At 38.3% G+C, this 144,179-nt stretch overlaps 1 protein-coding gene and 1 long non-coding RNA gene across 4 annotated transcripts; both read right to left on the minus strand.

The window, feature by feature from the left end:
* Positions 1 to 45,860: 45,860 nt before the first annotated feature.
* On the minus strand, positions 45,861 to 98,298 carry LOC131277169 (uncharacterized). 3 transcript variants are annotated; one of them, XR_009184333.2, is made up of 5 exons: positions 97,992 to 98,298; positions 80,979 to 81,174; positions 48,771 to 48,889; positions 46,905 to 47,018; positions 45,861 to 45,954 (listed from the first exon to the last, which is right to left on the minus strand). It is a non-coding gene; the product is annotated as an uncharacterized lncRNA (long non-coding RNA). The 3 variants fall into 3 exon arrangements; XR_011647885.1 differs by lacking the exon at positions 45,861 to 45,954 and having other exon boundaries at positions 46,750 to 47,018; positions 80,979 to 81,184; positions 97,992 to 98,292; XR_009184332.2 differs by lacking the exon at positions 45,861 to 45,954 and having other exon boundaries at positions 46,751 to 47,018; positions 97,992 to 98,289.
* LOC131277168 (lysine-rich coiled-coil protein 1-like) lies at positions 84,363 to 86,142 on the minus strand. Its single transcript, XM_058291191.2, has one exon. The coding sequence runs from the start codon at positions 85,727 to 85,729 to the stop codon at positions 84,959 to 84,961; it is 771 nt and encodes a 256-aa protein (XP_058147174.1). The 5' UTR covers positions 85,730 to 86,142; the 3' UTR covers positions 84,363 to 84,958.
* Positions 98,299 to 144,179: the final 45,881 nt, after the last annotated feature.

Here is a 144,179-nt window from a genome sequence, read left to right on the forward strand (position 1 = left end):
TTATGTGGTATATTACATTGATTGACTTTCTTATGTTGAAATATCCTTGGGGAAGTGGACATGACTCAACTAATAGAGCATCCATCTACCATACGGAAGGCCCAGGATTCAATTCCCAGGGCCTCCTGACCTGAGTGTTAAGCAGGCCCACACACAGTGCTGCAGCATGCATGGAATGCCATGAACTGCAGGGGTGTCCCTGTGTAGGTGAGCCCCATGCACAAGAAGTGCACCCCGCATGGAAAGCCACCCTGTGTGAAAAAATTGCAGCCCACCCAGGAGTGGTACCACACACATGGAGCACTGAAACAACAAAAGAGGTGCAGTTTTCCAGTGCTGCTGGATAATGCAAGTGGATGCAGAAGAACACACAGTTAATGTACATAGATAGCAGATGATGGGGGGGGGAGAGGAAAGAAATAAAAAATAAATAAAAAAAAAAAGAAAAAATCATCCTTGCTTACCAGGGATGTAACCTACTTGGTGATGGTGTATAATTCCTTTGATGTGTTGTTGATTATTAGTAAGTATTCTGTTGAGGATTTTAACATCTAGGTTCATTAGAGTTATTGGTATGTAATTTACCTTTCTTGTGGTGTCTTTGTTTGGTTTTGGTATTAGGGTAATGTTGGTATCATAGAATGAGTTAGGCAATGTTCCTTCTATTTCAACTTTTTGGAAGAGTTAAAGCAAGATTGGTGTTTTTCTGTAATGTTTGGTACAATTCAACTGTGAAGTCGTCAGACCCAGGGCTTTTCTTAGTTGAGAGGTTTTTAGTGATTGATTCCATCTATTTACTTATGATTGGTTTGTTGAGATTACCAATTTCTTCTTTCATCAATGTAGGCTGCTTATGTATTTCTAGGAATTTTTCAACTTCCTCTAAATTGTCCTTCTTGTTAGCATATAGTTTTTCAAAGTATTCTCTTATGATAGTCTTTATTTCTGTGGGGTCAGTGGTGATATCTCATTTCTCATTGCTTATATTGTGTATTTGCATCTTCTCAGTTTTTTTCTTTGTTAGTGTGTTAGTTAACCAAAGAGGTACTGATGCAAAATACTAGAAATTGGTTGGTTTTTATAAAGGGTCTTTATTTGGGGTAGGAGCTTACAGTTACCAGGACATAAGTGTAAGTTACTTCCCTCACCAAGCCTATTTTTTCATGTTGGAGCAAGATGGCTGCTTATGTCTTTGAGGATTCAGGCTTCCTGGGTTCCTCTCTTCCAGGGTCTTGCTTCTCTCTGGGTTCAGGGTTTCTCTTTTCCCAGGTCTTGCTTTCTCCTGGGCTCAGATTTTCTCTCTTCCTGGGGCTTGCTTCTATTTCCTCTGTGAGCTTAATTCCCAGGGCTCCAGGTTAAGGCATCAACATTAAAACTCCAACATCAAAAAACTCTCGGCTCTGTCTTTTGCCATGTCTTTTATCTGTGAGTCCCCACCCATTGGAGGCTTCCTTAATGATGTGCCTCAATCAAAGCCTTAAACATAACTTAATCACACCCAGGTACAGACTAGATTACAAACATAATCCAGTATCTATTTTTGGAATTCAAAAGCATATCAAACTGCTACACTCTACCATCTGAATTCCAAAAAAATTACAATGTTTGAAAAAACCTTAAATCAGTAACAATGCAAGTACTACATCATATCATAATCAATTTTAATAAATACAGTTTGCCTTGAGGAAAAGTCCTGTCTGCTATAGGCCTATGAAACCTACAAAACAATTTATCTGTTTCCAGTACGCAAATGGACAGGAAAAGGATAAACATTTTCATTTACAATAAGGAGAAATTGGGAGGGAAGCATGACTCATGGGTTCAATACAGTTCAGTAAACCTACAGGGCATCCTCCATTCGATTTCAGTATGATAGTCATTCTAAAGATGATTGTTTCTTCTCCTTGTGGCCATATGGGGACATACCATTTCCACCAGCTTGCCCAATGGCCATTGTTTTAGTTCCACCCTCCTCAAGCATCTGGGTATCTAACAAGCTCCAGATCTTTCCCTCAAGGAGTGTTGGGGTGATTGTCCCACCTTACTCAAACTTTGGGTTAGAGTCTTAACCCACTAGTAGAGTGATGTGAAGACAACATTCCCCCTAATCTTTGACATATAGGCTCAAACCTCTCAGAGTAATGAATAGACCACCTGGCATTCCCTAACCTTTGGGGGACAGGTCCAACCCTCTCAGACCTCTGGGATGGTGACCTTAACCAACATTATCCTTGGGGAATGTGTTCCACCCTGACTGTACCATGGGGAAGCAAAATTCTCCCAGAACACCAGACAGGAACATTTACCCTCTTCAACTGCTGGGGCAAACTCACCCTCTCTGTACACATGGATAGTGTAGCAGTTTGATTTAATTGATGAATTCCAAAAAGAAATTATGCTTGTAATCTGATCTGTACATTGGCATGACTGAGTTATGATTAGGGCTTTGCTTCCGACCCCTTGGTGAGTGGGGACTCACACATAAAAGGCATGGTGAAGAACAGATGTTAGAGTTTGATCCTAAAGACCAAGGAAGACAGCACACAGAGGAAAGAGAAGACAGCCCCAGGAAGGAAGGAACCTTAAAGCCAGAGTAAAGAAAGCCCCAGGAATGTAGGAACCCAGGAAGCTTGAACCCTTGCAGATGTTGGCAGCCATCTTGCTCCAAATAGACTTTGGTGAGGGAAGTAAATTATGCTTTATGGCCTGGTACCTGTAACCTCCTACCCCAAATAAATACCCTTTATGAAAGCCAACCAATTTCTGGTATTTTGCATCAGCACCCCTTTGGCTGATTAATATAGGTGGGGTTTTTCTCTTGGCCCAAGGTGATGCCCTAATTCAAGACCTCAGCTTTCATCCCTTTCTTCTTAAATCTGTTTTGCCTTCCTTCTCTCCTCTCTGTGTCCTTTTTTATTCCAGGCGGACAGTGGTTTTGTTCACACAGCTCTCTCAAAAACCTTTTTGGTTTAGCATGCAGGAATTTGGGTTCCAAGCCATCAGACACTAAGACTTTCCACAAGACTTCCTTAGATAACTGCATCATAAATCTTGATTCACCAGTTCCAAGTCTAGTTAAGACCTCCAATGGGGCACTTTCATCTGGGAACTTGATTTCCACAGTTTCTGTTTTCTTTGTGCCCAACAGTTCAGTCCTCAGCAATATCTCTCTTGTCTAGCATTTTGCAATAAGCTTCAAGTAGAAACCAAGCTGCATTCTCCAGGTTTACTTTAGAAATTTCTTCAGCTAAATGTCAGGTCTTGCTGTTTTCAAATTCTGCCACCCATAAAACACCAGAAGTTAATCTTGCTAAGTACTCTGTATGTATAAAACATGGATAACCTTTCCTCCAGTTTCCAATAATAGTTTCATCATTTAATTCTAAGTCAACATAAAAAGTCTCTTTAGCATCCATATTGCTATCAATAGTCTCTTCAAAGTGATGTGGGACTCCTCATCAAGCATTTCACAATTTCTCCAAATAATTCCTTTTACCCATTTATAAAACCATTCCAGCATTTCAGTAATTATGAAAGCATTTCTCCACTCATTGGTAGCAAATTCTGTATTAGTTAGCCAAAAGGTTGCTGATGCAAAATACCAGAAATTGGTTGGTTTATATAAAAGGTATTTATTTGGGGTAGGAGCTTATAGATACCAGGCCATAAGCATGTTACTTCACTCAACAAAACCTATTTTCACATGTTGGATCAAGATGGCTGCTGATAATCTGTGAGGGTTCAGGCTTCCAGGGTTCCTCTCTTCAAGGGTCTTACTTCTCTCTGGGTTCAGGGTTCTTCTCTTCCCAGGACTTGTTTCATCCTGGGCTCAGGTTTCCTATCATCCTGAGGCTTGCTTCTATTTCCTCTGTGAGCTTATTTCCTGGGGCTCCAGCTTAAGGCTTCAATATCAAACTCCAACATCAAAATTCCAATATCAAAAAAAAACAAAACGACTCTGTCCTTTTCCATGCCTTTTGTCTGTGATGCCAAACTTACCAAGAGGTGGGAGCAATGCCTTAATCCTGAAGTGCAATCATTGTCCTAATCATAACAACTTAATCATGCTCAGGTGCAGATCAGGTTAAAAATATACTCCACTATCTATTTTTTGAATTCATAACCAGATCAAACTGCTGCAGTTAGTCTACCAAATGGTTTGTCAATTTTATTCATATTCCCAAAGAACCAGCTCTTTGTTTTATTTTTTCTGGTGCCTTCTTCTTTTCTATTTCATTTAGTACTGCTCTAATCTTTGTTCTTTATTTATTTTTCCTGTGGGTTTCGTTTGTTGTTGTTTTGTTTTGTTTTACTAATTCCTCCAAATGTGCAGTTAGGTCTTCAATTTTAGCTCTTCTTTCTTTTTTCATGTAGGAATTGATGGCTATGAATTTCCCTCTCAGTACAGTTTTGCTGCACCCCATAAGTTTTGATAAGTTGTGTTGTCATTTTCATTAGTTTCTAGGTAGTTACTGGTTTCTTTTGAGAATTCCTCTTAACACACTGTTTGTCTAAGAGTGAGTTGATTAACTTCCATATCTTGATGCCTAATCTGGGTCTCCAGCCCCTACAGATTTCCAGCTTTGTTCCACTGTCATCAGAGAAAATATTTTGTATGATTTCAATCATTCTTAATTCATTGGGACTTTCTCTGTGGCCTAATATGTGGTCTATCTAGGAGAATGGTTCAAGTGTCCTTGAGAAAAATATATAGCCTGAAGTATTTGGGTGTAATGTTCTGTATATGCCTATTAGGTCCAGCTCCTCTAATACATTGTTCAAAGTCTTTGTTACTTTACTGTTTCTCTGTTGAGAATTTCTGTCCAATGGTGATAATGGTGTATTAAAGTTCCCCACTGGATACTCATAGTTGGGAGGTCAATGGAGGGGTCATGCTTATGCATGCCTCAGCAGGGTCACAGAAACAGCCAAATTAGATAAAACCCCAGGTACTGGTTCTCCGCAGGGCTACAGAGATCCACAGTTTCTATGGTCTTGGCAGATGGCTCTGGATTTCAGTGCCATGTCAGTTGGCCCTATTTTGGAGTTTTTGTTCCTGAGTGTGACGGAGTTGGACTCAGATGTGATCTATATACGCATGCTTCTTCTGCTACTTTTACTGGACCTGTGGCTGGCACTGGGGCTGGTGTATACTCAGGAGACCTGAATCTCTGGACTGACCATGTGGCAGCCAGGCCCAGTGCCTTAGCAAACTTTAAACTCCTACCCTTTGGTTTATTAGATTTACTGCAGCCAGGTAATAGGGAAGTGAAGAAAGTCAACCACCACACCAGGGATACAAGAGTGCCTACAACTGCAAGCAGGAGAATTGCATCTATCATCCATATGGAATCTAAGTTCCCTTTGGATATAGAGGTGGAGTGGACACAACCATCCCAAGAGCCACAGGTTGGAGGAATAGAGTATAGATTTTAGAGGACTTACTTATATACTACTATGGAATTACTGTGATTAGTAAGGTAAGAAATTGTCACATTGATGTGGAGAAATTGGCCATGGTAGCTGCTCAGGGTAGGAGAGGGAAGAACAGATATGATGTGGGTATATTTTCAGTACTTGGTGTTGTCCTGGGTGGTGCTGCATTGTATGTCCTGTCATGGCACACCGGGGGCACTGGGGGAGAGTGTAAACTACAATGTAAACCATTATCCATGTGCAGCAGTGCTCCAAAATTTATTCACCAAATGAAATGAAGGTGTCATGATGATGAAAGAAGATGTTGATGTGGAAGGAGTGGGGTGAAGGGGGTGGGTGTTATAGGGGTAACTCATATTTTTAAATTTAACATGAAAAAAATAGTAAAGAGAGAGAAAAAAAGTTCCCCACTCTAACTGTAGAAACATCTATTCCTTCCCTTAATTTTTCCAGTGTTTTCCTCATGTATTTGGAAGTGCCCTGGTTAGGAGCATAAATGTTTATGATTGTTCTTTCTTCTTGAAAGATTACCCATTTTACTAACATGTATTGCCCATCTTTTTCTCTCACAATAGTTTTGCATTACAGTATACTATGTCTGATATTAATATAGCTATCCCTGCCCTCTTTTTTGGTTATTGTTTGCTTGTAACATTGTTTTCCAGCCATTCACTTTCAACCACCTTGAATCCCTGGGTCTAAGATGAGTTTCTTGTAGGACAACATATTTATAGGTCATATTTTCTTATCCATTCTTCCAAAGCGTGTCTCTTGGCAGGTGAGTTTAATCTATTGTCCTTCAGTGTTATTCCTCTCATGTAATGACTTACGTTAGCCATATATTCTTTGGATTTGTGTATGTCATGTTGTTCTTTATTCCCCTTTTTGTCTTTTTAGTTGTTCTTACACTCTCCTCCAACTCTGTCCTCCTGTTCTTTTTTTCTTTAATCCTCCAGAACTCCCTTTAATATTTCTTAAAGTTTAGGTTTCTTGTTGGCATACTCTTAGTTTCTGTTTACCTGTGACTATTTTGAACTCTCTGTCATGTTTTACTGCCAGCTTTACTGGAAGAATATTCCTGGCCAGAAGTTTTGTTGTTGTTGTTGTTGTTTAGTATCTAGACTATGTAATACCACTGCCTTCTTGCCTCCATGGTTTCAGATGAGATATCAGCCCTTAATCATATTGAGCATCCCTTGTATGTGATCAATCTGTTTTCTCTTACTGCCTTTGGTATTTTCTCTTTGCCTTGAGTATTGGATAATTTGACAATTATATGTCTTGGGGTAGGCTGTTGGGGATTATTCTGTTTGGGGAGCATTGTGATTCCTGGACATGTACATCCATCTGCCTCAATAGGTTTAGGAAGTTTCCAGCCATTATATCCTCCAACACCCCTTCTGTCCCTTTCCCATCTCTTCTCCTTCTGGGTTGCTTATAATGAATATATTTGTGTATTTTGTGTTTTCATTCAGGTTCCTGAGTCCCCACTGGTTTTTTTCTATCTTTTTATCCATCAATTCTGTTTGATTTCAAATGTACTGTCTTCCACATCACTAATCATTTCCTCTGCCTCTTCAAATTTGCTGTTTTTTGCTAAGAGTGCAGTTTTGATTTCTTGGATTGTGCCATTCATCAGCATCATATCCATTATCTTTTTTGTATGTTTACAATTTCTTCTGTATTCTCTCCAAGTGTTTTATTAATATCATTAATCTCTTCCTTCACTTTATTAAATTATTCCATGATATTTGTTTGGAGAGCATTGATTAGTTCTTCAATGTTCTGTTCCTCTTCCTGTTTTTAGTTTTTTCATTGGGTTAAGCCATGTATTCCTGATTACTGGTATGGCTTGTAATTTTTTGTTACTGTCTGGTCATCATTTTATATTTATGGGTTTGTTTATTTGATTAGCTTCTCCAACTAACCTAGGAATTTATTTAGGTGCTGTTTGTGTGTGTGTGTTAAGTCTTCTATTTGACACTTTGTTCTTATTCTATTTCCTTGTTGTTTTCTAAGTTTCTTTGAAGGAAAATATTACAGACAGGGAAAGGAAAAGAGGTAAGAAAAGAAAAAGTACAATAGTGGTATTGATAGTAAGTGTTAGCAGAAGAACCTTACGATGTCTAGGAAAATGAATGTTAAAGTAATGTAAGGTGTGTTGAGTTATAACAATAAAAAAGTGGAGTACCTACCATGAGATGTGAAACTGAATATAGAGAAGAATACAGTATGAATTAAAAGGCCCTTGTGATCAGGAAAGAGGGAAAGAGAAAAGAAAGGACAATAATATAAAGAGTGAATAAGAGATAGAAAACAGAATAGAGGTGTTAGAAATAAAAAGTCAGAAAAATTGTGTCTAAACAAAGAGAGGTGGAATGTAAAAGCAATAACAGAAGATGGAAGATAGAAATATCTAAAGGAAAATGAATAACTTTGGTAAGGAAAATAAGTACACACAGAAAAAAGGAAATTGAGGATAAGGAATCACAGCAAACAAGAAACACTGACTGCAGTCCCTAATAGAAAGAAACAAAAAGGAAAAAGAAAAAAATACATAGTGGTGGGGGGATAAAGAGATAGGAAAGACAAGAAAACAAACAAAAAGACCAGACAAGGCCTCAAGCAATAGTCCTCTTTGCAATTGAATAAACTGCTTAGGTGTCTATCCTTCCAACCCTTTATCCCTTCCTCACTTCCCTCTCTCCCAGGGCAGCAGGAAGACTGTGTGAAAGCTCACCTCTGAGATTCAAATGGCACCCTGGTTAACCAACTCACCTCAGAAAATAATGACTCCTAGTCTCTTTGAGAACTAGCACCCACGCATTGCTGGGAACCCTAAATATACTCTTGATAGCTTACCAAGCAAGTCCTACAGTCTTCTTCCCTTAGGTGTGTTGCACAGGACTAGTTAATTTGCCTGACTCCACCTTCTCCCAGACCAATCTTCCCTATCCCTGAGTGTTTGGGTAAATTGGTCCCTCTCAGCAGATTCACCTCTCCTCTCTTCCTAACCTCTCCCAAAGCCAGCTGGCATGCTCCTCTAATCTTAAAAAAAGGGGTACCAGACATTTGAATCTGTATTCCTCAGGCCCATCTGCATCCCTCACCAGAAATGTCCCACTCCTGGAGTTTGTCTGAGACTGGCAGCAAGGGGAATCCCAGGTTTTGGGGAGCACCAAGTTCAGGGAATGCAGGCTTGGGGAATGTGGGTTCAGGGAACATGGGTTACAGGGAATCCAAGGTGGGGGTCACTGGGTTTAGGGAACGCAGTTTCAGGGATCCTGGGTTTGGGGAACAAGGGGCTCTGGAACATTGCTGTATGGCCTATGGTGTTCAGGGAATGCTGTAGGTAGCAGCCCTAGGGGAAGGGTTTAGCCTTACCACAGCTTCCAATGCAAGTGCCAGAAACCCGAGGTTTTACCTTGAGCAAGTAGTCCTTTTGGTGCACTCTCTCCAGACCAATGTCCAGAAACCTCCTCTTTAGTGAGTTCCCAAAATAGCTCACTCTGACAGGATTCTGCCCCACTCACCTAGTTTTTTGCAGGAGACATGATGAGGATGCACTCACTCAGACACCATCTTGCACCACCTCCTCTTTAATCTTAACTCTCCTTATGAGGTCAGCATTATCCTAATGCTAAAGGCTGACAAATATATAATAGGAAAATAAAATTATAGACTAATTTTCCTTATAAATATAGATGCAAAAGTCTTTAACAAATTACCAGCAAAGAGAATCCAATAGCATATTAAAAATATTTTACACCATGACCTTTGGGATTTATCATAGAAATGCAAGGATAGTTCAACATATGAAAATCAATGAATGTAACATACCACATACATAGAAGGAAAAAAATCACAGTATTATCTCAATAGATGCAGGAAAGGCATTTGACAAAGTCTAGCAACTTTTCTGATAAAAAAAAACTCAGAAAACTGGGAATAGAAAGCAACTTTATCAAAATGATAAGGACCATTTTTGAAAAATACACACCTAACATATTTTTATTTATTAATTTTAATTGTACTTTTTGAAGATACATGGATCAAAAAGTGTTACATTAAAATTATAACAGATTCCTATATACTCCACACCCACACACCCACTTTACCCCACTCATCCCACATTAACAACCTCTTTCATCACTGTGGCACATTCATTGCATTTGGTGAATACATTTTGGAACACTGCTGCACCACATGGATAATAGTTTACATTGTAGTTTACACTGTCCCTCACTCCATTCAGTGGGTTATGGCAGGATATATAATGTTCTGCATCTGTCACTGCAGTATCATTTAGGACAACTCCAAGTTCCAAATATGCCCTCACATCACATCTCTTCTTCCCTCTTCCTGCCCTCATCAACTACAATGGCCACTTTCTCCACATCAATGCTAAAATTTCTTCCATTACTAATCAAAATAGTTCCATAGTAGAATATTAGTAAGTCCACTCTAATCCATATTTTATTCCTTCATCCTGTGGACCCTGGAATGGAAGCATGCATTCCACCTCTGTACCAAGAGGAGGCTTAGATTCCACATGGATGATGGATGCAGTTCTCCTGCTTGCAGCTGTAGGCTCTCTCAGTTCCCTGGTGTCGTGGTTGACCGTCTTCACCTCCCTATTAGCTGGCCTGGGTAAGTCCAATAAAGCAGATGATAGGAGTTGTAAATCTGCTGAGGCCCGGGGCTCAGCTGGCACATGGAAAGGCCAGAGATTCAAGTCTCTTGAGTATACACGAACCCTAGCACCAACCACAGGTTCAATAAAAGTGACAGAAGAGGCATGTGTAGAAATATCACATCTGAGTCCAACTCCATCACACTCAGGACACAAATTCCAAATTAGGGCCAACTGACATGGTACTTAATTCCAGAGCCATGTGCCATGACCGTAGACCTGTGGGTCTCCATAGCCCTCAAGAGAACCAGTACCTGGGGTTGTATCTACTTTGGCTGTCTCGGGGTCCTGCTGAGGTGTGCATAAGCATGGCCTCTCTGATGACTTCCTGACTCTATTTTGAAGACTTGTCACCATAGAAACTTATTTGTCTTTGCCATTTCCACCTTTTATTCAAGGTCAAAAAGCAGTTTTTAACTCACGAGTCTGCATGTAGGCTGAGATATTCTGCTGGTCTGATTTGGTCCTTTTATTTAAGGTCTTATATTTTTAATGTAACATTTTATGTAATCTGTGTATCTTTTTTAAAAAAGACCATAAAAATGCAGAGATAAGAAAGGGATTGCCAAATAGAATAATGTGCATGTGCTTTAAGGAAGGAGCATGACAAAACCACTGAGGGGCTTGGGGATTTTCTTTGCCCAGAGACAGAAAATAAGATACAAAGTAATTGATCATATGCCATTTGGAAAGAATGATGTGAATTTCATTTTGGTGAGGAAGTGCAATCAGTGGAAGAAGTAAGAAGACCCAGCCGTTGCCAAGAGAAGGATGAGTGTCAGTTACTAAATAACTGAGTTAGGATTTATTTATTTTTTTAATATTTAAAGATACATAGATCATACCAAATGTTACCTTAAAAATATGAGCACCCCATATACCCACACTCCTCTCATATCACCAAGTTCTTTCATCAGTGTGGTACATTCATTGCATTTGATGAGTACATGTTGCAGCACTGGTACACACCATGGGTTATAGTTTACATTTTAGTTTACGTGCTTTCCCAGGCCAAACAATGGGTAATGGCAGATATATGATGTCTTGCTACTGTCCCTATTATATCACTCAGGACAGTTCCCAATCCTGAACATCCTCCCATATCACACCTCTTCTTCTCTCACGAATAAAATATGGATTAGAGTGGACTTACTAGCATTCTACTATAGAATTATCATGGCTCTATCAATGGAAGGGACTGTATTATCGATGTGGAAACAGTGGCCATGGTAGTTGCTGAGTTAGGAATGGATCTAAGTGTTTAGATTCCAGAATGCATGCCCTTTATTCTATTTAATCTTAGCATGGATGAGAATCAGTAATTTGAAGTGGTTTTCAGAAATGTTACCCCATCCCCAGATTCTGATTCAGTGGGTATCTCCTTGGCATTCCAAAATTCACTCATGCCCATGATAGTTTCCTAATAAGTGGGAAAAAACACTATAGAGTTTCATGAATTTCATTTGCTGTCATGACAGTCTCTTCAATTTCTTTTACTATATCAAGACGTATAACACATCTTCAGATACTTTATCAGCAGGTCTTCTTCATTTCTGGTGTGATTACATCTCCAATCTTTAAATTCATGCTAGATGACATTAATTTTGGATGAATTTATTTAGTTTTTTCGGTTTTGGTTTTGGGGTTTTCACAATATCCTGCTTCTTTGCTATGACAATTTGTTCATTTTATTTAGTGGGCAGATCAGGCTAGTTGATGATATTGTCTAATTGGGTGTTTTCATAACAGCAAAGTATTAAATTTGTTTTCACTTCAACTTACCCACATAAACGTTTCCTGGACAATTCATTCCAGCTGTTCTTTGACTTGAATCTGCCCCATGTATCTGAGCTGTTGCATCAGAACTGCTTTTGCTATTCCTCAAACCACTTGAATTTGTCCTGTATAGCAGGTTATATTACAGAGGAGATATCATTACCATAAGCAATGTATGAAAAATCTTAATTAAATTTTATTCAATGCCACCCACTCTACACTATATTTGATAATAAATTCTGTGACTTTAAAATAATTTAGAAACTTTCCTAATAGGCTTTAACCCATAGCAGTAATCTGTTTTTCTGGCATATTAAAAAATTTCTAAATCTAAGAAATAATAAATTTCACATATTGAATGAACTATATTTCATTAAATTCTTTTATTCCTTTTATATTACCCTGGTAGGTTGAGTATCCAATAAAGATAAGCCTAGGTCCATAGTCAAATAATATGCTACAAATCAAAAACTATTTATTAAAGAGTAGTACAAAGAAGGTCTCATCTTACACACAGAGTTCAAGCAATGAAAAAAATAGATAAATGCGACCTCCTCAAAATTAAACACTTTTGTACTTCAAAGGACTTTGTTAAAAGGGTGAAAAGGAAGCTGCCTCAATGGAAGAAAATGTTTGGAAAACAGATATCTGATAAGTGTTTCATATCCATGGTATATAAAGAAATTCTACAACTCAAGAATAGGAAGTCAAATGACCAAATTTAAAAATGGGCAAAAGAGACACCCCCAGGGTGGGTTTTAATTCTCTTACTGGAATCCTTTATAAATGTAATGAATATGGAAAGAGCCACAGGGACACAGGAGCTCAGAGAGAAACCCACAGAAGCTGAGAGAGAAGGCCACAGATGGAGCAACCAGAAGCTGAAAGCATTAGTGCATAGAGGAGAAGTCAGAGTCTGGCAGACACCACCATGAATCTTCCCAGGAATACTGGCAGCCAGTTTTGGGGAAAGAGCATTGCCTGATGATGCCTTGATTTGACCACTTTTCTCAGCCTCAGAACAGATTCATCTTGAAAAGGTGGATTTCTTCATGAAGTTCCAAGTATGAGAATACTTTCTTTACTTTGCAACTTATATTAAGAATTTTCATTCATAATCTGTGACCTTCAAATAGTCTGTGTTAATTTGAGACTGTATATACCCCAGAAAGTAATATTCGTAAAGCTGGTCCATGCTAATGAGTGTGAACCTATTGTGGGTGGGATCTTCTGATCAGGCTCCTTCAGTTAATGGCCTTTTGATTATGCTATATCAATTAAGGTGTGGCCTGGGGTGGGTCTTAATCCTCTTCCTGGACTCCTTTGTAAATGGGATGAATATGAAGCAACACAGGGAGAGAGCCAGGAAAGCAGGAAGCTGAAGGCAAGGAAGCCCAGAGGGGAATGGAGAGCCCAGCAGATGCCACCATGTGCCTTGCCATGTGACAGAGGAGTCCAGGATCACCTGATCTTTGGGGAGAAAGCATTACCTAATGATGCCTTGATTTGGACATTTTTACTGCTTCAGAACTGTAAGCTTGTAAGCTAATAAATCCCCAATGTAAAAACCAACCCATTTCTGGTATATTGTATGGCAGCCTAGCTGACCAAAACATGCTCCTTCTCTTACATTGTTAATTAGACTTTCTAACTATAGTATTTACTGAAGTAGGAGAATATTTCACCTTTTTGGTAAATTAGTCCCTAGGTAAGAAATGTAAGAAACTGTTTTGGAAATAAATTTATGTCTTCTAATTTTTTAGAATATTGAGTGGAGTAGATAATATTTTTGTGTGTGAATGTGATGGGTAAATAATGCATATAGCCTAGCCCTTCTGAAGAGACTTTACAGTTATATCATATTGTGGGAAAAAAACAAAGGATTTAGGCTTCAGGGCTAGAAGAAAAAAGGATGAACCTTTTGAGTTATAGAAGAACAGGGTTTAGAAAGTCATTGAAACATATTTGACTTCTTCCGAAGAAAATATCTCTTCTTGTTTCTTTAAAATAAGAAGGTATTGTTATTCTGAAGAAAACTGGCTTGGTGGTGTACAATTCTCAGCACAACTTGGTAGAATCTCTGTATCATCCTTAGGGTCTAGGCATACACATTTTCTCATTAGACATTTTGGAAGCATTTCATTGTAATCATTTATAGTGGAAATCTGGAGCCAGACTATTTATTTTAATTCCTGGCTCTGACACCGGCTGGTTAATTTGGACAGATTATTTAACGTGTGTATGTTTCTTTTCCTAATCAGCAAAATGCAAATAATCATACTCTTAGGTTTGTTTATTGTATATAAGGTGCTTACAATAGTATATCATAATAAATGTGCAATAAATGTTAAGTTAGAGGAACAGAAAAAAAAATGGGCAAAAGACTTGAATAGAGTATTGTTCAAAGAAGAAATACAAATGACAAAAAGAAACATGAAAAAATTATTCAAAATCACCAGTGATTATGGAAATGGAAACCAAAGCTACAGTGAGATACCATTTCACACCTATTAGAATGGCCATTATTAAAAAGACAGAAAACTACAAGTATTGGTGAGATGTGGAGGGATAGGAACACTTATTCACTTTTGGTGGGGATGTAAAATTGTACAGCACTGTAGAGGACTGTTGGGCAGTTCCTAAGGAAGTTGAATATAGACTTGCCGTAAGACATTGCAAAACCATTACTAGGGATACACCCAGAGGAACTGAGGTCAGTGATTGGAACAGACATCTGCAAATTGATTTTCATAGAAGTATTATTCTCAATAATTGGCAAAAGATGGAAAAAAACAGGTGTCTGTCAACTGATGAATGGATAAACAAGTTGTCATGTATACAGATGATGGAATATTATTCGGCTGCTAAAAGAAATGAAGTTATGAAGCATATGACAACATGGATGAACCTGGAGGACTTTATGTTGAGTGAAACAAACCAGACAAAAAAGACAAATACTGCATGACTATGTTATTATGACCTAAAGAATTGGTAAAAAATTGTTTGTACACCTTTGGAAGTGCATGGAAATGCACATCATAGTATTTGTAACCAGCAGTGCTAATATATGCATACTATAGTGATTGAAAGGGAAAGCCTAATGTCATATATATTACTAGAAGGAAAGCTAAAAATGTAACATGGGTTTGTATAACATAGTGAATCCTCATGTGAAATATGAGTATGGATAATATTGAATATTTAAGGTTTTTTTTAGAAAGAGAGAAAATGTACAGTAATGATACAAGATAGTAATATCAGGCAAAAAATACAATCAAAGCAAACTATAAACATCAGAGTATAGTAATACATTAACAGTCTTCTATTAAGGGTTAAAAAAAGGAGATATACTACGTGAAAGAAACTAGATAAAAGATGCTACTACATATGTTTTGACTTCATTTATACAGAATGTAAATGCAAATCAATTAGTGATGGAAACAGAAGAGCAGCTATGTACATTAAGGGAAACATAGACATTGAGAGGTGATTATAAAGGGACAGAATTTTTTGTTTCTCTGTTTTTGGTTTATTATTATTAGAGCAATGAGAATGCTCTAATACTGATTAAAGTGATGAATGCACAATGATGTGATTGTAACAAATACCACTGATTGTACAATTTGGATGGAGTGTATGCTTTGTGAATGTGCATAAATAAAATTGATTTTTAAAAAAGAGTAGTATAAAAATAAATTGCTTTCTTAATATGATAGTAGATATACCATGAGAAAACCAACAAATATACTTAGTGAACAGCTATTATATACAAATCACAATAAACAGCTATGGCATATAGTGAGAAAAAAAAAACATGAATTTTAACTTAGAACTCACCTGGATTCAATGCCAAGCCTGGCCTTAGACAAATTATCCAACATCTTGAGACTTACTTGCTTCATCAGGTCATGGACAGGAACCTAGATGCTAGAGCCTGCCTATTTGGGTTTGAATCTCAGTTCTGACACTTGCTAGTTATATGACCCAGAAAGAGTCTCTTAACTTCTCCTTATCAATAAATGGGGTAATTAAGGTGTCAGCTTCATAATAGTACAGCAGAGATTAAATGAGATACTCTGTATAAATTGCTTAGATCATTCTCTAGCACTGTTTTCAGCCATTATACTTCGTAAAATGATATAATAAGGAACATCACCAGAGTTCTATAAGAAATAGAATAACTTACATGATAGCACTAGATCTTTTAGTTTGTTTTAAGCACTGATGAGGCTAAGCATAGTAATGAATTACTATCATCTGGGAGTTTACAGCTAATTCTGACCCTTATTTGCATGGTGACATGAGATCCCAACATTGCCCCCTGCTCACTACACTACACACAGGCACTATATCTTGAATTTGTTTGAAATTAGAAAGGCATATGGACTACACAAAGGAGTGATCTCACTATAGATAAAGGGAGGAAATGAAGCAGAATTGCACTCTTCTTATGATCTGATATGCTGATTGAAACTGAACCATACATGTTTGGGGAGAGAAAAAAGGAAAGAAACAAAATGAATTAAAACTGGATTTTAAACATCTTTCCACTCAAGGCCCATTACCTGAATAACAAGGAAGAAAGGAAGGAAGGGAGGCAGGAAACAGTAGACTTGAGTCTTATTTAGGTGGGATCACAAGTTAACTCAATGTATTTTTCTTTTTATTCCAGTATTTTTAAAGGGCATGGGAGAAAGAAGTCTTTGTGGGAAGAGTGATCAGATGTTCTCTATAACCATGAAATATTTGGATAAGGCTTTGGAAGGAGAATATTTAAAAGTAACTCAAAATTAGCCAATTCTTATGGTCCCATGGCCTATAAACACAAAATTTAATCATCAGCATGTAACATTTTCCCTTCTCTGTCAGTTTTCTAAAATCCAGAAAATGTGTCACCCTTATATGAAAACTAAGATGAAAATTGAAAAGCAAGTAGGAGCAAGAAAATATGAATACAATAGCATATAGACAAGCATTATCAAGTGTTGCAAGGCAGACTGTTTCTGCACCCCATATATTTCCAGTTTAAATCAAGAAGACGGGCTACATTTGTGTTTTTGTTTTTGTTTTTACATTCCATCCCTATTTTCAGAGAATTAGCCAAATTCCTTTTTCAATGTCTTAACTCAAAAATCTAGCCTGGAGAAAGAGATGGAATTTTGTCACACATGTTAAGAAATCAACAGGGTTTTCCTTTTGGAGTAATAAAAATATTCTAAAATTGAGATGATGATAGCACAACTCTGTGATGAAAATGAGAGCCACTGAGTGTACAATTCAAATGGGCTGTACAATGCATGGGACTGCATAACACAGGGAATACAGTGGTGGATGATAGATGGTGCTTAACAGGACAAATATAAGAATGTTCTCTCATGAACAATAATAAATAGAGAATAGTAATACAGGGTATAATTGGTGGGTTGGGGAAATTCCACCAACTGTAAGATATGGGCTATAGATAGTAGTAATATTTTGATGAAGATTTTTATCATAGTTTGTAACAAATGTTTCAGAACAATGCAACTTGTTGGTGTTGGGAGATGTATGGGAGCCTTGTATGATAATATGCACATTCGTTTTATAAGTTCACAAATTGTACTATACATTTATTGTTTATGTACATTCATGTATGAAATATATACTTCAATCAAATTTTAATATAAAGATGAATTCATTCAATTTTACTAAATTTTAAAAAAAGAAAAAAATGGAAAGAAGTCAACAGGGATTTGCTCTATTCTGTTTCAGCTTGAGCATGTCCAGCAATTAAGTAATTAAACAGCAATGTGAGGGAGATTTTTTAAATAATAAAGATAGAGAAGATTATAGTTCCCCAAGTTTTTCTTCATTGGTGTGTGCTCATCAAAAGTAATTTAATAAAATTCATTTACATGAATTTGGATTTCAGCACTGAAACTGGCTATCATAGCACTTATGACAACATTTGACAAATCTAAGGTAAACTTTTGTTAAAAAGTCTTGGTCTTTTACTTTTACACCCCAGAGACCATTAATGTTTTTGGACTAACTTAAAAAGATGATGGTAAAGAATGTCATGGAAAAGAATTTAGACAAGTCTTGTGCAATACATCATCATCATCATCATCATCATCATCATCATCATCTCTTGCCAAGACTACACCAGTGGACTACTAAATAAGCCATTTGCCTGTTTCTATTGTGTTCTCCTTTAGTCTGTTCTCAACACAACTGTCGGAGTCTAATACTTTAAAAGACATTAATTTTATTATGTAATTGTCCTGCCCAAAATTGTCCAATGATTTCCCATCAAATTTAGAATAATATCAAATATTCTTTACCATGGTCTATGAAGTTCAAGGTCAACTGAGCCCTACCTATCTTTCCAAAATCAACTCTGTTCATTCTACCCCTTGTTCACTGTAAACTGGCTACATTGGCCTTGGATAGATCAAGCTCCAGCTGAACTTTTTGCTGCCTGAATGAATGTCTCACTGATTTTGTATGCCTTGATCTTTGACATAAACCCTATCTTGAGTACTGCACTAACCTTTTGCAATATCCACTTAATCTGCTTTATTCTTCCTCACAGTACTAGTTTTACTTATCATATATATTTATTTATTACCTATCAATTCAAATAAAATGTAAACTCCCTAAGGCACTAGATATTGTCTTTTCTTCATTGTGTCTCAAATATCTGGTAAAGTGTTTAATGCATTAAAAGTTATTAATTGAGGGGAAGATGGATTTTAGAGAAGCATAGGAATCACTTCTTTTCCAGAAAAAAAAGCAAAAGGTAAAAGGACAGGTGGAGACTATCTGGAGGGCTGTTCTTGGGATAAGGACACCAAGGGAAGGCTAGATACCATCAAGAAGAGAGGGGAAAAGGAAAGGAGTTTTGACTGGCTAGAAAAAATTCTTGAGTAAAGCAACTGCAGGACTGCTCATTCCCCCACTCTCATAGAAAAGAGCAGGGGTCCACCAGCCCCTGACAGATAGTTGCAAACTGAGGGTGTTGCAGGGACACTTTAGGCAAGAAAAGGGAAAAGGAGGGACACAGGCTATGGAAAATTTATTTTGACAAGTGTCTGCTGCATTGGAGGGATTGTATACTTCCAGGCTGGGTGGAGCCTCCACATTGTCCTGGGAGCAAGGAGGGAACTAAATATAATTTGCCTTCTCAAACACCCTTCCTACTTGCCCTGGGTTGCTTGTTGAGGACAAAGAGGGAGGAGAGTAAGGCCAGCTAAGGAAGGAGAACAGCATCTGAGAAAGTTTGTTTGTGGAGCTTGGCCAGCCCTGTGGACTTTGCTGCTGTACCACCCACCTGCAGAGTTACAATTAATGCATTCATTCTGAGTTGAGAGTGCTGCCAATGAGTGTGATCTGATGGCAAATGATAAAAGTGCATGAAAAGGATAAAATACTAAAAATAAATAAATTAATAAGGCAAACAGGTGCCTTTACTGCCCTCCTCTCCAAGGCCCTTGAACACTGGCCTGTGTCCTACTACTGGGTCCTTAGTCCAATAAACAGAACAAGTTGAACCAAGAATCAAAGAACAATGGCAGCACAAAGCTACTTAACAGCAAATGATTAGGCCAGAGAAAGTGAACATCAGAGCAAACTCAGCATAATACTCAGATGCCTAGTCTTCAGCCAAAAATTATAAGCCATGCTAAAAAACAGGAATATATGACTGATGGAAAGGAACAAACCAGACCTCCAGATGAAATACAGGATTTGAAACAACTAATCAACAGGTTCATACAATTCTTCTAAATCAATCAAGGAGGTGAAGGATAACATGGCTAGAGAAATAAAAAGACATTAAGAATATATTGGGGGACTGTTACTGCTCCATTTGGGAGTGTTACAGAGTTCCTGGGAATGGGAACTCAGCACTTTCTCAGCTGTCATGTGAAACACTACCCAATATATGAAAACCCAGCAAATATCTGAATGTATCTATATACTTTATAAGCATTCCCTGGAGAATGCCCTCCCACCCATGCATCCCCCATCAATGATAACCCACATCAGTGTTCCTTCCCTGCCAGAGTTGAACCCCTCTCTGATCCAAAACTTCTTCAAAATGAAGTGTAATATATTACCAAATTCAATTAATATGGAAATGAAATAGCAAAGATAGGCTTAAAGATTAGAAATTGAATATATAATAATTTAGAAAAACTACAATACAATAAAAAATAAACTGGGGATTTAAAAAAATGAATAATGTCTACTCAACTTCTCTATAGATAGGGGCTTAGGTCTCACATGGTTGATGGATGTGATTCTCGTGCTTGGACTTGTAGACACTCTCAATTCCTAGGTGTGTTGGTTGACCATCTTCACCTCCCTGTTAGACGATCTGTGCAAAACCAACAAACCGGAGAGTAGGAGCTGCAACTCTTCTGAGGCTCAGAGCCCAAGAGGCACATAGTCAGTACAGAAATTCAAGTCTTCTGGGTATACACCAACTGCAGCACCAGCCACAGGTTTAGTAAAAGTGACAGAAGAGGTATGTGTAGAAAGTTAACATCTGAGTCTACCTCCATCACACTCAAGAAAACAAACTTCAAATTAGGGCCCACTGACAAGGCACTGATCTCCAAAGCCAACTCCAACCCAGGGTAGATAGGATGGAGGAATAAAATATGGATTAGAGTGCACTTACTGGTATTTTACTACAGAATTATTGTGAGTAGTAATGGAAGAAACTATCATTGATATGGAGAAAGTGGCCACGGTATTTGCTGAGGGAAAGGAGAGGGAAGAAGAAATGAAATGTGGGGGAATTTTGGAGATTTGGAATTGTCCTAAATGATATTGCAGAGACAAATACTGGACATTATATATCCTACCATAACCCACTGAACATACTGTGGGAGAGTGTAAATTACAATGTGAGCTATAATCCATGGGGTACAGAAGTGCTCAAAGATGTATTCACCAAATGAAATGAATGTGCCACAATGATGAAAGAGGTTGTTGATTTGGGAAGAGTGAGGGGGTAGGGGGTGGGGTATGTGGGAACCTCACATATTGTTTAATGTAACATTTTTTGTGATCTATGTATCTTTTTTAAAAAGAAAATTTAATAAACACTTGAATAATATAAAAAATTTTATACTAGCTGTCCTTAATTTCATTTTTTTTTGTTTCTGTTTTTGTTTATTTATTCTTCTTTGTTTTTTTATTCTTTATTTTCTTTTAAATGTTACATAAAACAATACAAGGTCCCCCACCACACTCAATCCCACTTCTTCCACATCAACAACCTCTTCCATTATCGTGGCACATTCACTGTACCTGGTCAATGTACTCTGGTGCACTGCTGCACAACATGGACAGTGGCTTATATTTTGGAGCACTGCTGCACAACATGGACAGTGGTTTACATTGTAGTCTGCAATCTCCCCCATTCCACTCAGTGGGCAATGGCAGGACACACAATGTCCAGCGTCTGTCCCTGCAACACCACACAGAACAACTGCAAGTCCTGAAAATGCCCCCACATCATATCTCTTCACTCTCCCTACCATCAGCAGCTACCATGGCCAATTTTCCAACATCAGTGCTACAATTTCTTCCATTACTAATCACAATAGTTTCACAACAGAACACCAGTAAGTCCACTGAATCAATACTCTATTCCTCCATCCTGTGGACCTTGTGATGGTTATGTCCATTCTTCCACTCATTCATCAACAGGAGCTTAGATTTCACATGGATGATGAATGCAATTCTCCTGCATGCAGTTGAACACACTCTTAGCTCCCTGGTGTGACCTTTTTCACCTCATTGTTAGCTGGCCAGGGTAAGTCCAATAAACCAGAGGGTAGGAGCTGCAAGTCTGCTGAGGCTCAGGGCCTGGCTATCACATGAACAGTGCAGAGAGTCAGGTCTCCTGAGTATACACAAACCCCAATGTTAATCACAGGTCTGGTAACAGCAACAGAAGAGGCATGTGTAGAAAGGTCATATATGAGTCCAACTCCATCACACTCAGGAACACAAACTCCAAAGTAGGGCCAAATAACATGGCACTGAACTCCAGCATCATCTGCCATGACCATAGAACTCGTAGGCCTCTGAAGCCCTCAAGAGAACCAGTTCCTGGGTTTCTATCTACTTTGGCTGTCTCTGGTACCCTGCTGAGGTGTTCATAAATGCTACCCCTCTAATGACTGCCTGACTCTTTTTTGGAGACTCATAGCCATATAAACTCATTTGTCCTTTCCATTTTATTCAAAGTTAAAAAGCAGTTTTTAACACCTGCTATTACCTGGAGGCTGAGATATTCTCCTGGTCTGAGGTGATGTTTTATTCAAGTTCTTTTTCTAGTTATATCATCAGTTGGTGTTTGGTAATAATCCCTTGGTACCAGGGAGGCTTATCCCCAGGAATTATATCCTATACTGGGGGGAAAGTAATGCATTTACATGCTGAGTTTAGCTTAGAGAGAAGCCATATTTGAGCAATATGGAGACTCTCAGGATGTAACTCTTAGACACCCTGCAGCTCTAGGCCTAGTTCATATTTCAGGCACACAGGCTCACAATCAGAGCCATCGGTATCAAGGGCTCATTGTTGGACCATCCATCTTTATTGGTCTTTGCCATTCCACTTTGGGGATTGTTGCTCTTCCATTGGGGAATGTGATAGAACTACCCTGGCTAGGAACTCAGCACTCTCTCAGTTGTCATTTTTAACTGAAACCACTATGAAAATATCCAAACATTTTCAGGTACACTGTATACATGTCCTGGAGAACTCCCTCCCAACCATGTGCCCCTTATGAATAACATCCCTCACCAGTGTTCCTCCGTTGCCATAGTTGAACCTCTCTGTAGTCCAAAACTTCTTTAGAAATGAAGCCTAATATATTGCCAGGTTCCATTAATAGTAAAATGAAATATAGTGATGGGTTTAAAGATTAGATATAGGATACATACTAATTTAGAAAATTTAAATAAAGGAAAAATAAATTGAGGTATCAAAAAATGAAAAAATGAAAAAGTGGAAAAGCTTTGCTTTTGATGTTTTGCCTTTCATTACTGCTATAGTTGTTCCCTGTTTATACAGTGGCAAGGTAAATTCCACCATTTCTTCCTCAGTGTCTACATCCTTTCTTTTTTTTCCTAATTATTGAGTTTGTCTTCACATAAGTTTTAGATCACATTAATTCACATATACAATATGCAGTACTCCCACATATCCAACATCAAACCCTTTGTCCCTTCCCAAACAATGATACTTTTACATGTTCATATTATATTAGCTATAGCTGATGTACAGATATTAAAACAATAGCTTTCAAACATGGTTATATTTGGGTTTACTTTATGGTTTATACTTTAGACTATAGAATTTTCTAAATTTTTAGTTATATTATGTTTTACATTATGGTTTACATTTTAACCTATAGACTTTTTATTTTTTTTAATTAAGGTTAATATACCACAAGGAATGTTACATTAAAAAACATAAAAAACAAAAAATATAAGAGGTTCCCATAAAACCCATACCCCACCTGCCACCACATCATTTTTGTAAATTGTATTTTTTTGAAGATACATACATCACAAAAATGTGTTCTCAGGGTCAGATGCTGGACTTTACATACCCTATAGACTTTTATAATTTTTTGTGTGTAATTTTTCATATCCTATATCCATCATTGTATGATCTTGTGGAACACTTTCATTGCCCCCCTGTTAAACTGATTCCAAGTATTCAACACCTCTTTCTCCCTCCCCTCTGGGCCCACCGTGACAATCAATGTTCATTACTTGAAGGACCATATTCAGAGATACTTGCAACAATATTGAGGGCTTAACATACTCGACTGCCCTAAAACCATTTGGAGCCACCAATTCTCTTGAGAGACACAAATCCCTCTGTTTGAGAACATCAGTCCTTCCCAAGATGTCGGTATGCCTTCACTCTCATTGTATGAGTCTCCACCCAATGATATAATCCACTATGACAAAATACTCACTCTCACACACCCAAGAAGTTTGCCCTGTGTCAGATGCCCCCTTTTAAGCATCTTAAATAGGTAAGCATCCTTATATTTTCTAAAGAGTTTTCTCTACATTATAATTTCAACCACATACCTGACATTCTCCTTTGTTCAAATATTCCCCCCACACTTCCCCAAATTTCTTGGGCCATCTGATCCATCCTGCCATCATTAGCCCCCTTCAAACACACAAAACCCCACCCAAAGTTATCCCTATTCCCCTATTTTATCCCTTCCCTATACAAATACTTACCTCTATCTTATCATAGATTTTACCCATGTAGGTGTCAGCTTATAACCTTCCTTTACCCCTCAACTTCTTTAAGCCTATCATCCAATCTCTAGCTCTCTGAGACACCTTGGTTTACTTATTTCTTATCAGAGAGGTCATGTAGTATTTGTCATTCAATGACTGGGTTGCTTCACTTAACATAAGGTTCTCAAGATTCATCCATGTTATCACATTTGTTTGTAGTGTATTTATTCTTATAGCTGAGTAGTATTCCACTGTATATATATACCACATTTTATTTATCCATTCATCTATTGATGGACATTTGGGTTGATTCAAATTTGGCAATAGTGAATTGTCCTGCTATGAACATTGGTGTGCATATATTGGTTTGTATCTTTGTTTTCAGTTCTCCTTGGTATATAACCAGCATTGGAATGGCTGGGTCATGTTGCAAATCTATAGCTAGTTCTTTGAGAAACTACCAAACTGTCCTCCAGAATTGCTGAATCCTTCTGCATTCCCACTAGTAGTGGATGAGTGTTTCCATTCCTTCATATCCTCTCCAGCACTTGTAGTCTTCTGATTTTTTGATAGCTGCCAGTTTTATTGGAGTAGGATGGTATTTCATTGTTGCTTTGATTTGCATTTCCCTAATAGCTAGTAATTTTGAGCATTTTTTGTGTTTTTTAGCCATTTGTATATCTTCTTTGAAGAAATATCTGTTCAAATCTTTTCCCTTTGTTTAAATGGGCTGTTTGTGTTTTGAATTTCGAGATATAGAATTTTTTATATTTGCAAGATATGTCTCCTGTCAGAGATATGGTTACCAAATATTTTCTCCCATTGTGTAGGCTCTCTTTTCACTTTCTTGACAAACTCCTTTGAGTTGCAGAAGGCTTTAATTTTGAGGAAGTCCCATTTATCTATTAGTTCTTTTGCGGCTCGTGATTTCTGTGTAAAGTCCATGAAGTCATTTCCTATTACAAGGTCATGCAGATGCTTGCCTATATTGCTTTCCAAGGTCTTTATGGTCTTGGCTCTTAAATTTAGGCCTTTGATCCATCTTGAGTTGATTTTTGTATAAGGTTTGAGCTGCTAATCCTATTTCATGGTTTTACATATGGTTATATAGTTCTCCAGGCACATTTGTTGATGAGGCCTTTCTCTCCCAGTTGAGAGGGTTTGGTGGCCTTATTGAATACCATATGGCTGTATATATGAGGATCTCTATCAGAACTCTCAATTCAGATCCATTGGTCAGTGTGACTATCTGTGTGCCAATACCATGCCATTTTCACTATTGTAGTTTTGAAGTATGTTTTGAAGTCAGGTAGTGTGATTCCTCCGATTTCATTTTTCTTTTTCAATATGTCTTTGGCTATTCAGGGACTTTTTCCTTTCCAAATAAATGTCATAGTTATTTTCTATAGTTCAGTAAAGAATGCTGTGTGATTTTTATTGGGATTGCATTGAATCTGTAGATCAGTTTTGGTAAGATATACATCTTAATAATATTTATTCTTCCTATTCATGAACAGGGAATATTCTTCCATTTATTTAGGTCTTATTTGATTTCCTTGAACAGGTTTATGTTGTTTTCTGTGTATAAATCTTTTACATCTTTAGTTAAATTTATTCCTAGGTATTTTATTTTTTTAATTTACTACTGTAAATGATATTTGTTTCTTGAATTCCTCCTCAGATTGCTCATTATTGGTGTACAGAAATGCTATTGATTTTTGCGCATTGATCTTTTAACCTGCGACTTTTCTGAACTCATTTATAAATTCTAGAAGTTTTGTTTGGTTTTGGTACTAGAATAATTTTGGCATCATAGAACTAGTTATGCAATGTTCTGTCTCTTTCAATTTTTTGGAATAGTTTAAGCAAGACTAGTGTTAGTTCTTTCTAGAATATTTGGTAGAATTCACCTGTGAAGCTGTCTGCCTCAGACTTCTTCTTAGTCAGGAAGTTGTAATGACTGAATCTGTTTACTTGTGATTGGCTTCTTGAAATTGTCAATTTCTTCTTTCATCAATGTAGGCTGCTTATGTGCTTCTAGGAATTGGTCCACTTCCTCTAAATTGTTCTTCTTGTTGGAATATAGTTTTTCAAAATATCCTCTTATGATAGTCTTTATTTCTGTAGGGTCAGTGGTGATATATCCTTCCTCATTTTACATTTTGTGTATTTGCATCTTTTTTCTTTTTTTCTTTATTAGTCTAGTTAAGGGTTTGTCAATTTCATTGATCATTTCAGAGAACCAACTCTTGGTTTTGTTTATTTTTTCAAGTGTTTTCTTATTTTCTATTTCATTTAGTTCTGCTCTGATCTTTGTTATTTCTTTCTTTCTTCTTCCTTTGGGGTTACTTTGGGTTTTTTTTTCTGTTTTATTGTTTTGTTTATACTAATTCCACCAAGTGTGCAGTTACTTCTATTTTAGCTCTTTCTTCTATTTTGATGTATGAATTTATAGCTATAAATTTCCCTCTCAGTACTGTTTTGCTGCATCTCATGAGTTTGGATATGTTGTGTTATCATTTTCATTAGTTTCAAGGTAGTTATTTATTTCTTTTGAGATTTCCTCCTGAACCCACCATTTTTCTAAGTTTGTGTTGTTTAACTTCCAAATCTTGGTGCCAAATCTGGGTCTCTGTCCCTTGCAGATATCCAGCTTCATACCACTGTTGTCAGAGAAATTAATTGTATGGTTTCAGTCTTTCTGAATTGATTGAGAATTTCTCAGAATTAATTCTGAGAATTTTTCTGTAGCCTAGAATGTGGTCTATCTTGGAGAATGATCCATGAGCACCTGAGAAGAATTTTTATCCTGCTGTATTTCTCTGTAATGTTCTGCATATGTCTATTAAGTCCAGCTCTTCTAATACATTGTTCACAATCTTTGTTTCTTTATTGATTCTCTTTTGAGATGTTCTGTCCAAAGTAGATAGTGGTGTATTAAATTCACCCACTATAATTGTAGAGGCATATATTCCTTCACTTAGTTTTTCCAGTGTTTGCCTCACGTAATTGGAGGAACCCTTGTTAGGAGCATAAATGTTTATGATTGTTCTTTCTTCTTGAAAGATTATCCCTTTTATTAATATGTAGTGTCCATATTTGTCTCTCACAATTGTTTTGCATTTAAAGTCTATTTTGTCTGATATTAATGTAGCTAGTGCTGCCTTTCTTTTTTTTTTGGTTATTGGTTGCTTGTAAGATTATTTTCCAGCCATTCACTTTCAATCTCCTTGAATCCTGGGGTCTAAGATGTGTTTTTTGTAGACAGCAAATAAATGGGTCATAGTTCTTTATTCAATCTTCCAGTTTGAGTCTCTTGAGAAGGGAGATTAATCCCCTGACATTCAGTGTTATTAATTTCAAGGAATGACTTATATTAGCCATACTTTCTTTGGATTTGTGTTTGTCATATTTTGTTTGATTTTCTTTTTCTGTTTTTTTTTTCATTAAGTTGCTCTTGCACTCTCCTCCAACTCTGTCTGTTTTTTTCTTTCTTCCTGAAGAACTCCCTTTAGTATTTCTTGAAGGACAGGATTCTTCTTGGCATTCTCACTTAGTTTCTGTTTATCTGTGAATATTTTGAACTCTCCATCATTTCTGGATGTTAACTTTGCTGGATAAAGTATTCTTCATTGGACAATTTTTTCTTTTACTATCTTGACTATGTCATACCACTGCCTTCTTTCTTCCATGGTTTCAGATGAGATATAAGCACCTAATATTTAGGAGCCTCCTTTGTATGTGATCTTTCTCTTTTCCTTTGCTGCTTTTAGTATTTTCTTTAGTATATGTTTTGGGATAGACTTGTTGAGATTTATGTTGTTTGGGGTGGGTTGTGCTTCCTGGACATGTACATCCATCTCCCTCAATAGGTTTGGGAAGTTTTCAGCCATTATTTCCTCCAATACCCCTTCTGTTCCTTTTCCCTTCTCTTCTCCTTCTGAGATGCCTATAATGCATATGTTTGTGCATTTTGCATTCAGGTCCCTAAGTCCCAGCTGGATTTTTTTTACCATTTTATTGATCAGTTCTACTATCTGTTTGATTTCAGAAGTGCTATCTTCCACATCACTAATTCTTTCCTCTGCTGTTATTTGAGTCTGCTGTTATTTGCTGAGAGTGTATTTCTGATTTCTTTAATTGTGCTGTTCATCACCATCATATCTGTTATCTTTTTGCATATGATAGCAATTTCTTCCATATTCTCTCCAAGTATTTTCTTCATATTCTTAATCCCTTCCTTTACTTCATCAAATTGGTCCCAAATATATGTTTTGAGAGCTTTACTTATTTGTTCAATGTTCTGCTCCTCTTCCTGGTTTTTAGTTTGTTCATTGCATTGGGGCATGTTTTCCTGATTGTTGATTTGGTTTGTAGATTTTGTTGCTGTCTGGCCATCATTTTATCTTGATGAGTATAGTCAGTTGCTTAGATTCTTTGACTAGTTGGGGTTTAATTAGTTGTAGTTTGTGTGTGTGTGTTGAGTTTTCTCTTTGTCACTTTGTTCTTCTTATTCTATTTCCTTGTTGTTGGCCAAGTGCACTTGAAGGAAAATATTAGGGCCAGAGAAAGCAAAAGGAATAAGAAAAGAAAATGAATAATAGTAGTATTGATAGTAAATATTGATAGAGGAGCCATGTGAGATCTAGGAGAATGGATATTAGACTCATATAAGCTATGTAGAGTTGTAACAGTAAGAAAAGTAGAGTACATATAATGAGACTGTGTACTGAATATGGGGAGGAATATAGTGTGAATTAAAAGGTGAGTGTGTTCAGGAAAGAGGGAAAGAGAAAAGAAAGGACAATAATATAAAATGTGAATATAAGAAAGAAAATAGAATAAACGTATTTGAAATAAAAGCCAGAAAAATTGTGGGGCAAGCAAAGAGAGGTGTAATATAAGAGAAACAAAAAATGATGGAGGATGGAAAGATGTAGAGGAAAGGGCATAGTACTGGTGGCCAAAATCAATACACACAGATAATAGGAAATACAGCAAATGTGAAGCATTCCCTGCAGCACCGAGTATTAAAAAATAAAAAAAAGAGAAAGAAAGAAAAGAAAAAAGGGACAAAACAGAAGGGGGAATCAAGCAAGAAAAATAGAAAAAAATGAAAAAAGAAAGAAAAAAGAACCTTGTGGGTATAAAGGGGAAGGGAAAACAAGAAGACAAACCAACAAAATACCAGACAAAGTTTTAAGCAAGGTATCTTTTTTGCAGTTAAATAAAACTATTAGGGATCTGACATTCCCCCTTTATCTCTTCCTCACCTCCCTTTCTCCCAGGGCAGCAGGAAAGCTGCCTAAGATGTCTGGTAGGAGATTCAAGTGGGTTCTTGTTGAACCAGCTCTGCACAGAAAACAGTGACTCTTAATTTCCAGAGCGAAAGCACCCACACCTCACCAGGAACCCCAAGTATGCTATTGGAAGCTTGCAAAACACCTCCAATATTCCCTCTCATTTAGGTGTGCTACTGAAGGGATAATTGATTTTCTGACTCCACCTTCTCCCAGACCAAGTCTCCTATCCCAGGGAATTTAGGTAAATTGTGCTTTCTCAGCAGATTCACCACTCCTTTATTCCCAGGCTCTCCCCAAGCCAGCTGGTATGTGACTCCAAGTGCAAAAAAAAAGGGGGTGGGGAGACCAGCAAATTGAACCTGCACTTGCCCAGCCCCTCTGCTTCACCTCCCACCAAATCCTTCCCACTCACAGAGTCAGTCCAAAACCAGAGGGCTTAGGGCAATCCCTGACCTCCAGGAGCATTGGACTTAGGAAAAGGAAGGCTGGGCACTGCAGACTCAGTGTATGTATGTCTGTGGAATGAGGGCTACAGGGGCTTAGGGCACACAGACCTGGGGACCACACATCTGGGGATCATGGGGCCCAGGAATGCCATCACATATCTGACAGTTCTCAGGGAACACTGTGGCTGCCAGACCTAGGGGGAAGGGTCCTGCCTCTCCAGAGCTTCTGACAGCTGTTCTTGTAGCATGCAATTCTAACTTTAGCAAGCACTACTGTCTCAGTCTTTCCAAATCAGTGTCCATACACCTGCCTTGCAAGCCCCCGAAACAGCCCGCTCCAGCAAGACTCCAACCACACTCAGCCGCTTCTTTGCAGGAAAGACTGTGAGGTGCCATCTTGTCACACTGCCATAAAATTTTTTTTTGACAATTTGTCTTTCATCACTCTAAAAGATGTTGCCATGTATGTCCAGTGGCAAAGCAATCTTTTCCATTTTTTCCGCAGTGGCTACATCCTTTTTTTAACTATGTATTCAAAAAGTTTAAGGTCGCATTAAAGTTGCCTATAGAATTAGGGGACTCCCATATACTCAAAATAAAACCTTTTTCTCACTTCCTTAGCAATGATCTTTTAAGATGTGGCAGTTACATTTGCTGCAACTGCTGTACAGATATTGAAAAATAGCTACTAACCATCGTCCCATTATGGTTTACATTTTAGGCTACACACTTATATAAATTTTTGGTGAAATTTAACATGACCTATATCCATTATTGCATGTTTCTGATGAACACATTCATTGTCCCCCAGTTACCCTCTCATCCATCTATTCTACTCCTCTCTACCCCTCACTTTGGGTCGCACAGTAACAACCAAGCTTCACTGCTTGAATGACAAGATTCATAGATACTTGCAATTATGCTGAGGGATTGACAAACTAGTCAGTCCTCCCTCATTGGGAGCCACCCATGCTCTCAAGAGACACACTTACCTCTGTTTGAAAATATCAGACCTCCCTGGGATGGGAGTAAAACACCTTCCTGCTCATTGTAGGGGTCTCCACCCACCGATATAACATACTATGGCAAGATGAGCACTCACATACTCCCCAGAAGCCTATCCCAGGTGAAACCTGTGTCAAAAGCCCCTGATCAAACACCTTATACCAGTAATCCTTCCTTATATATTCTGAAGAGTTTTCTCAACATTATAGTTTTAACCACATATACCGAAAATCTTCCATATTCACCAGCTCCCACCAAGCCCTCCACCCAATACCTTGAACCATCTGACCCATCTTCCCAAGGTTAGCTCCCCTCTATCCGGCAAAGCCTAAACCAATATTATCCCTATGCACCCATCTTATCATTTCACTGCATGACTATTTATGTCAACTTTATTATAGGCTTTGCCCATTTGGGCATTTCAAGAGCAAAGACCAGTGAAGAATGATGGTGCAATGATGGACCCTTGATACTGATGACTATGCTTGTGAACTTGAGTGTTTGAAATTTCAACTAGGTCTACAGCTGCATGGTGCCTAAGAGTTACCTCCTGAGGGTTTCCATGTTGTGCAAATGTGGCCACTCTCTAAGAAAAACTCAGCAGATCAATGCATTACCTTCCCCTCAGCAGACAACATGACTCCTGTGAATGAGCCACCTTGGCACCGAAGGATTATTACCAAGCACCAGGTGGCAATGCAACTAGAAAAACCCTTGAATAAAAGGGGGAAATGGTGAAGACAAATAGGTTTATAGGGCTAAGAGACTTCAAAATGAGTCATGAGGTCATTAGAGGGATCACATTTATGCATATCCTAGGAGGATCTCAGAGACAACCAAATTAGATACATTCCTAGGTAGTGGAGATCCTGAGGGCTTCAGAGACACCCAGGTCCTATGGCCATGACAGATGGCTCAAAAGTTCAGTGCCTTGCCTTTGGTCCCTACTTTGCAAATTGTGCCCCTGAGTGTGATGGAAGTGTATTCACATTGGTCCTCTCTACATATGCCTCTTTTGTCACTTTAAATGAACCTGTAGTTTTCACTGTTGTTGGTGTATGCTCAGGAGACTTGAATCTCTGGACTATGTGCCAGCTGGACCCTGAGCCTCAGCAGAGTTAAAACACCTACTCTCCAGTTCATTGGACTTATGAAGGTTGCTAATAGGGAGGTGAGGATGATCAACCACCACACCAGGGAACTGAGAGCATCTACAACTGCAGTCAGAAAACCTTCTATCAGCCATGTGGGATCTAAGCCTTCTCTCAATTTAGAGATGGAGTTGACATTGCCATCCCTGAGTCCTCAGGATGGAGTAATAAAATATGGATTACAGTTGACTTACTTGTATTCTACTATAGAATTATTGTGACTTTAGGAATGGAAGAAACTGTATCATTGACGTAAGGACAGTGGTCATGGGAGTTACTGAGGGCAGGGAGAGGGATGAAGTGGTGTGATATGGGTGCATTTTTGGACTTGGTGTTGTCCTGAATGATATTGCAGAGACAGATGCAAGACATTATATATCATGCCATTACCCACTGAATGGACTGGAAGGGAGTGTCCACTATAATATGAACTATAATCCATGTTCTGTAACAGTGTTCTATAATGTATTCATCAAATGCAATGAATGTGCTGCACTGATGAAAGAAGTTGTTGATGTGGGAGGAGTGAAGGAGTGGGGACTGATGGTATATAGGAAACTTTGATGTATATATTATATACATATTTAGAGATTTTTGTATTTTTTGTCTTTATTTATTTATTTATTTTAATGTTACATTAAAAAATATGAGGTACCCAAATACACCCCACCCCCCTCACCCCATTCCTCCCATAACAACAACCTCCTCCATCATCACGGGACATTCATTGCACTTGGTGAATAAATCTCTGAGCACTGCTGCACTACATGATCAATGGTCCACATTAGAGTTGACACTCTCCCCCAGTCCAACCAGTGAGCCATGGGAGGACATAAAATGTCCAGTAACTGTACCTGTAGTATCACCCAAGACAACTCCAAGTCCTGAAAATGCCTTCACATCACATCTATTCTTCCCACTCCTTACCCTCAGTAGCTACCACGGCCACTTTTAATGTAACATTTTGTGTGAATCTCTGTATGTTCTTAAAAAGATAATAAAAAAGAATACATTGGGAAGTTCCAGGAAAGTGGTGTCAATATAGGTAGGCACTGCTCAGCTCTCTCAAAGAATGGTAGAGAAACAAAAAAAAAGCCTGCCTGAGTCAGCTGTTTTGGGAGTCCACAGAGCTGGAGGCTGTGAAATATCATCCAGGAGGGAGCAGGACAAAGAAATAAAGAAGCCAAGGAAAAACCATGAGCTGTACATCTCTGCGGCTGGAAATGGCAATCTTCAAATCCTTCAAAGCCAATATCCTTCATTGAACCCTGGGTTCTCACCTGCCAGTTGAGTGGGAGTGAGCTTACCCTGGAAGGAAGAGGGGTCTGGCAGAGGTCAGAGAGTGGTTTCCTTTTGGTCCTTTACCCACCTAAGTCTCCTTTGAATCTTACGGAGGATACCAGGTAGCAATAAGGTGGCCCCAGGAAGAGGGAAGGAGAAATCTGCTCAGAGAGACTGTTCCACCCAGCAGGTCTGGAGAGAGAAACTTGGTCAAGGAGGGGGAATAGATGGGGCATAAACAGGCACCTAACAAGCCCCACCCCTGAAAAAGGGAAATGGGGACCCGAAGACACAGATAAGATTTCAGAAGCCTATTTAGCCTATGGATCTGCTGTAGCACAATGTGGAAATTATTACCTTGCTTGTAGAATGTTCTTGGTTTGAGTCCTGGTACCTCCTAAGAGAAAGGATCCAGGAAGAGATGAGGCACAAAGTCAGCACCTTGTAAAAGGGTACTTATAAACTGAATTTCTGTTGTTTTGTTTCATATTTAAAAAAAATTTTTACTTTACTTTGTTCTCTAAAACTGGATATATCATCTGTGGAGTGCCGCCTGTAAGGTAATTAATTGATGAGCACCATCAGCCTGAGAAAGTCACTGGGAGCCTGAAAGCAAAGGCTGCTTTCCTGTATTGTTTCTTGGTTGCTGATTTATTTCTGGTTTGTTCTTTTCCTTTCCTTTGTTTCCATTTTTTTCTTTTACTTATTTTTTCAACCTACTTTATTGAGCTTCTTTCCTTCATTTTTCTATCTTCTTATTTCTGTTGCTTTTCTTTCATTCCACCACTTGTTGTTTGGTCTTCTTTTTTTCTTATTCTCTTTCTCTACCTTTTTTTTTCCCTTCTATTCTCTTCTCATCTATCTGGTATTTTAAATCATTGTATGTACTTTGTCTCTGTATTCTGTTTCTTTTTAATTTTATCTACTCATATGTCCATTCTTTTAATTCATTCTATTTTTCTCTCTATTTTTTGCTTGTTTTATTTTTTTCCTATTCTGTCTCTTTATTCTTATTCTTTTGCATTTTTAAAATTATTTTTCTTGTATTACTTAGCATCCTAGCTCTTGTATGGCTCCTCTTCTACCTTTTTTGTATTGTTATTATATTATTCTTTTTCTCTTATCTCTTTATCTTTTCTCTGGTCCAAATTTTTTTCAAGGAAATACAGACTCTAAAAGGATAGAGAATAAGAGGAACCAAGTATTATAAAATAACCTTACTACACCTAAAGAAACAACAAAATAATATTCTAGAGTAGAAAGAGAAGCTAACCAACCTAATAAGGCCATCAATATACAAAGAGGTCTAGACAACAACCAAAAAATTTCTAGCCATACCAATGAAGAGGAAGATAAGTCTTAGTCTAATGAACAAACTAACAATAGGAGGAGACACAGAATTTGGACAACTAATTAAGGATGGCCAAAAAAAATAGCATGAATCAACTTAAAGAACTGAAGGAAGAGATAAAGGATATTAAGAAGAAACTGGGAGGTTGGGGAAGCAGATGTGGCTCAAGCATTTGAGCTCCCACCTACCACATGGGAGGTCCCAGGTACAGTTCCTGGTGCCTCCTGGAGAAGACAAGTATGACCAATTGGCTTGATGAGCTGGTATGGCAAGCTGACACAACAAGATGAAGCAACAAGGAGACACAAAGAGAAAACAAAATGAGAGACACTACAAAGCAGGGAGAGGAGGTGGTGCATGTGATTGAGTGCCTCCTTCCAACATGGGAGGTCCCAGGTTCAGTTCCCAGTGTCTCCTAAAGAGAAGATGAGCAGACACAGAGAGCACACAGTGAATGTTCACAGAGAGCACACAGTGGGCAAAAACAATGAGGAGAGGATAAATATATAATTCTTTAAAAAATAGAAAGAAACAAGGAAACTGATTAATACATTAGAGGATCTGGATTTAATAGACATACACATGACATTATACCTAACTGCAATGGGATATACATTCTCTTCATGTGCACAGGGATCATTCTCCAGGATAGATCACTTGCTAGGGCACAGAACAATTCTCAAAGAATTCAGAAAGATTGAAATTATACAAAGTAATTTCACTGACCACAATGGAATGATGCTGGATATCAATAAAGTGTAAAGAACCAGAATAGGCACAAAGATAAGGAAGTTAAACAATGCACTCTTAGACAATCAGTGGGTCAAGGAAGAAATTGCAAAATAAATGAATAAAGGAGCTATGTTGCATTCCCCAATGGAACAGCAACAATTCTCTGAGTGCAATGGCTAAGACCAATAAGGAAGGATGGTCCAACAATAAGCCCTTGATGCTAATGACTATGCTTGTGGGCCCGTGGGCCTGAAATAAGAACTAGGCCTAGAGGTGCAGGGTGCCTAAGAGTTACCTCCTAAGAGCCTACATGTTGCTCAAATGTGGCCATTCTTGAAGCCAAACTCAGCATGTAAATTCCCCACAGTGTGGGACATGACCCCGGGTATGAGCCTCCCTGGCACTGAGGGATTACTACCAAGTACCAGATGATGATGTGGCTGGAGAACGACCTTGAATAAAAGGGTCAACTCAGACCATCAGCTTGTTGGAAACTGAGGCACAGTGGCCTCACAAGGAGAGACGTGCTGTCTCCATGCTAGTGCTGTCTTCATGGCTATGCTTGCAACCTAAGGAATGAGGTAATTAAGAGTTCCCAGAAAATGGGATTAAGCTGTTAAAGGTTGAAAGAAAAGATGAGCACATAATTTTTGTAGTGAATAGAACACTTAGACTTTGTACCCTGAAGTAAGATTTTGTTAAATTCCTTAGACTATGGGTAATGCTGATAGTTAACTGCATGTTGCTGCTTGTTGTCATGTAGGCTACGTGTTCCTGCTTGTTGTCACATAGGCTGGGGTATATAGAGAGCCTCTTGTAAACAATAAAGTTGTCTGAGTAGTTATTACTCACAGACCCCCTGATCCCACCTCTCTCGCTCGTTCCTTCCCCCTTTTCTCTTTCTTTCATTCCTGATAGCCTTTGGGTCCAAATCTCCAACACAGAATATCTCAGCCTATATGTAATACAAGGAGTTAAAAATGCTTTATGACCCTGAATAAAAGGGAGAAATGGAAAGGACAAATGGGTTTATATGGCTATGAGTCTCCAAAAATAGCCAGGAGGTCATCAGAGGGGTCACCCTTATGCACACCTCAACAGAGTCCCAGAGACAGATAAAGTAGATACAACCCCAGGTATTGGTTCTGCTGAGGACTACAGAGACTCACAGGTTCTATGTTCATGGCAGATGGAGTTCAGTGCCATGTCAGTTGGCCCTACTTCAGAGTTTGTGGTCCTGAGTGTGACAGAGTTGGACTCAGGTGTGATCTTTGTTCACAAGCCTCTCCTGTCACTTTTACCAGACCTGTGGTTGGAGCTGGAGTTTAGTGTATACTTGGGGGACCTGAATCTCTGGCCATCCATGTGATAGCCAGGCCCTGAGCCTCCACAGTCTTGCAACTCCTACCCTCTGGTTTATTGGACTCACCCCAGCCAGCTAACAGGGAGGTGAAGAAGGTCAACCACCACACCTGGGAGCTAAGAGTGCCTACAACTGCAAACAGGAGAATTGCATCCATCCTCCAAGTGGTGTTGAGGCACCCTCTTGATAGAGGGATAGAGTGGACATAGCCATCCCAGGGTCCACAGAATAGCAGAAGAGTATGGATTAGAGTGGACTTATTGATAGTCTATTCTGGAACTAAAGTGATTAGTAGTGGAAATAAATGTAACACTGAGAAGGAGAAAGTGGACATGGTAGCTGCTGAGGGTGGGAATGCAAAGAAGAGATGTGATGTGGGGGGATTTTCAGGACTTGGAGGTGTCCTGGATGGTACTGCTGGGACAGTTACTGGACATTGTATGTCCTCCCATAGCCCACTGCGTGGACTGGGGGAGAGTGTAAACTGTAATGTGGACCATTGACCATGTGGTGCAGCAGTGCTCAGAGATGTATTCACCAAGTGCAATGAATGTCCCATAAAGATGGAGGAGGTTGTGGTTATGGGGGGAGTTGGGTGAGGGGGGTGGGGGCTATTTGGGGACCTCATAATTTTTAACGTATCATTAAAAATAAATGAAGTAATTTAAAAAATGAATAACTACCTTGACAAGAATGGAAATGACATTGCAATGTATCAAAACCTATGGGATGGATCAAAAGCTGTACTGAGAAGGAAACTCATATTTAAAAATGCCTACCTCAAATAGAAGAAAGAATAAAAATCAACGACCAAATTGCACAAACAGGAAGAATTAGTAAAAGAACAACAAACTGACTCCAAAGTAAATGGAAAGAAGGAAACAACAAGGATTAGAGCAGAGTTAAAAGAAATTGAACATATAAAAACACTAGAAAAATTGAATATAACCAAAAGCTGGTTCCTTGAGATTATTTAAATAGACCAATCCTTAGCTAGATTAGCTAAAAAAGACATAAGATACAAATACATAAAATAAGAAACGAGGAAGGGGATATTACAAGAGATGGCACAGAAAGAAAGAGTATCATCACACAACCATTCTAAAGTCCACAGGATGGAGGAATAGAGTATGGATTAGAGTGGACTGGCTGATATTCTATTCATGAACTATTGTGATTAGTAATTGAAGAAAAGGTGGCATTGGTGTGGAGAAAGTGGCCATGGTGGCTGCTGGGGGTAGGGAGTGGGAGGAAGAGATGTGATGTGGGAGCATTTTTGGGACTTGGAGTTATCCTGGGTGGTGCTGCAGGGACAGTTACCAGACATTGTATGTCCTCCCATGGCCCACTGGGTGGACTGTGGGAGAGTTTGGGCTATGGTGTGGACCATTGACCATGAGGTACAGTGGTGCTCAGAGATGTTTTCACTAAATGCAATAAATGTCTCATGATGATGGAGGAGGTTGTTGTTATGGGGGGTGAGGGGGGTGGGGGGTATATGGGGACCTCGTATTTTTTGAAAATAACATTAAAAAAATCAAATAAAGACCATAAAAAAAGAGTATCATAAGAGGGTATTTTGAAAAATTGTACGTGAACAAAATGGATAATTTAGAGGAAATGAACAAATTCCTAAAAACACACAAGCAGTCTATATTGATGAAAGAAGAAATTGATGAACTCAACAGACCAATCACAAGTGAAGAAATTGAATTTGACATTGAAAAACTCCAAACTAAAGAGAGCCCAGAACCAGATGGCTTCACAGGTGAATTCTACCAAAAATTCCATAATGATGTAACACCAACCTACTTAAACTTTCAAAAAAAAAAATAGAAGTGTAGGGAACATTGCTTAACTCATTCTGCAATGCAAAGTTAGCTTAATACCAAAGCCAAAGATGCCACAATAAAGGAAAACTATAGACAAATCTCTATAATGAAACTAGATGCTAAAATCCTTAACAAACTACTTGTTATTTGTATTCAATAACATTTCAAATGACCAAGTGGGTTTCATCCCTTGTATGCAAGAATGGTCCATTATAAGAAAAATCAACAATGTAGTACACCACATAAATAAATTGAAAGGAAAAAAAAAACATATGATCATGTCTGTAGATGTACAAAAAGCATTTGACAAAATACACGCACACTTCCCTGATAAAAAACATATTAAAAAATGGGAATAGAAGGGATCTTCCTCAACATGATAAATGGTATATATGAAAAACCCACAGGTAACATCATATTCAATGATGAAATCCTAAAAGCTTTTCCTCTAAGAAATGGAAAAAGACAAGGATGCCCACTGTCACTGCTCTTAATTAATATTGTGTTAGAAAAACTTGCTCAAGAATTTCAACAAGAAAAAGTTATAAAAAGCATCCAAATAGGGAAGGAAGAAATAAAAATTTCACTATTTGCAGATGACATGATCCTATGCATAGAAAGCCCTGAGAAATCTACATTAAAGCTTCTAGTGCTTATAAATGACTTCAGTAAAGTGGTAGGTCATAAGATTAATGTTCAAAAATCCATAACATTTTTGTACACCATTATTGAGCAATCTGATGTTGGAAACTGAGGCACAGTGGTCTCACAAGGAATCTAGATGTTCTAGCATGTACTGAACACTTTTTGTTCTTAAAGGCCAAAGAAAATGATCATTTAGGAAATATTATATTCATGTCTAATTTTCATTCAAGGTTTAAAACTTTTCTTCTTTTACATTTGTTGTATTTAATGAAGAGTTTTCCTAACATCTAATATCTTACATGTCCTTTTTTTCAATACAAATATTTGGTATAATGAAAATGATTGGCATATTCACAATGAATAAAAGAACACATTCCTCAAAAAAAAAAAAAAACCAAGGAGAGACGTGCTGTCTCCATGGCTAGACTGCAACCTAAGGAATGTGATAATTAAGAGTTCCCAGCAAATGGGATGAAGCTGTTAAAGGCTGAAAGAAAAGATGAGCACAGGCCTTTTGTAGTAAATAGAACACTTAGACTTTGTACCTTGAGATAAGATTTTTTGAGTTCCTTAGTAATGCTAATATTTAACTGCATATTGCTGCTTGTTGTCACATAGGTTGTGTGTTGCTGCTTGCTGTCATGTAGACTGGGGTATATAGAAAGCCCTTTGTAAACAATAAAGTTGTCTGATGAGCCTCTACTCGCAGAACCCCTGATGACATCTCTCTCTCTCTCTCTCTCTCTCTCTCTCTCTCTCCTTTTTCTCTTTCTTTCATTACCAATATCCTTCAGGTCCAAATCTCCAACATCTGGCGCCCAATGTGGGGCCTGAAGAAGTTAGTGAGCCTTCCAAATCACTATCGGGAACCATGGAAAAGACCTCATCGAGGGTCATGTGACGCCCAAAGCAGTGTGACTTGATTCTTCTTTTAGGTAAGTAACATTTTCCCTGAAATTATCAGGGTAATGGGTAATCAAACGGGATGTGTAGAAGCATATTCACAAGTGTTAAAAACTTTATTGAAAGTTAATGAGGTGCCTGTAAAAAATTATGAATTACTAGAATTGTTTGCTTTAATACAAAAGCATAGTTGATGAGTCAATTGTAAACTGTATGTTTGTATTGGTGTGTTTTAATTGTTTTGTGTTTGTCTGTTTGTTCAATGTCAGTGTATATTTTGATACCTCTGGATGGTGATATAAATTAATAAATAAAATTTTCTAAAAGAGCTCTATTCAAATGGGCAAAAATTAAATAAGCACTTATATTAATACATAAGTTTAAATGTTAATAAGATTTCTACAATGATAAGAATTGTAAATCTTGATTAACAAAATTACTATAAGTCTTTTCATAAAAGTTGTTGTTGACTAGATTGAAATGAATAGTTTATTTTTCTTCACAGGATAAAATGAAGGATTTAAAACTTAAATGAATATTAAAGAAGGTTAAAATTTTGTGGGAATGCTGGCTGAAATTTAATAAGGTTTTAGTAAAAGGTGTGTTTTGTCCTAAAATAAGGTGGCTAATTTTCATAAACTCAAGGGACCTAAATGCATGTGGCAAGTTGTAGAAGGTATTGTGGTAACTTTAAGTAAGGGAGTGTGTTCTGTGAAGGTAAAATTTGTCTTAAAATAATATAATTATAGTCTATATGGTTATAAACAATTATAATAATTTTAATGAAGCATTGTTTAAATTAAGTTATTTAAATGGCTAATACCAAAAAGTCATTATTAAACAAAAACTGAATGGATAATAATCATAAAAGGTAATTTTATAACATGAAAACTTTTTGGCAGCCAGCCTTCCCTGCCAACTTGCTTCTAAAAGACTTTCTGGTATTGCATGTTACAGAGTATTTAAAGTGAAGAAAAGTTCATTTTTTTAATAAGCTTGTTTAGTATTGATGGTAGGTATGTATTAGAAGAAGTTTGCCTGGTAACTTATGTATGTGGGATGTATGGAATGTGTTTTTATTGTTAAGGAAACAGGAAATGATTTTGTCCTAAGATAAAATGATTGATTGCGGTCACCAGTCGGGCTGAAGTGTGGTTTGCTGGCCTGGCAGGGGAGCAGCCGCGGTAGGCCAAGCCGCTGCCCCCATAATAGGGTGGCTGGTCGGACTCACCGCCACCCCTGAAGGGAGCTCGGCATGGGCGCAGAGTGCCCTCGGGTCTCCCCTTCTCGGCAGCCATGCTTCCGCGGCCGCCCCTCCTCCCGGATGGCGCCACCCGATGCCTGTGGGGCAGCACCCTTCTTCTTCTTTCTCCCTGCGCAGGCGCAGGGCGGAAAATTCCAGTCTGCCCTTTTCCCCTCCCCCGACAGCAGCAACAGCCAGGTGTGGGCGGAAAAATCCAGCCCGCCCTTTTCCCCTCCCCCGACAGCAGCAACAGCCAGGCGTGGGCGGGAAACTCAAGTCTGCCCTCCACCCCAGCAACAGCAGCCACCAATCCCTAAACCCTGCCCCTTCCCCCAGCAACAGCGACAGCCAATCCCTAACCACCACCCCTCCCCCGTCCAGTACCGCCCACTGACCTTTCGCCGGCAACCAATCAGAACAGGGCATGGCTTACCAATCAGCCTTCCCCAGCCCCTATAAAACTGTTGCCTCTCCCTCAGTAAAGTGGACTTGCGTGTTTACCTTGTCTCCGCGGTAGTTCTTCTGCCGTGCGCCCTCCAGTCCTGAGAGCCCCCGACAAGGGCCTGGCCTCCCTTGTCCCCAGTTCATCGCCTGCTTCTCCGGGCGACCCCTTCGTCGCCGGCTTCGCCGGGCGACCCCTTCGTCGCCGGCTTCGCCGGGCGACCCTGTCAGCCGAACCGCGCAACCCCTTGTGAGACCGATCCCTCGTCTGCTGCCGGACCGACCCCTCGTCCCAAGTGGGACTGACCCCTCGTCCCAAGCGGGACCGACCCCTCGTCCAGAGCTGGACCGACCCCTCGTCCGCAGCCAGACCCCACCTCTACCGACCGAGCAAGCCGCCGCAGCTGGCGCCCAACGTGGGGCAAAGCAACCCCACCACAGCACAACGTGGGGCAAGGCAACCCCACCACAGCCCTACCCCCTCCTCTCTTCTCACCTTGGGACTTCTCTCATGCAACATTGCTGCTACCTGAGCCTTGGCTACCTCATACGGTCCACGGCGGTCTGGGAGAATCGCTGGATGGCTTTCTCCTTCCATGTCGGGGGCTTATACCGACCCGCTATGATTAAGAGGAGCCTTGGATTTCTCGGGAGCACGCGCTTGCACGTCTGAAGTAACCCTACCATAGCCCTACGCTCTCCTCTCTTCTCACCTCTATCTTTTCGCTCTGCATTGCTGCTCCTGAACCTTGGCGACCTCATACGATCCACAGCGGTCTGGGAGAATCGCTGGATGGCTTTCTCCTTCCATGTCGGGGGCTTATACCGACCCGCTATGATTAAAAGGCGCCAATAAAACTCTCAGGAGCGCGTGCCTGAGCACCTCCACCCCTGCCTTCACCTCTGCCTCCTCCCCTCCACGCTTGCTCCCCTTTGCCTTGCTCCACTGCTCGTCGTCCCACCCTCCCCTCGTCGGGGCCTTCTCTTGGCCCGCGACCACCGTCGGAGCCCCACCGGCTCCGACCCCTCGTCTCACCGCGCACCTCGGCTCCCATCGCCGCGCTCTCAAGGTAAGGGCCCCTTTTCTTATCGGCTCCAAAAGGCCATTAGCAATGGGTAACATCCTATCTGCTAAGCAAGCCCCACAAGTTCGGGCCCTCACCGGTCTCCTAGACACTCACCGGTGTAAGATCTCTTTCAAACAGCTTCAAGTATATTGGGACCTTCTTCTCCCCTTTAATCCGTGGCTTACCACGTGTCAGCTTTGGGACCCGGACACCTATACTCGCCTTATAGATAGGGTCACTTTTGCTGTGGAGCAGGAAGGTAAAAGATTCCCTCCTGGCATATTATAGGCAACATGAAGTCCAGAAGAAATCTTAAAGGGTATAATCTATGATATGCTATATAAACAAGGATTTAAAAGCAGCTATACCAAGAAACCGCTACCACCCCAGAAGATTGTAACCACGGCCCCCCATGCCGCCATCGCTCTCAAGCAGCTCCAGCCCTGCTAAACGGCCCGCAACCCGCTTTCCCCGGCCCGCGGCCTGCTTTCTAGCATCCAATAACGCTTCTGCTCTTGCCTCCCCATACTTCTGCGGAGCTTCCTCCTGTCTCGACCTCACTCCTCTTCTCAGCCATCCAAAGCGTCCTTTCTCGTCCCCCGCCCCCCTCCTTTTTTGCTTGAACTCCCATTGCGTTGCAGATTGGGCCGCCCCATGTCAGCCCGCCCCGTTAACATCGGCCTCTCTCACGCCCGTGGAGACTTTGACCTTCCTGTTGTCCTCGCCTACATCTCCACCACTCCTGACGCTGCCGCCACCACCACCGCTGGTGCCCTGACACGACTTGTCCTCACAGCTGCGATCCTCCAGACCATCACACAGTCTGCCTCTACCGCTCTTCACCGCCAAGAAGAGATCAACTACCTGTAACGCGCTGTCATTCGGGACTTTTAACAACAGATAGACCTTATAGCCACCGAGATCAACGAGAATTGGACATTGGCCACCCTTGCTTGCAACGGCAAGATACCGCCCCCCAAATTGTACATTTGTATCCCCGTCATACTCACCTCCCTCTTCAGCTCCGCTTCCCTCATTGCTTACTGCCTCTTGGGCCTCAGCTACTTGTTGCTGCTGCCATCCTGGCCCTTATTTGAAAAGAAGGGGGAAATGCAGTCACCAGTCGGGCTGAAGTGTGGTTTGCTGGCCTGGCAGGGGAGCAGCCGCGGTAGGCCAAGCCGCTGCCCCCATAATAGGGTGGCTGGTCGGACTCACCGCCACCCCTGAAGGGAGCTCGGCATGGGCGCAGAGTGCCCTCGGGTCTCCCCTTCTCGGCAGCCATGCTTCCGCGGCCGCCCCTCCTCCCGGATGGCGCCACCCGATGCCTGTGGGGCAGCACCCTTCTTCTTCTTTCTCCCTGCGCAGGCGCAGGGCGGAAAATTCCAGTCTGCCCTTTTCCCCTCCCCCGACAGCAGCAACAGCCAGGTGTGGGCGGAAAAATCCAGCCCGCCCTTTTCCCCTCCCCTGACAGCAGCAACAGCCAGGCGTGGGCGGGAAACTCAAGTCTGCCCTCCACCCCAGCAACAGCAGCCACCAATCCCTAAACCCTGCCCCTTCCCCCAGCAACAGCGACAGCCAATCCCTAACCACCACCCCTCCCCCGTCCAGTACCGCCCACTGACCTTTCGCCGGCAACCAATCAGAACAGGGCATGGCTTACCAATCAGCCTTCCCCAGCCCCTATAAAACTGTTGCCTCTCCCTCAGTAAAGTGGACTTGCGTGTTTACCTTGTCTCCGCGGTAGTTCTTCTGCCGTGCGCCCTCCAGTCCTGAGAGCCCCCGACAAGGGCCTGGCCTCCCTTGTCCCCAGTTCATCGCCTGCTTCTCCGGGCGACCCCTTCGTCGCCGGCTTCGCCGGGCGACCCCTTCGTCGCCGGCTTCGCCGGGCGACCCCGTCAGCCGAACCGCGCAACCCCTTGTGAGACCGATCCCTCGTCTGCTGCCGGACCGACCCCTCGTCCCAAGTGGGACTGACCCCTCGTCCCAAGCGGGACCGACCCCTCGTCCAGAGCTGGACCGACCCCTCGTCCGCAGCCAGACCCCACCTCTACCGACCGAGCAAGCTGCCGCAATTGATTATTGGAAAAAAGTAGAGTGTGGGACAAAACCTGAATGAATACTGAAAGTGTAGAAAGTTCGTGGAAAAGAAATTTTTATGATTAAAGTGGAGTAAGATTTGATGGGTCTGTCTATAAAGTTTTAAAAGGTTTAATATCAAATAGTATACTAATGCAAAGTTAAAATTATTTTTCCTTTTTCAGTCTCTCAAGTCATTAGTCTGTTTTAGTAAAAGTTTCCTGAATAATCAGTATAAAAAGAAAGTCTGTTTTATCAAAATAGCTTCTTGTGCTTTAACCTCATCATTTCCTCAGGGTTTGAAGAAGAAAGGGTCTTATCTCTCTTAAAGGAAAATAATCTTCAAACCTGCTTTCTCAAAATCAAATCCTAAAAAGTAGCTTTCTATTTCAAACTAGTTACAAAAAAAATTGTTCTTTTACCTTGAAAGAAAAATTAAGGTAATAAAATAGTTAAGTTCATTTATTATGTTGTAAGTTGAGAGTGTTTAAAAGTGTTAAAAATTAACAAGATTTTTTAACCCCCTGTTAATTAAAGTTGTATGAGTAAAAGTTTCAAATGAGTACTTAAGAGTGTATAAATTTACCAATATTTCAGCATAATATTAAAGGGAAGTACAATGTGGTTAATTATGCTTTTAATTATTATAAAAAGGTATGTGTCACAGAAACAGCCTCTTATCATAAATTAAAATAATAACACTGTAGTATACAGCAGTCCCAAATATTGCTAGTTTGTTGCAAAAAATTAATATCCAACTATGTCACTATCAGTTTATTTTAAAATGTGCTAAGACTTTCTTTAGTATTTCCTTAGGCAAGTCAAGCCAGCCTGCATTCTCCTACCTGTAGAAAAGTCGATAATGGACTTTTGCAGTGCTTCCCCAAGGCTGTGTGCATAGCCCAACCATCTGTCCTGGCATGGTGATAATAATCTAGCTGCACAGAAAAAAAATTGGTGGCTGAAACTCTACTGATGACATTATATTGACCAGTAATCCTTTTTTCAGAATGAAAAGAAACATCAGAGACAATAGTATGTTATCTTAAGAGCCTGAACTAGGCAAATAATTGTGACAGGCTGCAAAGTCCCTACTGCTTTATCAAATTCCTAAATGTGGTTTGATTGGGTGGGATAAAACTATGCCCTCTGCTGGAATTGATAAATATAATGTTTTCTCATGTTAATGTAATTTGTAATATTGTTGAAATACTGAAAATCTTTCATCTCTCACTTAACTCAAATATTCAAACAATTGTATGTATTAATTGGGAAAAGTCCTTCATAGAAGTAGGAAAACCTCCAGCAAGCTGCTTTAAATAATAATAAAAGGAAGGTAAATTGTGGACATTAACTTAAGTCTATAAATTGGCTGTAGCAAGCACCAATATTGGCTTTTGGTAGAGTTTGTGGCAAAGGCAAAATTCTAAACAAGTACCCCTTGAGTTTTAATCACAATTCTGAAAAAAGGCTAAAAGCAAAATATGAAAAAGCAATTGTGTGCAGCATGGGAGGCCCTGCTAAAAGCAAAAGACTTAACTCAATAGTGTCTGGTCACTCTAGAATGCCATCCCTATCCAGGGGTGGATTGCAAATACAAAAACAAGACAAATGATGGACTGTTATAAATCACCCTCAGATCTATGAAAAAACATCCAGGATACCTGTTAGTAGCAACAGGAGACTGTCATGTCCCTGCCCACTCCACTAACATTCCTTTTAGGACTGTTGATGCAGATGCCTTTGTGAAGATCCAGGATCTACCACTGAAACCTGAGAAAAGGCAGAGTGGCTCCACCAGAAATGTGAACATCATGAGTTCCAAACCCTGTGGTGCCTAGCCCAGAAGTTCCAGTTGCCTGTTATTAGCCAGCTGCCTGTTACTCACCAACAGCTCAAACACATTCCTCATAAGTTCCTTCATGCATACTCCAATGACTGTGACATCAGATCCCTCCTGCTCTTGAGAAGACTGAGCCCTCAGGTGCATGATTCATACCCTCTGGGGAGTAATACAAGAAAAAGACACCCAAGCTGTATTCATTACTTTACTAAAACAAAAAGGGGGAAATGTGGAAATATTGCCAGAGATTAAAATACTTCACTGAAACCTTTGGCAATTGCTGCCATACATCACATTAACTTTACAAATCCTGGAACTGTGAACTTGCAGCTTGTGTCTGCCTATGGACTTTGGGCCTGTGTGCTCTCTCTTTATGCTATTGTGGCTGGAACTGTTAACATTACAAAGGAAAATGGACACCGGCCCCTTGGACTAATGACACTCATAGTCATAACCTACAAAAGAATTTGTGGAAATCATTTTTTGAAATTGCCCCTACTTATGAATGGTTGGGAAATATAAATAAGATAGGACAGTATTTGACGCTTGATCAAACATACCATTTTAAAGCCTGTTTTAGAGATACATTTGTTTTCATAACTGGTAAGATAACTATTAAGAGTGTCTCATTGTTTTATGAAAATGGTGCATTGTATATATGTCTATCAGAAAGTGTGTTGCAGGATGAAGAAATGATAGTGATGGCCAGAAGAAGAAAATGCATCTGGATACCAGTGAGAATGATGCAGATTTGGCAGTCTTCTTCTGAAAGTCAATTATTGCTACATAAGAATTCTTGAAATGAACTAAATGCTTTATTGGGCTGCTTTTTATAAGCATTTTGGGACTAATTGGAATCATTACAGCTGCTGCTACTGCTGTGGTAGCTTTACATGGAAGTACAAATACAACAATATGTACATGATTGGCATAAAAATGATAGTGATTTGTGGCATAGCCAAGAGCACATTGGTGAACAGTTACATTTAGAATCAACTGTTTTGCATATTGGAGATCAATTGTATAATTTAATCTTTGTAAGGGGATTGAAATGTAATTGGAACAAAAGCAACTTTTGTATTACTCCTCTTGCCTATAATTCATCCAAAATAGAATGGAGAAAAAGTATGAATCATTTGGTAGGCCCTAAAAGTAATATCTCTCTGGAAATAATTGAATTACAAAGGACAATATTAGAAATGTCTCAAAATCAAATGCATGTAGCCAATGATAAGGATATTTTCTCAGATATGATTTCACATATTACAAAATTTAACCCAGTTAATTGGTGGAAATCACAACATTTCCTGTCGGCTTTAGGAATAGAGCTAATCATATTTGTTTTGTTCCTCATCATTCTTGCCTGTGCTGGACAGTGCTTTCAAAGAAAATTGCAACGCATGACAGCCATGGGACATGTGAATAATCTGGTGCTAGCAAAAGCACTTCAATAATTTCCCCAAGTTGAAGAGCTTGGCCAGTAGTCAATGATGGGTAAGACTCTCAAAAGGAGGGCAACCTAAGACAGTCATGGTCACCTCAATCGACTAAAACAAAAAGGGGGAGATGTTGGAAACTGAGGCACAGTGGCTTCACAAGGAGAGACGTGCTGTCTCCATGGCTACACTTGCAACCTAAGAAATGTGATAATTAAGAATTCCTGGCAAATGGGATGAAGCTGTTAAAGGCTGAAAGAAAAGATGAGCACAGGCCTTTTGTAGTAAATAGAATACTTAGACTTTGTACCTTGAGATAAGATTTTTTAAGTTCCTTAGTAATGCTAATAGTTAACTGCATATTGCTGCTTGTTGTAACATAGGCTGCTATGTGTTGCTGCTTTCTGTCATGTAGACGGGGGTATATAAAGAGCTCCTTGCAAACAATAAAGTTGCCTGATGAGTCTCTACTCACAGACCCCCTGATTCCAGCTCTCTCGTTCTTTCTTTTTCTTCCTTTCTTTTTCTTTCTTTCACTCTCCTTTTTCTCTTTCTTTCATTCCCGATACCCTTTGGTTTCAAATCTCCAACAATCTGAGGTGGAAATTAAGAAAAAAATTTCATTTACAATAGGAACTAAAATAATGAAATACCAAGGAATAAATTTAACTAAGTATGTAAATTACCTGTACATAAAACTAAAGAACACTGTTAAAAGAAATCAAAGAAGATCTAAATAAAATGAAGAATAATCCCTGTTCATGTATGGGAAGACTAAGTTCCAATAAGATGTCTCTCCTACCTAAACTAATTTTCCAAATTTAACCCAATGCCAAAAAATATTACCATGGCAATTTTTACTGAATTGGAAAAGCTAATTATGAAATTTATTTGGAAGGGCAAGGGGCCCCAAATAGCCAAAGATATATTGAAAAAGAAAAAGGTAATTGGAGGAATCACACTACCTGACTTATAATGTACTACACAGACAAGTAGTTAGAACTGCACGGTATTGGCACAAGGATAGACATACTGACAAATGGAATTGAATTGAGAGTTTTGATATAGAGCCTTGCCTATACAATAAATTGATATTTGATAAGGCCACCAAGCCCATCCAATCAGGAGAAAATGGATACTTCAACAAACAGTGCTTGGAGAACAGGATATCCATATCCAAAAGGATAAGAGAGCAACACCATCTCACTATTTATACAAAATTAATTTAAGATAGATCAAATATCCAAATGAAAGAATCAAGACCAAAATATTTTGAATGATAATATAGGGAAGGATCTATAGGATCCTTCATTAGGATATGGTTTCATGAACTTTATACCCAAATCACAAGCAACAATAGAAAAAATAGACAAATGGGACCTCTTCAAAATTAAAAACTTTTGTACCTCAAAGGATTTTTTCAAGAAAGTAAAAAGACAGCCTACTCAATGGGAGAAAATATCTGGTAACCATATACCTAACAGGGGTCTAATGCCTAGCATATAAAAAGACATCCTACCCCTCAAAAATAAAAAGACAAACAACCCATTCCAAATTTGGAAAATGATTTAATAGATAATTCTCCTAAGAAGAAATACAAATGGCTACAAAGCAGATGAAAAGATGCTCAACATCACTTGCTATTAGAAAAATGCAAATAAAACCTACAATGAGATATCATCTTACACCCATTAGACTGGGGGTTATTTTTTTTAAAAATCAGAGAACTATAAATGTTGGAGAGGATGTGGAAGAATGAGAACACTTATCCACTGCTGGTGGGAATGTAGAATGGTGCAGACACTGTGGAGGACATTTTGTTGGTTCCTCAGGAAGCTAGCTATAGAAGTGTCATATTATCCAGCAATTCCACTGCTGGGTATATACCCAGAAGAATTGAAAGCAAGGGCATGAACAGATATATTCATACCAATGTTCTTAGTGTTGTGGAAGCAGAGAGACTCACTGATTGCATATTGAAGGCCAGGACTCAGGAATATTCTTGACAAGTAAAAATTTATTATGACCAGCTGGACCCAGGGACTCCTACCCAAAAAGTCAAGCCCTGAATAGGATTTCTGTGGCCCTTTAATAGAGAAGATGTGGGAGTTAATACTGCTTTTATAAAAAAAAAGACTTTTCTTTGTTAGTTTCTTAGAGTTTTAAGTGTTTGTCTGAGTACCACATAGGTTTTGAATTAAAATATCACCCACATTCCAAGTAAGATTGCGTTAACACATCACCTACCTTCCAGGTAATCTTGAATGAACATATCACCCACATTCCATCTGGATGTAACTTTGAATACATATTTTGTTTATATCCTTTCTGAATATTTAAAGCCTCTAGGGCCTGTATTATTTAATTGTTTTTCGAGAAACTAGGCACATTTGAATACAGAATTAGGTAATGTTGAATTCATGCACAGACTATATTAAAAGCAGCATTATCCACTATTTCCAAACATTGGAAACAAACCAAATGATAACAGATGAATGGTTAAGCAAATTGTGGTATATACAATACAATGTAATATTACTCAGCCATAAGAAGGAATGCAGTATTAACACATGGGTAATATGGATGAATCTTGAAGATCTTATGTTGATTAAAGGAAGCCATGTTCTGAAGGACAAATATTACAAAACCTCATGGATATGATTTAAGCATATTTAGCAGATTCACAGAGCTAGAGTCTGGGATATAGGTTTACAGGCAATGGAAAGTGTGTAGAGGTTTGTGAACCAATGCCCATATGGGCAAAATCTATAAGAAGTTATAAAAGTGTAGATGTATAGATGTGCAGAGGATGGGTTTGACAGTGGTTCTGTGATGCTATTGGTTGGGGTGTTGCTGGTCTGTTTGGGGATTAGGGAGTATAGGTGGGTTGGAATGTCCATGGAACTTTGGGAAGTGTCAGTGGAGGGAGCAGGTGAACTCATAAGTTTTTTGGGTATTTGGTTGAAACTAAAACATTGTGAATGTTTTTTTGGCAAAGATGACAGGGGAGGGTTACTGGTTTAGGGTGTTGGATGTGGGAGGTATGTGGGACAGGGTGCACCTGGGGAAGTCTTTTAGGGAGAGTATAAATGGTCATATTGTCATAGTGTGTTGTATCAGTGGGGGGAGACCCACACATCAAGCAGGAAGGTGTTGGACTCCCATCCTGGGGATTCCTGTTGTTATCTCAAGTAGAGGGGTAGGCATCTCTTGAGAACATAAGCAGTGCCTTATAGGGGAGGACAGGCCAGTATGTTTATTCAAAGCCCTGTGTCATTGCTAGTAACTATGAATCTTGTTATTCTAGAAATGAAGCTTGGTTGTTGATCTGGGTCCCAAGGGGAGGTGGAGGGAGGAATAGAATAGATAGAACATGAGGCATTTTTGGCATGATGGAATTGTTCTCCATGATCTTGCAATGACGGATACAGACCTTGTTAAATTTCATCAAAACATAAAAATGTATGGTGCAAAATGCAAACCATAATGTACCTCATTGACCATGGTTAGTAGCAATGAGAACTACAAGTGTTGGAGAGGATGTGCAGAGATAGGAACACTTATTCACAGTTGGTGGGGAATACAGAATGGTACAACCACTGTGGAGGAGGACTGTTTGGCAGTCCCAAGAGAAGCTGAATATAGACTTGTCATGTGACCCTGCAATACCACTACTGGGTATATACCCAGAAGAACGGAGAGCAGTGTCACAAATAGACATCTGCACACTGATGTTCATTGTGGTGTTATTCATTATTGCCAAAAGTTGGAAATAATCCAGGTGTCCATCCATTGAAGAATGGATAAACAAACTGTGGTTTATTCACATGATGGAATATTATGCAGTGTTAAGAAGAAATGAAATCATAAAGTATATGACAACATGGATAAAACCTGAGGTCATTATGTTGAGTGAAGTAAGCCAAATACACAAGGACAAATACTGTATGATTATGTTAATATGAACCAAATGCATTGTGTAACATATTGTGTGATTCAAAAAATATTTTTATACATGTCCAGTACATTTAATTGAGAAATGTATATTTTTATTCAACTGTTTTTTCTTTTTCTTTGTAAATTGTATATATTTTAATTATTAAATATATACAATTAAGAAACATAAAATGCAAATAAATAAAAAATTTAGAAAAAATGTAACAAATGCACTATCCATATGTAAAAAGTTATTAATAGGAGAAAGGGGGAAATGGGGAGGATGTTGTGGATATTGGATTCCCTATATTTTGTACATGATTTTCTGCAACCTAAAGCTTCTTTGAAGACAAAATGAAAAAATGAGACACTGGGGAAATAAATGGAAGAAAATATCACTATACATGCAAGACACTAGATCCTACAATGATGAAAGACTATAAGAAATTATTTTAATTTTATATATTTTGTTTTTTTAGAATTCAAATTTTTAAAAAATTTGTGTTTTTTTAAACTATCATTATTATTTCAAGTTTCTTATTATTTGCATTTAGTTATTTTGCTGGCTTCATTTCTGAAGATGTTTTGGATCACAGAATGGTTACACCTGTGACAGGAGAGGTTAATTGGCATGGGATGTCAATGATAGGGGCTGCATGGGAAGAGGTTCATGGGGGACATACTTATAAGTCACATGAATGTGTTGAACTGTTCATGGGGCACTGTAAGGGTGGGTAGAGACTCACACAATAATTGAAAGAATATTGAATTCCATTCCTGGAGAGTTCTGCCATATTTTCTAATGGGACAGCAAGAAACTCCTGTAACAGTTTGATGTGATTTATTGATTTCAAAAATAGACATTGGATTATGTTTGTAAACTGGCCTGTCTGAGGTTTCACTTTTACTTGATTAAATTATGATTAGGGCTTTGATTGGGCCATGTCAGTAGAATGTGGGTGGGGACTCACAGAGAAAAGAAATGGCAAAAGGACAGAGTTGTGAGTTTTGAGCTGGAGCCTGTGAAGTGAACACATAGGAATAGAACACAGGAATACAGATGACTCCTTTGACATGGCAGAATTCCTTGGGAGAGAGACAGAGCTGTTTGCCCAATAAACTATGCCTGGCCTTGTGGAGGGAGCACAGCAGCTGAGTCCAGAGAGAAATAGAGGCCCAGGAAGAAAGGAACCAAAAAAACCTGAACTCTTGGCAGACATTGGCGTATGTCTTACTCCAACATGTGGCAAAAGACTTTAGTAAGGGAAGTAACATGCTTTATGGCCAAGTAACTGTAAGCTTCTACCCCAAATAAATACCATTTATAAAAGCCTAAATATTTCTGGTATTTTACACCAGCATCCCTTTGGCTGACTAATACATGCCCCAAGTACAGGGACAGTGACTAGTGAAGGAGGATGGACTAAAGATAGGCCCTTGATATTGATGACTGTGCTTATGAATTTTTACTTTTGAAATAGAAACTTAGCCTAATGTTTTAGGGTGCCTCCTGAGAGTCTCTATGTTGCTCAAATGTGGTCTCTTTCTAAGCCAAGCTCAGCATATAAATGCATTACTTTCCAGCCAGCATTGGACACAAATCCTGAAGATAAGCTTCTCTGGCACTGAGGGGTTACTACCAAGCACCAACTAGCAAAGCAACTAGAAAAAAGACCTGGATAAAAATGGGGACAATGTAAAGACAAATGAGTTTATATGGCTAAGAGACTTTAAAGTGAGTGAGGAGGTCATTCCAGGGGTTACACTTACACACATTTCAGCAGGCTCTCATTGACTACTACAGTAAATGTTGCCTCAAATAGCTGGGCTCTTGAGGGCTCTGGAGACATTCAGACACTACAGGTAGGGCAGACACCTCAGCAGTTTGGCACCTTTTCAGTGGACCTTACTTTGAAATTTATGCTTCCCAGCATGACATAGTTGAACTCAATTGTGGTTTCCCTATGCATGGCTCTTCTGTCCCTTCTATTTGAACCTAGTTAGTACTAGAGTTGGTAGGTATATGTCCAAGAGACTTAAATCTTTGGACTGACCATATACCAGCTGGGCCCTGAATGTCAACAGAATTGCAACACCTACTCTACATTTCATTGGACCCACCCAGGACAACTAACAAGGAGATGATGATGGACAATGACCATCCCAAGGAACAGAGATTCTGCAATTGCAAGCAAGATAATCCCATCCATCTGCCCCATGGGATCTAAGTCCCCTCTCAATTAGAGGTGTAGTGAGCATCTCCATTCCAGAATTCACACAATTAGGGGACAAATGATGGATTAGAGTAGACTTCCTGGTATTCTACAATAGACTTATGTTTCTAGCAATGGAAGAACTGGTGGAGGTGGTGGCCACTGAATGTTCTAAAGGGAGGGAGAGGGAAAAATAGGAATAATATGGGGGCATTTTTGGGACCAAGGAGTTGTCCTGAATGACATTTCAATGGCAGATGCAGGCTATTATATGTCTTACCAAAACTTACAAAATTGTCTGGGAGAGAGTGTAAACTACAATGTAAACTATAATCCATGCTTAGTAAAATGTTCTAACATGTGTTCATCAATTGTAACAAATATACCACACTAATGGAGGATGTTGCTAATGTGGGAAACTGTGGAACATTTAGGGGGTGGGGCATATGGGAATCACCTATATATTTTTAAAGATTTATTTTATTTATTTCTCTCTCCTCCTGCTCCCGCCCCTGTTGTCTGTTCTCTGTGTCCATTTTCTGTGCATTCTTCTTTGTCCACTTCTATTGTTGTCAGCGGCATGTGAATCTGTGTTTCTTTTTGTTGCATCATCTTGTGTCAGCTCTCAGTGTGTGTGGCACTATTCTTGGGCAGGCTACACTTTCTTTCACTCTGGGCGGCTCTCCTTACAGGGTGCACTCCTTGCATGTGGGGCTCCCCTATGTGGGGTGCACTCCTGCGTGGCATGGCATTCCTTGTGTGCATCAGCACTGCACATGGGCCAGCTCCACATGGGTCAAGGAGGCCCGGTGTTTGAACTGTGGACCTCCCATGTGGTAGATGGATGCCCTGTCCACTGAGCCAAGCCCACTTCCTTCTCCTATATTTTTATGTAACATTTATGCAATCTAAATATCTTTAAATATAATAAATATATATTATTAAAAATCACTGCATGCATATTCTTAACCTCAATCTTTTCTTTATCTTAATGCAATAGATGCCATTTAAACTGCTATTAGTAATGTCACCAATGATATCCTTACTGACAGATGAAGTGGTCATTTTTCAGGCCTCTCTTCTCATTGAATCTTTTGGACTACTGAAAACTCCCTGCAAAAATATTCTACATATTTAAGATTCATTCATTCAATTACTTAATTAAGAAATATGTATTGAAATTCTACTACAAAAAAGGCACTATGCTAGGCACTGATAAATCAATCATGAGGATAAACAGACATGGACTTTTGCCTTGTAAGGTTTACAGTCTAGTGAAGATAAATCTAATCAAAAGATCTAGAAAAAATGCAAATTCATATCCTTTAAAGGTGCCATGAGAAGAGATAACCTAAAGTCTTGGCACAGTTATTGAGAAAATCATGATATATCTGAGCATATGAAAAAAGGTTGGTGTACCTGGAGTGTGGTAAATGAAAGACAGTTGTGTGAGATGAAGCTGGAGAGGAAGACAAGTCTCAGACTATGTCGAGTCTGATAGAAATTATTAAAGGTTTTTTGCCTTTGTGCTAAGTATAATGGAAAAAAACATTTCAATATTTTCATTAGACTGGAGAATGTATTCACATTTCTAATTGCTTAAAATTTAAAGTGTCATATTTAAAAGTTTTTAATAAATCACTCCGGCTACAATGTGGAGAATAATTTTAGTTTATAAGAATAATTAGAGGATAGAAGAATGGATGTGCCTATATTTGTTTTATGTTTTATTTTATTTTTTTAAAGATTTATTTATTTATTTAATCCCCCCTGCTCCCCCGGTTGTCTGTTCTCGGTGTCTATTTGCTGCATCTTGTTTCTTTGTCTGCTTCTGTTGTCATCAGTGGCATGGGAAGTGTGGGTGGCGCCATTCCTGGGCAGGCTGCACTTTCTTTCATGCTGGGTGGTTTTCCTTACAGGGCGCACTCCTTGTGTGTGGGGCTCCCCTACACGGGGGACACCCCTGCATGGCAGGGCACTCCTTGCACGCATCAGCACTGCGCATGGGCCAGCTCCACATGGGTCAAGGAGACCTGGGGTTTGAACCACGGACCTCCCATGTGGTAGATGGACACCCTAACCACTGGGCAAAGTCCGTTTCCCAACTATATGTGTTTTAAATATCTAATCAGAAAATTCGTTATTTAATGACATGTGTAATAAGTGCTATGAAACAGAAATATGAGCTGTAAAGGGAGAGAACAATAAGAGAACACTTAAGGTGAGATGTGACGGTTCAAGAACGTGGAAAAAAGGCATTAAAGAAAGAAGGAACAAAATGAGAAAAGAATCTGAGGTAAGTTGTAATATAGTAAATTTGAGAAACTGAAAGATGTGGCAGTTTGGAAAAAATGGGGAAAGAGAATCTTCAGTTGGGGTGAATCTATATTAGTGAAGGGACAGAAAATATAATACCTTACAAAGCAAAGGCATGCATTTTTTATTACATTTCTAGGGTAGGTACAGGAAATTATTCTTCTCTTATCTATGAGGTTATAAAAAACAATGACATACATGATAAGATGATCTTTTTAAAAGTTCACTCTTAACTGCTACATGGTGAATCATGGGAACTGAGACATGGCAAGGTAGAAAGCTACTCAATTATTCCATGAAAGAGGTGATAGTTGCTTGAACCAAAAAAGCAGCTGTAGGATGAATATTAATGGAAAGATTTTACAGATATTTAAGAAGTAAAAGTTGTTAGAGGTTACTCCCTTACAAGGTTTATAATGATTAACTGATCACAAGGTTTACAATGGTTAACAAAAAGTGACTTGCAGTCCCGTGATATAAAACAGTTCCCCAAACAAAGCCTACATGTCCAGATACAGTTCATTTCCTCATGAGAATAGATTAAGGAGCCACATAACACCACCAACCCCTCCCGCATCTCTAGAATTCACTACCCCTAGCCCACCACCCCCTAGCTATCCTTATTGGCCCTTGGGTCTTACCCAAACCCAAACCCACTTCCACTAACTAAGCATATTTCTGTCTATAGATGTACTGTATAAATTCATGACTGCCTCTGCCAGAGGCAGGCTGAAGTATCTCTTCAGACTCACAACATGCTGGTGGGGAGTGTTGAAGTCTAATCTTCAGACTCCCTCCAATGGGAGAGCTTCCCAATAAACTTTCTGCCTGCAATTATGTCAGTCTCTATGTCCCAGTGAGCACCATTTTTTTTCTCTAATAAAATGAATAAAACTGATATAGCCACCAGTGGTGTTAGTGGTGAAAGAAAGATGTCGAGGATAACTCTAGTGTTTCTTTCTCCCTTGGGTACTGTTAGACCACTCTCTGGTTACTTTTTTTCAGTATCTTCTATGGATTCCCTTTTCTATTATTTTCTCTTAAATATTGGTGTTCCCTGGGTTTTTGTCCTTGGTCCTTTTCTTTCTATATCTGATCTTGCCAGAATGATATCGTCACTTCCATGGATACACATGATTCCTATGTGTTGCTGACTCACATACTGCATTTGTGTAACAATTCTTCCTCAGCTGTAAGTGCATGCTTTCAATTGCTGTTTACAAATTTTTATATGGTTTTTCTTTAGTAATATGTCCCAAAAATTTTTCTGCAAAACTTAATTTCCTTTTATTCACACCTAAAGAAATATATCAATTTCCCTAAGAGATGTCTCCCTTTTCCTCACCGTGCATCCCCATATGCCATCCAACAAGTCATAAACTCCTATGAGTCTCACTCAGAACAATTTCTAGAATATGTCCTTTTTGCAGTTGACATTTTCAGTGTGGTATTTCCACTGGTAATTCCCTACATTTATGCATTGTCACCTCTCATCCAAGCTATGAAAATGGCCTTCTACTTATTTTTCTTGTATTTACTCTTGTCTATCACATCAATCCATTCCCTCTACTAATTACAGTGGTATTTCTAAGACACATATGTAACCATATTACTTCCTTGCTTAAAAATTCCAATGGTTCAGTATTTTCCTTTTCTCCTTAGCACTAGACTTAGAACCTTGTTTCTCAAAATATAGTTCATGGACCAGCAGCAATGTCATCACCTGAAAGCTTATTGGAAATACATAACAGACCCCTTCCTAGTCTACTGAACCCAAATCTACATTTAAACAAGATCCTCAGATAGCTATGCACATTAAAATTTGGGTAACACTTTAGGGAAGGGCAAGATGGTGGCCAAGTAAGGAGCTACATGAGTCTGTTCATCCTACAGTATAATTAGTAATCAGCCAGAACTATCTAAATCACCTGTTTGGGGAATCAGGAGACTGATGATTTGCAGTGAAAATTCCTGAGTAGAGAACTCCATGCTGCAGAGGCTAGTGACCATCCCCTGCTGGTAGTATAAGCAGCCTCTAGAGCTATCCCCTGTCTGGAGATGGATGCTCCATTTCCCCCAAAAAAGAGGGAGGAAAAGCCAATCAGGCACTTATTTCAGCTACTGATTAGCAAATTCAGCTGGCTAAGTATCCAACCCTAAGAACAGCTAAAGTTTGAACCTGTCCAAGTTGGAAAAAATCCTGGTAGCCTCCATTTTAACTCTGCCCCTGGCATGAGGGGGAGTGGTGCTGATTGAAAATCACAGTGATGGCTTCCTTCCACTTAGGTCAAATTGCAACCCTAGCCTAGGCTCCAGCCCCACCTCCAGTATGGGAGAAGCTGGGGGGACATACACCAGCTTCTCCAGGCAACTGCAGGTGCTTTTGGCCCATGTGGAGTAGACTGGTGGGCAAAATTATGCCTATATCTCTGCTCCCAGTAGGATAGGAAGGGAGCAGTGTTTCCTCAACCTCTCTGAGCAAGTGAACATGATTTTGGCACACATGGAATAGTGTTGGACACTCCTGTGGATCCAACCCCACCCACGACAGTTCAGAAGGAACAGTAATCCCTCAGCCTCTCAGGACAACTACAGAACTTATTTGCCCACATGAACTAGATTATTTGACACATCTCTGGCTCAATCCCCACCCTGGACAGGGCAGGAGGTTTAGGGCACCCTCAAATTCTGTGGGCAATTGCAGGTGGTTTTGGTCCACACAGACTAGAGTTTGGGCACCCCAGTTTTTCCCTCCCCACCCAAGAGAGGGCAGAAGGGACAGTGCTCTCTCAGCCTCCCCAGGCAAATGCAGCTGACTTCAGCCCACATGGACTAAACTGTTGGATATGTTTGCACTTCAATTCCTGCCCCTGACAGAGCAGGAGGGATAGTGCTCCCTCACCCTCTCTGGGCAACTGCAGGTTATTTTGGCCTACATGGAATAGATTTCTGGGCACACCATCTCTGGTAAGGAGGAAGTGGGGGCAGTGCTTCATCAGTCTACCTGGGCAACTGCAGTCAGTTCTGACTCACAGAACTTAATATGCAGCTCATCTTTGCAGCTCCATCATTTCCCCAGGAAGGAGTGGAAGGGGTGTGAAGCTTAATCAGTCTCTCCATGGATGTATAGACTGTCTTCCCTGCATGACTTGAATTACTACACATGATTGTGTCTCCATCTCTACACCTGGCAGAGGAGAAAGCTGGGGAAAGCTTGATCAATTCCTGGGGCAACACAGGCAGCTTCAGTCTCCACAGCTTACAGTAACAACTGCATACATGACTCTTAGTCTGCACCCAACAAGGAAGAATGGGCAATTAACATATGAAAAAGAGATGAAAAAAATTAAAATTGCCTAAAACGAGCTACTAAAAAGTTCCAAATTAATTTCAACTATGTAGAAAGTCCTAGACTAAAGAGAGTTAAGGGGTCAAGATTAAATATAAATAGTAAATCAGATGATAGGACACCAAAAAAATTTTCAATCCATACCAAGAAACAGGAAGATATGTCCCAGGCAAAGGAACAAACTATGCCTCCAGATGACATAAAGGAATTGAGACAACTAATCATAGATGCACAAGCAAATCTCCTTAATAAATTCAATGATGGCTAAAGTGATGAAGGATATCACCACACTGGGTGAGCATAAAGAACTGGAAGGCATTCATAGGAAAATAGCAGCTCTTGTGAGAAGGAAAGTCACAATAAAATTAAAATTGCACTGGAGGGCAGATTTGTAGAGACAGAAGAAAGGATCAGTGAGTTTGACAACAGGACTTCAAGGAAACATAAAAAAGAACAGAAAAAGAAAAGAATGGAAGAAATTGAACTGGGCCATGGGAAATAAATGATGGCAAGAGATATGCAAGCATACATGTCATGGGTGTCCCAGAAGGAGAAGAGAAGGGAAAAGGGGCAGAAGGAGTATTTGGGGAAATAATGGTAGATTTCTAACCCTATTGAAGGACATAGATATCAGTGTCCAAGAAACATAATGCAGTAAAAAACAAACAAACAAACAAAAAATGCTGAAGTACCTATAGGTGTACTGGATGAAATAGACTTTAAAAGCAAAGTTGTTACTAGAAACAAGGAAGGACATTATATATTAATAAAAGGGGCAATTCACAAGGTGGAAATAACAATCATAAATGTATGTGCACCTAACCAGTGTGCCACAAAGTATGTGAGGCAAACACTGGCAAAAGTCAAGAAGTAGATGTCTCTACAGTATTAGGTGGAGGATTCAAAACACCAATTTTTTCATTCAATAGATCATCTGGTCAGAGGATCAATATAGGAACAAAGGGTTGAAAATTATGATAAATGAACAAAACCTAATAGACATATACAGTACATTGCACCCCCAAAAAGCAGGACTTAAATTCTTCTCAAGTGCTTACTGATATTTCTCCAGGATAGACTATATTGGGTCACAATGCAGATCTCAATAAATCTAAAAATACCAAAGTTATGCAAAGTACTTTCTCAGATGATAATAGAATAAAGTTGGAAATCAACAACATGAGAAAAAGAGAATATTCACAATATTTGGAAATTAAACAGCACAAGTAATCAGTGTGTCAAAGAAGAAATTGCAAGATAAATGAAAATGAGAACACAGCATGTGAGAAACTATGGGATGCAGTGGAAGCAGTGCTGAAATGGAAATTTGTAGCCCTTAATTCATGTAGTAAGAAAGAACAACTTCATTACTCCAAAAAGAAAATGAAAATCTTCTGAAAATTTTTGTGGTGATGAATGCACAACATTGTCTTATACAAAAGTCATTGATTATTCACTTTGGATAGAGTATATGATATGTGAATATATCTCAATAAAACTGCTTTAAAAAATAAATGAGTAAATTAATAAATAAGCAAGAATAGCCATAAAGAGAAGCTATGTACAACAGGGAAGGCATAGAGAGATTAAGAGATGATAATTTATTTATTTGTGTATTACACATCCAAACGGGGTTTTGATACAAAATACCAGAAATTGGTTGTTTTTATAAATGGTAATTATTTGGGGTAGGGGCTTACAAATACCAGGCCATAAGCAAAAGTTACTTCCCTCATCAAAATCTATTTTCACATGTAGGAGCAAGATGACTGCTGATGTCTATGAGGGTTCATGCTTCCTGGGTTTCTCCCTTCCAGGGTCTTGCTTCTCTCTGTGTTCAGCATTCCTCTCTTCTTAGGGCTTGCTTCTTCCCGGGCTCATGGTTCTTCTCTTCCTGGGCTTGCTTCTCTTTCCTCTGTGTGCTTACTTCCTGGGGTTTCAGATTAAGGCTTCAGCATCAAACTCCAACATCAAAACTTCAACATCAAAAACTCTCATCTCTGTCCTTTGCCTTGCCTTTTATCTGTGAGTCCTCACCCACCAAGGGGTGTGGACTCAACACCCTAGTGATGTGGCCCATTCAAAGCCCAAATCATAACTTAAACATGCCCAGGTACAGACCAGATTACAAACATAATCCAATATCTATTTTTGGAATCCATAAACATATTAAATTGTGACACTCCACATTCAGAATTCCAAAAAGACATTACAATAATTGAAAAAACTTTAAATCAGTACTAATGCAAGTACTAAATCATATCACAATCAATTATAAAAAAAATACAGTTTGTCTTGGGGCAAAGTCCTGTCTGCTATAGACCTCTGAAACTTGCAAAAAAAATTTATCTGTTTCCATTACACAAATGGACAAAGTATAAGCATTTTCATTACAATAAGGAGAAATTAGCAGGGAAACATGAGTCACAGGTCTTATACAGTTCAATAAACCTGCAAGGCATCCTCCATTCAATTTGTCTGAGAGTTATTCTTTTTTTACTCCCACATATCCAACATAAAACCTTTTCCCTTCCACAGCAATGATCTTTTTACATATTCATACTATATTTACTGCAACTGATGTACAGATATTGAGACAATAGCTTTCAAACAAGGTAACATTTGTGTTTACATTGTGGTTTATAGTTTAGACTATACGATTTTCTAAATTTTTAGTTATCTTATGTTTCACATTATGATTTATATTTTAGCCTATAAGCCCTGAGAGTTATTCTTAAAAAGATGTTTTTCCCTTCTTGGTGCCTTGCAGGACTCCACCCTTTCCACAGGCTTGCCCAATGGCCATTTTCTTGGTTCCACCCTCATCAAGCATCTGGGTGTTGACCAGGCTCTACACATCAAAATCAAAGGGTATTGGAGTAATTGGCACACCTTACCCAACATCTGGGTTAGAGTCTTAACCTCTCTAGTACAGTGATGTGAAGATAACATTCCCCCTAATATTTGTCATACAGGCTCAACCTACTCAGAGATCACCTGACCTTCCATAACCTTTGGCATGCAGACACAACCCTCTCAGAGCAACCGGTTTTGACCACTTGGCCTTCCCTAATCTGTGGGGAACCCTCTAAAATGGGTGCAGTTCTGGCCATAATTGCTATAATCATTGGGGAATTTGCTCCAACCTCTCTGCACCCTGAGTTGGCAAAACTCTCCAAGAACATTGGGTGAGAACATCCACCCACTTCAATTGCTGGTGCAAATTCACCGTCTCTCTACACTCTGTACGCTAGGCCCAAGGTGATGTCTTAATTCCATATCTCAGCTTCCATAGTTTTCCTCTTAAAGCTCTTTCTCCTTCAATCTCTCCTTTCCACGTCCCTTTCAGTCTAAGCTGACAGTTTTGTTTTTTTTTTTATACAAAAACCTTGTTGGTTTATCGTGCAAGAACCAGGGATTGATGCCATCAGACAGTAAGACTTTCTACAAATCTTTTTGAGATAACTGCACCTTCAATCCTGATGTGCAAGTTCGAAGTTTAGCTTAGTCCTCCAATTGGGCACTTCCATCTGGGAACTTGATTTCCAGAGGCTTGGAATTTCCGGAATCAGTTTCTGTTTTCTTTGTGCCCAACAGTTCAGTACCCAGTGTAACTCCCTCATCTAGCATTTTACTATAAGTTGCAAGCAGAAGCCAAGTCATATTCTCCAGATTTACTTTGGAAATTTCTTCAGCTAAATGCCCAGCCTCATCCTTTTCAAATTCTGACTTCCATAAAACACCAGAAGTTAATCTTACTAAGTTCTCTGCCACTGTAAAACATGGATTGCCTTTCCTCCAGTTTACAATAATAGGTTTCATCATTTACTTCTAAAGAATCATAAAAATCTCTTTAGCATCCATATTGCTATCAGTCTCTTCAAAGTGATCTAGGCCTTTTCCATCAAGTATCTCACAATAACTCCAAAAAATACCCCTTACCCATTTGTAAAACCATTCCAGCATTTTGGCAATTGCAAAAGCACTTCTTCGCTCCCCAGTACCAAATTAGTCCACCAGAGGGGTGCTGATGCAAAATACCTGAAATTGGTTGGTTTTCATAAAGAGTATTTATTTGGGGTAAGAGCTTACAGAAACCAGACCATAAAGCATAATTTACTTCCCTCACCAAAGTCTATTTTCACATGTTAGAGCAAGATGACTGCTAAAGTCTGTGAGGGTTCAGGCTTCTGGGTTCCTCCCTTCTAGGGTCTTGCATCTTTCGGGGTTCAGGTTTTCTCTCTTCCCAGGGTTTGCTTCTTTCTGGGCTCAGAATTCTTCTCTTCCTGTTGTTTGCTTCTCTTTCCTCTGTATGCTTACTTCCTGGGGCTCCAGCTTAAGGATTCAGCATCAAATTCTAACATCAAAACTCCAATATCAAAAACCTTCAACTGTGTTTTAGAATCATAACCATATCAAACTGCTGCAATTTGTTTGTGTGGATTTTTGTGCATTATTATTATTGTTCAAATGATGAAAATGCTGTAACAATTGATGTAAAGACTGCACAATTATGTGATTATATCAAATCTTAGGATGGATTGTTTGCTTTATTACTATGGGCCAAGAAAACTGACTTATTAAAAAAAAAGATGCACTAGAATCAGCAACCTAACTACAGATCTGGAGGTGCTGGGTAAAGAAGAACAAACTATGACCAAAGCAAGCAGACAGAAGGAAATAACAATAGAAATAAATGAAATTGAGGGGGAGAAAAACCTGAGGGAACATTAAGAAAACCAAAGTTGGTGCTTCAAGAGATTAACAAATTGACAAGCCCTTAGCCTGACTGACAAATTTTAAAAAGACTATGTAAATAAAATTAGAAATGAAAATGGGAACTTTACTACTGATCCAACAGAAATAGAGAAGAAGAGCATACTAAGAACAATCGTACACCAAAAAACCAGACTATATAGATGAAATGGAAAAATTCTTAGGAACATATTACCAAACTACACTCACCCTAGAACAGGGGTTCTTACTTTTTTGTTCCATTGACCCCTTTGCCAGTCATGTGGAAACCACACTCTTTAATTACGCCACACTATACTGTGCATTATTTAATAAATATGTCACACTCACACCAACATGATCACACAAATGTAATATTATTTTGAATTTAGATTCAAGCTCACAGTCCCCTTGTTAAGAACCCCTGCCCTAGAAGAAATAGAAGACCTCAACAATCTAATTACAGACAAAGAGATTGAAATAGTCATCAAACAACTACTGAAGAAAATAAAAAGCATAAACTAGATGTTTCACAGTTGAATTTTACCAAACATTCAAGAAGATTTAATACCAATCTTCCTCAAACACTTCAAAAAAATTGAGCAGGAAAGAATCCTACCAAATTCATTCTCTGAAGTCAATATAACCTAATACCAAAGTCAGAAAAACATATTACAAGAAAAGAAATTTACAGACCCATTTTGCTAATGAATACAGATGCAAAAATTCTTCCACAAAATACTCACTAATCTAGTCCAACTGCATATTAAAAGAATAAGATCAAGTGAACAAGACAAGGATGCAACCTGTCACCATCATTGTAGTGTCAGAGGTTCTAGCTAGAGGAATCAGGCCAGAAAAAGAAATGAAAGGCAACCAATTTGGAAAGGAAGAAGTAAAAATTTCAATATTCATAGATGATATAATTCTATACCTAGAAAATCCTGAAAAACCTACAAAAAAGCTACTAAAGTTAATAAATTCAGCAGAGTCATAGTATACAAGATTAGTGTATTAGTCAGCCAAAGGAGTGCTGATGCAAAGTACCAGAAATCTGTTGGGTTTTATAAAGTGTATTGTTGCAGTTTGGCATTGTTTATGAATTCCAAAGAAAGATTTGGATTTTGTTTGTAAATTGGTCTATTTCTCTGGGCATATTATATTGTATTTTATTCAGAGGATTCACTCTTGATTACATTATGAATAAGGCTTTGATTGGGTCATATCAGTAGGACATGGAGTCCCTGCCCCCTTGGTGGGTGGGGACTCACAGAGAAAATGACATGGCAGATGAGGAAGTTAGAGTTTTGATATTGGAGCCCTGGGAAGTAAACCCACAGAGAAGGAGATATGCGAGGAAGGAGAGAAGGCTCCATTAGACACAGCTGAGGACCTTGGAAGGGCCATGAACCATTAGCCTGATAGTATACATTTGGCCTTGTGGAGAGAGCAGAGCAGCTGATCCCTTGAAAGAAACAAGCCTGGGGATAGAGATGAGTCTTATTCCAGCCTGCAGCTGGTATTGGAAGAAGCTGGGATCCTGGAACCTTAAGAGGAAGAGGAAGCCTACACCCATACAGACATCAGCAGTCATTTTGCATTAACATGTGGCAACAGACTTTGGTAAGGGAAGCAACTTATGCTTAATGGCCTGGTAAGAGTAATCTACCATGCCAAATAAATATCTTTATAAAACCCAACAGATTTCTGGTACTTTGCATCATCACCCCTTTGGCTGACTAATACAAGTATTTATTTGGGGTAGAAGCTTACAATCACAAGGCTATAAAGTGTAAGTTACTTCCCTCACAAAAGTCTGTTGCCATCTGTTGGATCAAGATGGCTGCCAGTCTCCTTGAGGTTTGAGACTTCCTCTACCTCCTAAATGTTCTCTCCCTGGAGCTCATTTCTTTCTGGGCTCAGCTGCTCGGTTCTCTCCACAAGATCAGCTATAGACTATAAGGATCTCTCTCTTCCCAGGGCCATGTCTGTGTCTATGTCTGTCATATCTATGAAGCCATCTGTATTTCTCTATTTTCTTCACCTGTGTGGTTACTTCCCAGAGATCCAGCATAAAAATTCATACTCTCTCCTCTGCCTTGCCATTTTCTCTGTGAGTCCTCACCCACCAAAAGTCCAGGAACTTGATGCCCAACTGATATGGTTTAATCAAACCACCAATTTTAATTTAATCAGGTAAAAGTGAAACCTCTGAATCTAATAGAATCTAATATGCCCAGAGGAGCAGACCAGTTTACAAACATAATCCAATATTTATTTTTGGAATTCATAAAGAATATCAAACTGCTATAATTAGTATGAATACATGGGTAGTGTTTCTATAAGATAGTGATGAAAAATGTGAGAAGGAAGTCAGAGAAAAAATCCATTTCCATTAATGACAAAAATAATCATATATTTAGGAATAAACTTAACCATGTATGTAAAGCACTTGTATTCAGAAAAAAAAAACAATGCATTGTTAAAAGAAATCAAGGAAGAAATAAATGGAAGAACATTCTGTGTTCATTGATGGGAAGACTAAGTATCATTAAGAGGTGCAGAGGTGCCCAAAGACGTACTTACCAAATCCAATGGATATGTCATGATGATGGGAACGAGTGTTGTTGGGGGGGGGAGAGGGGGGGTGGGGGGGTGGGGTTGAATGGGACCTCACATATATATTTTTAATGTAATATTATTACAAAGTCAATAAAAAATAAAAAAATTAAAAAAAAAAAAAAAAAAAAAAAGAAGTCACTTCGGGAAACGGACTTTGGCCCAGTGGTTAGGGCATCTGTCTTCCACATGGGAGACCCGCGGTTCAAACCCCGGGCCTCCTTGACCCGTGTGGAGCTGGCCCACGCGCAGTGCTGATGGGCGCAAGGAGTGCTGTGTCACACAGGGGTGTCCCCCGCGAAGGGGAGCCCCACCCACAAGGAGTGCACCCGTAAGTAGAGCCGCCCAGTGCGAAAGAAGCCACCCAGCGTGAAAGAAAGTCCAGCCTGCCCAGGAATGGCACCGCCCACACTTCCCATGCCACTGACGACAACAGAAGCGGACAAAGAAACAAGACGCAGCAAAAAGACACAGAAAACAGACAACCGGGGGAGGGGAATTAAATAAATAAAAAGAAATCTTTAAAAAAAAAAAGAAGTCACTTCTACCCCAATTGATATACAAATTCGATGCAATTCCAGTAAAATTTCCAACAGCCTTTTGAAAAGAAATGGAAAATCAAATTATCAGATTTATTTGGAAGGGTGAATAGCTACAAGCCTCTTTAAAAGGAAAAACAAAACTAGAGGGAGTCTCACTTCTGAAATTTAAATCATATTAGCTAGTTACAGTGGTAAAAACAGCATGGCACCAACATGAAGACAGACACATAGACTAATGCAACCAAAATGGTTGTTCAGAAAAAGACCCTCACATCTATGGTCAAGCAGTTTCTGACTAGGCAGTCAAACCCAACCAGATTGGGCAAAACAAACCATTCAAGAAATGGTGCTGGAAGAAATGGATATCCATATCCAAAAGAAAGAATGGGGAGATTGATATAAGATGGCATTGGTTCAAGTGGAAACTCACCACCTCTTTTGCAAAAAAATGGCTGATAAGCAGCAAAATCCTGCATGAGTGAGCTGTTTTGGGAACCCACAGAGCAGGAGGCTTCAGGGCATTGATCTGAAGGGAACAGGACACAGAGATGAAAAAAAAATATGTGAGTTTCTTTCCCTGGTGGCTGGAAGTGGCATATAGCTAAGCCCCACTCTCAGGACAAAAAGCTGCTGTGAATACCCTGACTCCCACCAGACACTGAGTGGGAGGCAGCACTCCCCTGGAGTAAGAGTGTTCTGGTGAAGAGTTGAGAGGGGTTTCCTTCCTGTGGATTTGGTTACTTTGACCTCCTTGGAACTTTACTGAGCTTACCAGCTGGCAAGTGGTGGCCCCAGGAAGAGGGGAGAGTCAAGTCTGTTTAGGCAGCCCGATTTACCTAGCCAACCTGGGAGAGAGGAACTTGGGCATGGGGAGGGCAGAGTCAGGCAATTTGACAGGTCCAGTGCTGAAAACTATCAAAATCCCAACTCCCCTAAGGGAGGCAAGCAGTAGGAAGTGCTTAATAACCTTCCATGGGCCTATTTATTGTCCCCTGGGAGTAGGGGGTTGGGGGGAGGGGGTTGATAGTAATTTCTCTGCAATGAGTTCAGATACCAGGGTTCTATTTCCGTTTCAGAAGGTAACTCAAGCTCACCAAGAGAGATGAAGGGGGATTCAATCACACAGGCTATCATGTCCTGTTGCCCTGGGAGAGAAAGTAATACGAATGGAAATGGGACAGGGACAGACAAGCTACAAATCAGCAGGAATCTACCTAACTGCAAGGAGTCAAACCTGCCCTGGAAAGTGACTAGATAGCACCCTAGATAACAGACACAATGAGAAAATTTAGCTCAGTGGATAACTCTCTGTTTTGAATATATGAAGTCCCTGGTTCAAATCCCAGCTCTCCTTAGAATAGTGATCTTCCAGGTTATCAAACACCCAGCTGATACTTTAGAAAAGGGAACACATGGACAGTATTTTCATATTAGCTTCTCTTGGGTCACATATTTTTCTTTAAAAATGTTCCTTTCTTTAAATTTAAATTCATTTACTCACTAAAACCTGATTCAAAACCTGCAGAGGGTGGACTGCATGGATGGACATGAGCAGCCTGAGAATATATTCAGGGACCTAAAAGGGAAGGCTTTTTTCATTAAGGTTTTGTATGATTTCTTCCTTGAGTGTTTGTTTTTTGTTCTTTCTTCCCCCTCTTTTTACCACCCTCCTGTTTTTTTTTTTAATCAGGTGCTGCTGAGTGTTTTTGTTTAATGTGTTTCCCCTTGCCTTTGTTTCCCTTTTTTTTTTGCATACCAATTTGGTTTACCAATGCCATTACTTTTCCTTCCTTCATATTCCTATCTTCTGCTTTCTGTTTTTTTCCCCTTACATTCCACCCCTTTTTATTTAGTCTTCAATCTTTATTGTTTTTACTTCTTTCTCCTCTATGATCTGTTTTATTTCTTTTTTAACTTCTTTTCTTATTGTCTTATCTTTTCTCTTTCCTCTTCTTATCATTCTGGCATTTTAATTCATTCTAGGTATTTTTCTATATTCAGTTTTTCATTTAATTGTTTGTACCCCACTTTTTTATTCTTATACCTCTGCACTCTTTCATTAGTTAATTATTCATTTTCCTAGGTTTTATATGGTTTCTCATCTACATTTTACTATTATTATTACTATTATCCTTTTTATCTTCTTACCTCTTTCTCTTTCTCTGGCCCTAATCTTTTTATTTCAAGGGAACATAGACAACAGCAAGGAAATGCAAAAGGAGGAACAAAGTGTCAAGGAAAAGCTTACCACATGCACAAAAACAGTAACTAAATACAACCCTAGAGTAGAGAGAGGAACAAATCAACTGAATAAACAGATCAAGGGAAAGTAATGCCTAACCATGGACAAAAAATTATAAACCATACAAAGGAAAAGAAATACATGGCCCAGGTGAATGACCAAATTGAAAACCAAAAGAAGCTGCAGAACATTGAAAAACTAATCAGAGATGCCCAAACAATATCATGAAACAATTTAATGAATTGAATGAAGAGATTAAGGATATTAAGAAGACACTGGGAGAACATAGTAAAGAAATTTTTAAAAGACAGAAAACAATAACAGATATGTTGGTGATGAAAGGCACAATAAAATAAATAAAAATACACTGGAAACACATAACAGAGATTTGAACAGGCAGAGGAAAGAATTAGTGATGTGGAAAACAGTACACCTGAAATCAAACAGTAGAACAGATAGATAAAAAGATAGAAAAATGCAACAGGGACTTAGGGATCTGAACAACAATGCAAAATCCTCAAACATAAGCATTATGGGCAACCCAGAGTGAGAAGAGAAAAGAAAGGAGACAAAAGGCATGTTGGATGACATAATAGTTGAAAACTTCCCAACCCTATTGTAGGAGAAGGATATATATATCCAGCAAGTGCAGCACACCCCAAACAGTATAAATTGCAACAGGCCTATTACAAGACACATACTTATCAAATTCTGCAATGCTTAAGACAAAGAGAGAATACTGAAAGCAACAAGAGAAAAGAGAACCATCACATACAATGGAAGCTCAATAAGATTATGTGCTGATCTCTCATCTGAATTCTTGGAGGCAAGGAGGCAGTGGTATGACATAGTTAAGTTGCTAAAAGAAAAAAATATCCATACAAAATTCTCTATCCAGCAAAACTGGCATTCAAAATTGATGGAAAATTCAATATATTCACAGAGAAAGAGAAAAATGTTCATCAAGAAATACTAAAGGGAGTGCTGCAGTTTGTAAAGGAAAAAAAGGAGGGAGCAAGTTAGAGGAAAATGTAAGAAAAAGATCTAACATGAAATAAAAACAACATGTGACACACATGAACCAAAAGAAAATATGGGTAATTTAAGTAATCCCGTAACAGTAATAACAATGAATTGTTAATGGATTAAACTCAGCAGTCAAGAGATACAGATTGGAAGAATGGATAAGGAGGTATGACCTATCTATATATTGTTTACAAGAAACCTAACTTAGACCCAGGAATTCATGAAGGCTGAAAGTGAATGGCTGGAAAAAATTTTACAAGCAAACATCAGCCAAAAAAGGGCAGGAAATCCCCCCAGTGTGGGACATGACACCCGGGGATGATCCTCCCTGGCACCGAAGGATCACTACCACGTACCAGCTGATGATGTAACTAGAAAATGACCTTAAATTAAAGGTTCAACGCGGACCAGCAGAATATCCCTGTCTACATATAATAACAGGAGTTAAAAATGCTGTTTGACCTAAAGTAAGGGGGAAATGGAAAAGACAAATGAGTTCATATGACTTTGAGTTTCCAAAAAAGAGTCTGGAGGTTGTCAGAAGGATTGCCCTTATGCACACCTGAGCAGAGTCTCAGAGACAGATAAAGCAGATACAACCCCAGATATTGGTCCTTTTGAGGGCTAAAGAGACCCACAGGTTCTATGGTCATGGCAGATGGTGTTCACTGCCATGCCAGTTGGCTCTTCTTTGGAGCTGGTGTTTCTGCATGATGGAGCTGGACTCAGATGTGATCTCTTTTCACAAGACTTTCATGTTACTTTACTGGAATTGTAGTTGGTGCTGGGACTTAAGATATATCTAGGGGATTTGAATCTCTGGACTGACAATATGATAGCCAGGCCCTGAGCCTCAACAGACTTCAGCTCCTACACTCTGATTTATTGGACTTACTCCACTCAGCTAATATGGAGTTGAAGAATGTCAAACACCACACCATGGAGCCTAGAGTGCCTACAACTGAAAACAGGAGGATTGCATCCAATATCCATGTGGAATCTAAACCCCCTCTTGACATAGAGGTGGAATGGACACAACCAAGCCAAGGTCCACAGGAAGGAGGAATACAGTAAGGATCAGAGTGGACTTAATGATATTCTATTCATGAACTATTGTGGTTAATAATCGAGAAAATGTGGCATTGGTGTGGAAAAAGTGGCCATGGTGGCTGCTAGGTGCAGGTAATGGGAGGAAGAGAAGAGATGTGGAGGCATTCTCTGGACTTGGAGTTGTCCTGGATGGTGCCCCAGGGACAGTTACCAGATGTTGTATGTCCTCCCATGGCCCACTGGATGGAACATGGGAAAGTGTGGGCTATGGTGTGGAACATGAGACATGGGATGCAGCGATGCCCAGAGATGTACTCACCAGACACAATGGATGTGACATGATGATGGGGGAGAGTGTTGCTGGGGGGGGAGTGGCTGGGTGGGGATGGTGGGGGCGAATGGGGAACCTCATATTTTTTTAATGTAATATCTTTTAAAAAATGAATAAGTTGAGTAGAATTTAGAAAAAAATTAAAAAAAAATAAAGTTAATGTCACACAGTCAAAAAAAAAAGGGCAGGAGTAGGTATACTGATATGGGATAAAATAGACTTTAATGAAAAATTTGTTAAAAGACAAAGATGAATGCTAAGTATTAGTAAAAGGGGCAATCTTTCAAGAAGAAAGAAAAATCATAAACCTTTATGCACCTAACCAGGGTGCCTCAAAATACATGAGGCAAACACTGGAAAAACAAAGTAGAAAAATACATGTCCCTACAATTAAATTGGAGGACTTAATACACTATTATCATGTTTAGACAGAACATCTCAACAGAGAATCAATAAAGAACAAAGGCTTTGAACAATACATTAGAGGATCTGGACATAAAAGACATATACAGAACACTACACCCAAATACAGTGGGATGTACTTTCTGAGTACACAAGGATCATTCTCTTTGAGAGTGATCCTTGAACTCTAAATGAATTCAGAAAGATTGATATTATACAGTGTCATTTCTCTGATCACAATGGAATGAAGCTGGAAATCAGTTAGGGCCAGAGAACCAGATTAGGAACAAAGATATGAAAGTGAAACAACGTATACTTAGACAAACAGTGGGTCAAGAATAAATTAAAAAAGAAATCAATAATTACCTTGAAATGAATGACAATGACAATACAACATATTGAAACCTATGAGATGCAGCAAAAGCTGTACTGAGAGGGAAATTCATAGCCATAATGGCATATATCAGATAAAGAAGAAAGAGCTAAAAATGATGAACTAATTGCACACCCACATAGAGAAATTAGATAAAGAACAACAAGCTAATCCCAAAGGAATTAGAAAGAATGTAATAACAAAACTTAGAGCAGAACTAAATGAAATAAAAACTTTTTTAAAAGCAGTAGGGAAAATAAACAAAACCAAAATTTGGTTCTTCAAGAAGATTAATAAAATTGACAAACCCGTAGCTAGACTAACAAAGAAAAAAAGAGAGAAGACACATATGCACAAAATAAGAAAAGAAGAGGAGGATATCACCATCAACCCCACAGAAACATAGAGTATCAAAAGAGGATACTTTAAAAAATTATATGCCAACATGAAGGATAATTTAGAGAAAATGGACAAATTCCTAGCAACCTATATTGACAAAAGAAAAAGTTGGTGATCTCAATAGACCAATCACAGGTAATGAGACTAAATTTGTCATCAAAAACCTCCCAACTCAGAAGAGCCCAGGACCAGGCATATTCGCAGGTGAATTCAAACAATCATTCTGGAAAGAACACCATTCCTAAAATAGGAATGAAAGGAACTTTACTTAACTCATTCTATGATGTCGATATTACCATAATGCCAAAGCCAAACAGAGATGACACTGGATTGCAATATTACAGATCAATCTCTCAAATGAACCTAGATGCTAAAATCCTAAACATAATATTTGCTAATCATATTCAACAAGGCATAAAACAAATTATATTCTGTGACCAAGTGGGTTTCATGCCTGGTATGAAAGCATGGTTCAACATCAGAAAATCAGTCAATATAATAAAACAAATAAACAGATCTAAAGAAAAAAAAAATCAGTGATCATCTCTATAGACCCAGAAAAAGCATTCAACAAAATACAGCACCCTTTCCTGATATAAACACTGCAAAAGATAGGAATAGAAGGAAACTTCCTCAACATGATCAAGAGTGTATATGAAAAACCCACAGCTAATATCATATAAAATGGGGCAATTCTGAAAGTTTTCCCCCAAAGATCAAGAACAAGTCAAGGATGCCCACTATCACTGCTCCTATTTAACATTGTGCTAGAAGTATGTGATCAAGCACTTAGGCAACAAAAAGATATGAAAGGCATCCAACTTGGAAAGGAAGACATCAAAATTTCACTGAGGACCTTAGGTTGAGTGAAGCAATACAGACACTGAAGGAAAAATATTACATGACCTTATTGATATGAATTAAGCCAATTGGGCAGGCTCAGAGAGAGAGTGTGTGGAAAACTGGCTTATAGGAAATAGAAAGGGAAAAGAAGGTCAATGAATCAAAGCACATATGGGCAAAAACGATGATAAGTAAGCCCTAAGAGAAATTATGCAGTGAAGGGATATTACAGGAGTGTAGTGTTACTATTGTTTTGGTTGGTTCAAGTTTGACAGGAGGGTAGGGTGAGAAGGTGGCTTGGATGGTCCATAGAACTGGGTTAGGGTTGGGGGAGGGAGCAGGTGAACACTAGGGATTGACTGCTATATGGTGGAAGCTACTATGTTTGGAAAGCTGTTATGGAAATATGACAAGGAAGGATTACTGCTTTAAGACGTTGAATGCCAGGGCATTTGGGACAGGGTGCACCTGGGGCAGTTGTCAAAGAATGTATGAACGATCATTTTGTCATAGTGTGTTATATAAGTGGGTAGAAATGCACAGAATGAGTGGGAAAGAGACTCCCATCCTTGGGAGGCCCAATATATTCTCGGAGGGGTAGATGTCTCTCAAGAGAATGGGTCATTTCTAATAGTGGATGACAGACCACTGTGTCAAGTCCTCAGTGTTACTGCAAGTAACTATGAATCTTGTCCTTCCCGGAGTGAAACCTGGTGGTTCCTGTGGCTTCAAAGGGAGGAGGAGGGATGAATGGAGTAGATGGAAGAGGGGATACTTGGGGAGAAATGGAAGTGTTCTGCATGATTTTGCAATCATGGATACAGGACATGTTGAATTTCATTTAAAAATTATAAAAGTGTATGATCTAGAGTGTAGATCATAATGTAAACCATTGACCATGGTTATTGGCTATGTTTGATATTTGTACATCAGATATAACAAATGTACCATTCACATATAAAAATGTTATTGATACAGGAAGTGAAAGTGGGAGGATGTTGGGTACAGGGGACTTCCTTGTGTTCTTTATTTTTCTCTATCTGTTTGCATCATTGTCTTTTTGGTGCATTGCTTCACTCATGTAGGGACCATACAGTGGCTTTGTGCCTATCCATGCTGCTTAGTGACCTTGTGCCTCTCCATACTGCATGAGAGCCTAGAGCCTCTCTGAGCATGTCTAGGGCAAATTTTTCCTTTTTTTTTTTCACCAGGCAGTCCCAGGGATTGAACCCAGGTCCTCCATATGGTAAATGGGAGCTCATTTGCTCAAGCCACAGCTGCTTCCCCTGTGTTATATATGTGACTTTACTTTGAACTAAAACTTCTTCAAACACAAAATGAAAAAAAGTAAGCCATTGGGAAGAAATGGAAGAAAATGTCACTATACATCCAGGACAACAGATATCACTGTGATGAAAGGAAAATGCCAAAAAATAATGTTTTCATTTATTAATATCCCATTTTCAAATTTTAATTTTAGTTTTACTTTTCTAAATTATTATGTATTTTATGTCTTATGCTTAAACCAATCATTTCATTTTCCTATTAATTGTATTTGGTGATATTCTTGACTTAATTTTTGAAGAAGTTTTGGGTCACAGAAGGGTCACAACTGTGTCAGGGGAGGATCATTTGTTTGGGTTGTCAATGATGGGGGATAGAGGGGAGAAAGTTCTCCTGGGCATAAAAATTAAGGTATATAAGTGTGTCTAAATATTCATGGGGCATTGTGATGGTGTGTGGGAATTCACAAGGTGACTGAAGGAGTGTTGAATTCCCATCCTGGGGGATGTATGACATATTCTCTAATGGAACAGCTAGTGACAAGTAAAGAATGATGTTCCACTGGTGGACCCTTGATTTTGACAATTATGTTTATGAGCCTTTGCTCTTGGAATTGCAACTTAGCTCACTGTTGTAGGGTGTATAAGAGTTACCTCCTGAGAGCCTCTATGTTGCTCAAATTTGGCCTGGCTCTAAGCCAAAATTAGCATATAAATGCATTACATGCTCCCCAGCATGGGAAATGACTCCAGTGATAAGCCTCCTCCCTGGCATCAATGGATTATTATCAAACATCAAAAAGCAATGCATTTGAAAAAAGACTTTAAATAAAGTGGTGGAAAGAAAAAGACACATTCCCCAATGGAATAGCAAAAATTCCCCAAGTGCAAGGGCAAAGAGCACTGAAGAAGGATGGTCCAATGATGAACACTTGATACTGATGATTATGCTTATGAGTCTGTGTGCCTGAAATTTGAACTAGGCCAAGAGCTGGAGGGTGCCTAAGAGTTACCTCCTGAGAGTCTCTAAGTTGCTCAAATGTGGCGACTCTCTAAGTCAAACTCAGCATTGCCTACCCCTAGCATGGGACATGACTCCTGGGGATGAGCCTCCCTGGTGCCAAGTGATTACTACCAATCACTAACTGGTGATGCAACTAGAAAAAGATCTTGAATAAAAGGGGGTAAAGACAAAAGAGTTTATATGGCTAAGAGTCTTCATAAAGAGTCAGAAGGTCAACAATGGGTCACGCTTAGGCACACCTCAGAAAGATCCCAGAGACAGCCAAAGTAGATACAATCCCAGTTACTGGTGCTCCTGAGGGTATGGAGACAAACAGGTTCTACAGTCATGGCAGTTGGCTCTGGAGTACAGTGCCTTGTCAGTGGGCATCAGTTTGGAATTTGTGTTCCTGAATGTGATGGAATTGGACTCAGATGTGACCTTTCTACACATGCCTCACCTGGCAATTTTACTTGACCTGTGGTTGGCACTGGGGTTGGTGTATACTCAAGAGACTTGAATCTCTGGACTGGCCATGTGTAAGCTGGGCCATGAGCCTCAGTATAGTTGCAACTCCTACTCTCTAGTTCATTGGACTTACCAAGGTCGGCTAAGAGGGGGATGAAGATGGTCAACCACTACAACAGAGAACCAAGAGTGCCTAAAACTCCAAGCAGGAGAATCACATCCATCAACCATGTGGGATAGAAGCCCCCTCTCAATATAGAGGTGGAGTGGACATCATCATCCTAGGGTCCACAGGATGGAGGAATAAAATATGGATTAGAGTGGACTTACTGTTATTCTGCTATAGAACTATTGTGACTAGTAATGGAAGAAACTGTAGGATTGATGTGGAGAAAGTGGCCACTGTAGTTGCTGATGGCAGAGAGAGGGAAGAACAGAAGAGATATGGGGGCATTTTCAGGACTTGCAATTGTCCTAAATGATATTGTAGGGACAGATGCTGGACTTTACATACCCTGCCAAAACCCACTGAATGTACTAGGGTAAAGTGTAACCTACAATGTAAACTATAATCCATGTGGTGCATCAGTGCTCCAAGACGTATTCTCTAAATGTAATTATTTGCTGCAAAGATGAAGGAGGTTGTTGATGTGGGAGGATTTGGAATGGGTGGACCAGTGGGTATGTGGGAACCTCTTATATTTTTTAAATTAACATTTTTTTTGTGATCTATGTATCTTCAAAAAATACATTAAAAATAAAGGAAACCTAAAAAAAAGCTAAAGACAAATGAGTTTATATTCCTAAGAGACTTCAAAGTGAGTAGGGTGGTCATCCCAGTGGCAACACTTATGCACATCTCAGAAGGATCTCATAGTCTACAGAGTAGATACATCCCCAAATAGTAGGGCTCCTGAGGTCTCTGGACCTTAGATCCTACATTCATGGCAGATAGTTCTGGAGTTTGGTGCCTCACCAGTTGTACCTACTTTAGAATTTGTGCTCCCAAGTGTGAAGAGTTAGACTCAGATGTCACTTCTCTACATGTACCTCTTCTATCCCTTCTATTTGAACCTATAGTTGGTGCTGGAGTTGGTATGTGTACATCCAAGAGACTTGATTCTTTGAGCTGTTGATATACCAACTGGACATTGAGCCTCAGTGGAGTTGCAACATCGACTCTCTAGGTCATTGGATTCACCAAGGAAAGCTGACAAGGATGTGAGGATGGACAACCACCATACCAAGGAACTGAGAGTGTCTACAACTGCAAGCAAGATAGTCCCATCCATTAGCCATATGGGATTGAGGTCCCCTCTCAATTAGAGGTGGAGTGGGCATCACCATCCCAGAATCCTTGAGATTGGGGAATAAAATATGAACTGGAGTGGGCTTGCTGGTATTCTACTATAGACATATTGAGATTCTAGCAATGGAAGAAATTATATCATTGATTTGGAGACAGTGGCCATTGGACATGCTGAAGTCAGGGAGAGGGAAAAAGAGGTGCAATAGGTGGGCATTTTCAGGGCTTGGAATTGTCTTGAATATCGTTGTAATGACAGATACAGGTCATTATACATGCTGCCATGAACTACAGAATTGAACGGGAGAGAGTATAAACTACAATGTAAACTATAATGCATGGCTAGTAGTAATGCTCCAAATGTGTTCATCCATTGCAATGAATTTACCACACTAATGAAAGAAGTGTTAATGTAGAGAAAAGTGGGAGTTGTGGGGAATGGAGTATATGGGATTCCCTTATATATTTCATGCAACATTTGGTATAATCTAAGTATCTTTTTAAAAAATTAAAAATATATTTCAAAAACTAACTAAATAAATATATTTAAAAAAAGAAAGAAAGAGGATCCTTACCTCATACCTTATACAAAAAGTTATTTTTTCCTTTGGATCAGAGACATACATATAAATGGGGAACCATAAGACTCCTACAAGAATATGTGGGGAAACATTTCCAAGACTTGGTGGTAGGTAGTGGTTTCTTAAGAAAAAATGGATAAATGGGACCTCCTCAAACTTGGAATTAAAACCTAGACTATAGGTTACTAGGAGATAGAATAAGGACTTAGCAGAGATAGTGATGCTTAAGGAATGTAGAATTTTCAATTAGCTAGACTATAAATGTGTAGCAATGGATAGCAAGGATTGCAACACATTATAGTGATTATAACTAACACTGGTGGTTTATAAATGGAATTGTGACTGAAATGGGTAGTCTAGGGATTTAAACATCTATTGAAAGAAAGCAAGAGCATAATTTCAGGACTGAATAACATAGTAAAACTGGAGGTGGATAAAGATTGTGATTAATAACAGAAATACAAAAATATTCTATGAAGTAGAGCAAATGTATGTCAGTATCACAAGTTGGTGAGAATATAGTGATGTATGGACAATGCAATTAATGTAACTTAAGGACTATAGTTAAGAGAAATATGTAATATTCTTGCATCAATGTCAGAGAAGGTATTATAACAATACTAAGCATCCGTAATAAGGGGTTATGGGATTTTTTTTTCTTTTGGACTATAGAAAACATTCAAAAGTTTATTGGGGCAATGACTGCACAACTCAGTGATGAAAGTGAGAGCCACTGAGTGTTTAGTTTGGGTAGAACATAGAAGGCATGGGACTGTAGAACACAGTGAACCAAGTGGTGGAAGATTGACTGTGGTTAATAGTACAAATATGAGTTTCTCATGAACTATAAGAAATGTACAATACTAATACATACTGTTAATAATAAGGGGTGTATGGAAATATATACCATGGGTACACAATGGACCATAATTAGTGTTAATAGTCTGAACATGTTCTTCCATAATCTGTTCCACAACATTGTAAGGTGTTGGTGTAGAGGTATTGCATGGGAATTCTGCACATTATATATTATTGTTTTGTAAACTCACAACTTCTCTAAATAAAATAAGGAAAAAAACTGAGTAATACTTTAGAACATAGATTCCCAACCTGCCTGAGCAATATAATAACAAGGGGACCATTTAAAAACCCATTCATTCTATCCCAGACCTAATGAATACAAATTTCCAGGAGTAGACTCAAATAATCTGTATTTTTATAAAAGTCCAATAAAAATTTTGATGATCAACAGGCTTTAAGGTCCACTGGTTTCTAAAAGTCTTCATTAGTTGTAACCACAGATTCCCACAATTTTAGTCACAACTTTTAGCCATTCCTTTACTGTCCCATTTCTTTTTTCAGGCCTCTTTGACTTTTTACGTATTATCTTTCCTGGCAGATCCTTCCAGATTTCCTCATCTAACAAAATTTCCTATTCATCAATTTGGACTCAACTCAAATACCCTTCCTATGAAACCTTTCCTAATTTCTCAGGCAATTGCTTTCTTTTTTTTCTGGGCAACGTTGTATGATGTTCTATGACATCATCTATTACAATGTTGTAATTATTTATTTACATATTGTTTTAATTTTCTAAGCTGCTCAAAAGTGATACCATAAAACAGGTTGGCTTTTAATAATAGGAATTTATTAGCTTGCAAACTTACAGTTTTGTGTTGGAGAAAAACGTTCAAATCAAGGCATCATCAAGGCAATGCTTCCTTCCTGAAGATTGGCTACAGGTGATCCTTGGCTCCTCTGCCACATATCAAGATGGCGTCTGCTATTCTCTCCCCTTCCCTCTGGGCTTTCTTGGTTTCATTTTCTCACTTCATGGCTTTTCTTTCTTTGAATTCCATTCTCCTGTAAAGGACTCCAATAAAAGGATTAAGACACACCCTGGGCTGTACCTTAACTGAAGTAACTTTATCAAAAGGTCTTATTTAGAGGAACAGATATTGCTCAAGCAGTTGAGTTCCTACCTCCCACATAGGAGGTCCTAGGTTTGGTTTTTGGTGCCTCCTGAAAAAACTAAAGGAAACAACAACAACAAAAAATAAGCAAAACAATCCAAAAAACCAACTCAGGGAAGCTGATATGTCTCACTGTTTGAGCATCAGCTTCTGACATATGAGGTCCTGGGCTCAAACCCCAGCCCCCAGTACCTCAAAATAAAAGGACTTATTACAATAGGTGTACAGACAAAGGAATGGACTAGCTTTAGGAATATTATTTTCTGGGGTACATACAGTTTCAAGCCACCACACACAGCATCTCCTCTACTGAGCAATGGGTTTCAACTCTGCAGGGCTTAGAGATTGATCATATTTTATCCCTACCTGCCCAAGACATGGAGACAATGGATTCTTAATGTATATCTGATAAATGTTTATTGAATAAATGAATGGTTGCTCTATCAGTTCACTTGACAGCAATGTATTAGCCTAAGTACAGAAACTTCTAAAAAAGGACTATTTAATAACATTAAAAAACATAATACCATACTTATATTTAACATTGAACAATATAATGTTATAACTCCTGGAACAATTTCTTACATTACATTTCTTCTAACTCTAAAATGGCTTGATGTTTCCATAAAAATCATCTGCATTTGTCTTTCTTACCCTTCTCAAGTTTGATACATAGGGTATCTTTCATGCTTTAAAGAGCGCAATTATCCTGAGAGATCTTCTCATTCCACTGTATGATATCTTTGTATCCTACACTGAAAACCATTGAGCAGAATTGTATTACTCATCCCAACCTTTCTGAAGTCATTTCTGTTTCAGATTTCTAAAAAAAGGAATTTTTAAAAGTTTTAATTGATTTTTTGGAGATAAATAGATCGCAGAAAATGTTACATTAAAAATTTTGGGTTTCTCATATGCCCCACACCCTGCCCCTCACTCTTCCCACATCAACAACTTCTTTCATTATTGTGGCACATTCATTGAATTTGGTGAATACATTTTGGAGTACTGCTGCCCTCCATGGATTAGAGTTTACATTGTAGTTTACACTATCCCCCAGTACTTTCAGTGGGCTATGGCAGGGTATACAATGTTCAGCATCTATCCATGCAATATCATTTAGGACAACTCCAATTCCTGAAAATGCCCACCTGGTCCCTGGGCCTCAGCAGAGTTGCAACTCCTACTCTCCGGTTCATTGGACTTGCCCAGGTCAACTAACAGGGAGGTGAAGATGTTCAACCACCACACCAGGAAACAAAGAGTGCCTACAACTCCAAGCAGGAGAGTTGCATCCACCAACCATGTGGAATCTAAGCCCCTCTTGATGTGGAGGTGGAGTGGACATCACTATCCCAGGATCCACAGGATGGAGGAATAAAATATGGATTAGAGTGGACTTACTGTTATTCTACTATAGAATTATTGTGACTAGTAATGGAAGAAACTGTAGCATTGATGTGGAGAATGTGGCCACGGTAGTCTGAGGGCAGAGAGAGGGAAGAAGAGATGTGATGTGAGACTAATAAAGGTAATTTTAAAGCATTGCCTTAAACTGTCAAGCTAATATGCAACTCTTTGAATAGGGTAGAATATTGGAGAGTAGGGTTATAAATATGTAATGAAAAGGCTTATCCTCCAAGATACCCTAGTCATGTACAAGATTTCAATGACTCTGTAAAACATTTCCTTATATCTGTACCATTCTATTTCCCAAATTCTTTGAAAGAGTCAATTAATACTGTCTTTAGATGTCCCTTTAAAATAAGTACAATAAGGTGAAAGAAATTCAAATGCAATTTTTTAAAATTACATATCTTTTCAATCACTGAATTATGTAAGCTAAATTGTTCACCACCCCTCTTTATACTAGGTTTAAAGATCAATTTAGTTCACAGGGGCACTAGAATTTTTTCAATTATTTGACTCCCTTTTACTTGTTTCCAGGCAACTACCATGGTATTGTCCCATATGTATACTAAAGATAATCTGTCTCTGTGCTTTTTAAGGAAGCTCTGGTTCTAGGCTTCTTCACTGTCAATCCAGCTCCCATTTACACACACACACACACACACACACACACTCACAAACACACACAAACACATATACTAGTTGCCTGCAAATTTTCCTTGAAATTTTGCTGGGAGACACATTTCATATAAGGACTACAAATGCTGGCATTTTTTCAAGTGATTTTCTTTTCAAGGAAAAGAAAAAGGAAAAGAAAGAATAAGTTTGCTATACAAGGCATCTGCAATCTGATCCTGTACTATAAACCCATGCTAAAATATGGTCTATTATAATTAGTCAATAAAGAAATCAAGGCAACACTTTCCAGGTAGTTTGATAAACAATTTAGGATCATCAGAAACAATTTCCTATGCTTCCCAAAAAGAATAACATGTCTACTTATTACAGATATGAATTATTCATTTGAATGTTAGAGAAATATGAAGTTTCCTGAGATAGAGAAGTACTAAATTTGGGAGACTGTGTGGTACAAAGCCATCACATTCTCTTTCCAAATTTAACAGAAATAATATTTCAATATTCTTTTCTAGTAAAAAAATGAATGATAAATGAGAATTTAATTATGTATAAATAAGAGGCTTTCCCATGGACAATAATATTGTACATGTAGACAATACTGTAGGAAGGAAAGGATACAATTTTGAATACTATTATAGGGTCAGAATACAGGAAAATATATGCTTTTTTGAGGAAAAGAAGACTGGATCTCTTTTTTTATGTTCAATATACTCATTTGAAATATTTTTATTTAAGGAAAATGTATTTGCTCCACTAGAATTCCTCAAAATCTTTTTGTTTAGGGGATTCAAAGAAGCATAAGTTATAGCTATTACCTTCAATTAGCTTAGCTTTTAGTTCAGGAGATAACACACAACAATACAGTATGTAATAACACCCAGTCCCAAATCATTGGTACAGAGGGCAAATGTTAAATCAGTCCAAAATAGGTAGACTATGCATTGATGCTTTTGTGGAGAGCTTCATTTCAATGTTTGATCTGAATGTTGAAAAATTGGTTAATTTTATTTTATTTTATTTTATTTTATTTTTTTTAACATGTAGAAATTAGAACTTTATTATAAATGTTTCCAGAATATAAACTGATTTTATATCAGAATTCTTTGATAACTTTTAAAACTATATGTAATCTAAACTTATTATAATATATCTCATTTTTCACTTTCCAACCTATAAAATAGTGCAAGTTAGATTTAACAAAGAAAAAAAAAATCAGTCTAAATTGCTTCATAGAGAAAGCCAAGAAACATAAAAATACCCCACCCAAACTAAAACAAACTCAATCAAGAAATAGATACTGCAAAGCCTATTAATCCTCCAATTTAAAATAAATGACCTCTGAAGGGAAAACAATTCTACTATCACAGCAATTTGATGAATAAAAGTAGTCACTCTCATTAAGGGAAATTATATGTAAGAAAAATGTAATAATACTTCTAGAGAATGAGGAAAAGTAATTTCCATGTTGGGGAGCAAGCATATGAAATACTTTCTGTTCACGTGGCCTTTGTTAGAGGTTGAAGTACCTGTTAATATTAGAAAAGTGATATGAACACAAACTTCATGAAATCAACTCCTTCAACTACTTTTTTCAATTCAACTTTGGGAGAACCAAATAAATAGCTTCAAAATCCGAGGATAGACTGGTCCCAAAGCATTTCCTCCTCTGTCCTTTCTTGGCCTTGTTCTTTTTTCTCTTTTCTACGCTTACGTTCCTCTTTCTTAGAGGCTACATCTCGGCTTTTTTTCTCTTTTCGATTCTTAATCTTTTCTGTACTGACACTGACTGTTTCCACCTCTTCTTTCTTTCTTTGGATGCTCTTGTGTTTGTCTAAATCTATTTCCTCATAACTTTTTTTCCTCTTATGCTTGGGCTGCTCCTCCTCTGGTTTTTCTCTGTCTTCTTCCTGGTGCCTTTTTCTCTTCTGATGTGTTTGTTTGTGACTGGCTTGATGGGAACTGGTACTATTTTCTAAGGAGAGGTGTTTGTAAACTCCAGATTCTACACTATATGAGCCACAATTATATTCTTGCTGACTAACGTGCAGGGGTACTGGTTTTTCTGAGTAGTCCCTGGGGAGGTGACAGTAGCTCAGAGAGTCTGGTCTCAGTCTGCTGTCATGATCTGGTAGCCACTGAGGTAAATGGTTTTCCACTGCTTGTGAAATATTGTATGATCTTCGGTAAGTCTGGACAGTTTCAGATGGGAGTCTTTGCTCAAACATTCTATATCTGGGTCTAGAGTCAACCTCTTCTTTGTACCCATAGGTTTCTAAATAGTCCTCTCTCATCTTTCTGAAACAAGTCTTTGGCTCTAAGCCTCTGGCTTTCTGCACTTTGATATAATCTTCAAGTTCGTCTTGAAAAGAGTCATATGTTTTCTTTGAATGCTTCATTAGGTTGACAACAAGGGATTCTCCTTATCAGGCTGAGAACATGGTGGAGAAATCTGATCATATTCGCCCTTTATGTGCTTCAGATTTTTAGCATGAACTTTCCCCACACAGTGAGACTGGGCCACAACTGGGGAGCCAAAAATCATGATGCAGAGATTATAAAATCTATTTTTGTCCAGTATTCCACTCCCATTCACCTCAAACTGGGAAATCCTTTGTGATTCAAACCGTAGCTATTCCATATATTTTACAAAGGCATCTGTAAAAAGTTTCAATCTTTATTCATTTGATGTGGTATCTTCTCCGAGGCAGGGGCGGGCGTCTACAAACTACCGTCCCCCTCCCCGCCAACACCGCCGGCCGGGACACGAGCCGGGGTGGAGGTGGCGGAGAGGCAGAGACAACTGCTGCCGCCGCCGCCGCCGCCGCCTCCGCCGCCGAGCAGGCGGGGCGGGACGAGGAGCGAAAAATTGGTTAATTTTAGATAGGTGAATAGATCTAAGGACAGGAAGGAATGAACATAAAATCATGCTTACAGTGTTAAGAATAGGTCACTCTGATTGGAGCAAAGAGATAGTAGTAGAGGAATTTAGAACACATTGTTGGAAAAGTATACACAGACTCAGACATGGGATTCCTTGAATGACACCTTAAAGAGTCTGGACATAGGATCCATGATGGTGTTTGAGCAAGGGATTGATATAAATAATTTTAAATGTTTTTTTATGAAGAAGAATCTGACCATGATAAGAATGGTGGGAGAAGAGAGTTCTGAACTAAAATGAAAATAATGCAAGAAAATTAATGAGACAGACCTCAGACATGTATTTAAGAAGGCAACCAAAGAGATACAAGTGTCTTGGATGTTTTCCAACTTATAATGCTGAATTCCCAAGAGAATGATGGCTTCACTGATAAAGATAGGAATTTTATTCCCAAATATGAATTATTTCCATGCCAGTTTTGCCAAGTAGAAAGAGTATACTTGGTGAATATTACTGCAATAGCAATATTTATAAATGACTTTCAAGATGAAGAGCTGTAGAAGATTTACATATGATCCAAAGGCTAATACATCTTATCTATACTAGTTGCCAGATACCATGAAAATAATAGAGTCAAAAGGTGTAAGTGATACTTGGCCATGTTCCTGCCAGAGCCTTTATTCCCTACTGGTCATTTAATCCAGAGCAACTTTACAGACCTAAGCCAGGCCAGAGGCAGATTCCTGATCTCAATGCAGGGATATCTTTCAATTGTTTTGGGAAAACAGTAAGGAACATGGTTAGAAGTTGAAACATTTCCATAATGCAGACAAAAAGTGTGGGTTTAGGAACACCAGACCTTGAATAGATGGAATACTGTCTAGTCAGCACACACACACAAAAATGTTTGCATGAGGAGGCATTTGAACTTTGTATGACCTGTACCTTATTATTGTAAATGTTGCACCTGTTCCTTATTATATTAAATAACAAACAGCTGCTTGTTAGTTCCTAAATAAATACCATGTGGAAACTAGGATTGAGGCTCTCAGTTTCAGAAGCTGTGAGTACCCTGGTCCCCTCTTTATTTCCTCTCTTGTATCTTTCTGTCCTTTTATTTCTTCCATTCTGCATTGCCTTCCATTCGTGAAAACCCATTGCTGAGTTGGTCTCAGCAACTTGCTTTCTTCTTTTGTGACTGATCAAATCTTAAATGTGTTGTCCTCCACTCAAGATCCTTTTATCAATAATCTGTCAGTGAGAAATTATCTCATGTTATAAAGAATTTCCATAACTTTGCTGCAGAGAAATTTCAAAACTAAATTTGGGAGATTAGTAGTATAATAGAAGATTTTTTTAAAAAAGTGCTTATGGCCAAATTAGCTTTGGAAATGCTACCTATTTTTCCAACTTCAAATATCACAATGCACATTAGATTACTGCAGGGTCTGAGAAGTCCCATAGAAAAGGAACTTTTTAAAAATTTTATTTAAACCAATGTTTCTCAAGGTTATTTATTTTTGTTATTCTTTCATAGAATAACAATTAACTTCAAATGGATATAGATTTCCAAAGTACACACTTTTGGAAATACAGAAATAATGTTGTCTGCTCAGGTAGACATTTCCATCTTAACAAGGGACAATGGATAAATCAAATGGAATAAATCATAATAGCATAATTTAATATATTATCAAAGATCATAAAGAAAAATAATTTAAGAAAGCATTCCATGTAGATAGTTGTTCAGATATTTAATCTATACATTTAACATGTTAACTTCAATTAAATCCAAAAAAAGTCCAGGAATGATTCTTCCTATAATCATTAACAAAATATGTGTTTAGCACTCATTTTGGCCTTTTGCCAAATCCGAAGCCATTTTTTTTTCTGATTGTCTGATAGATATTGCAACTTGACATAGTGAGCTATTGTTAACAACTACAATTAATTTGTGGAAAAAATATTTGATAAGTACGTTATGAGGTATACAAAAACCTGGTATCTTGGTTTCCTTGTGAATAAATAAAGCTCCTCTAGTATAGATGAAGATAAATGTATAAGTGGATGAGAATACATGTTGTGATGAAGGATGAAAAGAAAAATGGATAAAACATAGTAAGGAGGAAATATCAAGGATAGAAATTAGAAAATGTAGAAAGCTTATTTAGAAAGAAATAATTAGATGCTATTAAAGAGAAAATGTAGATATATAAAATAGGGTAAGAGTTGGGCCCTGAATCTCAGCAGATTTGCATCACCTACTCTCCAGTTCATTGGACTAACCCAGTAAAATTAACAAGGCGATGATGATGGACAACACCCATCCAAAGAACAGAGAGAGTCTGCAACTGTAAGCAAGATAGTCCCATGCATCTGTCCCATGATATCTAAGCCCCTCTAATTTAGAGGCAGAGCAGTCATCACCATTTCAAAATCCTCAAGAATGGGAAAAGAACAATGAACTAAAATAGACAGTGTAAATTATAATGTAAACTATAATCCACAGATAGTGACAATGCTTCAATATGAGTTTATCAGTTGTAACAAATTGACGACATTAATGAAGGATGCTGTTAGTTTGGAAAAGTGTGAGGGGGGAGGGAGTTTGGCATATGGGAATCCCACACAATTTTGTAAGTTATGACAAAATAGGCAATGGTCTGTATCTGTCACTGCAATGTCATGCAGGACAGTTCCAATGTACCAAAAATGCCCACATATTACATTTACTCTTCCCGTCCCATCCCTGAGAACCTCTGGGGGCCACTGCCTTTACACCAACAATAAGAGTTATCCCATTGGAAGAATAATAAAAAGTCTATTTTGGTCCATCTTGACCTAAATTTAAAGAAAAATACTTCAGGAAACCAGTATAAAAGACAAAATTACTCATGAAAATAAAAATTAGGCAGTTGCCGATTTCTTCACCACAATATTCAACAACATAAGAAAGTGGAACAATATATATTAGAAAATCAAAAGAAGAAAGAGGAGATTATATTGAGTCAAGCTGGCCTTCAGGTAAAAAAGTTATAGAAAAACAGTTTAAATATATCAGAGCTCATGGAATATTGTTGTCATGAGGCAATTTTTTAGAAAAACTAATAGAGGACAAATTTAAATGATACTAAATGAAGAGAAAATTGGGAAAAATGGCAGAAACTAGAGATGAACACTGAAAAATATACACATATATCTCAACCAAAACAAATTTTGATTAGAGAGTAAATCAGAATATCACAATGTAAATGTTATATACCCTGACAATTAAAAATGGTAGAACCAAAAAACAATGAGCATAACTCAAAATGAATCATAGAACTAAATATAAGAGCTAATATTAAGAAACTCTCAGAATAAATTGTAGGAATACATTTTTGTGACTATCAGTCAGGCAAAGTTTTTATTTTCCTTCATTCTATCTTTCTTTTTTTATGTCAGTAATATTGCCAAATAACACATGCAAGGTGAAGAAGAATTTGACAATTGTTTGACAATACAGAATTGGTGGCAAGAATAGAGAACACTAAATTGAAATAAAGATTATATATCCTTTCTGAGATCTCAATTATACATATTAGTGAGTTTCACTGATGAAATAAATATTTTAATTGTCCAGCATCATTACTGCTAAGTTTTCAGATGTCCAAAGATTTTGTTTAAGATCTAACAACAAAAGTGCAAACAGCAACAAAAACAAAAGAAAAATTTGAAATATTTAAATGAGTTCTACAATGAAATAAGAAAAAGAATGACCACATTTTTAAAAAAAAGACCAAGGATTTGAATAAACATTTCCCCAAAGATGTATAAATGTCTAAACAGCATATGAAAAGATGCTTGACATGATTAGTCATTAGAGAAATGAAAAGCAAAACCAAAATAATATACGGCTTCACACCTACCAGTGATTATAATTTAAGAAAAACAAATCAAAACAAAATACAAAAGAAAATACCAAGTTTTACTGAGGATGTAGAGAAATTGGAACTCTCATGCACTGCTGTTGGCAATGTAAAATGGTATAGCCACTTTGGAAAACAGTTCAGCAATTCCACAAAATGCTAAACATAGAGGTATAATAGATAATAAATATAATTGGAAACATATGTTCATGCAAAAATGTTTTAGTTTGCTAAGGCTGCCAATGCAAAATACCAGAAATGGGTTGGCTTTTATAATTGGAAATTTACTGAGGTTTAAGCTTACAGTTCCAAGGTTGTGAAAATAGCCAAATCACAGCCCAACAGAGATGCCTTCTCACCAAAGGTCAACTGCTAGGTGGATCCCAGAGTCCCGCCACATAGTAAAGCAAAATGACAGCTTCTCCTCAATTCAGGCCTGCTCCACTGATTCCAGCATCTGGCCTCTCTTTCAGCCTCCCAGTATTTCATTGTCTTCCTGCAGTTCTCTTTCTCACATGGTAAAGTTAAAATTGCAGCTGTCTTTCTCTGTGTTTCTGCTTTCAGTTCTTAGTTTATATAAGGCTCTAGCAAGAGGCTGGGGACCCAATCTAGGTCATGCTTCACTGACACATAGCCCAATAGTCTCAAAGCAATCTATTAAAAAGTGATCTAATCCAATTTCCTGAACTGAATCTAATGCAATCAAAAGGGCCCCAAACCAACAGGAATGGATTAGTTCAAAGAATATGATCTTTTCTAAGATTCACAAAACTTCAAACTGTCACAAAAAACCTTTTACATGATTATAACAAGATTATTCATAATATCTAAAAGGTAGAAACAACCTGCATGACTATCAACAGATGAAAGAATGAATGGACGAACTATGGTATATCCTTACAATGGAATATTCAGCTATAAAAATGAAAAGACCCAGGGGAACAAATGTAGAATAAATGGTTGAGGACCTGTTTCCCATGTATGAGGTCCTGGATTTGATCCCTGGTACCTTCTAAAAACAAATGAAAAAACTAACTCCCATTGGGAAGCAAATATAGCTCAGTGGTTGAGTGCTTATTTCCCATGTCTGAGTTCCTGGGTTCAATCCACAGTACCTCCTAAAAAAAGACACAAAAAGTTATATAATATATGATTCCATTTATATAAATTTCCAGAATAAGCAAATCCATAAAGGTAGAATGTAAATAAGTTATTTCCAAAGGTTGGGGGGGGTCGGGGACTGTAGATAGGAAATTACTCCCAATGGGTCCAAGGTTTTGTCAGGGGTTAATGAAAAATTTTTAAGCTTAGATTTCTAGGAATACACTAAAACCATTGAATTGTATACTTTATCTAAATGAATATCATCATACATGAATTATATCTCATAAATAGGTTGTGAACAAGGGAAAGCAGTGGGTGGTGAAAGGCAGAAAGAAGATGGGAAACAGTGTTTTCACTGACTATATCTATAATAGCTGTAAGTCAACATCACACAGTAATCAAGTAAGCTGTTATAAGCATGTATCAGTATAAAGATAAATGTTAACAAAAATAAAATTTTTACATTGGGTATTGAAGGAAAGGAAGAAAAGAGGAAAGTTTGGAGCCAGTTGGTACATAGTGCATGATGGGAACACAGTCTCAAGCACAACAGAGATTTTCAGCAAGCAACAACATTATTACTTACACAGAAGAGGGTCCAAAAGAGCAGGGGAAAAGATTCCATCATAGCTAGGGCCCTGGGGAGGCAAACTGCTCAGGTCAGTGTTGGCAGTTGTTCATCCCCTGCTTCATTTCAGAGATGAGGGACACTAGTGCTGCTCAAGTGGCTGTCTTTTTATACAGTGGGAGAGGGAACCCCACCAATGTGCATTCGTCATGCAATCCCTGTGCCCTGGCAAGCAGCTGGGGCTGGTTAAGATTTAATGTCTCCCCCACCCCATCCCAACTCAGGCTGCATAGTTGCCTTGCACAATACAAACATACCAAACATCTACACATAAATAAGCAAAAGGGGAAAAGGAGGGGGTGGGTGAGAGCTGGGAGATGGCCATTGAGTGTATCTATGACTTCCTGAGCATAAGGCATTGTTCATTTTCATTCATTTTATTTATGAAAGAAAGCTAAGTTGTTATGGATTGAAATTTGCACCCCAAAAAAGATATGGTAAAGTCCTCATTCCCACAGAGTGAGATCTTATTTGGAAACAGGATCATTACAAATGGAATGAAGCAAATTAACATGAGGTCATATTGGAGTAGCATAGGCCCTTAATCTAATATGACTGGTATCCTTAAAAGAAGAGAAAATTTGGACACAGAGAGACAGAAAGAAACAGAAGAGGGAATGTCATGAATTGCCAGAAAACCACCGAAAGTTAGAAGAGGCATGAACCAGAATTTTACCTATGGACTGAGAAGCATGGCACTACTGATATATTGGTTTGGAATTTCTAGTCTCCAGAACCATGAGGCAATAAATTTATATTGTTTTAAGCCATCCAGTTAGTGGTACTTTGTTAAGGCAAGTGTATTAGTGAGTCAAAGGGTTGCTGAACCAAAATACCAGAAACCAGTTGGTTTTTATAAAGCGTATTTGGGGTAGAAACTTACAGTTACCAGGTCATAAAGCATAAGTTACTTTCCTCACCAAAGTCTTTTGCCATGTGTTAGAGCAAGATGGTTGCCAATGTCTGCCAGGGTTCAGGCTTTCTGGGTTCCTCTCTTCCTGGAACTCATTTCTCTCAGGGCTCAGCTGCTTCAATTTCTCCACAGGACCAGGTATAGGCTATCAGGTGAATGGTTTCATCTATACCCCCACAGCCTCTGCTTGGGTTTAATGGAGACTTCTCTCCTTCCTCATGTATCTGCTTCTCTGTGTGTTTACTTCCTGGGCTCCAGGATCAAAACTTCCAAACTCCTGTGCCTTGTCATTTTCTCTGAGCCCCTGCCCACCAAGGGGGCAAGGAGGCAACATCCTGCTGACATGGCCCAATCAAAACCTTAATCATTATTTAATCAAGTAAAAGTTAAACCTCTGGATCCAATATAATCTAATATGCCTGATAGTACAGGTCAGTTTACAAACATAATCCAATATCTATTTTTGGAATTCCTAAACAATATCAAAGTGCCACAGCAGCACTAGCAAAATAAGAGTTTTTTTACTGGGAAGAATGGTGCTGCTGAAACAGATACCTAAAAATGTAGAAGGGGCTTTGGAATTGAGTAATCAGTAGAAGCTAGAAGAATTGAGGCAATTATTTGAAAATGCCTAGAATGCCTTGAAGAAACTGTTAACATGTAGTCCTTATAAGGAAATTATGAATGTGTTATTGGAAAATGAAGTAAAGGTGATCCTTTTCATAAAGTAGCAGAGAAACTGGGCAAATTTTGACAGTGTTAGATGGAAAGATTTGTAAACCATGAACCTGGATATTTAGTGGAAGATATTTTGAAAATGTGAAAGGTACTGCCTGGTTTCTCCTTGATGCTTCTACTGAAATGAGAGAGTAAAAAGATAAATTGAGGAATGTACTATTAACCAAAATGAAACCAGCAATTGATGATTTGGAAAACTCTCAGTTTAACCCAATAATGTATTCTGGAAACAGGGTTGAAGGTGAGGCTGGAAATTTCTTTGCTGAAAAGATAAAGTGTATGACACATAGATCCAAATAACCAACTCAGAAAAAGCTAGGAATAGAGCTGTGTTTATCTAGGAAAGATCTGTAGAAGACCCTCTTATTTTATGGCTTTGACCTGCAAGAATTAAATAGAACACTGACAAGGTTTCTGTGAATTTTAATCACTAGAAATACTGTCAGTCTGGAATGAAGGAGAAAGAGATCCAACAAAATGAAGGAAGAATAACTCCAAGAGCAGAGCCATGGAAGCAAGGGTCTGGGCCTAACAGACCTCCTTGGGCCAGGAGGGTAGAGTCACTGACCTGGTATTCAGAGACAGTAGTACCACCATTCTAGCCAGCTTGAGGACAGAGCATTGAGGCACACAAGATTACTTTCAGGCCTTGAACTTTAACAGAATTTTCCCTGGTGGGTTTTGGATTTAAATGGGGCCCATGACTGCTTTTTCCTTACAATTTCTTCCTTCAGGAATGGGAATGTCTATCCTATGCAAGTTCCACCATTGCATTTTGTGAGAAGATAACTTGTTTTCTAGGTCACAGAAGGAGAGGACTTTTGCCCCAGCATCTACCATACCCATAACAGGTTTATATGAGATTTTGGACTTAGTGTTTATGCTGGATGGCTTAAGACATTTGGGATGTTTGGATGGGGTGAATGTACTAACATAGGAAAAACATGGATTTTGGGGAGCCAGAGAGCAGACAGTTATGTATAGATATTCTGTTTCCCCAAAAGATATGTTGAAATCCTAATCCTTATTATCAGAAAATGTGATCTTATTTGAAAATAAGGTCATTCCAGATTGAATTTAAGCAATTTCAAACAAGAACATACTAGGATAGTACAGGGCAATATGATTGGTGTCCTTATAAGAGGAAATTAGGACACAGAGGAGAAGATTTCATGGCTTGCTGGAAAACTGTAGAAGCTAGAAGAGTCATGAAACTATGTCTCCTTTCAGTCTTCAAATGAAGCATGGCCCTGCTGACACCTAGATTTTGCACTTCAATCTCCCAGATCTACAAGACAATGATTGTTTTTTATTTTTTAATATATTTTTTAATACAGAAATTGTGAACTTACAAAAAAATCCTGCATTTGTGTGGAATTTCCATCCATGCCGTTTTGGAACATTTCTTACTGATTATGAGATAATATCATCAGACTATTACCACTAACTGTGGCCTATAGCATACATTTGGCATATTTTTATCACATCCCCCTATTATTAACACAGTGCATCTTTGGAATTGATTCAAGAATATTACAGTATTGCTGTTAACTATAGTCCATATGTTATATTACTTGTATTTTTTTGATGATTCTCAACATTTCCACCACCCTGCAATAGTGATGTACATCTGTTCTGGTTCACAATAGGACATTCTTGCATTTTTACTATTAACCAAAATTGTCATCCACCTCTGGGTTCACTGTATTATTCACTCCCTAGTTTATTCTCTAGCCTTCTTTCAAATGATGTTTATATCCCTAGACTACTGTTTGAAGCAACAATCCCATTTAGAAACCAACTATGTTAGTTCTACTCACTGTAATGTGTTACCACCAACTCTATCATTTCCAAATTGTTACAGTCAAGACAATTAAAACTTCTATACACATTAAGCATCAGTACTCCTTTGTTTTCCTCCTTTTATCTCCTAATAACCTATGCTCTAGGTTTTAACTCCATGCATTACTTCTTCATATTTAGATATTAGTGAGACCATGCAATATTTGTCCTTTTGTGTCTGGCTTATTTCACTTAGCATAATGTGTTAAAGATTCATCCATCTTAGGGGAAGGGGTCCTGAATAGCAAAAAAATGTCTTAAAAGAGAACATAGTTGGAGGACTCTCACTTCCTGACTTTAAAGCACATTACTTGCTACAGTGATAAGCAACAGCATGGTACTGGCATAATGACAGATTGATTGACCAATGGAACTGAATAAAGAACTCACAAATTTACCCTCACTTCTACATTTAAGCAATTTTTGGCAAGCTATTAAGCCCACCCTGCTGGACCAGAATAGTCTCTTCAACAAATGGTTGGGATAACTGAATAGCTATAAACAAAAGAAATAAATAAGAACCCTATCTCACAAGTTACACAAAAATTAACTCAAATTGGATCAAGGATTTAAATATAAAACAACAACAATAAAACTCCAAGAAGAACATTTAGGAAGACATCTTCAAGATCTTGTGGTAAGCAGTAGTTTCTTAAACTTTATGCCCAAAGCACAAGCAACAAAAGAAAAAAAATAGATAAATGGGACCTCCTCAAAATTCAACACATTTGCACCTCAAAGGACTTTGTCAAAAGGGAGAAATGGCAGCTGACTCAATGGGAGAAAATATTTGGCAATCACATATCTAATAAGGGTTTAATATCCATGATATATAAGATCATACAACTCAACAATAAAAAGACAAAGTATATGATTAAAAAGTGGGCAAAAGACTTGAACAGACAACTTTCCAAAGAAGCAATACAAATGTCAAAGAAACACATGAAAAAATGTTCAACATCACTAGCAATTAAGGAATAAAGGTGAATAAAAATTTATTCCTTCAACATCACTATCAGTTAAAGAAAGGCAAATCAAAATACAATGAGATATCATTTCACACCTATTAAACTGGCTGTTAGTAAAAAGTCAGAAAACTGTAAATGTTGGAGAGGATGTGGGGAGAGAGGAATGCTTATTCACTGTTCGTGGGGATGTAGAATGGTACAGCCACTGTGCAGGACTATTTGGCAGTGCCTACAGTAGTTGAATATAGACTTGCCATGGCAACTGGCAATACCAGAAGAACTGAGAGCAATGACGTCAATAGAAAGCTGCACACCAATGTTCATAGCAGCATTATTCACAATAGCCAAAAGTTGGAAACAACCCACTTGTCCATCAACTGAAGAATGGATAAGCAAATTGTGGAATATACACACAATGGAATATTATGCAGTGGTAAGAAGAAATAAAGTTGTGAAACATATGAAAACATGGATGAACCTGGAGTATATTATGTTGAGTGAAGCAAGCCAGACACAAAAGGACAAATGCTGTATGATTGCACTAATATGATCTAAATATGTTATGTGAAATATAAATATATTATGTGAGCTTTGAATATGGGTAGAACTACATATAAGTCTGTTTTTCTTTGAAGCTGAACAAATGCAAGTTAATAGCACAAAATGTTAATATCACACCTAAAAAGCATTTTACTAAGTGAAGGAGTTGTGACAGAGAGTACTACATAGTGTATGATTCAATTTATATAAAAAATAAATATAAATCAATTTATAAAGATGAAAAGAGATTAGTGGTCATGTAGGTCTGAGGAAGGAAAGTTAAGAGGATTGGAGTCTTTCTTTTTGGAGTAATGAAATTGTTATAAAATTTTTTAGATAATGGATAAGAAACATTTTGATTATATTAAAGGCCATTGATTATACATTTTGGATAGAATACCCAGAAACCAGCTATATACAGTGAGAGAAGTATAGAGATTGAGAGGTGAGGAATTTTCTTGTTTGTCTATTTTTTGCTTATTATTATTAAAATAATGAAAATGCTCTAGTAATGAAGTGATGAATACAGAAGTATGTGATTATAACAAATACCATTGATTGTACGTTTGGAGTGAATTGTATGTTTATTAATATGGATCAATGAAATTGACTTGTTAAAAAAAAGATTGATCCATGTTTTTATATGTGTCCCAATTTCATTTCTTCTTACTGCAGCACAGTATTCCATTGTGTGTGTGTGTGTGTGTGTGTGTGTGTGTGTGTGTATACACACACACATTTTATTAATCCATTCATTGGTTGATGGACACTTGATTGTTTCATCTTTTGGCAATTGTGAATAATGCTTCTATGAACATAGGTGTCCAAATGTCTTTTCACATCACAGTTTTCAGTTCTTCTGGATAAATTCCTAGTAGAGGAATTGCTGGATCATAGGCAGCTCTATATATAGGTTCCTAAGGAACCGCCAAACTGTCTTCCACAGAGGCTACACCATTTACAATCCCACTGTTCTGCTAAGGAAGAGGCAAAAACTCTGAATGCTATGCAAAGGCAGCTTTATTCAATTAAATGATTTTCAGGTTATATCAAATGTTTATAACAACTGAGCAATCACAAAAGAAAATAATCAATTAAAGACATAGGAAAGAATGAAAGTATATACAACTACTCACCAAAGAAGGGGGAAACTCAACATCTGATCTCTGACATGGCTGGGGAATCCCTTTGCAGTTGATCAGAGTCCTGATTGGTAAAACAGTCCCAAGCAGAGTGTCCCCTCCTGGGCGAGGCTCCGACTGGCCACTAGGGTACCATCCATTTTAAAGGGTTCCAAACCTCAGAACTCCAATAAGTCCTGCAACTCATGATGAATGACCTCATCAAAAGTAACCAAATCCATCGGAGGGGTGGTGACCAGTCCTTTACAGGAGAGACACGGAGTCTCAAAGTGTTTTTGTTCTATTATATTCATGGTACACTGCACAGGATCATAAAGATTTTCAACTTTCAGTTTTACAGGAGATAAAAAAACAGGATATGCAAATGCCATGTCTGCTAACTTGTTCCTTTTAAACATTTGTTTTTTGGTTAATAGGTGAGGGTGTTGCCTGCATAGCAGTGTTGCAACATGGACAGGTTAATCATTCACAATTCTAGGCTAAAACAGCAGACACTATTGATTAGAAAGCTTATGAATTCACAACTCTTAATACTTTTCTTACAGTACATAATTCACCAAAAGTAAAGGAGTGTTCCTATTTCTCCACATCCTCTCCAGGATTTATTATTTTGTTTTTATAAATAATGGCCACAATATGCAGTGTGAGATACTTCATTTTCATTTTCATTTTCTTTTCATTGAGAAATAGTGATATTGAACATTTTTTCCTGTGCTTTTAGCCCATTTGTATTTCCTCTTTGGAGAAATGCCTATGTAAGTAATTTGCCCATTTTAAATGAGATTGCTTTTTCTTTTATTGTTGAGTTGTATCATCTCTTTTTATCAAATAGAAATCAAACTTTATTGGTTATGTGGTTTCCAAATATTTTCTCCCATTGAGTGAGTTGCCTTTTCACCTTCTTGACAAAGTGATTTGAATTACAAAAGTTTTGAAGTTTAAGGAAACTGTATGTATCCATATTTTCTTTCATTGCTTCTGCTTTCAGTGTAAGTTTTAAGTATCCACCACCTAAAACAAAGTTTTAAAGAGGTTTCCCTACATTTTGTTCTTTAAGTTTCTAGCTTTTATATCTAAGTTTTTAAATTTGTTCTCTGGGTACTGGGTTGGTCATTGAACCCTGGACCATGTATGTTGGATTTGTTGTTTGTTTTGCTTGTTTATTTTGATTTTGTTTTTAGGAGTTACCAGAGATCAAACTCAGGACCTCATATGTGGGAAGTAGGCACTCAGCCACATGAGCTACATCCACCCCCAGGCTTTTGATCTTGAGTTAATTCTTGTATAAGGTATATTATAGGGATCATATTTCTTTCTTTCTTTTGGATATGGATATCCAGTTCTACCAAAATCATTTGGTAAATAGATCTTCCCAAGCTGGCTGTGTTTGAAAGGTGTGTCAAAAATCACTTGGCTATAGATGTGAGGTTCTGTTTCTGAACCATCAATTTAGTTCCATTGGTCTATATGTCTAACTTTTCACCAGTACCATGCTGTTTTTACCACTGTAGCAAGGGAATGTGATTTAAAGACCAGAAGTGAGAGCCCTCCAACTTTGCTTTTCATTTTTAAGATGTTTCTGGCTATTAGGGGAACCTTCTAAATAAATTTAATAGTTGTGTTTTCCATTTAGTTAATAAATGCTGGTAGAATTTTTATCAGGACTACATTGAATCAGTATATCAATTTGGGTAGAATGATATCTCAACAATATTTTGTATTCCAATCTATGAACATGGAATGTTTTTTCAATTATTTAGGTATTTTTAAAATTTCTTTTAGCAAGGCATTGTAGTTTTCTGAATACAAGTGTATTACATTCTTGGTTAAGTTACTTCCTAAATATTTGATTCTTTTAGTCACCATTTTAAATGGAATTTTTTCCTGATTTCCTCCTCAGATTGTATATTGCTATTGTATAGAAACACCAGTGATTTTTCCGTATTGATTTTCTATCCTGACATGCTACTGAAATTATTCATTACCTCTAGCAACTTGGTTGTTGATTTTTCAGGACTTTCTAGGTATAGGGTCATATGTCTGCAGATAGTGAAATTTTGCTTCTTTCTGATTTGGAAGCCTGTTATTTCATTTTCTTGCCTAATTGTTATGTCTGGAACATCAAGCACTATATTGAAGAATAGTATTGACAATGGGAATAGTTTTCTTGTTCCTAATCTCAATGAGGGATCTTTCAGTCTTTCATCATTGAGTAAAATGTTACCTGTGGGTTTTTCATACACGGTCTTTATTATGTTGAGAAAGTTTCCTTCAATTCCTATCTTTTCAGATATTTTTAACAAGAAGGGTTGGTGGATATTGTTAAATGCCTTTCTGCATCAATTGAGATGAACATTGATTTTTTTCTTCTATTTATTAATGTGAAGTATTACACTGATTGATTTTCTTGTATTGAACCACCATTCATGTCTGGGATAAAACCCACTTGATCATGATGAAAAATTATTTTAATGTGCTAGTGGATTTGATTAGCAAGTATTTTGTTGAGGATTTTTGAATCTATATTCATTAGGGAAATGGGTCTGTAAATTTTTTCATAATATCTTTATCTGACTTTGGTATCACGGCAATACTGGCTTCATAAAATTAGCTGGGTAGGGTTCCTTCTTGTTCAGTGTTTTGGAAGAGCTTGAATAAGATTGACATTAAATCTTTTTCTACGCTTGGTAGAGTTTACCTGTCTTATCTTGGGCTTTTCATTTTGGGGAACATATTTGGGGTCAGTATAGGTTGTTCATATGTTCCTAAGACTTTTCCCATTTCACTTACATTACCTAATTTGTTGGCATACAGTAGTTCACAGCATTCTTTTATCATCTCTTTTATTTCGGTGCGGTCAGTAGTAATATCCCCATTTTCATTTTTTATTTTATTTATTTGCATCTTCTCTCTTTTTTCTTTGTCAGCTCAGCAAAGTGTTGATTTTGTTGATCTTCTCAAAGAACCAACTTAATTTCATAGATTTCTGCTCAAACCTATATTTCATTCATTCATCTTCTTTGGTGATAGTTTGCTGTTCTTCATCTCTAGTTCCTACAGCTGCATATTTAGGTAATTGATTTTAGCTCTTTCTTCTTTTTTAATGTAAGCTTTGAGGGCTATAAATTTTGCTCTAAGCACTGACTTTGTGACATCCCATAGGTTCTTGTATATTGTGTTCACATTTTCATTAATCTCAAGAGAATTATTGATTTCTCACAATTTCATTAACTCAATGATTATTTAATAGAGTGTTGTTTAATCTTCATATATTTTTGACTGTCCCTTTTTCTGCCTCTTGTTGATTTCCATATTTATTCCATTAAAATCAGAGAAAATGTTTCATATAATTTTGAACTTGTTGAATTTATTGTGGTCTGCATTGTGAACCAACATATGGCCTATCCTGGAGAAAGATCCATGAGCACTTAAGAAAAATGTATATCCAACTGTTTTGGGATGCAATGTTCTGTATATGTCTATTAGGTTTAGTTCATTTATATTATTCAAGTGCTTTTTTTAATTAAAATTATTTATTTTTACGAATTACATTCAAAAAATACGAGGTCCAAATCAACCCCACCGCCCCCACCCCCCATTCCCCCCACAGCAACACTCTCTCCCATCATCGTGAGACATCCATTGCACCCAGTAAGTACATCTCTGAACATCACTGCACCCCGTAGTCAATGGTCCACATCATAGCCCACACTCTCCCCCGTTCCATCCAGTGGGCCCTGGGTGGGTCTACAATGTCCTGTAATTGTCCGTGAAGCACCACCCAGGACAACTCCACGTCCCGAAAACGCCTCCACGTATTCAAGTGCTTTGTTACTTTATTAATCCTATGCCAGATGTTCTATCCAATGCTGAAAGTATTGTATTGAAGATTCCAACTATTATTGTAGAGACATTTTTTTCTCCCTTCACTTTTGCCAGTATTTTCCCACAGTAATTTGGTGCATCCTGTTTAAGTTCATATACATTTATGATTATTACTTCTTCCAGGTTAATTGACACTTTTATTAATATATAATGTTCTTCCTTGTGTATAACACCAGTTTTGCTCTTATAGTGTATTTGATCCAGTAAGTACAGCTACTCCAACTTATTGTTTGGTTGCTGCATGTGTGGAATATCTTTTTCTAACATTTCCCTTTCAATCTGTTGATAACCTTGGTTCTAAGCTGAGTCTCTTATAAACAGCATAAAGATGACTCTTATTTTCTTATCCATTCTACCAGTCTGTGTCTTTTGATTGGAGAGTTTACTTCATTAACATTCAATTCTCTTACTATAAAGGCAGTTCTTATTCACCCACTTTGGCCTTTTGGTTTTACCTGTCATATTTTATTTTTCACTGTTCTTTTTACACTTTTAGTTACTCTCTCTGATATAATCATCATATCTACACTCTCTTCCAAGCCTCTCTCTACTGTCTTTCTTTTTCAGGCTGTCACACTTCCTTTAGTATTTCAAGCAAGCTAGTCTCTTTGTTATAAATTCCCTCAGTTTCTGTTTATATATGAATATTCTAAATTCAAAACTCATTTATGAAATATAATCTTGTCAGATATAAGATTTTTGGTTTGCAGTTTTTCTCTTGCAGTATCTTAAATATACAATTACACTGCCTTCTTGACTCCATGGTTTTTGATGAGAAATTGGCACTTAATCTTATTGTGTATCCTTTATATGTCATACATTGCTTTTCTCTTGCTGTACTCAGAATTCTCTCTTTGTCTTCGGCATTTGACACTCTGATTAGTATATTTCTTGGCTTTGGTCTGTTCAGATTTATTCAGATGGGATTACATTATGCTTCTTGGACATGGATATCTATGTTCTTCAATAAAGTTGGGAAATTTCTACTTTGATTTCTTCAAATATTCCCAGTTCGCCTTATCCCTACTCTTCTCCTTCTGGGGCACACATGACATGTGTATAAGCATATCTCTTACCATCACTTACTTCCCTGAGTGAGACCCGACTCAATTTTTTTTCCATTTTTCATCTGTTCTTTTGTATGTTCATTTTCACAGGCCATCTCTTTAAGCTCACAGATCGTTTCTTCTGCCTTCTCAAATATGCTGTTATATGGATCCAGGGTATTTTTAAAATTTTACTGTGGCTTTTCTTGCCAAAAGAGCTGATATGTTTCTATTGTATGCTTTGAAATCCTTCTTTGTGCTCACCAAGTATACCCTTAAATCCTTAATCTCTTTAGCCACCTCATTGAATTTAATAAGGAGATTTGTTTGAACATCTATGATTATTTTTCTCAATTACTTTATGTCATCTGGAGGCTTATCTTGTTCCTTTAACTGGGCCATATCTCCAAGTCTTCCTGTTGGCATGGATTGTAATTTTTTGTTGGCGTCTTGGCATCTGGCTTACTAGATGTATTTATTCTGGGTGCTGTTTCTTTCTTTAGTTTATGGCTTTCTAGCCCTTTCTACCTTGCTGTTTGTGTAGTGGGAACTGAGGATGTAGTTGGTAGTCTAAGCTGTGGAGGTTCCAGCTGCCTGTTTTGCCCCAGGAAACAACAACGTTTCTCCAACATTTCTCCTCTGCCAGCAGTAGGTACAGAGTTGCAGCCATTTGAAATAATCCAAGATGTGCAGGCCACAACCTTCTGTAGTTGTGCAGCAAGATTGGTGAAGCTTCATATCCCTTGCTACTCTGCCTAGGGCAGCAATGAAGCTGCAGATGTGGGCAGAAGTCTATGCTTTGCAGGTCCAAAATGATTGCAGTTGCCCATGTAGACTGACTTAACACTGGCTTCCCTCTTATCCTTCAAGGGGTGGGGATGGAACCTTCAGGGTGCTCAACAATCTAATCCATGTGGGTCAAATGCACCTGCAGTTGCCCTGAGTGCCTGAGAGTGTACTTTCCCTTATTCCCTTTAAGGGGTAGGGATGGAACCACAGGTGCCAATGGTTCAATCCATGTAGGTCAAAATACCTGTCACTACCTTGAGAGGCTGAGGAAACAGTAGTTCCCTCCTATCTTATTGGGGGGTGGAGGTGGATCCACAGAAATCCAACAGTCCAGCTGTGTAGTCCGAAAGTGCCTGCCATTGCTTGGATAGGCTGAGTAAACAAAGTTACCCTCCTATCTTTCTTGGGGGCAGGGATGGAGTCATAGGTGCCCAACAGTTGAATTTGTGCAGGCCAAAAGCACCTTCTGTTGCCCTTAAGGGCTGAGGAAACACCAGCCCTTCCAATCCTATGGGGGGCATCCAATTATCCAGTCTGTGTGGGCTGAAATCACCTCTAGTTGCCCAAAGAGGCTGAAAGAGCATCAGCCTCCTTCTATCTTATGGGCATGGATGGGTGGAGATGGAATGGAAGTGGCTCAAAAAAGCAGTTTGTGAAAGCCAAAAGTGCTTGCGGTTGCCCAGAGAGGCTGAAGAAACACCAGCCCCCTCTTACCCTATAGTCATGGAGGGTAGCAAGTGGAATTGAAGCCACTCAACAAACAAGTTTGTGCAGACCAAAAGCACCTACAATTGCCTAGAGAGACAGAGGAAACACAGTTCCTCTACTATCCTATTGGGGTGTGGGGATAAAAGCCCCAGGTATCCAACTATTCAGTCTGTGTTGGCTGAAAGTTCCTGCAGATACCTGGAGAGGTAGTTACAGGCTTCTCCGCCCCTCCGCCCCTCCACCCCCAGCTTCTTACCTTCCGGAAATGGAACTGGAGCTTAGGCTCCAATCTGGGTTCAAAGAAGTCAGTCCTCACCATCACTTTGATTTTCAATCAGCCCAGCTTTCCCTCATGCTGGGGACAGAGTTAAAATGGCAGCTACCAGCCTCTTTCTGAATTGGACATGTTCAAACTTTAGCTGTTCTTGGGATTATACTTTAGCCAGCCAAATCTACTAATAAGTAGCTGAAGTCAGTGCCCAATAGTCTTTTCCTATCCCATTTTTGGAAAATGGTGCTTCTAACTCCAGCCACTAATAGCTCCAGAGATAGTTTGTGCCACCAGTGGAGGATGGGCACTGGTTCCACTGCATGGGCAGCTCTATTCATGAACTGTCTCATCCTTCCATTCTTTCAAGGATGTTGCAGAATGCTCTTCTGATCTCCTGGACCCCACAAATAGGTGCCTTAGATACCTATGTTTAGATTACTAACTGCCCTGCAGGATGAGCTAACTCTTGGAATGCCTTACTCAGTTGTCATTTTGCCACCACCTGCCAGATTGTGTTGTTTTAGCCACTCAGTTTGTGTACTTTCTTATAGCAGTCCTAGCATAGCATTTCACATAAAGTTATAATTATATATGTAATCAATAGGAAAAATTAAAAGCTTCCTATGCGTCAGAAAAAATACAAATATGCAAGTACATACATGCATGCACCAAATATAAAAGCCAAGTCAAGTAAATCTACAATCCAGTGGGAACTAGAAAGAGTTTCAACAAATGGAACAATTAAATAATTTTATGAAAAAAATATGAAGTTGGTCTCTTACATTTTAAGGTACACCAAATTAATTCTAGATGGCACATAGATATAAAAGCTACTATTAGAGGCTTTCTAGAAAAAATAAATGTAACGGAACATATTTTTGCAAACTTGGAATAAGAAAATAAATTTTAGAATGGATATAGAAGGCACTAACACTAAAACAAGAAAATAATAAATTGGACTTCATCAAAGTAAAAACCTCTGCTCATCAAAAATCACCATTAATAACATAAATATAAGTCACCTAATGAGGTGAAAGTATTTGCAATACATACATTTGACAAAGGACATGCACCCAGAGTATAAAAAGAACTTCTAAACAAAATAATACAGGGATGTGAATGTGGCTCAAGTGACTGGGCTCCTGCCTACCACATGGGAGGCCCCTGGTTCAGTTCCTGGTGTCTAGTAAAGAAGATAGCAAGCTGGCATGATGGGCAGGTGTGTCAGACTGAAGCAACAAGATAATGCAACAATAAAGACAAGAAGAAAAAACATAATGAAAGACATAACAAAGTAGGCAGTTGACGTGGCTCAAGCAGTTTGGTGCCTCCTTCCCATATCAGTGGTCCTGAGTTCAGTTCCCAGTGCCTCCTAAAGATACAAGGAAGAAGAGCAGACATAGCATGTGCAAACAATGAGGGGGTAGGTAGAAATAAATAAAATAAATCTTTAAGACAAATAAAATAAACACAATAATATACAAACAACCCAGTAAAAATGGGGGAAAAGACTTTAAATGCATTTCAAAAAGGAAGATATACCAAGGACTAATAACCACTTGAAAAAGCTCACATCATTGTACATCAGGAAATTATAAATAAAAAATAAAATGAGAGAAGCGACTGTGGCTCAATCAGTTGGGCTCCTATCAACCATATGGGATGCCTGGGACGTGAGCTCATGTGGGCAGACTCGCCCACACACTGTGGATTGCCACCCAGCCGACAGACTCCTTGGAGAACCGCCAGCCCGCAAGTACATTGGAGAGCCGCCTCAGCAAGGTGACACAACAAAGAAGGGAGACAAGCAAAAAATACAGAAAAGTACACAGCAGATGGGCACAGAATGCAGACGGCACGCAAAAAGCCACAAGGGGGAGAGGATAAAATAAAAATAAAATAAGAAATACAATGAGATACTACTTCACACCCACTGAAAGTGAAAAAACTAAGAATGCTGAAAATATTCAATTTGAACATGGGTATGGAGCAACTGGAACTTTCATATATTGCTAACAAAATTATAAAATAATATAATCACTTTGGAAAAGTTTTTGATAATTTATTTTAAAATTAAGCATATATCTGCTGTATAAGCCAGTAATTCCAAACCTATGGAAACTTAAGTCTACAAAAAAATGGTAAACACAAAAAATGTTCATAGTAATTTTATGTGTGATAGCTCAAAACTGGAATAATTAAAATGTCTATAAAGAGATATGGAAAACAAATTGCATTGTATTCATACAATGGTACACTTCAGTAACAAAAAAAAGAACTTACTATCATTATATGCAACAATATAGATAAAACTGAAACACTACACCAGCTAATAGAAGCCAGTCAAAAAACTGCAATTATTTATGATTACATTTGTACGAAGTTACAGAAGAGATAAAACTAATCTATGGTAATATATACTAGATGGTGGTTGCTTCTGGTAGTGGTAGGGGCATTGATGTTGGGAATTAGATCCAAGGGAACTTTTGGGGACTGTGGAAATGGTTTATATTTTGATTTTGGTATTTGTTACAAGGGTGTTTATATTTGTCAGAACTCAAACTATATACATTTAAAATTTGTGCTCTTTAGCATATGTAAACAATACTCTTTAAAAAGCATTCCTTGTACAGAAGGTTCGATGCAGATCAGCAGAATATCCCTGTCTACATAAAATAACATGACTTTAAAATGCTGTTTGACCTAATGTAAGGGGGAAATGGAAAGGAGAAATGAGTTTGTGTGGCTACGAGTCTCTAAAAAAGAGTCTGGAGGCTGTCAGAAGGATTGCCCTTATGCACAACTGAGCAGAGTCTGAGAGACAGATAAAGCAGATACAACCCCCAGGTATTGGTTCCTTTGAGGGCTAAAGAGACCCATGGGAGTTATGGTCATGGCCGATGGGGTTAACTACCAGGTCAGATGGCCCCTCTTTGGAAATGATGTTTACGTGTGATGAATCTGGACTCAGATGGGATCTCTCTTCATAAGACTTTCATGCTAATGTGCTGGAGTTGCAGTTAGTGTTGGGGTTTAAGATATATTTAGGGGATTTGAATCTCTGGACTGACAATGTGATAGCCAGGCCCTGAGCCTCAACAGACTCCAGCACCTACAATCTGATTTATTGGACTCACCACACTCAGCTAAGATGGAGTTGAAGAAGGACAACCACCACACCATGGAGCCGAGAGTGATTACAACTGAAAGTGGGAGGATTGCATCCAGCATCCATGTGGAATCTGAGCCTCCTCTTGACATAGAGGTGCAGTGGACAGAACCAATCCAATGTCCACGTAGAAAAGGTGGCATTGGATTGGGAAAAGTGGACATGGTGGCTGATGGGTATGGGGAAAGGCAGGAAGAGATGAGAGGTGGAGGCATCTTTGAGACATGGAGCTGCCCTGGATGGTGCTTCAGGGGCAATCACCGGACATTGTAAATCCTCACAGGGCCCACTGGATGGAATGGGGGAGAGTATGGGCCATGATGTGAACCATTGACCATGAGGTGCAGAGGTGCCCAAAGATGTACTTACCAAATGCAATGGATGTGTCATGATGATGGGAATGAGTGTTGCTGGGGGGGGAGAGGTGGGGTGGGGGTGGTGGGGTTGAATGGGACCTCATATATATATATATATATTTAATGTAATATTATTACAAAGTCAATAAAAAAATAAAAATAAAAATAAAAAGCATTCATGCATAACTAAAACAACAAATGTAAAGTTTATCACAAAAGGCTTAATTCAGATCCACTCCTGATATTTATAGAACTTCAGGCAAGAGTACAAATAGAGACCCACATACTCTATGTCTAAATATTTACAAATTATAAATCAAGCTAAAAATGGTATTGAATAAATTATGTTCTATCCTCCTACTTTGACACATATACCTTCCTAAAAAAAACAAAAAGGAGTAACGTTATGGTCTCCATATTAATGTATGTTGACAAAATAAGAAATGACTGAATTTAATTAGTTTTGCACATGTCCAAGTGATCCCTTAATGGCCACCAATGTTGGATAATTCATTATACAAAGTTGCAAAAATTAATAAATAAGTACATACCCTCTCTTCCTTAATTTATGCATAAGATGCTCAAAATCTCATTTAAACTTTCCATTCCAGCCTAATTTTAGTGCATACATTCTCTATTTTAAAAAAAACAATATAAAAGTAATAAAGACTTTACCTCTTTTCTTGTCCTCCTAAAAAAGTTTTGACTTCCTCCTTTTGCAATCTGAAATGTTGTTTTACTCCTCCCCATGTACCTAACTCCTATGAATTCTTCCAGATTTGGCCCAAACACACTTTTATAGTGGAACCTTCTTTGGAAAATGAGCTTAGCAAGATTCTTCCTCTGTTTGATTATTTTTTCTTTTAAATCATTATGAGACATTCATTGCATTTGGTGATTACATCTCTGAGCACTGATGCACCTCATAGTCAATGGTCCACATCATAGCCCACACTCTCCCACAGTCCACCCAGTGGGCCATGGGAGGACATAAAATGTCTGGTAACTGTTCCTGCAGTGTCACCCAGGACAACTCCAAACCCCAAAAATGTCCCCACATCACATCTCTTCCTCCCACTCCATACCCCAGCAGCCAGCATGGCCACTTTCTCCACACCAAAGCCACATTTTCTTTGATTACTAATCACAATTGTTCATGAATAGAATATCAGTAAGTCCACTCTAATCCATACTCTCTTCCTCCATCCTGTGGACCTTAGAATGATTGTGTCCACTCCACATCTATATCAAGAGGGGCTTAGATTCCACATGGATGATGGATGCAATCATCCTGCTTTCAGTTGTAGGCACTCTTGGCTCCCTGGTGTGGTGGTTGACCTTCTCCACCTCCATGTTAGCTGAGTGGGGTAAGTCCAATAAACCAGAGTGTAGGAGCTGAAGTGTTTTGAGGCTCAGGGTCTGGCTATCACATGGTCAGTCCAGAGATTCAGGTCCTCTGGGTATACACTAAACCCCAGCACCAACTACAGTTCTGGTAAAAGTAACAGGAGAGACTTGTGGACAAAGATCACATCTGAGTCCAGCTCCATCACACAGAAACACAAACTCCAAAGTAGGGCAAACTGACATGGCACTGAACTCCATCTGCCATGACCATAGAACCTGTGGGTCTCTAGAGTCCTCAGAAGAACTAATACCTGAGATTGTACCTACTTTATCTGCCTCTGGGACTCTGCTTAGGTGTGCATAAGGGTGATCCCACTGATAACCTCCCAGCTCTTTTTGGAGACTCATAGCCATATAAACTTGTCCTTTCCATTTCCCCCTTTTATTCAGGTCAAAAAGCATTTTTAACACCTGGTATTATATGTAAATTGAGATATTCTGCTGGTCCAAGTTGACCCTTTTATTCAAGGTCATTTTCTAGTTACATCATCAGCTGGTACTTGGTAGTAATCCCTTGGCCAGGGAGGCTCATCCCCGAGAGTCTTGTCCCACACTGGGAGGAAGGCAACACATTTACATGCTGAGTTTGGCTTTGAGACTGGACACATTTGAACAACACGGAGGCTCTCAGAAGGTAACTCTTATGCACCCTGCAGCCCTAGGCCTTGTTCTTATTTCAGGTGCACAGGCTCACAAGCATAGTCATTAGTATCAAGGGCTCATTGTTGGACCTTCCTTCTTTTTTAGTCTTTGCTGTTGCACTTGGGGGATTGTTGCTGTTCCTTTAGGGACTGTGATAGACCTCCCCTGGCTAGGAACTCAGCACTCCCTCAGTTGTTTTTAATTGTAACCACTATGAAAATTTCCAAACATTTTTATGTACCCTGGATATATGTCCTGGAGTTCTCCTTTGATTCTTAAATGATCATTGCTATGCATATTAATTTTCTGTTTGCTAAATTATTTCCTATTTTTCCCAAATAAGTTATACATTACCTTAGGACAGGGCCTCTGTTTTATACTTCTTTGTGACAGGAACAATGCCTTGCATATAATAGTGATTAATTAACACTTGCTGAGACCATGTTTCATGTTAGTGTAGCTTACTAGACAGTAGCAATTTAAAGTATCAAGTCCAGGGAAGCAGACACAGCTCAGTGTTTGAGCACCTGCTTCCTATGTATGAGGCCCTGGTTTCTCAATACCCAGTACCTCTTAAAAAACAACAACAACAACAAAAATTAAAGTACCAAGTCCATCTGCATCCCAAGGGATTGAATCATACGTCTCTGATATGAAATAAGCAAACCTAGCTGTCTCAGAGAGCTAGAGACTGGATGATAGGCTTACAGGAGATTGGGGGGGTGGGTAGAAGAAGGTTGTGAGCTCAGAAACTTTTTTATCTCAGAGTAAACTTTTAGGCTGATCACAAGTTGAAATTCCTGTCTTCAAAATGTATAGGCAATTTTTAGTCATTGATATTTGATAATTATAAATAAGGAAGATTATGTAGAAAAATAAACCAAGCAATGCTTTTAATCTGCCCAGTAAAAGAAACCACAGGTAACTGAACAGGTTGTTGTTGGAGCCCTAAATGTTTTCTTTGTGATTTCATTTTACTTTAATTGCATTTCTGAGCAGTATCTTAGTTTACAATGAAAGATAAAAGTACGGAAGAAAATGGTACAGTGTTATGACTACTTTTACAACCAGCCTTAATTGGCTATTCACAATAGAAAGCATAGCATATTCACAGTGCATTAATAAAAATAGGCACTATCAAAAACTATTAAAAATAGAATGCACATTATGTTCACTGAGAAAACTACAAGAGTGAGGTGCCACTTATTTCTCTCCAAATAGGGTATAAAGCAAAGCATTCTAAACCCTGAACCTCAAAACAAAACTTCAAGTTGTGCCCCATTGTTAATAATTGCATTATGACCACAGAATTTAGGAAGTAGTCCCCACAAACATAAACTTTTATAATGCTAATTTATATGGATGTTTGATAAGTTTATTTAATAAGATACTGTAAGCTAGGTATCAGTGTGTGTGGCCAGGGAGTTCAAAGATTTATTGAAGACAGTGGTTTCCTTCTCCCAAATATGTTACACCAAGGAATTTCTCTCTACCCCCAATGAACAACAAAATATAATAATGTAATAATCAGAGTTGAGAAGCTACTGATAAATCTCAAGAGAAACCATATCAATGTTATATAAGGTTTAGATACATTTTGTAACAACCTCTTATGTGTGGGCTTCCCACAGTCTTAAAAAATGTCTGATACCTTTTAAATTGTACCATATATTTCTGAAAGCAAATGTTTAAACATTTTAATAAATTTACTTTTACAATTTCCAGATGGGCAAAGGATGAGTCTGATTACCCTTCCCTGCAGATGAAGGCTATTCAAACAATGTGGCTTTTTCACAAAAACTGATAGAGAAGTAAGAAAACATGCCACAATCCATTCATTTTTGTTAATCAGTTATACAACATTGCCTTTCTAGAGATATTCTGGAAAGCTTCATGTCTGGAATTTCAAGTTCATTGCCAAAGTTAATCCATTTTAAATTCATAAGTGAAATCGAACCAATATAGTTTGCCCTGACATGTTTTTCAATCTTCATACCTTTTATGTGATTTATTGAGGAAAGGGAATATGAAAGCACATGAAAAGTTTACCCAAGGCTTTCTTTGCAAAATAAAGGCACTTTTATGGTTGTATTAGTCTTGAAACTCTATAATGGATTATAAAACTTTCCTAGGTAAAGAGTTCCAGCCTGGAAGAGAATTTACTTGAAAAACTTCAATGTTTTTCTAGCTGACAATGAAGCTGGGAAAAGGGCACTGCAATAAACAGTCTTTTTATTGGGACTTTGGGGTTGAACTAGAAGAGAAAAAATAGTAGAAATCTTTCCAGGGTGGAAAAAGAGTCCAAGACTTCAGAAAGGCCCCTCCTCACAGAGTGGGCCCCCAGATGATGTCATCAACCTACCCTGAGTGCTAATTTAAACGTACTTAAAATTTCTACATCTGGAGAAAGGCAAGATATCAGCAGAGTAAAGAGCTCTAAGATTCGGCTTGTGCTACAGGGCCGTTAATAATCATCCAGAGGTATCTAAAGTACATATTTGTGGAAACAGGAGACCAGAAGAGCATCCTGCACCATCTTTTAAAGAACAGAAAGAGGAGAATGCCCATCTGTAGAAAAAATTCGTGAGTAGAGTACTGTACACTGTGGAGGCAGATATCCATGGCACAAAATTCCTTGGGAGCTTTCTGTGGATGGAGTTAGAAACTCCATTTCCAAAGAATTGGGGAGGAAAAGATGGTTGGGCACTGACTTTAGCTACTGATTGTTAGATCCTGGTTCAATGAGGCTCAGAGACAGACCAAAGTTCAGGTGGAGAAGTTTATTAGATTGCTGGCCTGGCAGGCCTAAAGTGAGACTTCAACCTATCCTGTACAGAAAAGGGGTGCTTTATAAAGTCTTAGGCACGGAAAAGTACTGCTTAGCTTGAGGCTGACTAAAGCAGAGTATAGGGGAGGATGCAGAAGGAAAACTGGGGGCCTGTTTCAGGATGTCATTCTCTGAAAGATATTTGTTTGTCTTATGTCTGGGTGTTTGGAGAAATGGGGGAAACATGTGGGTGACTGGCTTTGGGTGAGTGAAAGTAGGGGTTATTTCTGGTTGTTACTGCTTGTGCTTGACCTATACTGGTTAGTAAATTTGGCTTCCTAAATTATAATCCTAATAACAGCAAACATTTAAACCTGTACAAGTCGGAAACAGGCTGGTAGTTGCCATTTAAACTACTCCTGGCATGGGTGGGAGTTGAGCTGATTGAAAATCACAGCACTGGCAGGAACTGGCGTCTTCTACCCAGATCAGACTGCAGCCCTAGCCTAGGTTCCAGACACACCTCCAGCAGGGCAGAAGGTAGGGGAACATGCACCAGCCTTTCTGGGTAATTTCAGGGTCTTTTGGATAACACAGACTGAAAAGATTGACACTTGGGACTCTATCCCCACACCCAAATAGAAAAGAAGAGGAGCTGTGTTTTCTTGGCCTCTCTGGGAAAGTGAAGGCACATTTACCCCACACAAATTGGTTTGTTGAACACCTTCAGTTCCATCTCCACTTCTGTTTCCCCATAGGAGAGGAGGGGGCTGGTGTTTCCTCAGTCTCTCAGGTCAATTGCAGTCACTTTTGGCTTGAAGAAACTCAACTTTTGGTCACCTATGGCTCTATCCCCACCCCAGATAGGACAAGAAAGGAGCTGTGTTTCACCAGTCTCTTTGGGTAACTACAGAAGCTTTTTATTTTTTATTTATTTTTTTATTTTTTTTAATTTAAAATATTTACTTATTTTTAAAAATTACATTCAAAAAATATGAGGTCCCATTCAACCCCACCGCCCCCACCCCCCACTCCCCCCCACAGCAACACTCTCTCCCATCATCGTGACACATCCATTGCACCTGGTAAGTACATCTCTGAGCATCACTGCACCCCATAGTCAATGGTCCACATCATAGCCCACACTCTCTCACGTTCCATCCAGTGGGCCCTGGGGGGATCTACAAAGTCCCGTAATTGTCCGTGAAGCACCACCCAGGACATCTCGTCCCGAAAACGCCTCCACATCTCATCTCTTCCTCCCATTCCCCAAACCCAGCAGCCACCATGGCTACCCTTCCCACACTCATTCCACATTTTCTCTGTGGACATTGGATTGGTTGTGTCCATTGCACATCACTGTCAAGTGGGGGCTTATATTCCACATGGATACTGGATGCACTCCTCCTGCTTTCAGTTGTAGACACTCTAGGCTCCATGGTGTGATGGTTGACCTTCTTCAACTCGATGTTAGCTGAGTGGGGTATGTCCAATAAATCAAAGTGTAGGAGCTGAAGTTTGTTGAGGCTCTGGGCCTGGGTGTCATATTATCAGTCCAGAGATTCAAATCCCCTAAATATATCTAAAACCCCAGGACCAACTACAATTCCAATAAAGTAGCAGGCAAGTCTTGTGAAAAGAAATCCCCTCTGAGTCCAATTCCATCACGCAGAAACACCAGCTCCAAAGAAGGGCCATCTGCCATGGCAGTGAACCCCATCTGCCTTGACCATAGAACCCGTGGGTCTCTTTATTCCTCAAAAGAACCAATACCTAGGGTTGTATCTACTTTATCTGTCTCTCAGACTCTGCTCAGTTGTGCATAAGGGCATTCCTTCTGACAACCTCCAGACTCTTTTTTAGAGACTCATAGCCTTATATTCTCATTTCTCCTTTCCATTTCCCCCTTACATTAGGTCAAACAGCATTTTGAAGTCATGTTATTATATGTAGACAGGGATATTCTGCTGATCCGTGTTGAACCTTTAATTCAAGGTCCTTTTCTAGTTGCATCTTCAGCTGGTATGTGGTAGTGATCCCTCAGTGCCAGGGAGGCTCATCCCCGGGTGTCATGTCCCACGCTGGGGGGAATGCACTGCATCTTCATGCTGAGTTTGGCTGTGAGAGTGGCCACATTTGAGTAACATGAAGGCTGTCAGGAGGAAACTCCCAGGCACAGTGCTACTCTAGGCCTTATTCTTAGTGCAGGTGTATAGGCTCAAAAGCATAGCTATTAGTATCAGGAGCCCACTGTTGGGCCCTCCTTCCTTCCTGGTTCTTGCCGTTACACCTGGGGGACTGCCGCTGCTCCCCCAGGGTCCACGACAGTGACCCCGGGCCAGGGGCCCAGTACCCTCCCAGCTGTTGTTTTTAATTGTTTCCACTATGAGTATATCTAGACATTACTATATACCCTGGGCATATGCCCTGTATAACTCCCTGTCAACCATATATATCCTGTCAATAACATCCTATATCAGTATTCCTCGGCTGCCCTTGTTTAACCACTCTGTGATTCAAAACTTCCTGTAAAGTGAATCCCAACATAATGTCAGCTTCACAAGAGTCTTAGATCACCGAAATTCATATATACAATATACAGTACTTCCCCAGATTCACCATAAAACCTTTTCCCTTCCACAGCTATAATCTTTTAACTTGTTCATATCATATTTCCTGAAACTGATGTACAGATTCTGAGACAATAGCTTTCAAACAAGATGACATCTGTGCTTACTATGTGGTCCATACTTTAGGTTGTACAGTTTTCTAAATTTTTTAGTTATCCTATGTTTTGCCTTATGGTTTACATTATTAGTCTGTCATCCCCTATATGTTTTTGGTGTAATATTACATGTTTTATATTCATCTTCGTGTACTCTCACAAAACTCCTCTCTTGCCCCCATATTTACCTTGGTTCCATCCATTCCACATCCATTTTCCCCTCCCCTTGGGGCCCACAACGCCAGCCAATCTCCATTTCCCTAGAAGCCATGTCCAGAGATACTTGCAGCAGTATTCAGGGCCTGACTTTCTCAACTGCCCTAATGTCCTGGGAGCCATCCTTTCTCACTAGAGATACAGTTCTCTCTATTTGACAGCATTAGTCCTCCCCAGGATGTGGGTCCACCCCAACTCTCACTTCTTGGGTCTCTTCCCAATGGTACAACCCACCTTGGCAAAATGAGCCTTCAGCTATTCACCCAGAGTCCGTCCCGCATCAGACCATACCCCCTGAGCATCCTAAACAGGTAACCCTCCTACTTATACTTTGATACGATTTTCTCAACATTTTGTTCTCAACGAACACCTGACACTCTCCCATGTTAGTATGTTGCCCCTCCCTCCCCCCAATTTTTGGACAATATTACCCTTCTTCCCATCCCCAGCCCCCCTCAAACCCACAAAGCCCCACCCGAAGGTAACCCCTTGCCCGCATTTTGTCCCTTCTTTGTGCTCATACTTACCGCCAGCTCATCACAGATTCCACCCCTACAGACGTTAACTCACATCCTTCCTCCACCCCCTGATTTCCTGTAAGCCTCTTTTCCGGAGTATAGCTCTCTGAGGCAGTTTGCTTATTTCATATCATTGAGGTCATGTAGTATTTGTCCTTCAATGCCTGGGTTGCTTCACCCAACATAAGATTCTCAAGGTTCATCCATGTTATCACATGTGATTGTAGTGTATTTGTTCTAACAGCCGAGTAGTATTCCATTGTGTGTATATACCACATTTTATTGATCCACTCATCTGTTGATGGGCATTTGGGTTGATTCCAACTTTTGGCGATAGTGAACAATGCTGCTATGAACATTGGTGTACATATATCGGTTTGTGTCCTTGCTTTCAGTTCTGCTGGGTATATACCCAGCAGTGGTATTGCTGGATCATATGGCAAATCTATGGCTAGCATTTTAAGAAACCGCCAAACAGTCCTCCAGAATGGTTGGATCCCTCTGCATTCCCACCAGCAGTGGATGAGTGTTCCCCTTTGTTCACATCCTCTCCAGCATTTGTATTCTTCTGTTTTTTTTATAGCTGCCAATCTTATGGGAGTAAGATGGTATCTCATTGTAGTTTTGATTTGCATTTCCCTGATAGCTAGAGATTTGGAGCATTTTTTCAGGTGCTTTTTAGCCATTTGTATTTCTTCTTTGGAGAAGTGTCTGTTTAAGTCTTTTTCCCATTTTTTAAATGGGCTGTTTATCTTTTTATTTTCAAGATAAAGGAGTTCTTTATATATGCAAGTTATAAGTTTCTTATCAGATATATGATTGCCAAATATTTTCTCCCACTGTGTGGGCTCCCTTTTTACTTTCTTGACAAACTCCTTTGAGGTGCAGAAGGCTTTAATTTTGAGGAAGTCCCATTTATCTATTAGTTCTTTTGCTGCTCGTGCTTTTGGTGTGATATTCATGAAGCCATTTCCTATTTCAAGGTCCTGTAGATGTATCCCTACACTGCTTTCCAAGGTTTTTATGGTCTTGGCTCTTATATTTAGGTCTTTGATCCATCTTGAGTTGATCTTTGTACAAGGTGTGAGATGGTAATCCTCTTTCATTCTTCTACATATGGCTATCCAGTTCTCCGAGCACCATTTGTTGAATAGGCCACTCTCTCCCAGTTGAGAGGGTTTGGTGGCTTTATCGAATATTATATGGCTATATATGTGAGGTTCTATATCAAAGCTTTCAATTCGATTCCATTGGTCTGTGTGTCTCTCCTTATGCCAATACCATGCTGTTTTCACTACTCTAACTTTGTAGTATGTTTTGAAGTCAGGTAGTGTGATTCCTCCAATTTCATTTTTCTTTTTCAGTATGTCTTTGGCTATTCGGGGTCTCTTTCCTTTCCAAATAAATTTCATAGTTAGTTTTTCTAGTTCCTTAAAGAAGCTCTGTTGATTTTTATTGGGATTGCATTGAATGTGCAGATCAGTTTTGGTAGGATAGACATCTTGATAATATTCAGTCTTCCTATCCATGAACAAGGAATATTCTTCCATTTATTTAGGTCTTCTTTAATTTCCTTCAACAGTCTTGTATAGTTCTCAGTGTATAAGTTTTTTACCTCTTTAGTTAAATTTATTCCTAAGTATTTGATTTTTTTATTTTCTATTGTGAATGGTATTTGTTTCTTGATTTCCTCCTGATCTTGCTCATTATTGGTGTACAGAAATGCTACTGATTTTTGCGCATTGATCTTATAACCTGCAACTTTACTAAACTCATTTATGAGTTCTAGAAGCTTTGTTGTAGATCTCTCAGGGTTTTCTATGTATAGGATCATGTCGTCTGCAAATAATGAAATTTTGACTTCTTCCTTTCCAATTTGAATGCCTTTTATTTCTGGTTCTTGCCTCAGTGCTCGAGCAATACTTCTAAGACAATGTTAAATAGGAACAGAGACAGTGGGCATCCTTGTCTTTTTCCTGAGTTTAGAGGGAAGGATTCTAGGATTTCTCCATTGTAAACAATGCTGGCTTTAGGTTTTTCATATATACTCTTTATCATGTTAAAAAAATTCCCTTGTATTCCAATCTTTTGGAGTGTTTTTATCAAGAAAGGGTGCTGTATTTTGTCAAATGCTTTTTCTGCATGTATATATATAATCATGTGATTTTTTTCCTTCAATCTGTTTATATGGTGTATTACGTTGATTGATTTTCTTATGTTGAACAATCCTTGCATACCTGGAATAAATCCCACTTGGTCGTGGTGTATAATTCGTTTAATGTGTTGTTGAATACGATAGCAAGTATTTTGTTAAGTATTTTTGCATCTAGGTTCATTAGAGAAATTGGTGTGTAATTTTCCTTTTTTGTGGTTTCTTTGTTTGGCTTTGGTACTAGGGTAATGTTGGTGTCATAGAAGGAGTTCGGCAATGTTCCATCTGTTTTGATTTTTTGGAATAGTTTCAGCAAGATTGGTGTTGGTTCTTTCCGGAATGTTTTGTAAAATTCACCTGTGAAGCCGTCTGGCCCTGGGCTCTTCTTAGTTGGGATATTTTTAATAACTGATTCTATCTCTCTGCTTGTGATTGGTTTGTTAAGATCATCAATTTCTTCTTTCATCAATATGGGTTGCTTATGTGTTTCTAGGAATTTGTCCATTTCCTCTAAATTGTCATTTTTGTTGGAATATAGTTTTTCAAAGTATCTTCTTATGATAGTCTTTATTTCTGTGGGGTCAGTGATGATATCGCCTTTCTCAATTCTTATTTTGTGTATTTGCATCTTCTCTCTTTTTTTCTTTGTTAGTCTCGTTAAAGGTTTGTCAATTTTGTTGATCTTCTCAAAAAACCAGCTCTTGGTCTTGTTTACCTTTTCAAGTGCTTTCTTATTTTCTATTTCATTTAGTTCTGCTCTTATCTTTGTTATTTCCTTCCTTTTCTTCCTGTTGGGTCACTTTGTTGTTGTTTATCTAATTCCTTCAAATGTGCAGTTAATTCTTCAATTTTTGCTCTTTCTTCTTTTTTGATATATGAATTTATGGCTATAAATTTCCCTCTCAGTACTGCTTTTGCTGCATCCCATAAATTTTGGTATGTTGTGTTATCATTATCATTTGTTTCAAGGTAGTCATTGATTTCTTTTGAGATTTCCTCTTTGACCCACTGTTTTTCTAAGAGTGTGCTGTTTAATTTCCAAATCGTGGTGTGAAACCTGGGCCTCTGTCCCTTGCAAATTTCCAGCTTGACTCCATCATGGTCAGAGATATTGTTTTGTATGATTTCAATCTTTCTGAATTCATTCAGCCTTTCTTTGTGGCCTAGCATATGGTCTATCTTGGAGAATGATCCATGTGCGCTTGAGAAGAATGTATATCCTGCTGTGTTTGGGTGTAATGATCTATATATGTCTATTAGTTCCAGCTCCTCTAATATACTGTTCAAATGTTTTTTTTCTTTAGTGATACTCTTTTGAGATGTTCTGTCCAAGGTAGATAGTGGTGTATTAAAATCCCCCACTATGATTGTAGATGCATCAATTGTTTCACTTAGCTTTTCCAGCATTTGTCTCATGTACTTAGAGGCACCCTTGTTAGGAGCATAAATATTTATGATTGTTAGATCTTCTTGACAGATTTTCCCTTTCACTAAAATGTAGTATCCTTCTTTGTCTCTCACAATTGTTTCACATTTAAAGTCTATTTTGTCTGATATTAATATAGCTACTCCTGCCTTTTTTTGATTATTGTTAGCTTGTATGATTGTTTTCCAGCCATTCACTTTCAATCTCCATGCATCTCTGGGTCTAAGATGTGTCTCTTGTAGACAGTATACAGATGGGTCATATTTCCTTATCCAATGTCCCAGTCTGAATCTTTTGATAGGTGAGTTTAATCCGTTGACATTCAGTGTTATTACTTTCAAGGAATTATTTGTGTTAGCCATATTTTTATTGGATTTGTGTTTGTCATATTTTGTTTGTATTTTTTTCCCCGTCTAGTTTGTCTTTTTTTGTTGCTCTTATACTCTCCTCCAACTCTGCCTGTCCTGTTTTTTCCTTTCTTCCTGCAGAACTCCCTTTAGAACTTCTTGAAGGGGAGGTTTCTTGTTAGTATACTCTTTCAGTTTCTGTTTATCTGCAAATATTTTGAACTCTCCATCATGTTTGAATGTTAGTTTAGCTGGATGTAGTATTCTTGGTTGGAAATTTTTTTCCTTTAGTACCTTGACTATATCATACCACTGCCTCCTTGCCTCCATGGTTTCAGATGAGAAATCAGCACTTAATCTTATGGAGCTTCCCTTGTATGTGATGGTTTTCTTTTGTCTTGCTGCTTTTAGGATTTTCTCTTTGTGTTGAGCATTGGATAATTTGACGAGTATATGTCTTGGGGTGGGCCTGTTGGGGTTGATGACCAGTGGAGTACACTGTGCTTATTGGATATGTACGTCTGTCTCTTTCAGTAGATTTGGGAAGTAAGTTTTCAGCCATTATTTCCTGCAACACTCCTTCTGTGCCCTTTCCCTTCTCTTCTCCTTCTGGAATACCTATAATACGTATATTTGAGGGTTTTGCATTGTCATTCAGGTCCCTAAATCCTAGCTGGATTTTTTCTATCTTTTTATCGACCCCTTCTACTATCTGTTTGATTTCTGATGTACTGTCTTCCACATCACTAATTCTCTGCTCTGCCTCTTCTAGTCTGTTGATATTTGCTGCAAGTGTATTTTTGATTTCTTGAACTGTGTTGTTCATTCCCATCATGTCTGTTATGTTTTTGCGTATGTCTGCAATTTCGCCTCCCAGTGTTGTCTTCATGTTGTTAACCTCTTTCATTACTTCATCAAATTTGTTGGTGATAAATGTTCTGAAATCTTTCATTGCTTGTGCGAAGTTCTGCTCCCCTTCCTGATTTTTAGTTTGTTGTTGGATTCAGCCATGTTTTCCTGATTACTGATTTGGTTTGTCGATTTTTGTTGCTTTCTGGTCATCCTTTTATCTCGACGGGTTTAATGAGTTCCTTAGCTTCTTTGTCTAGTCTTGGAGATTAATTAGCTGTTATTTTTGCGTAAGTGTTATATCTTCTTTTTGTCACTTTGTTCTTCTTATTCTAATTTCTTGTTGCTGGTTAAGTTCACTTTAAAGAAAAGTATTAGTGCCAGGGAAAGGCAATTGTGTAAGCAACGAAAAAGTGTAGAGTAGTATTGGTGATATATGTTAACAAAGCAAGAATATGAGATCTGGGAGGATGGAGGTTAGATTCATGTAGATTGTGTAGAGTTATAGCTGTAGGTAGAGTACCTATAATGAGGTAGATGACTGAATATGGGAGGAATATGGTATGAGCTACAAAGCTATTGTTTTCATGAGAGAGGGAAAAAGAAAAGAAAGGTAATTGTTTCAAGAGTGGATACCAGACAGAAAACAAAACAAACGTATTAGAAATTAAGAGTTAGACACTTTGTGGATCAAAGAACAGGAGGTGGGGGGTGGAATATAGGAGAGACAGTAGATGATAGCAGATATCAAGATGCAGGGGAAGGGGGATAGTGTAGGTAGCCTAAATCAGTTCACTCAGAAATGAGGCAGTGGAGGATGGGAAAACCCAGCAAATGTGAGGTGTTCCCTGTAGCACCTATTGTATACTTGAATTAAAATAAAATAAGTGGAAAATGAGGGACAAGAGGGAGAGAGAAAACCAAAAAAGAAAAACTAATAATAATAAAGAAAAAAAGAAAGACGAGAAGAAAGGAAGAAAGAAAAAGAGGGTGGGCAAACGGTGGGGAACAGGTAGGGGGAAAAGAAATACAGGTATACACGAGCCACAATTGCAAACCAATCTAAAACAACAACGAAAAAACCCATAAATAACTGTATAAAAAATGGACTTTGGGGGACATGCTAGGAGAAAAGACTAGGGGATAATGCAATATTAGCAATCAGGGCATCAAAAAGAGTAAAAAATAAGATAAAATGAAAATAATAACAAAACCATGTGAACCAATAAAGATAAAATGCAAACGTTAAGGTCCAGGACACTCAAGGACCCCAGGTAGACCCCAGGGCATGATGGATTCAGGGGTGGCAAGTCTGAGACACTGAAGACTCAAGAGATGTGAGTCTGGGGTGTGGACCACCAGAGTCCAGGGGACCCAGACCTGGCAACCTCAAATCTGGTCAACAGGAAGCTTAGGAGCCCCGCAGTGCAACACAGCCCTCAGGGATCCCTGTAGCTGGGTGCCAGCCCCATGGGGGAAGCCAGATCCGCAAACTCTGTATTTAATATCTGAACCCTGCAATTCACCTACTCCTCAGGGTTTCAGCCTTTGGACAGCTTCCTCCCTGTGCTCCTATGCAACGGCCACTAGAGGGCACCTCTACACCACAGTTAGTTCAATGACCCAGATCCCAAGGCCCGCCGGGTGGGCTGGGCTTCAGCTGGAAATGCCGAAAACAGACTCCAAAACCGGAAGTCCCAAACTTCGCAAAATATTCCCCAATCAGCTTCCAGACGTGTCCCCCTCCCTCACTGGACCCTGCAACAATCTCCCAATTGTGTCCCCTTATTGCCAAAAATCCAATTCCGTTGCAGATTGGCAGCCGGACCTGTGGGGATGGGGCTCCAGGCGGAAGCGCTACCACCCCTGTCCACAACCAAAACGTCCCGCGCTTCACAACAAAACACCGTCTGTCTCCCCAAATCGATCTGCAAAGGAGTCCTGTCCCATCAACCCCTCACCAGTCCGCCCAGTACCCGCAAATTCCTCAGCACCGCAGAGCCTCCAAAAAAAGGAAAAAAAAACCCTGGCCGTGGCGGCTCCCCGAGCTGCAGCAGCGCCCAATACCGCAGCTCCACCCACCCAAGGAGGGAACTTTCCGCGCCCAGGTGGGACCTCCATTTACATATTATAGACATATCCTCTCTGTTACCTTCCCACCAAATCGATGTCCAGACACCTTCTAACCAGCAAAAATCCGAGTTTTTCATATATTCTCTTTATCATGTTCAAAAAATTTCCTTGTATTCCAATCTTTTGGAGTGTTTTTATCAAGAAAGTGTTTTGTATTTTGTCAAATGCTTTTTCTGCATCTATAGATATAATCATGTGATTTTGCCTTCCATCTGTTTATATGGCATATTACATTGATTGATTTTCTTATGTTGAACCATCCTTGCATGCCTGGAATGAATCCCACTTGGTCATGGTGTATAATTCATTTAATGTGTTGTTGAATATGGTTAGCAAGTATTTTTTGAGTAATTTTGCATCTAGGCTCATTAGAGAAATTGGTCTGTTATTTTCCTTTCTTGTGGTGTCTTTGTTTGGCTTTGGTACTAGGGTAATGTTGGCATCTTAGAATGAGTTCGGTAATGTTCCTTCTGTTTTGATTTTTTGGAAGAGTTTTAGCAGGTTTGGTGTTAGTTCTTTCCGGAATGTTTTTTAGAATTCACCTGTGAAACCATCTGGCCCTGGGCTCTTCTTAGTTGGGAGGTTTTTAATGACTGATTCTATCTCTTTACTTGTGATTGGCTGGTTGAGATCATCAATTTCTTCTTTCATCAATATAAGCTGCTTTTGTGTTTCTAGGATTTTTTCCATTTCCTCTGAATTGTCATTTATGTTGGACTATAGCTTTTCAAAGTTTCCTCGTATGATAGTCTTTATTTCTGTGGTGTCTGTGGTGATATCTCCTTTCTCATTTCTTATTTTGTGTATTTGCATTTTCTTTGTTAGTCTCACTAAGGGTTTGTCAATTTTATTGATTTTCCCAAAAAACCAGCTCTTGGTCTTGTTTATCTTTTCAAGTGCTTTCTTATATTCTATTTCCCTTAGTTTTCCTCTCATGTTTGTTATTTCTTTCTTTCTTCATCCCATGGGGTTATTTTGTGTTTTTTTTTTTTTTACTAATTCCTCCAAATGTGCAGTTAGTTCTTCAATTTTTGCTCTTTCTTCTTTTATGATGTATGAATTTATGGCTATAAATTTCGCTCTCAGTACTGCTCTTGTTGCATCCCATAAGTTTTGGTATGTTGCGTTATCATTATCATTAGTTTCAAGGTATTTATTAATTTCATTTGAGATTTCATCCTTGACAAACTGTTTTTCTAAGAGTGTGCTGTTTAATTTCCATATCTTGGTGTGAAATCTCGGCCTCTGGACCTTGCAGATTTCCAGCTTCACTCCAGTGTGGTCAGAGATATTATTTGCATGATTTTCATCTTTCTGAATTAATTGAGCCTTTCTTTTTGGCCTAGCATATGGTCTATCTTGAAGAATGATCCATGTGCACTTGAGAAAAATGTATATCCTGCTGTATTCAGGTGTAATGATCTGTATATGTCTATTAGATCCAGCTCCTCTAATATACTGTTCCAATATTTTGTTTCTTTATTGATTTTCTTTTGAGATGTTCTGTTCAAAATTGATAATGGTGTATTAAAGTCTTCCACTATAATTGTAGAGGCATCTATTCTTTCACTTAGTTTTTCCAGTGTTTGCCTCATGTATTTGGAGGCGCCCTTGTTAGCAGCATAAATATTTATGATTGTTCATTCTTCTTGAGATATAATCCCTTTCACTAATATGTAGTATCCTTCTTTGTCTCTCACAATTGTTTCACATTTAAAGTCCATTTTGTCTGATATTAATATAGCTACTCCTGCCTTTTTTTGGTTATTGTTTGCTTGTAAGATTGTTTTCCAACCATTTACCTTCAGCCTCCATGAATCCCTGTGTCTATGATGTGTTTCTTGTAGACAGCATATCAATGGGTCATATTTCCTTATCCAATGTCCCAGTATGAATCTTTTGATTGGTGAGTTTAATCCATTGATATTCAGTGTTATTACTTTCAAGGAATTATTTACGTTAGCCATATTTTGATTGGAATTTTGTTTGTCATATTTTGTTTGTTTTTTTCCTTTTCTTTTTGTCTTTTTTGTTGCTCTTACACTCTCCTCCAACTCTGCCTCTTCTGTTTTTTCCTCCCTTCCTGCATAACTCCCTTTGGTATTTCTTGAAGGGGAGGTTTCTTGTTGGCATACTCTTTCAATTTCTGTTTATCTGTGAAAATTTTGAACTCTCCATCATTTTTTTTTAAATATTTATTTATTTATTTATTTATTTCCCCTCCCCTCCCCCGGTTGTCTGTTTTCTGTCTTTTTGCTGCGTCTTGTTTCTTGTTTCTTTGTCCGCTTCTGTTGTCGGCAGCGGCACGGGAAGTGTGGGCGGCGCCATTCCTGGGCAGGCTGCTCCCTCCTTCTCGCTGGGCGGCTCTCCTTATGGGTGCACTCCTTGCGCGTGGGGCTCCCCTACGCGGGGGACACCCTGCGTGGCGCGGCACTCCTTGCGCGCATCAGCACTGCGCATGGGCCAGCTCCACACGGGTCAAGGAGGCCCGGGGCTTGAACCGCGGACCTCCCATGTGGTAGACGGACGCCCTAACCACTGGGCCAAAGTCCGTTTCCCTCCATCATTTTTTAATGCTAGTTTAGCTGGGTAGAGTATTCTTGGTTGGAAATTTTTTCTTTTATTACCTTGACTATATCATACCACTGCCTTCTTGCCTCCATGGTTTTAGATGAGAAATCAGCATTTAATCTTATGGAGCCTCCCTTGTATGTGATGGTTTTCTTTTCTCTTGCTGCTTTTAGAATTTTCTCTTTGTCTTGAGCATTGGATAATTTGACAGGTATATGTCTCGGGGTGGGCCTGTTGGGGTTTATGATGTTTGGGGTGTGTTGTGCTTCCTGGATATGTACATCCATCTCTCTCAGTAGATTTGGGAATTTTTCAGCCATTATTTCCTGCAACAACCCTTCTGTCCCCTTTCACTTCTCTTCTCCTTCTGGCATGCCTATAATATGTATGTTTCTGCATTTTGCATTGTCATTCAGGTCCCTAAGTCCTAGCTGGATTTTTTTCTATCTTTTTATTGATCAGTTCTACTATCTGTTTGATTTCCGATGTACTGTCTTCCATGTTGCTAGTTCTCTCCTCTGCCTCTTCTAATCTGCTGCTATTTACTGCAACTGTGTTTTTGATTTCTTGAACTGTGGTGTTCATTCCCAACATATCTGTTATCTTTTTGCGTATGCCTGCAGTTTCTCTCCAAGTGTTTTCTTCATATTGTTAAACTCCTCCTTTACTTCATTAAGTTAGTCTCTAATATATGTTCTGAGATCTTTAATTACTTGTCCGATGTTCTGCTTCCCTTCCTGCTTTTTAGTTTGTCCATTGGATTCAGCCATGCTTTCCTGATTATTGGTTTGTTTTGTAGTTTTTTGTTGCTGTCTGGTCATCATTTTATCTTGACGGGTTTAATCAGTTTGTTAGCTTCTTTGTCTAGTCTTGGGGATTAATTAGTTTTTGTTCTTGCATAAGTGTTATGTTTTCCCTTTGTCACTTTGTTCTTCTTATTCTCATTTCTTGTTGCTGGCTGAATTCACTTTGAAGGAAAATATTAGGACCAGGGAAAGGAAATTGTGTAAGAAAAGAAAATGTGTAAAGTAGTATTGGTAATAAATGTTAATATAGCAACAATGTGAGATCTGGGAGAATGGATATTAGACTCATGTAAGTTGTGTAGAGTTATAGCAATAAGTAGAGTATCTATAATGAGATATTCAACCTAATATGGGGAGGAATATAACATGAATTAAAAATCCAGTGTTTTCATGAGAGAGGGAAAGAAAAAAGAAAGACAATAATATCAAGAGTGGATAAAAGGCAGAAAACAGAAGAAAGGTATTAGAAATTAAATGTTAGACAATTTGGGGACCAAAGAAAGGGAGGTGGAATGTAAGAGAGACAGTAGATGATGGAGGATAGCAAGATGTTGGGGAAAGGGGATATTGTAGGTGGTCAAAATCAATTCACACAGAAATGAGGAAATGGAGGATAAGGAAACACAGCAAATGTGAGGCACTCCCTATAGCATCTATTGTATAAATAAAATAAAATAAGAAGAAAAAGAGAGAAAAGGAAGAAAGAGAAGGAAAAAAAAAAGATGGGTGGGCAAAGAAAAGGGAGGGAAACAAGGAAGAAAAAGAAAAGAAGTAAGAATAAAAACCTAAATAAATGGAAAAGGATCTTGGGGCATACAATGGGAGAAAAGACCAGGAGGTAATGCAATATTAGCAACCAAGGCAATAAAAAAAAGAAAAAAGATAAAAAGGAAAAACTATCAGAAATGATGAGGGCTAGGACAATCAAGGACCTCAGATGGACGTCAGGGCGTGGTGGATTCAGGGATGGGAAGTCTGTAATATTGCAGACTCAGGAGGTGTGAGTCTCTGGGGTGTGGGCCACCAGAGTTTAGGGGACACAGACTTGGGAACCATGTATCTGGTTAACAGGGAGCCTGGGAGCACTGCAGCACAACACAGACTTCAGGGATCCCCGCAGCTGGGCACCTGCCCTAGGGGGAGGGATCATGTCCACAAACTCTGACCTCTGTGTCAGAACCCCAAAATTGCACCTTTCACAAGAGTCTCTTCTGTCACTGTCTCACCAAATCGACTTCAGGACACCTCCTGCCCTGCAAGCTCCCAAAACAGCCTGCTGGGGAGCCACTTTACTTCAAACAGTATGGGGATGCCGCAGATGGGCTGTCTGCCCTAGAGGGAGGGGCTCTAGCTGGAAGCTCTGAGCTCCATGTCAGAAACCCAAAATTCACGTCTCACAAAAATCTCCTCCGTCTCTGTCTCACCAAATAGGCTGCCCGACACCTCCCACCCTGCAAGCCCTGGAATAGCCCGCTCAGGTCTTGGGAACTCCCCAGCACTGCAAAGCCTCCAGGAATTGCTGCTGCCAGGCCACCAGCCCCAGTGGGAAGCGTCCCATGCTCAGCCCCGATCTCCATAAAAGAAACCCAAAATTCTAAATTTTACAAGAATCTTCTCTGTCACCATCCCACTAAATCGATGTCCAGACACCTCTTATCCTGCAAACACCCGAAACAGCCCGGTCCAGCAAAATTCCAACCCTACTCAGCTGCTTCTTTTGCAGGAGAGATCATAAGGTACACTCACTCAGATGCCATCTTGCCCCACCTCCTATAGTTATTTAATTGAAAAAAAGAGTTATCATTTTTGGAATTTATTTGAATATATGGTTCAGGTAAACCTCTTAATATTTTTTGTCAATTACATTGCCAAATTATCTCCCCCAACTAATGCTTATTTGTGGTTTATGATTCTTCCTTTATCATATATTAGATTCCTGTCTCTTAAAGAGCTGTTGGAGCATCATTTATTTTGTTCAATTTATCTGATTGTAGATTGTGATATCATCATGTTACTATTTCAATTATTGTATTTTAATAAAGTTATATTATGAGGTAAGAAGTATCTCCCTTTATACTTGTTTTTCAAATTTTCTTTAGGTATTCTTCCTTGTTTCTTCTTTAAAATTAACTTTATAACAATTTTAGGAATTGTGTTAATTCTATAAATTTGTTCATGGAATTGATATGTTTATTATATTGAATTTTCCCACCCAAAAGCATGGCATTACTTTTTTCTCAACTTTTCATGCTTCTCAGTTTTGTCATATTTTCATTTATCTACTGTAGTTGGACTATGCATAGGCATAATGTGTATGTTATATTTTTTGTGAATGTGATATTTTCCCCACCAGAGTTATTATTTATTGCTGATATATAGGAAAGGCATTGATTTTTTAAAAGATTTATTTTCTAAATTTATTTCTTCCCACACCTCATTGTTTACACTTGTTGCATCTGTTCATCTTCTTTGTTTCTTTAGACAGCACTGGGAACTGAATTCAGGACACCCAATGTGGGAAGGATGCACCTTATGATTTAAGTCACCTTATTCTCTGTTTTGTTGTATCTCTCATTATATATTTTTTCTTGTGTCTCTTGTTGCATCATCTTCTTGTATCAGCTTCCCACACATGCCCATCATGTCAGCTCGCTGTCTTGCTCATCTTCTTTAGGAGGAACCAGGAACATCTGAACCCTGCTTTGTTATGTTTCTCATTATGTATTTCTTCTTGTTATCTTGTTGTGTCAGCTTCCTGTGTCTGCCCGTCTCACCAGCTCACTGTTTTCTTTAGGAGGCACTGGGAACCAAACAATGGACCTCCCATGTGGTAGGTGGAAGCTCAATCACTTGAGCCACATTTGCTTCCCAGGCATTGATTTTTGTATTTTTTTATCTTATAATAGGGAACTTTACTGGATTCTCTTATTCTCAATTCTACAGTTTATTTGGGGGGGGGGGATTCTAGGTATATAATTATGTTTTCTACAAATAATGCAACCTGTTATAATTTTCATGAATTATACTTCTTCTTATCCTTGTTATGATTCTCTTTTTAAATGAAAAGAAAGGTGCTCATCATGGAAATCATTTTTAGTTCTAGAAGCATATATTTTATGACACCTTAATTTCCACACCCAAAAAACCAAATCTGCTTTTTCTCCTGAAAATAAAGTTTTACCAAAAGATATCATTTCACTTTTCCCCAGCTTTATCATGGCCTGAAAACTATATAATGAGCAGATAATTTAGTTACCTTTACAATAGTAACTCCACTGTCTCAGTACTGAGGTTTGGAAATCTGCAGGAGGTTCACTGTACTAGTTGAGCTATAAAAATCTCCTTTACACACACTGTGAAATCTAGTATGTAGAGGGAAAGGTCAACTCTGTGTGTGCATGCATGTGCATTCGTATGTGTCTGTGGGTGCTGGTAGAAAAGGTGCTGGTAGATTCAGAAAATGAATATTGTTTTGTCCTTCTACTCTTCCTAGGTTTTTTTTTCCGTTACCCAAATTATACACCTACTCCTATTTCCTGTAACCCCACCAATTATCTCACCCGCTCATGCAAAAAGGATCACCAAATGCTCACTGAACAGTGTCCTAGACTGTAGTTTTCATAAGGTCAAAAACCTTGGGTTTTTTTGTATTCACTAATGAATACACAACATTTAGCACAATTTCTGGTACATATTAAATATCATTTATTCAATATTTGTTAGACAAATTATATCCCTTTCCTTTTTTTACAGATAGTATTTAGAAATTGCTGATGATGGCATAGAGTATTTTCTGACACCAAAACCTGAGATTTACCTAGGAAGTAATATTGAAATACCTGACACAACAATTCAGTCACTCCATTTATTCCTATATCCAATAAATACTTAATGAGCACCTCTTATGTGTGAAGCTCTGTTCTAGAAACCATGGATGTAGAATTAAAAGTTAAAAAAAGACTTGTTGATTGCAATCATGGAGCTTATGTTATAGTGGTAGAAACCAACAAAAATGGATGAAATCAACAAAAATAAGAAAATATTACTAAAGAATATAATTAAAATTGCTATGAAGTGTGCAAAAGTTGAAATAGAAGAAAACTTCCTGAACATGCTGTATGAAAGACCTACCACTAACAAGATACTCAGGGGGGATCCATATTGGAAACAAAAGGAAAAATTTCTCTATTTGCAGATGACATAACCCTATAGAGAGAAAATCATTAAAAATCTATGACAAAGTTCCTAGATCTAATAAATGAATTCAGCAAAGTAGCAGGATACAAGGCCAATGCATAAAAGTCAGTAGTGTTTCTATACACTAGGAATGAACAATCTGAAGAAGAAATCAAAGAAAAAACTCCATGTACAAAAGCAATTAAAAATCATATATGCAGGAATAAATTTAACAAAGGATGTAAAAGAGTTGTACAAGGAAAACTACAAAACATTGATAAAAGAAATAAAAGAAGACCTAAATAAATTGAAGGACATTTTGTATTCATGAACTGAAAGAATTGTTAAAATGCCAATGCTACCCAAAATTATTTATACATTTAATTATTTCCCAAATTTCAAAATAAATATAATTACGTTATGTTGCTTGAAGCTTCTAAATTTGTAGTAATTTGTCATGACAGCAATGGAAAATTAATATCATCAGCATTTATATTTCCAATGAAATTTTTAAAACTTAGAAGTAAAGGATAGGACAAGGTGTTTTATTTAACCTTAGCACAAGAGTAAAGGATTAGGTGATTTGATTGATTGAAAACATAGAAAGTGGGTAACTTTTATAAAAACAAACAAGACTTAAGATGAAAGGACATTAAGTGAGTGAGATTCCTGTGTTTATAGTATAAGCCTGAGGGCAGGCTAAGATCACAAGGAAAGAAGGCATAACTAAAACTGCAATGGAAAGCTTGGCATTTCTCTGCCCTAAGCAACTGGAGGCTTGGGGCCTGGGCAACCACAGCTGCAGGAAAATGAGGAGTGAATCCTGGAAAGGAGAGCAACAAAAATGGGAAGTTCCAATTATGAATATGACTTCTGCCCAAATCTCTGGCTGACCCCATACATGCAAGTGTAGGGGCAACACAAAGCAGCTTACAACTAACCATAAAAGAACTGGAATAAGATTTGAGCTTCCAATCATAGCACTTGGGTTTTATTCTAAACCAGGTTAATTGCCTGATCAAACATACGTATACACACTTTGGAGGATAATAACAAAAGATATAGTCTCTGTGGCAATTTGAGATTATTTATGAACCCCAAAAAGAGAGATTATGTTTGTAAACTGGTCTATTCCTTTTGTTGTGCTACCCTTGGATTGTATTAGATTCAGCTATGTCTTTGGTTAAATTATGTTAAGATTAGAGCTTTGATTTGACCATGTCAACAGGGTTAAACTTAGGGTTAACTCCCTTTCCCCTTGGTAGGCTGAAAAACAGGCCCTCCCTCAAGAAGACACACAAAAGATACACCGAAAGAGAGAGAGCTCCACAGACACTGCAGAGGAGAGAACTTTGATACTGCAGCCCAGGAAGAGAGATGAGACATTTGTCTGATAGTTTGCAACTGAGTGTGGAAATAAACAAGCCCTATGACAACCTGTAGCTGAGAAAGAGGAAGACTGAACCCTTACAGAGATCATCTGCCATCTTGCTTCAATGCATGGCAACTGACTTGGGTGAGAAAGTAATGCTTATAGTACCTTGAGTTGGACTCTTCAGGGCCTTTTAACTATAAGCTTTTATCCCAAATAAATACCCTTCATAAAAGTCAACAGATTTCTGGTACTTTGCATCAGCACCACGTTGGCTGACTAATACAGTCTCCATAATATAACATTTACAATTTTTAATATTCAAGAGGTGACAAGAAATTACTTAATGTACAAAGACCCAGGAAAATTTGACCCATTTTCACAGGAAAAGACAAAAAATGGATGGCCAAGAAGGTGCCATCAACAGACAGGGAGTAAAAGAAGCTGTTACTACTAGCTGTTACTACTATGTTCATTAAAGTAAAGTAAAATGTAATTAACACTGATGAATAACTAGAAAATCAAAACAAATGAACAGAAAATATAAAAAAGAATGAAAATGGAAATTGTAGGTTAAAGAATGCAATTATCTTAAATGGAAAAAAATCATTGGATGGGCTTAATTCTAGAATGGAGATGAAGGAGGAAATAGTCACTGTATTGGATGGTATGTTAAGAGAAATTATCTATCTGAAGATAGATATTGAAAATAAATGAAACAGAACCTCGGGAACCAGTGGGCCATTATAAAAATATATAGTGTTTATATAATTGGAATCCTAGAAGAATGGGAGATAGAGAATGGAGTTAAAAAGAAACAGAAATACTGGCCGAAAACGCCACAAATTTAATGGAAATACAAATGAGCAGATTCACAAAGTTCAATGAGCTGCAAACAGGACAAATATGAAGAAAAAGACATATAGGTACTTCATACTCAAGAATAAAGAGAAAATCTTAAAAGCAGTCAGAGGAAAGCATCACTTAGAGGGGACCAATGATTTGAATTGTTAAAATAAAGGTGAAGTAAAGGCATTTTCAGATGAATGTGACAATTATGAGGTACAGGATGAGGAGAGGGGTTAATGGACTTATATAGTTGCAGGTTTTCCACATTTTACATGAAATGGCTCAATATTAATTTCTAGAAAAATCTGTAAAGTTAAAGTTACATATTATAATTCTTAGAGAAGCCACACAAAAATAATAGTATTGCAGAGATATAGCTAAAAAGACAATACTACAAAATGGAAATTAAAAATTGTTCACATACCAAAGGTGAAAGTAGGAAATGTGAAACAGAGGGTCATAAAACAGAGAGATCAACAGAAAACAAATAATAAATGGTAAATTTTAATTCAACTATATCAATAATTATATAAAATATTAATGGACTAAACACTTTAATCAAAAGGCAGGGAAATAGATGTGGCTTGAGCAACTGGGTCCCTGTCTACCACATGGGAGATCTCAGGTTTTGTGTCCAGTGCCTCCTAAAGAAGATGAGCAAGAAAGTGAGCTGGTATGATGGGTTGGTGTGGCAAGCTAATATGGTGCAGCGAGGTGCTGCAATGAAGAAAACACAGCGAGGAAACACTTTGAAAGACACAAGAAGCAGGTAGTGAAGTTGGCGCAAGTGATTTGGTGCCTCTCTATCACATGGGTTTGTTTCCCAAACATGAATAGAGAGTGGAGAGTGAGCACAAAAAAGGCAGAGGGAAAAAATAAATAAAATAAACCATTTAAAAAAGGCAGACACTACAAGAATGGAAAATACAATGACAAAACAAGGTCCAAATATATGTTAACTATAAAATATGCACTAAATAAAACAAAATATATTTTATTATATTATATATTGCAAGTAATATATACTGAAAGTAAATGAATTTTAAAAAGGTATATCATTCAAACTGTGAGCATAAAATGCTGATTGTCTACTTGTTTGATTTTAATATCGATAAATAGGCAAAATGATTTACCAGAGATAAAGTGGGATATTTTATAATGATGAAAGTTTTAATTCATGAGCAATTAATAATAATCATAAATGTGTATGTACTTAACAGAGCTTCAAAATACATGAAACAAAAATTCATATTGAAAGGAGAAATAATAATTTGCACAATCATAATTAGAAAGTTTAGCACCCATCTCTTGGCAATTAAGCAAACAAGGAAACAAAACAATGTGTAACACATAGATGATTTGAACAGCGCTCTCAATGACCAAGACCTAACTGACATTTGTAGAGCACCACTCACAACATTTGCAGTATAAAAGTACAACATATTACATATATGTACTGTAGTAGAGCAGAGGTTCAGGGAATTTTTCAGACTTAAAAACTTATCATAGAAAATAGGAAAGTACTAAAATTAGTTCCATAAAATTCTATCTTAAGATGATCGAAAAAGAAGAGTATACTAAGTCCAAATTAAGCAGATAGAAATAAATAATAAAGATGAAAATATAAATAAATGATATAGAATACAAATAGAGAAAATTAACAATGACTAAAGATGCTTTTTTAAAATCATCAACAGAATTCATACCTAAACTGATCAAGGAAAAAAAGACAGAGAGTAAGAACATAAACCAACAATATCAGGAATGAAAGAGAGTTTATCATCTTGGATCTTATAGATTTCATAAGAATAATAATGTTATGAACAAACTTTATAGCATCCATTTTGACAAGTTAAGTTAACTTGAAAGATTCTTTGAAAAGTTCAAATTAGTACATTGGTACAAAATGAAACAGAAAATATGAATAGTTTCATACCTATTAAAAATATGTTGAATTTATTGCCAAAACCCTTCTCACTAAGAAAACTCTAGGTCTACATAGTTTCATTTGCCAATTCTATCAAATATTTAATGATGAAACAACACCAATTTTGCACAAAATCTTTCAGAAAATATATGGTCAATGAATTTTAAGGGGTTACAATAAGACTAATACAAAATCTTGATGACTATTAGAAACGAAGAAAATTACAAATTAATATCTCTTCTGAATATAAATACCTAATAAAATATTAACAATTCAAGTCCATCATGACCAAGTAAGGTTTATCCCAGGAATGTAAGGAAGGCTTAACATTTGAAGATCAAACAGTATCATTTACCATATTAGCAGAATAAAATAGATAAAATATAATTTCAATTGTCACAGAAAAAGCATTTCACAAAATCCAATATCCATGCATGATTAAAAAAACGTTCAGCATACTAATAAGACAAGGCAAATTCCTCATTCTGATAACCAGATCTATGAGAAGCTTATAGGTAATATCATACATAATAGGGAAACATAGTACACTTATCTTCTGAGGTCAGGGACAAGGTAACGTAGTTCCACCAAAATACTTAAACATTAAATTTGTACCAACTTTATTTATAATGCCCCCAGTTAGAAGCAACCCAAATATCCATCAACAAGTAAATGAATAAACAATGGTACTAGTTATTAATCAATAAAAACACGTTAACACATGTAACATGAATAAATCCTAAAATAATTATGCTGAATGAAAGAAGCCTGACACAGTAGAGTATATATTGCTTGATTCCATGTATATAAATCTCTGGGAGAGCAGATGTGGCTCAAGTAGATGAGCACCCATTTCCCACATAGGAAGTACCAGGATCAGATTCCAGTGCCTCCTAAAAAAAACAAATGGCCAGCAGACAATTAGCAGACATCAAGCAAAAACAATGAGCAGACAGAGATCAGACAGTGAAAAACAATAAGCAAAGAATGAGAAAAAACAATGAGCAGACAACAAGCAGAAGCAAACAAGCAGGGAGCGGATGCACCTTGAGCAGTTGAGCACCCACCTCCCACATGGGATTTCCTGAGTTCAGTTCCCAGTGACTCCTAAAAGAAAAAGCAAACAAACAACAGACAATAAGCAAAAAATAATAAGCAGACAATGAGCACAAAAGCAAGCAAAAACAACAAGCCAACCCAGGAGGGAGCCATCCCCGGGCTGGGATGGGGGGGTGACCTCTTGACCTCTATGTACTATAGCAAATAATGTCCCTACAAACAGCTGTAGTGTGAAGTAATCATTATTTTCCCTGAGGTAAGGTTCTGGTCTTATGTTAATACTAAATACTTCAATTTTGCAACCATGTCTTTTTGTATTAAATTCATTAGAACATTAAAAAAACACTATGACAGAAAGCAAATCAGTGGTTACCTGGGGCCAGTGACACAGGGAGGGATGGACTGCAAAGTAGCATGAGGAAACTTTCAGCATGTTAGAAATCATCTTTATCTTGATTGTGGTGATGGTTTCACAGATGTATATATCTGTTAAATTTGATAAAATTACACATTTTAAACAGATTAATTTTATGGGATAAAAATCACCTCAATAATGTTGATACAAACAAAAGCTCATTAAAATTCAGAAAAAAAAGCATGTTTGCCTTATAAGATATAGACCTTTGATTTGTAGGCCAAGGGCAATCCAATGGAAAGACATGAGTAGGAGATGCCTTAAGGGACACTTTTATACCTGCTTTACAACAAAGAGATTTCTTATTGACCTGTATCAGTTTCCTGGTAAATATTTCCAAAGAGCTATAAAAAATGAGTAAATCAAACCTAAAATTATCATTACTAACTAGAGTCACTGTCTTGGATTAATTTGTCACGACAAATCCCTTGAGGAAGTAGGCAATATATAAATTGTCACCAGAAAAATAACTTAAGTCATTGTGCCTCTCCAATACTTCTTCTGAAATTCAAACATAATAATTGAAAGACTGACAGTAGTATGATTTTGTCACCTTGTAAATTTTGTCAGGAACCTAAAATCATATCACAAGTATATTTTCGAGGCAGACTGAACAGATATGAGTAGCTCAGTGAGTAGAAAGATTCACAGCAGAAATAGCTCAGCACTGAGGCACTGAGAAAAGGTAGACAGCCAGAACAGAAGCGGACACGAAAGGCAAATGAAATAATTTTTTGGTTGCTAACACTCTTGACTGAGGAAACATTCTCCTAGTATCTTATTTAAGATTTTACTATGGGAAATTTGCTATCACTCAGTTGAGATATCAGAATCTTTGGTAAGGAAGACTTTTTTCTAATTTTTACACTGTTATCCCCTTCTTTGTTTCATATTTTAGGTACCATTTATTAAACACTCCAAATGCTGAGATATTTGCTTACATAGTTCAACATTCAATACTCACAAGCTAGATAAGAAAGCTTGGGCACAAAGAGATTTAGTAAATTTCTCACATATGCATAGCTTATAAGGAGAAAAGCTAGGATTCAAACCTGAGTCTAGATGAATCCAGAATCTTGATGTTCATGAAAAAAATATTCGAAAGTAGAGACTATGTCTTTTCTTCATACCTGACCCAATCTTTCTCTTTCAAACTGTTTCCCTCAACATCTTACCCAAACTATTTTCTAAAGTAATCAATGGCTGGTAATTGAATCTAACAGCCTCTTATAATTCTTTTAAGATCTGACTCAAGCGTCACCCCTTCCCCAAAATCTTTCCTGGTATTCCTAACAGTCCCTCCTCCAAGTTGAAAATAAACTTTCCTTCTATTTCTCTTTTTCCATTGCTATTGATCAGATTTTTCAATCATGTGCTTATGTATTTATTGACATAATATTTATTGTGCAGATATGTGTCATTCACAGTGCTGAGTAATGTGGGTATAGATGTGCTCCTAGAGCATATAGTGCAGTTAGGGATAAAGATTGGCAAGCAATAATTATAATTCAATATGATGAGCTGCATACAAGTGGCATATGTTAGATACTCAAATATCTGTGGGCTAAATGCATTATTTTCCTACTTTCAAAAGCACCAGGGGAAAGTGTATATTTGTTTCTGAGTTACTTAGATAGTCATGTTAATTTTTACCATTTTTTGAACTCTGAAAGACAATAAGTAAAATATTTTCAGTTGAATTTTATACAAGAATTGTATCAAAACTCTTTTGGAGAAGATATAGACAGCCAATGGAAAACATATAACTTAAAACATCCCGTACATTCACCGTCTCCTGCAACCCTGCATCAAAATACACTTACTAATCAACTGAAAGCAGATCTTTTCTTCTACTTAGGAGAAGTTATAGGTATTAATAAAATATTTGTGTAGAACTCATTAAGATTTGATAGAAGCACAATCTCAATGTAATGAATTCTTTAGAGAGTTCTAAATCAATCAAAATAATATATATTTGGAGGTTCCAGAAAGATGGCATTGGAGTAGGCAAGCAGGGGTCAACTTTCTCACAAAAAAAGGGACCAAAAGTTTTCCAAGGGCCTGCTTTGGGGATCAGCAGATCAGGACAGTGCTACATAACTCACAGGAGGCTGAAGGATAGAAGAGATGAAGAAACTGAAGCAACAAACATGAGTTACCAAATGCCTGCAGTGGCAGGGAAGGGCTCCCTCCCCTATGCACAAGATATTAAGCAAGGGTAAAACCCCTGGGTCACTGCAGCCAACTGAGAAAGAAACAGATGATTTCTCCCTATCAGCTGTTACAAGGGAAAAGGGAGGGGGAGCCAGGGGCTTCTCTTCAGGGAATTTGACCAGCAGAGGCCACTCTGAATCTCGGCTCTGGTCAGACCAACCACAGGAAAGAGGAGATTGAAAGAAAGACTTCCAAGGAAAGGTATGCTGATGAGTACTATCAGCTGCCATCCTAGAAAAAATGGTTTTAGAGGCCTCTCTTAAACCAAATTCTGGGGAAAAAATCTGTGCCCCATTAATGAGTCCCAGGAAGATTTTGATAACTGAAATTGGGCAATTTTAAAGATTTAGAATGAGTTGAACCAAATATCAAAGAAGAGCTGTGGAAAAAAACACAATGGGCAAAAGAGAGAAACTGGCCATCAGAGTAAATCCACCAACATATTCAGATACCTATACATCAGTAAAAAAAATTACAAGGCATGTTAAGAAACAAGAGTAGTTGGCACAGCCAAAGGAACAACCAAATATTACGAAGAGATACTGGATTTAAGACAATTAACCAGTGAGAATCACACAACTTTCCTAATCCATTCAAAGATGTAAAATAAAATATGATTAAAGAGATAAAGGATATTAAAAAGGCATTGTGTAAGCAAAAAGAACAATTTGAAAGCCTGCAAAGAAAAGTAATAAAGCTTAGAGGAATGAAAGACATGATAAATGAGATTTAAAATGCATTAGAGGCACATGAGAGCAAATTTGAATTTCTTGAAAACAGAATTAGTGATTTTGAAGACAAGACATCTGAACTGGAAGAGACAGAAAAACGGAAAGAGAAGAGAATGTATAAAATGGAATAGGGTCTCGGGGAATTGAATGACAATGTGAAACACACAAACATTTGCATTATTGGTGACCCAGAAAGAGAAGAGAAAGGAAAAGGGGTAGAAAAAATATTTGAGGAAATAATGAGCAAAAACTTCCCAACCCTTAAGAAAGACATAAATATAAATATTCAAGAAGGACAACATATCCCAAGTAGAATAAATCTGAGTTGACCTACCAAGATACCTCCCATTCAGAATGACAAATATCAGAGATAAAGAGAGGATTATGAAAGCAGGAAGAGAAAAACAAAGCATCACATTCAAAGGAATCTCAATAAGTTTACTTGCCAACCTCTCATTAGAAACCATGGAGGTGAGAAGAAAGTGGTATGATGTATATAGGTACTGAAATAGAAAACTGTCACCCAAGAATTCTGTATCTGGCAAGACTGCCCTTCAAAAATGAGAGTGAGGGAAGTGGACATGGCTCAAGTAATTGGGTTCCCATCTACCATATAGGAGGTCCAGGTTTCAATGCCCAGGACCTCCTGGTGAAGGCAAGCTGACCTTTCTGGCAAGCTGGCCCATGCAGAGTTCTGGTCTGTGGAGAGCGCTGCCCAGTGCAGGATTGCAGCCTCACACAGTAGTGCATCCCCACATAGGAGCTCTGCCTTGCACAGGAATGTTGGCCCATGCAGAGAGCTGATGCAGCAGGATGATCCAACAAAAAGAGACACAGAGGAGAAATAATGGGGATGCAGCAGACCAGGGAGATGACAGGGCACAAGGGAATGACCACCTCTCTCCCACTCTGGAAGGTCCCAGGATTGGTTCCCAAAGCTGCCTAATGAGAATATAAGCAGACACAGAACACACAGCAAGTGGACACAGAGAGCAGACAATGGAAGAAAGGGGGAGAAAGTAACTAATTAATTAATTAATTAAAAATTGAGATTGGGGGAGCAGATATTTCTCAGGCAGTTGGGCACCTACCTCCCAATGGGAGGTCCCAGGTTCAGTTTCTGGTGCTTCCTAGAGAAGATAAGCAGATGCTGCAACCAGCAGATGCTATAAGTTCCTCAACAAGCAGACATGAAAACCAGTGAAAGTCACAACCATTGCAATGAGCAGATGCCAAATTCACTGCAAGAGGCAGACACCAAAACCAGCAGACACTGCAACTGGCAGACATTGCAGCCACTGTGACCAGCAGATGACCCAACCAGCAGGGAGAAGATGTGGCCCAAATGGTTGGGCATTCACCTACCACATGGGAGATCCTAGATTCATTTCTCAGTGCCCCCTAAAGAAGATGAGTAGGCACAGCAAGCAGAAAATGAGCAGATGAGGGAGCCATCTTGCGGGGGATAAAAAAAATGAGGGTGAGTTAAAAGTCTTCACAAACATGATCAAATGGGGATTTTTAAAAGATTTAATTAATTTATTTATATCTCCCCTGCCTTATAGTTTTTCCTTGCTGTTTGCTCTACATCTACTCATTGTATGCTCATCTTCTTTAGTTTAGGAGGCACCAGAACCAAACTCAGAAACTTCCATGTGGGAGGGAGGTGCCTATTTGCTTGAGCCCTGGTCCCTGCTTGTTGTGTCTCTCATTGTGTTTCCTCATTGTGTCTCCTCATTGCATCATCTCATTGTGTCATCTTGTTGTGTCAGCTCGCCATACTAGCCCATTTCATCAGGCTGCTGTCTTGCTTGTCTTCTTTATGAGGCACTGGGAACTGAACCCAGAACTCCTGTGTGGTAGGTAGGTGCCTGACTTCTTGAGGCACATCCACTTTCTGATCAAGTGGGTTTTATCCCAGATATACAAGGGTAATTCAATACCAGAAAATCAATTAGTGTAATAAAACACATTGATAAATTGCAGAAGAAAAATCATATTATCCTTTTGATTAATGCAAAAGGTATATCTGACAAAATACAGCAGACTTTCTTGATAAAAACACTCCAAGAGATAGGAATAGAATGAAGATTTCTCAATACGGTAAAGTGTATATATGAAAAAAACCTGCACTATTTGCTGATGATATGATCCTATATCTAGAAAATTTAAAAAAAAATCCAAAACAAACTACTAGAACTAATAGACAAGTTCAGCAAAGTGGCAGTGTATTAGTCAGCCAAAGGAGTGTTGTACCAGAAATCTGCTGGCTTTTATAAAGGGTATTTATTTGGGGTAAAAGTTTACAGTTATTAAGACCCTAAAGAGGTCAGTTCAAGGTTACTTCCTTACCAAACTGTTGTCACGTGTTGAGGCAAGATGGCAGGTGGCGTCTGTGAGCTTTCAGCTTTCCTCTTTACTCTGATGGCTCTGTGAGTTCAGCTTCTTTCACTCTCAGCTGTAGTTTGGCATAGGGCTCATCTCTCTTCCCAGGGTTCATTTCTTTCCAGGTTCAGCTCCTTGGGTCTCTTCACAAGGTCATCTGTATACTATTAGGCAAATGGCTTATCTCTCTTCCTAGAGCCTCTGCGGTGTCTATGGAGCAGACATCTCTGTATCTTCTCTGTGTATCTACTTATGTGTAAGAGTCTGTTTTATCAGCCCACCAAGGGGGCAGGGACTCAACCCTGCATGCCCTAATGATGAGGTTGAAGAAAAGGTCTGATGTTGATTTAATCAAGTCAATCTAAAGCCTTTGAATATAAATCAATCACATGGTATCATGCCCAGAGAAACAGACTAGTTTACAAACATAATATATTTTTGTAATTCATAAATATCAGACTGCCACATATAGGATACAAGATCAATATGCAAAAATCAATAGGATTTCTATACACTACTGATGGGCAATATGAGGAGGAAATCAGAAAAAAATTCAATTTATAATATCAACTAAATCAGTCAAATATTTAGGAATAAACTTAACAAAGGCTGTACAGTACTTTTATTCATAAAACTACAAAACATTTCTAAAAGAATCCAAGAAGACTTAAATAGATGGAAGAACTTTCTGTGTTCATGCACCGGAAGACTAAATATTGTGAAGGTGTCAGTTCTTCCCAAGCTGATTTACAGATTCGATACATTCCCAATAAAAATCCCAACAGCTTTTATTGAAGAATTGGAAAAGTCATTTATTAAATTTATTTGGAAGGGTAAGGTGCCCCAAATAGCCAAAAATGTCTTAAAAAAGAACAAAGATGGAGAACTCTGACTTCTTGACTTTAAAGCATACTACTTAGCTACAGTGGTAAAAACAGCATAGTACTCACATAAAGACAGACAGTTTTGCCAACAGATTAAATCAAGAACTTAGAAATAGACCCTCACATGTACAGTCAAGTGATTTTTGGCAAGGCTGTCAAGCCCTCCCACCTGAATCAGAACAGTCTATTCAACAAATTGTGCAGGAAGAACTGGATAGCCATATCCAAAAGAAAGAAAGACGTCTATCTCATGCCTTTACAAAAATATTAACTTAAAGTGAATCAAAGACCTAAATATAAAAGCAACAACCATAAAATTCCTAGAAGAAAATGTAGGAACCATCTTCAAGTTCTTGTGGTAAGTGGTAGTTTCTTAAACCTAATGTCCAAAACACAAACAACAAAAGAAAAAAATAAATAGGACCTCCTCAAAATGTAGACTGGTGCAACAATTATAAAGGACAATTTGGCAGAAGCTAACTATAGAACTGCCATATGATCCAGCAATCTCATTATTGCATATATATCCAGAAGAAATGAAAGCAGTGACACAGACAGACATTATAGCTGTAAGAAGAAATGAAGTTTTAAAGCATATTACATCATGGATGAACCTGGAGGACATTACGTTGAGTAAAGCAAGTCAGACAGAAGGATAAATACTGTATGATTGCACTACAAAGAACTAAATATATTACGTATTCCCATGGAGTTAATAATTTGATTATGGGTCACTAGAAAATAGAATGAGTTTAAAAAATCAAAAGCCGAGTCTTAATTTATGCAGAATTGGTAAAAAGGATGTTTGTTATTCTTTGGAAATGAATTGAAAAGGTGAAAGTCCAACATGTCTGTAACTAGTAGTACTGTTCAGACAGTTTGGGATTATTTATGAATTCCAAAAATAAATATTATGTTTGTAAACTGGTCTGTTTTCACAAAATGTAAATACAAATATACTAAAAAGACAGAAACAGAATAGCAGGGCAAACATACGTCCACAGGATGGAGGAATAGAGTATGGATTAGAGAGGACTTACAGGTGTTCTGCTGGGGAACTATTGTGATTAGCAAGGGAAGAAATTGTAATACTGGTGTAGAGAAAGTAGCCACGGTAGCTGCTGATGGTAGGTAGAGGGAAGAAGAGATATGATGTGGGGGCATTTTCAGGATTTGGAATTGTCCTGTGTGGTGCTGCAGGGACAGAAGCTGGACATTGTGTGTCCTGCCATGGCCCACTGGGTGGACTGGGGGAGAGTGTAGACTACAATGTAAACTACTGTCCATTTGGTGCAGCAGTGCTCCAAAATGTATTCACCAAGTGCAGTGAATGTGCCACGATGACGGAAGATGTTGTTGATGTGGGAGGAATGGGGTGGGAGGGTGA

This window comes from Dasypus novemcinctus, chromosome X, assembly GCF_030445035.2.
Source record: "Dasypus novemcinctus isolate mDasNov1 chromosome X, mDasNov1.1.hap2, whole genome shotgun sequence".
In the NCBI taxonomy this organism is placed as follows: Eukaryota; Metazoa; Chordata; class Mammalia; order Cingulata; family Dasypodidae; genus Dasypus; species Dasypus novemcinctus.

Coding starts and splice junctions, on each gene's coding strand:
- LOC131277168 (XM_058291191.2), bottom strand. CDS start 85,729: ATGAAGCATTCAAAGAAAACATATGACTCTTTTCAAGACGAACTTGAA.